The sequence below is a fragment of the Gorilla gorilla genome, chromosome 1, assembly GCF_029281585.2.
Source record: "Gorilla gorilla gorilla isolate KB3781 chromosome 1, NHGRI_mGorGor1-v2.1_pri, whole genome shotgun sequence".
Classification (NCBI taxonomy): domain Eukaryota; kingdom Metazoa; phylum Chordata; class Mammalia; order Primates; family Hominidae; genus Gorilla; species Gorilla gorilla.
The window spans coordinates 7,950,603-8,094,781 of record NC_073224.2 but is presented as its reverse complement, the minus strand read 5'-3'; the positions used below and the strand labels follow the sequence as shown (position 1 = coordinate 8,094,781).

General features: G+C 45.0%; 2 protein-coding genes and 1 long non-coding RNA gene across 8 annotated transcripts; 1 reads left to right on the top strand and 2 right to left on the bottom strand.

The window, feature by feature from the left end:
- The first annotated feature begins 24,931 nt into the window (after positions 1–24,931).
- Positions 24,932–113,278, top strand: NLRP3 (NLR family pyrin domain containing 3). Of its 6 annotated transcripts, none has more exons than XM_063706965.1 (12): positions 24,932–27,775; positions 36,496–36,632; positions 83,336–83,397; positions 83,865–84,185; positions 87,739–87,858; positions 88,356–90,108; positions 93,496–93,666; positions 97,768–97,938; positions 99,636–99,806; positions 108,054–108,224; positions 108,732–108,902; positions 112,491–113,278. In XM_063706965.1, the coding sequence occupies exons 4-12, from the start codon at positions 83,903–83,905 to the stop codon at positions 112,588–112,590; spliced, it is 3,111 nt and encodes a 1,036-aa protein (XP_063563035.1). In that variant the 5' UTR covers positions 24,932–27,775; positions 36,496–36,632; positions 83,336–83,397; positions 83,865–83,902; the 3' UTR covers positions 112,591–113,278. The 6 variants fall into 6 exon arrangements, with proteins under 6 accessions (XP_063563035.1, XP_063563036.1, XP_063563039.1 ...); XM_063706966.1 differs by having other exon boundaries at positions 83,810–84,185; XM_063706969.1 differs by lacking the exons at positions 24,932–27,775; positions 36,496–36,632 and adding an exon at positions 70,295–70,416.
- Positions 103,058–112,298, bottom strand: LOC129532292 (uncharacterized). The gene is made up of 3 exons (XR_008677977.2): positions 112,167–112,298; positions 111,666–111,725; positions 103,058–103,212 (listed from the first exon to the last, which is right to left on the bottom strand). It is a non-coding gene; the product is annotated as an uncharacterized lncRNA (long non-coding RNA).
- Positions 113,279–115,101: 1,823 nt separating the features above from the next.
- OR2B11 (olfactory receptor family 2 subfamily B member 11) lies at positions 115,102–116,055 on the bottom strand. The gene is given in 1 exon segment (XM_004028714.5): positions 115,102–116,055. A coding segment is annotated over 1 exon segment (954 nt).
- Positions 116,056–144,179: the final 28,124 nt, after the last annotated feature.

Below are 144,179 nucleotides of genomic sequence, written 5' to 3'. Positions count from 1 at the left end.
GCCGTGTTGGATGAGAGCCAAGGGCCCAGGCTCTGCAGTGCAGGTGGGGGGTCGAGAAAGAGAGGGAACCCGTGGGTGAGTACCTGTGTCGGGGGGTCAGGGTGGGGCACACCAGCAGAAGGTATGAGGGGAAATTACTGGTGCATTGGAATGTCGCTGGGTCACAGTCGGGGGAAGGCAAGAAGGGGACCTGGAGGCAGAGACCAGGCTTATCACACCAGTGTGCCTAGTTGCTTGGGGGACTCACAGCCTGTGTGTGATTTTGAGGCCTCATGGAATTATGAAGTTTTAATAATTGATAATGTATCAGGGAAGTGGGAGTCGCATCTGCACTGGTTGTTGTTTAGAGGGGGGCTCAGAAGAAGTAGGGGTTCACTGAGGGTGATGGGCCGTCAGGAGGCAAGGATGCCTTGGTCGTGGTGTTCCCCCAGTCATAAATGAGTGCAGCAAGTGGGTCTAGGGCGTTCTTGGTTAGAAAGCAGGAGTCCATCTGTCAAGCGGGCGTTGTGGCGTTTCGAAGCTTTGGCAAGACCTTGGGGAAAACCATGTGTCCTGTGAATGCACAGTGGGTTACTCGTCTGTCTTCTTAGCCTGATGAAAGGCAGGGCTGCCTGTTCTCTTTTCTCAGTCCTTGCAGATCTTGTAGATTTTCTCACATTCGCTCCTGGAGAGGTTTTTTTTTTGTTTTTGTTGCTGTTGTTGTTGTTGTTTTGAGACAGAGTCTCGCTCTGTCACCAGGCTGGAGTGCAGTGGTGCCATCTCGGCTCACTGCAACCTCCGCCTCCTGGGTTCAAGCGATTCTTCTGCCTCAGCCTCCTGAGTAGCTGGGATTACAGGTGCCCACCACAACGCCTGATTAATTTTTGTATTTTTAGTAGAGACGAGGTATCACCATGTCGGTCAGACTGGTCTTGAACTCCTGACCTCGTGATCCACCTGCCTTGGCCTCCCAAAGTGCTGGGATTACAGGCGTGAGCCACCGTGCCCAGCCTGGAGAGGTTTTGATGCTCTTAGGAGGGAAACGCCTTGATGTTACAGTTCCGCAGATGTTTCCGTGAATGTGAGTTTGATCCTTTGTGATCGTCTTTGTGGTCTGCTCCTTAAATGCATTGAATCCCAGCATCCTTGGAATTTCAGGAGGGAAACTGATGTTCAGAGAAAGAGGATAGTGGTCAGGGACACAGTGTTACAGGGGTATGTGTGTGTGTCTGAATGAGGGAGGGATGGGGAAGTAGACTTTGTACAGAATATGTTCAGCATTTGCTAGGTATATTATCTGCATATTGCCTAATTCTCACCACCATCCCAGGAAGTTGGAGCCCTGAGTAGTGTTTGGACTCTGCCTTCCAGAAAAGAAGGGTTTGCTGCAGGCCTCAAATGGGGTGATTGGTTCTTGGGCGAGTAAATACCAGAGTAAACTCCTCTGGTATTGTAGGACAGTGTTTCGGTCGATCTAGTAAAGGGGGAAAACATCCTTACAGTTCTGGAATTTTATGTCCAGCTATTCCTTGTATGCCATGTCACTTAGGAAAATTTAAAAAGTATCTGGCTGGGTGTGGTGGCTCACACATGCCTATAATCCCAGCACTTTGAGAGACCAAGGCAGGAGGATCACTTGGGTCCAGAAGTTTGAGACCAGCCTAGGCAACATAGCAAGAACCCATCTCCACAAAAAATTTAAAAATTAGCTGGGCAAGGTGGCACATACTTGTAGTTCCAGCTACCTGGGAGGCTGAAGCAGGAAGATCACTTGAGCCGAGGAGTTGAGCTATGATTGTGCCACTGCACTCCAGCCTGGGCAACAGAGTGAAACCCTGTCTCAAACAAAACAAGTAAATATCAATTCTGTTCAGCTTCCTGCCACCTTACTCTTTCCATAGCATTTTCTGAAATTCAAGTCACCTCTGACAACTCCACATTTCTCTCCTCACATCTAGTATTTGCCAATTGATAAAAAGTCTGGGAGCCTCAATGTGTCTTAGATTTATTTTTTTCTGTGCAATCCCACTTAGAAACCCTAACCTATATCTTGATTTCACCTCATAGCATAGCACAGACCTCATCCTGGATCCCACACCCTGATGTGTGTCCTGATTCCAGCTCAGAGCACAGACCTTATCCTGGATCCCACACCCTGTTATGTGTCCTGATTCTATCTCATAGCAGAGACCTCATCCTGAATCCCACACCCTGTTATGTGTCCTGATTCCAGCTCAGAGCACATACCTTACCCTGGATCCCACACCCTGATGTGTGTCCTGATTCCATCTCATAGCAGAGACCTCATCCTGGATCCCAGACCCTGTTGTGTGTCCTGATTTCACCTTATAGCACAGACCTCATCCTGGATCCCACACCCTGTTATGTGTCCTGATTCCAGCTCAGAGCACAGGCCTCATCCTAGATCCCATACCCTGATATGTGTCCTGATTCCATCTCATAGCAGAGACCTCATCCTGGATCCCAGACCCTGTTGTGTGTCCTGATTTCACCTTATAGCACAGCCTCATCCTGGATCTCACACCCTGTTATGTGTCCTGATTTTACCTTATAGCACAGACCTCATCCTGGATCCCACACCCTGATGTGTGTCCTGATTCTAGCTCAGAGCATAAACCTCATCCTGGATCCCACACCCTGATATGTGTCCTGATTCCAGCCCAGAGCACAGACCTCATCCTGGATCTCCCACCCTGATATGTGTCCTGATTCCAGCTCAGGGCACAGACTTCTTCCTGACCTCAGCATCTCTCTCCAGCCTGCTCACTAAGGTGCAGTTTAAGCCATGCTGTCCCTACCCTGGGTATTTTCCCTCTGTCAGACCCACATACAAGGCAATTCTATTTCTGCCCCCTTGCTATGTGTGTTGCTTAAGTGGTGGGAGATGATGGGTTAATTTTTCCATTCATAAACTGTTGATACACCTGGCCCAAATGGATAGAACAAAATCTGGCACTTAAATACCCAGCGCAGAGTTAGAGATACTTAGCAGGTGCTTGCTCATCACAATCCTTCTTCCTCCTCTATTAGCTGCATATAAACTTTTAAACTTTATAGTGTATGACATTTCTCATTTTAGTGTATCTTAATCTGCCCTTCTGCCATTGAACACTGTAATAATTAATTTTCGGTGTCAACTTGACTGGGCTAAGGGATGACCACATAGCTGGTAAAAGAGTAACTCCAGGTGTGTCTGTGAGGGTGTTTCCCAAAGAGACTGGCATTTGAATCAGACTGAGTAATGAAGATCTGCCCTCACTGATGTGGGCTGGCATTATCCAATCTGTTGAATGCCCAGAGAGAGTGAAAAGGCAGATGAAGGAGGAATTCTCTTTTCTTCTTGAGCTGGAGCACCCACCTTCTCCTGGCCTTAGACACTGGGGCTCCAGGTTCTTGCAGCTTCATACTCTGACAGTGGCCCCCCAGTTTCTTAGGCCTTCAGCCTCAGACCGAGAGTTACACCAATAGCTTCCCTGCTTCTCCATCCTGCAGATTGCATATCATGAGGCTTCTCAGTCTCTACAATCATCCAAGCCAGTTTCCATAATGAATACCGTCTTCATCTGTCTGTTTCAATCTGCATCCTGCTGGTTCTGTTTCTCTGAAGAACCCTATTACAGACGCCACCTGCCAGTTATTTGTGCTCCCACATGAAGTATTCTGAATTCCTCTCTATCTCCAAACATTCCAAGTACTTTCTCTAAGTCTTTTATTTTATTTATTTTCTCTGAGACAGGATCTCTGTTGCCTAGGCTGGAGTACAGCGGCACAGTCACAGCTCACTGTAGCCTCTACATCCTGGACTCAAGCAATCCTCCCACCTCAGCCTCTCAAGTAGCTGGGACTACACGCATGTGCCACCATGCCCTGCTAAGTTTTTAAATTTTTTGTAGAGGCGAGGTCTCACTATGTTGCTCAGATTGGTCTCGAACTCTTGGGCTCAAGGCATCCTCTCACCTCGGCCTCTCAAAGTCTTGGAATTACAGGTGTGAGCCACCATGCCAGGCCACTAAATCTTATCAGCATAGCATGATCTGTAGCAGGAATTCCTTAGCACTCTGTAGCTACCATTTTTTAAATTTTGCCAGTCTTCTTCCATCCCCGTTCCTTCAGGCCCAGTTCACTGCATGTGCAAATGGGGGTGGCAGGGAGGGCCTTATAATGGGTAAGATTGTGTCCCCTAACATGGTTTATGTCCTAACTTTTGGTTCCTGAAAATGTGAACTTAATTTGGAAATAGAATATTTGCAGATGTAATCAAGTTAAGATGATACTGGATAAAGGTCATCATGAGTTAGAGTAGGCCCAACATCCAATGACAGGTGTCCTTATAAGGCCATGTGAGATGATAGAGACGGAGACTGGAGGGATGTGTACCAGGTCAGGAACACCACGGATTGGCTGTCACTCACCACAGTCTAGGAGGAGGCAAGGAGGGGTCCATTTTCAGAGCCTTCGGAGACAGCATGGCCCTGCAGATGCCTTGATTTCTGACTCTGTTGTTTCAGGCTACTCAGTTTATGGCAATCATGACAGCAGCCCTGGGAAACACACAGAGGCTTGTTTCCTCTGACACCCACTGATTTGACTGACAGTCTTAGGCAACTTGCTGCCATCCTACTTTTCTGCTTGTTTTATAATGATTGTTACCAGACTGTTCACATTAAATGTCTTGTAAACAAATCTGAAACCCTGCACTGAGACTTGAAGCTTGTCACCTTCAGCTTTACCCACCAACACTTTTTTTTTTGAGATGGAGTCTAGCTCTGTCGCCCAGGTTGGAGTGCAGTGGTGCAATCTAGGCTTACTGCAACCTCCACCTCCCGGGTTCACGCCATTCTCCTGCCTCAGCCTCCCAAGTAGCTGGGACTACAGGTGCCTGCCACCACGCCCGGCTAATTTTTTGTATTTTTAGTAGAGATGGGGTTTCACCATGCTGGCCAGGCTGGTCTCAAACTCCTGACCTTGTGATCCGTCCACCTCAGCCTCCCAAAGTGCTAGGATTACAGGCGTGAGCCACCGTGCCTGGCCCACTTTCTTCTTTTTTTGAAACGAGGTCTTGCCACATTGCCCAGGCAATCTTGAACTCCTAGGCCCACGTGATTTTCCCAAGTAGCTGGGATTACAGGCACACACCCCCATGACCTGCTTTTCCCCTGCCTTTTAGTTCCCACACCTCACTGGTCAAAATTGACAATGTCCTCCAACTCCGATCCATCAGCTCTTTTGAATTCTGGTTGCCTTTTGTTGAGTTGTCTCATGGAATATCGAGATAATTGCCAACAGATCTCAGTGCCTTTCTTTCTTTCCCTCTGAGTTAATTCAACTTGGCATTTACTGGGTATCAAATCAGACAGCAGCCTCACTCAAGCGTGAGCAAGTGGGGCTTATTCTGGATGACCTGGAAACCCCACGGGTGCAATTGGAAGATGAAATAAGTGAGACTGACAGTAATGCAACGAGGTGGGCGGCACCTCCCGGGGAGAGGAGCAAAATGCCTCCCTGGTGAGTCCCCCCTCCCACCAACAAGACAGCGTAGCAGCCAAGGGAATTGCCCTCTGAAGGTCTGCTGAAAAATCAACTGACAAAATTCAGATGAATAGGAGAAAAGGCATACAGATTTATTCGATCATAGTTCTAATGACTCATAGTTCTAAATGACTCAGAGGCCTTCAGAATGAAGGCCCAGAGACACAGGGAAAACTGTCTATTTTTTTTTTTTTTTTTTTTTTTTTGAGATGGAGTCTCACTCTGTCACCCAGGCTGGATTGCAATGGCACAATCTCAGCTCACTGCAACCTCCACCTCCTGGGTTCAAGCGATTCTCCTGCCTCAGCCTCCTGAGTAGCTGGGACGACAGGCACACGCCACCACACCCAGCTAATTTTTGTATTTTTAGTAGAAATGGGGGTTTCACCATGTTGGTCAGGCTGGTCTTGAACTCCTGACCTGGTGATCCGCCCACCTCAGCCTCCCAAAGTGCTGGGATTACAGGCGAGAGCCACCGCATCCAGCGGAAAACTGTCTATTTTTATGCTGAGGTTCAACAAAGTGTAGATAGCAACGCAGAGAAATGATTGGGGAAAAGGGCATGATCTAAGGCTAACAGGCTGAGTGGGGAAACCCAGCAGGGCATCTGCTTAGATTCTTCCTGGCTTTCCTGTGCAGCATGTCTTCTGGCTACGGGGCAGCCCCTCTATGGAATGGTGGTGGGGGGGTCTTAGGACCTACAATCAAAAAAGGTAGGTCAGATTATTTATTTATGGTCAGTTTTTATATAGAAGGTGGGGGGAAGTTAGATTAATATTTTTAGGTATAATGGCTGGCTTTGGGGAAAAGGGGGTTCTGGTTTCACTTTGGAGAAGAATTCTAGTTTCTATTGTTGGCCTCGGGAAAATGAGAGGCCAGAGACAGGAAGGCAGGAGAAGGTCAGAAAATTTGCTTCTGAGGCTGCTACTGAGGTCTTCATTTTGGGGTATCATCTTAACCCCAAGAACAAGAAGCTTCATTCCCTACAGAGATGTTTACAGCCAGGAGGGGCAGCCTACAGGTGACTAGGGCACAGTGCATTTGGAGAAGAACTAGCAGGACAATCAGCAGGTCCACATTAGCTGTGGACTTCCCTGCCCTGTCATCAGCCAGGGGTGGCTCCAAGGGGGCATCTTTTAGGTTTTGTTTCAGGCTTATTGGGGATTCACCAGCTTAAAAGAAAAGAGGGAAGGGCATCCAGGAGACACACAAAGGTGGGGCCTCTTTTTTTTTTTTTTGAGACAGAGCCTCACTCTGTCGCCCAGGCTGGAGTGGAGACCTGGAGGCCCCCCGGTACACCATGCTAGAGAATTTGGTTTTTACTCTGCAGGCTGGAGTTTATGATTTTTTGCCTGCATCCCCAAGAAAGGCACATGCTCTGATAATTCCTGCTCTATTCTGTTAGAAGAAGGCAGGACTAGGCCGGGTGTCATGGCTCCCACCTGTAATCCCAGCACTTTGGGAGGCACGTGGATCACCTGAGGTCAGGAGTTGGAAACCAGCCTGGCCAACATGGTGAAGCACCGTCTCTACTAAAAATACAGAAAATTAGTTGGGTGTGGTGTCAGATGTCTGTAATCCCGGGGACTTGGGAGGCTGAGACAGGAGAATCCTTTGAACCTGGGAGATGGAGGTTGCAGTGAGCCGAGACTGCACCACTGTACTCCAGCCTGGGCAACAAGAGGGAAACTTTGTATCAAAAAAAAAGAAAAAAAAAAAGCAGGACTGCTATTGACAAAGATTTTCTTGACCAAACTCTACTCATGCTCCCTGAACTCTTCTCAAGCCCTGATTTTTGGGCTTCTGTGTTTATCTCTGTACATTGTCTAATCCTGCTAAGTCAGTTTAGCCAGAATCCTGTACCACTGATACTGATCACCCTTGATATCTGATTGAGTTCCTCATCCTCCATAATGCCTCTGGTGATGTGGTATCTGATCACCGTGATATCTGATCAGGTTCCTTGTCCTCCATCGTCCCCCAGGTAAAGTCTGATCACCATGGCCTGCCTTCAGCAAGAGTCCTGTTAGGTCCGTTCAGCCAGAATCCCCATGCCCATGGTGTTTCTTCTTAGTAATTTTCTGCTGACCCCCACCCTGCTCCTTGGCTATAAATTTCCACCTTTACTTGTGTTCAGAGTTGAGCCCAATCTCTCTTCCCCACTGTAAAACACTGCTGTGGTGGTCCCTATACTTATCTCCATTGGCCACCTGAATAAAGTCTGCCTAACTGTTCTTTGATCAGTAGTATCATAATTTTTTCATCAACACTGTCACATGTTATAATGGGTCTTTCAAGCAACAAAGTGGGCCAGGCATGGTGGCTCACGCCTGTAATCCCAGCACTTTGGGAGGCTAAGGTGGGCAGATCATTTGAGCCCAGGAGTTAAAGACCAGCATAGGCACCATCTCTACAAAAAACAAATAATTAAGTAGGCATGGTGGCTCACACCTAGATTCCCAGCTACTTCAGATGATTTTTTTTTTTTTTCTTGAGACAGAGTCTTGCTCCATCACCCAGGCTGGAGTGTAGTGGCACCATCTCGGCTCACTGCAGCCTCTGCTTCCCGAGCTCAAGCAATTCTCCTGCCTCAGCCTCCTGAGTAGCTGGGACTACAGGTGCGCTCACCATGCCCGGCTAATTTTTGTATTTTTAGTAGAGATGGGATTTCACCAGGTTGGCCAGGCTGGTTTCGAACTCCTGACCTCAAGTGATTCGCCTGCCTCAGCCTCCCAAAGTACTGGGATTACAGGCATGAGCCACTGCGTCTGGCCTTGAAAGGATTGTTTAAACTCAGGAAGTCAAGGCTGCAGTGAGCTATGATTACACCACTGCATCTAGCCTGGGCAATAGTGCAAAATCCTGTCTCTGAAAACAAACAAAAAAGACAACAAAGGTGTTAGTGAAAGGTTCTTATCAGGCTAAGGGCATCTTAACAGGTAGCAGGGTTCAGTTAGCCAATTTGAGAAGGACAAACTGTAGCCCCAAGGCCAGGAGAGAGGTGCAGGTCTCTGGTTCACTGGCCAAGTGACAAGAAAAGATGACACCACAGGTGGAAAAGTGCACACTTGACCTTGTGATGGTTATATCCTGTTCTTTAAAATATTGTACAAAAGTAGCTTTGGGTTATAACTACAAGATGTATATAAAACATAAATGAGCCAGGTGTGGTGGCTCACGCCTATAATCCCAGCACTTTGGGAGGCTAAGGCAGGAGGATTGCTTGAGGCCAGGAGTTTGAGATCAGTCTGGGAAACATAGGGAGGCTGTATCAATAAATATTTTAAAAAAGGGTGCAGTGGCACCTGGCTGAGCCCAAGTTTGAGACTGCAGCGAGCTATGACCCCACCACTGCACTCCAGCTGGGCCACAGAGCAAGACACTGGCTTTTTTTTTTTTTTTAAAGAAAGAAAAATGAATTTTATGTTTAGGCTTGGTTCCCATCTTCAAGATATCTCATTATGTATTTGTAAATATTCCAAAATTTAAAAAAATCCAAAATCCAAAACGCCACTGCTCCCAAGCATTTCGGATAAGGGACACTCAACCTGTACCACAGACTGGGTGACATGAACAAACATTTATTTCTGGAGGCTTAGACGTCTAAAATCAAGGTGCTGGTATAATCAAATGGTGGAGATCCCCTCCCTGGTTCATAGAGGGCTATCTTTCTATGGTGGGGGTGGGTAGAGCTCTCTGGGGTCTCTTTTATAAGGGCACTAATTCCATTTATGGTGTTCCATCTTCATGACCTAATCACCTCCCAAAGCCCCACCTCCTAATGCCATCACAATGGAGGTTAAGATCTCAACATAGGAATCTAGGGGGACATAAACATTCATTCCAGTTATGTCCCCCCAGATTCATATGTTTGGACCGGGCGTGGTGGCTCACACCTGTAATCCCAGCATTTTGGGAGGCCTATGTGGGAGGATCACTTGAGCTCATGAGTTCCAGACCAGCCTGGACAGTATAGGGAGACCCCGTCTCTACAAAACAAAAATAATAAAAAATTTTATCCTGGCGTGGTGGTGTGGCATATGGTCCCAGCTACTTGGGAGGCTGAGGCATGAGAATCACTTGAACCTGGGAGGCAGAGGTTGCAGTGAGCTGAGACCGCACCACTCTATTCCAGCCTGGACAATAGAGCGAGACCCTGTCTCAAAAGACAAAAACAGAAAGTTACTTTGCATGCTCATTTATTGTGTGTTGAATTAGAATTTACTTCCATCCTTCGTGTCACTTTCAAAAACCTGTGTCTCACACCATCATCAGTCTACTTAACATAATTTCTTTTAAAAGCCGCCCCCCCCCCCCCCCATGTAACTGCTCCTATCAGCAAATTCTGAGAATTCTGGGGACTCTGATAAGTCTTCAGAAATTATCCAGTATCGTATTATCTAATTGAGTTGAAACGAAGGCCAGGAAAGAGGAAGGACCTAAAGCGCTGGAAGAATTTCTGGGCCCCAACCCTTGGTTCTCACTCCCAGTTTCGGTCTCTTTCTACCAGGGACTGGTGCAAGACTGTCTAGAATTCCAGAGCCTTCTCGATGTTCGGGTCAGACCTCCATGCTCTCCAGCACCACTCCTCCCCAACCCTCTCCAGGGGTCCCCTGGCTTCGCACGGTTACCCTCCCCGGCCTCCACCTCCCCATCCCCAGTAAGTGCAAGCAGCTTTCCGGGGCGGGCAGCTGCCCTACACCTGGTGCTTACAGGGAAGTGGAGAGGAGGGGCAGGCGGCTGGAGCGGGGGTCTCCAAGGTGGGCCTGGAGCCCGGCGGGCTCTGGGGCGCTGAGCTCATCTCGCCACGCCCTACGCGCACCCGCGCAGAAATTTCGGAGGTGGGGATGAGTCTCGCAAGCTCCTCTCCGCCAGGCTGGGCCGCAGCGGACGCCGGCTCCCCAATCACCCGCTCAGCAGCTTTGGCCCAGGAAGAACTGCGGCCCTGGCTCCCTTGCAGGGGTGCAGCTGGGGTCTCACCCAATTCCCGGCATAAATGAATGGGAGAGGCCTAGGGGTGAACGTTTATCTCCACATTACTGTGCAGATCATTCAAATCGGGACTAACCAGAACCGCAGTCTTCCCATTTCTAGGGAGGAAAGTTGCTCTTAAAAATTTTTACAGTAAATAATTTTCCTAGAGGCCCTCCTTAAAAGGGAAATTGGCGTATTCACCCCTCAGTTGTTCCAGTGCTTTGTTTGTGTCAGAAATTAAATGAAGAAGCCAGAGAGAACCTCTTGGACCTGCTGCACCAAATTCACAAATGGAAAGTTCATCACCGCTTGAGGGCGAGTGGCTTCTGGGGCTCAGCTCTCAGTGACCTTTAACTACGGCTCCTCACCAGGTTCCAGTGAATTTGGAAGAGGAATCCCTTTTTCTCTTTTCCAGAAAGGTCGCTGATTCCCAGTGTCTTTCCTACTGAGGGCTTTTTGAAGCATTCGGAGTTCAGTTTCTCTGGATTGTTGTGGGCCCAGCTTCTGGGGCGCGTCCAGTCTAAGTACCACTCCATTTGAGAAGAGAATAAATAGGCAGTTACCTCTCTTGGACAAAGACGTTCCGATCCATCCCCTCTGAACTTGGAAAGAAATCCCCCCCTTCTCAACAGGTCTTGCACCGTTGTTTTTCACCCTATGAGTTCTGCATGTTTTATTCAACATGGTGGGTCTCCACAGATATTTTTTAATGAAAGAGGCTGGTGGAGATTAGATGTGAGAGTGTATTGCTTTTTTTTTTTTTTTTTTTTTTTGAGATGTAGTCTCGCTCTGTCACCCAGGCTGGAGTACAGTGGCATGATCTCGGCTCACTGCAATCTCCGCCTCCCAGGTTCAAGTGATTCTTCTGCCTCAGCCTCCCTAGTAGCTGGGACTACAGGCACCCACCACCGTGCCCAGCTAATTTTTGTATTTTTAGTAGAGACGGGGTTTCACCATATTGGCCAGGTTGGTCTCGAACTCCTGACCTTGTGATCCGCCTGCCTCGGCCTCCCAAAGTGCTGGGATTACAGGCGTGAGCCACCGCACTCGGCCGAGTGTATTGCTCTTATCTGGGAAATAACTCATAGACGTATTTCTGAAGGAGGGCTTTTCACATCTGCTAGCAGGAAGCGTGAGGGGAGCCTCCGCCCATCAGAAACCACTGCTTGCTTTAGCACAGCCCTTACCTCCAACAGTTTTATGGGACTGGAAAGGAGGAAAGGAGGAAAGGAGACATCCTTCTCTAGGAATAGTTCTGGTTTGGGGACCCAGTAGGAGGTAGATCTGTTACAGGAAAGGGGTCCCAATCCAGGCTCCCAGAGACGGTTCTTAGATCTCAGGCAAGAAAGAATTCAGAGCAAGTCCACAATGCAAAGCCTTGTGTGTCCATAAAACCTAAGCCCTGGCTGATGTTCAACTCCTGGCCTCAAGATCTCATCAGATCTACCCCTGGTGGATCCCCAAACTAAATCCAAGCCTCACCACGGCCACCTGTCTGGACCCCAGAATCTAAAGGCTCAACACCAGAGACATAAGCTCACGGACAAATCAAGCAAGTATTCAAAATGTCACAAAACAACTGTTTTATGACTTTGATACATCTAGCAGAGGCTGGGTGTGGTGGCTCACACCTGTAATCCCAGCACTTTGAGAGGCCAAAGCTGGAGGATCACTTGAGCCCAGGAGTTCTAGACCAGCTTGGGCCACACAGTGAGACCCTGTCTCTACAAAAAAATTTAAGAATTAGCCAGGCATGGTGGCACCCACCTGTAGTCCCAGCTACTTGGGAGGCTGAGGTGGGAGGATCACTTGAGCCCAGGAGGTTGAGGCTGCAGTGAGCCATGATTGCACCACTGCACTCCAGCCTGGGTGACAGAGTGAGACCCTGTCTCAAAAATAAAATAAAATTTTAGCCATGAGACTGAAAAAACTCACTAATTTAAAAGGACATTTGGGGCCAGGAGTAGTGGCTCACACCTGTAATCCCAACTGATATGGTTTGGCTGTGTCCCCACCCAAATCTGATGTTGAATTGTAGCTCCCATAATTCCCACGTGTTGTGGGAGGGACCTGCTGGGAGATAACTGAATCATGGGGGCGTTTTCCCCCATACCATTCTCGTGGTAGTGAATAAGTCTCATGAGATCTGATGGTTTTGTAAAGGGAAACCCCTTTTACTTGGCTCTCTTTCTCTCTGTTGCCTGCTGCCATGTAAGATGTGCCTTTTGCCTTCCACCATGATTGTGAAGCCTCCTCAGACATGTGGAACTGTGAGTCCATTAAGCCTCTTTTTCTTTATAATTTACCCAGTTTTAGGTATGTCTTTATCAGCTATGTGAAAATGACTAATACATCAACTCTTGAAGAGGCCAAGACAGGAGGATTGCTTGTGGCCTGAAGTTTGAGACCAGCCTGGGCAAAATAGCCAGACCTCATCTCTACCAAAAAATTAAAAAAAGAAAAAAAAATAGCTGGGTGTGATTGTGTGTGCCAGCATTCCCAGTTGCTTGGGAGGCTGAGGTGGGCGGGGTCACTTCAGCCCAGAAGTTGGAGGTTGCAGTGAGGTGTGATTGCACCACTGCACTCCCGTGTGGGTGACAGACTGAGACTCTGTTTCTAAAGAAAAAAATAATAATAAAAATAAATGAAAGGACAGTTGGATTAAAACTGTGGCTCTGTAAATGGAACAAGTTAATCTGTCCCACATAGCTGAGTTGTAGAGAATATAGGGCAGCAAATCTACACCTCAAAGCAGAGAGAGAGAATTTAAGCTTTTTTTTTTTTTTTTTTTTTTTTTTTGGTGAGACAGACTCTTATCTGTCACCCAGGCTGAAGTGCACTGGCGTGATCTCAGCTCACTGCAACTTCTACCTCCCAGGTTCAAGCGATTCTCCTGCTTCAGCCTCCCAAGTAGCTGGGATTACAGGCGCCTGCCACCACACCTGGCTAATTTTTGTTTTTGTTTTTGTGTTTTTTTTGAGGCAGAATCTCACACTGTTGCCCAGGTTGGAGTGCAATGGCGCGATCTCGGCTCACTGCAACCTCTGCCTCCTGGATTCAAGTAATTCTTCTGCCTCAGCCTCCCGAGTAGCTGGGATTACAGGTGTGTGCCACCACAGCCAGCTAATTTTTTTTTTTTTTTGTATTTTTAGTAGAGACAGGATTTCACTGTGTCAGCCAGGATGGTCTCGATCTCCTGACCTTGTGATCTGCCCACCTCAGCTTCCCAAAGTGCTGGGATTACAGGCGTGAGCCACCATGCTTGGCCTAATTTTTGTATTTCTAGTAGAGACGGGGTTTTGCCATGTTGGTCAGACTGGTCTTGAATTCCTGACCTTAAGTGATCCACCTGCCTTGGCCTCTCATAGTGCTGGGATTACAAATATGAGCCACTGCACCTGGCCAAATTTAAACATTTTTAAGAAGAAATTTGTGTGTGTTAGGTAAAGGGAGGTTAAAAATGGATGCCAAGGTTAACACAGAATCATAGGAATTTACAAGAGCATATAAGGAGACCAATTTTAGGTAGTTTCCAATGTAGTACCTATTAGAAATGGGTTCCGTTAATCATTGTATCCCTCCCCCATTTCAGACGGAGCTGAACTGCCATTTCCAAATGCGTCGTTTCCAATTTGGTCTTCATTTTCCAGCTGGACCACTGAGCTCAGTGCAGAGCCCATTAATGAATACGGCCAACAAAGCATTTGCAGTTTTCAGGGCCTAATACTTATGTATTTGAAAAGCAAGCACAGCTGGAAGGCAGAACACCTAGATCCTCAGAAATCAAAGACCCTGTTTTTACATGGAGTCCTGGGTGTCTCAGAGCTGTGTTAAAAGCCCAAGAGGGAAATGTCATGGGCCAGGCTGAGCAACACTTCCACCGTGCACCTTGCTGCAAAGGTATTCCCCCTGGGCTGGTGGATGGCCCAGTGCCAGTCAGCCCACTGTGTGATCAGCCCATCTCTCATGGGTATCTTTTTTTCCAGTATTAAGTGTTCCTACAGTCTCCAAGTTTCCAGACTTCACATTTCTTATCTAAATGTTCAAAGAAATGAGTACTCCCCTATAGTAGTAACCATTTGCCACAACTGTAGTCAGCCACCTCCAAAATTACACTTGCCAGTGACTCACCAGCCATAACACACCCAAAGGTAATGTGCTCTCTTACAATACAAAATACTCCTGGTACCCATAAAAGCCAAAAAATATCAGGAAACTCAGACCGGGTGCAGTGACTCATGCCTGTAATCCCAGCACTTTGGGAGGCTGAGGCAGGAGGATCACTTGAGCCCAGGAGTTTAAGAACAGCCAGGGCAACATGGTGAAAACCCATGGGTACAAAAAAATTAGCCAGGTGTGTGGTGATGTGCGCCTGTTGTCCCAGCTAATTGGGAGGCTGAGGTGGGAGGATCACCTGAGCCTGGGAGTTTGAGGCTGTAGTGAGCCATGATCGTCATAGGAACAGAAGGCAGAGAAATTCTGGGAGGGCAGTTCCCCAGCCAAGGCCCCACCTTCAATCTGAAAAGCCTGATACTGCCGCCCAAAGTGAGAACTTACATCCCTGTTTTCCCATTCAAATGGTGCCTTTTCCAAAACCACCTGTGGCCTGCTCTGCCCCCCATCCCGTGCCCATAAAAACCCCAGGCTCAACTGGCAGAGAGAGGGGAGGCAGCTGGACATCGCAGACTGTGGTTGGATATGATTGAGAAGTGGCTTGACTTCAGAGGGACAGCTTGACAGCATAGCTTTAGAGAGGAGTCCAGCTGGGGATGGCCAGACTTCAGGGGAAGATTACCTTCCTGCTCCATCCCCTTTTCAGCTCCCTTTGCCACTGAGAGCCACTTTCATTGGCAATAAAATCCCCCACATTTACCATCTTTTTATTCATGTGACCTGATTCCTCCTGGACACCAGGCAAGAACTCAGGTGCCATGAGTGTGAGTGCAAAAGGCTGTCACACTGACCCTCCACTGAGCTGTTAACACTGAAGCTGGCCATGGATGGCAAAGCTAAAAGGGCACTGTAACACTTCTTCTGGGGCTTGAGGGATTGTGGGCACTCTCCCCTAAATGCTGCTGTGGGGCCGGTATGCAGTTCGCTTTTGCCAGCACCCAAAAGCACTCACTCAGGCTTCTGCACCTACTCACTGGTGCTCCCTCTCCGAGGAGTGGAGCAGTGAGTGAATGGAGTTTGCCTCTGCTGGTGCCAAGGCAGCTGGCTGGTTCTAGCACCCGTGCACCCCGGTTTCTGCCCACAAAAGGGTCAAGGAAATATCCTGCTTCAATTGTGTGAGAAAACACTTTCACTGGTCCATTTTCAAGGCCTGATAAATGTAAGCACTGGCAGCCAGTCTGTAAATGTAACAAACCACATGGCTCATGCACCCAGAAGGTCACGATAAGCAAACAGAATGTAGGGAAGGGGTCAGTCCATAAAAGGGAAGAGAGTTTCGTTATAGGGAAATCAAAACTTAAGTGGGAGCTGGGCGCAGTGGCTCACACCTGTAATCCCAGCATCTTGGAAGGCTGAGGCAGGTGGATCACCTGAGGTCAGGAGTTCGAGACTAGCCTGGCCAACATGGTGAAACCCCATCTCTACTAAAAATACAAAAATTAGCCAGGTGTAGTGGCAAGCGCCTGCAATCCCAGCTACTCAGGAGGCTGAGGCAGGAGAATTGCTTGAACCCAGGAGGCAGAGGTTACAGTTTGCCAAGATTGTGCCATTGCACTCCAGCCGGGGTGACAGAGTGAGATTCTGTCTCAAAAAAAAAGGAAAAGAAAAGAAAAAGAAAGAAGAAACTTAAGCAGGGAAGGAGACTGGGGTATAACCTTACAAGGAGGACAATGAAACTTAGATGACATCCGGGAAGATTGTAACCCCATAGTACTCGACCAATGAGGAACTAGCGGAGGGACTTGTGTGCTAGAAGATAAATTACCTGTTGTGACTGCTCCGGTTGTGCCTGCCCACCAGATACCTGATCTTGCAAGACCGTTATTAAAAGTCTCCCTTTGGCTGTTCTTCAGGCCTCTGTCCATTCTTTGGATTTGGACAGGTGAGTGTGTTTCTCACAAGTGTGGGGGCCCATCTGGGATCCATGTGCCTGTGTGAAGTGGGACTTTGGCCGAGAGGGGAGATGTGTCCCACCTGATTTAGGTGGCCCGCTCTATCTGGGCATCCCAGCTTCCCATAGAAGGCATAAACAAACCCAAGACTATTATTCAGGAGGCAGCAGAAGCAACACAGGGAGAAAAGCAGGCACTGCGGGAACCAGGCAAACTCATGCACCAGCCAAGGAAGGAAAACTGGACTGTAAGTACTGCCTTGGTCGTGGGGCATTTTTGGAGGTCTCGGGGTATGCAAGAAACCTCCAGTAAGGGGGGTTGAGTACACAGGGAAAAACTCAGACGCAGAGACTGGCAGAAAATGGGAGACAGGAATCCTAGGCCTGGGAGCCAAAGGAAAGAGGGAGCCAAAGAGACTCCCTCTGACATTCCCCTGGATAGTTCTTTGGGGAGATTGTTGCAGGTTTGGTGGAACAACCCTCGAACCAGGGACAAGGAAAAGGAAAAGATGATAAAGTATTGCTGTTTTGTCTGGCCCAAAGACCCCATTCATAAGCCTTCTGTCTTTTGGCCTAAGTTTGGCTCAGATGAGGATTGTGTTCTAAGCTTTAGTTCTCTCTGTGAATAATAAAACTTCATCCTCACAAGAAGAGATAGGTTACTCTCTGCTGAATCAAGGAATTAGCCCCCATGATCCCCCTCAAAAAAGAAGAAAAAGAGCCTGGTGAACAGCCCTCACCCAGTGAAAAGCCCTGGGACCCCCTATCGTGCTTGCCCCTTCATATGTCTCACAAAAAAAGGGGACAGGAAGATCAAAGGGCAGCAGGAGGGTTACAGGAAGAAAGACCTAGAGACCACGGGGGAGCCAAGCCAACTGCTCCTTTAAATCCTTATCCAAATTTAAGAAAATAATTACAAGAGTGTAAGAGGGATATTGAGAACTTCCCTATCCCTTCCATACAGCAGGCATCTAGCATGTTCCCTCTTAGGGAAGTTCCCATGGGACAGGGAGAGATTGGCTTTGTAAACACTCCTCTTGCAAGTACTGAAGTTAGGAATTTCAAGAAGGAAATGAAACCACTTCTAGAAGTCCCCTGGGTTTAGCAGACCAGCTGGACCAATTCCTAGGACCAGCTTTTACACTTGGGCTGAAATGATGTCTATCATGAATATCCTGTTCACAGGAGAAGAAAGGGGAATGATTAGGAGAGCGGCCATGACCAGTGGGGAGAAGCAACACCCTCCTGGGCAGGGAGACTTGCCAGCCAAACAAAAATTTCCAAATGTTGATCCCGAATGGGATAATAATGATCCCAGGGACTGGGCCCAAATGCAGGACCTCAGGAAACTAGTAATTCAAGGGATCAAAGAGTCCACTCCTAGGACACAAAATGTCTCAAAGGCATTTGAGATTCAACAAGAAAAAGAGAAAACTCCCTTCACATTCCTGCAGAGGCTCAGAGATGAGAAAATACTCCAGATTAGATCCGGAGGACCCAGTAGGGCAAGGCCTTTTGCAGATTAACTTTGTTACTAAGAGCTGGCTTGACATTACAAAAAAAAAAATGACAAAAGATTGATGGATGGAATGAGAAACCGATTGAGGAATTACTGAGTGAAGCTCAGAAGGTCTTTGTGAAAAGAGAGGAAGAGAAGCAGAAACAAAGTGAACATCATGATTTCCACTGTGGAAGAGGTAGCCAAAAAAAGATTAGCTCAAGATCCCCCTCAAATAAGACAAGGGAATGATAGATTTCAACACAGAGAAAGAAAGGAAATGCAGGGGAAACCTCCTAAGACTATGAGTGGCTAGATGTTACAAGTGTGGAAAGCCAGGGCATCTTAAGAGAGAATGTCCTAAATGGAAAAAAGAAGAAGAGATGATCCCCCTCATGACCGCTGATGAATACGATGGGGGTCAGGGCTTCCTTCTGAGTAGGTCCCACCAAGAACCCTTGATAAATTGGAAGGCGGGACCTTAGGGAGAAGAAGTGACATTTTTGGTTGACACCGGGGCGACTCACTCCTCCCTAATCCACCAACCAAAGGGTACAGAACTCTCTAAGGAAAAACTGAAAGTATTAGGCGTAAAAGGGGAGGGATTACAGGTTCTGATATTCAAGAAAATGTTAATTAGACTGGGACCAGAACACATTGAGGGGTCACTCTTATATATTCCTGAAGCAGGAACTAACCTAGTGGGTAGAGACCTGATTGTGAGATTCATTTTAGGATTATGGATAGAGAAAGGACAAATAAAAGTAATGATGGGCCTCCTAACAGAGGAGGAGGGAAGAAAAATTAGTCCCGTTTTGTGGTTTGGGAAAGGCAACCGGGGACACTTAAGAATCACAGCCTTACAGATTGGACTAAAACAACCAGGAGAAGGAGTTTGCAGAAAACAATATCCCATTTCTATTGAAGGGAGAAAAGATCTCCAGTAATAGAGGGATTAATTAAAAATGGACTGTTAGAACCCTGCATGTCACCATATAATACTTTTTTTTTGAGATGGAGTTTCACTCTTGTCATCCAGGCTGGAGTGCAATGGCATGATCTCAGCTCACTGCACCCTCCACCTCCTGGGTTCAAGCAATTCTTCTGCCTCAGCCTCCTGAGTAGCTGGGTGCGTGCCACCACACCCAGCAAATTTCTTTTTGTAGTTTTAGTAGAGATGGGCTTTCACCACATTGGCCAGGCTGGTCTGGAACTCCTGACCTCAGGTAATCCACCCGCCTCAGCCTCCCAAAGTACTGGGATTACATGCTTGAGCCTGTGCCCGGCCAATACTCTAATTCTTTGTGTCACTTATCTGGGAGGGAGAGATTCTGTGTCTGTTCCCAGCCATCCTTTTGCAGCTGCAGGCATCTCCCACCACCCCCCAACCCCAGTCAGCTTTAGCTTCTCTATCTTAATATGCCTAAAGGGAAAGGAATGTGTTTATTAAGGCCCACTGTTCATACTGGGCCCGACTGTATGAGTGTGAAGTTTGGTGTTTACCTGGGAGACATCCCCCACCTCCTTCTATGCTTAAGTTGTTTATCTGTAGTTTATAGCCTGAACTTTCAGGCTACCCTTTGTTAGAAGAGAAGTGATTTCTTTGAACCGCAGGAGGTTAGAAAGGAAGCTATTTCAAGAGTGTTAAGGGGAATTATGGAAGGTTTACAAATTTGATGGGACTATCCCACCCCTTGGCATCCTGTGGAAAGGTAAAAAGAATAAACCAAACTCTCAAAAAGCATCTCACCAAACTAAACTTAGAAACTAAAGTGCCTTGGACCAAATATCTCCCATGGCTTTAGGATTAGGATTCGGACAGTCCCCAGAAAAGACTTGGGATTGTCCCCTACAAGTTATTATATGGACTCCCGTATTTGGGCAGGGCTACAGATCCTCCCATTATGGAAACCAAAAACCAATTCTTAAGAAATGATATACTGGCCATATCCTCCACCCTGTCATCCCTCAGGTTAAAAGGTCTTCTGACTCAAGCTCTGCCTCTTGAGTTCATGGTTCACTACTTCCAGCCTGGCAACTTGGTGCTGACCAAGATTTGGAAAGAAGACAAGCTCCACCCAAGCTGGGAAGGTCCCTGTCAAGTGCCCCTGCCCCTGAGACAGCCCTGCGAACAGCTGAATGGGGGTGCACTCACTACACTGGAATCAAGAGACCGGTAAAAGAGACCTGGAAAGGGAAGGAGAAAGAACAGTGGGAAGTGCATGGGTCACCTGATGAACACTTAAAGTTAACTCTGAGAAAAATTTAAAAAGAAAGCGTGGGCTGGCTGCATTTCTGAAAGGTAATAAGGCTGGGATGGGTTAGTATACAAAGAGCAGAAGGTCAAAATGGAAACTGGCAGGGGACTCCCCACTACTCAATCAGGTTGGTGATTAATATGATTAAGACGGTAGCACCCCAAACTATAAGATTTGATGCCTGTCAGGTTTTACCTTGTGGGAATTTAGAAAATCAGAGACAGCTCTCACAGGCAGATAAATATCTTTGCCTTGAACCAGATGCAGGTTACAGTAGGGCATCACCCTTCCCCAGCTGGGAGGATGTATGGTGCGCTACCCAATTTCAGGGTTGGACAGTAAACATGGTGTGGGTAACTCCAAACTGGAAACCCTTGAAGCATAAACTACCTCTGTCCAAGCACTCCCCACCAAATAACTGCCAGAATTTAGAATGCCATCCTATACTCATCACCCTTGACAATTCAGCCTTTCTAGACCAAGAACCAAAAGTAGCATCTCAGGTATATGGGTTAGGAGAAGACATCACAAGGAAAGACCCCCAGGTCGATTTGATCTCAGGCTAATCAAGAACTCAACCTCCCATTTGCCTGGAACTACTCCAACCCCAGACCCTAATAAACACTTTAGTCTACCAAATATTAACCCTAAAATGGTAACAATAATTGAGGTAAAGGATTTAAGGCAAACCTTAGAAATTGAGACAGGGTATAGGGATGTGAATGCCTGGGTCAAATGGGTCGTATTTCCGGTACAAGCCCTCAACAAGAGTAACTGCTACGCGTGTGCAGCAGGACCACCTCAGGCGCAGGTGGTTCCGTTTCCCCTGGGATGGAATAGTGATCCTAGAGGAATGTGTTGCATGTTGGCTCCATACCAGCACAATGATATAAGTAAGGAGAAGTAAAACTTGTAAGAGTCTTTCATTGCTCTTTCCTGCATTGCGGAGCTCAGATCCCAGAGCAATACCCTCGTTCTCTACAGGGAATATGAACTACTCCTCTTGCCTCTCTAGACAGGGGGCAGAGTTCCATAAGCCTATGGGAGAACTCTCAACTTGTACCCACATCCTAAACATCACTGGTGAGTTGAGCAATGGCAATTACTCAGCTCTCCGTACACCCCGGGCTGATGTCTGGTAGTATTATGGGAAAAGGAACCTACGTAACCTGTTACTGTCCAATGGGACTAGGACTTGTGCTTTAGTCTCATTGGCCATTCCCTTCACCCTGGCATCCCATAAGATACCCCAAAATACACATGGCCACTGAAACCAGAGAGATTTCACAAATTCTTTTAATCCCAATGGGTATGTTGACTCAATAGGAGACCCTGGTGGGGGTGGGGGTTGCCTAATAAATTGGAGGCCCGAAATGCAGTAGGTGCTGGGTTTAAAGTCAGGACACTTCTGCTGGTCAACTATTAAGAAGAATGCGAATTAAATTAACTCCATCTATTATAATCAACAGGAATTCATCAATTTTACTTGGGATGCCCTCAAAGGGTGGCTAGCCAGTTAGATGCCACCAGCTAAATGGCCTGGGAAAACAGACTTGCGCTAGACATGATACTAGAGAAAAAGGGAGCGTGTGTGTTATGCCGGGCGGGAAATTTTGTACTTTCATTCCCAGCAATACTGCCCCAAATGGGACCATCACAAAAGCTTTACAAGGACTAACAACTCTAGCCAACGAACTGGAAGAAAATGCTCGGAATTAATGACCCATTTACGGGTTGGCTAGAAGGCTGATTTGGAAAATGGAAAGGAATGGTAGCTTCAATCCTTATATCTCTCATAATTGTGGCAGGATTCTTAATAGCAGTGGAATGTTGTATTATCCCTTGTGTGAGGGGACTAGCAGGAAATTAATTAAAACAGCTATTAATAAACAAATGCCCATGACTTACTAGCAAAATAACCTGCCACTATTAGAAAGCAAATTAAACTCACTATCCTATGAGGAAGAAAGTAAACAACTTCTAGAGCGATTCAAGGACCAAAACGGTTTGAAAGAAAATGAGAACAAAATAAGTAAATAGAAAAGAGGAGGGAATTGGTGAGAAAACCTTTTAAATGGTCCATTTGCAAGGCATGATAAATCTAAGCACTGGCAGCCAGCTTGCAAATGTAACAAACCACATGGCTCATGCACCCAGAAGGTCACAGTAAGTGGACAGAATGTAGAGGTGTGGTCAGCTCATAAAAGGGAAGAAAGTTTTGTTATTGGGAAATCAAAACTTAAGTGGGGAAGAGGACGGGGTATAACTTTGTAAGGGGGATAATGAAACTTAGGCGATGTCCGGGAAGGAAGATTGTAACCCCATAGTACTCGACCAGTGAGGAACTGGGGGAGGGACTTGTGTGCTAGGACATAAATTACCTGTTGTGACCGCCCTGGTTGTGCCTGCTCACCAGACACCCGATCTCGCAAGACCGTTATTAAAAGTCTCCCTTTCGCTGTTCTTTGTGCCTCTAAGTCCATTCTTTGGGTTTGGATGGGTGAGTGTGTTTCTCACAAATGCACTACTGCACCCCTGCCTAGGTGACAGAGACAGACTGTGTCTCAAAAAAATAAAAATATCAGGGAACTCAATGCAAAAGACTGCGGCGCTTTAGACTTGAGAGTAACCTGCCCGTGACCCTTGGGGCTCCGTGAGGAAGACAGAAGACCCCCAAAAGGAGGGTGTACGGCACCTTTTTCTGGTTTCTCAAGGGGACAAAAGACCCCCAAAAGGAGGGTGTACGGCACCTTTTTCTGGTTTCTCAAGGGGACAGAAGACCCCCAAAAGGAGGGTGTACGGCACCTTTTTCTGGTTTCTCAAGGGGACAGAAGACCCCCAAAAGGAGGGTGTACGGCACCTTTTTCTGGTTTCTCAAGGGGACAGAAGACCCCCAAAAGGAGGGTGTACGGCACCTTTTTCTGGTTTCTCAAGGGGACAGAAGACCCCCAAAAGGAGGGTGTACGGCACCTTTTTCTGGTTTCTCAAGGGGACAGAAGACCCCCAAAAGGAGGGTGTACGGCACCTTTTTCTGGTTTCTCAAGGGGACAGAAGACCCCCAAAAGGAGGGTGTATGGCACCTTTTTCTGGTTTCTCAAGGGGACAGAAGACCCCCAAAAGGAGGGTGTATGGCACCTTTTTCTGGTTTCTCAAGGGGTCTCAGGACTGCTAGAAGTTCCCTCTCGATTTCTTCATGTGTTATTGAAGGTGGCAGAAAGGAAGAAGGACTAACAGTAAATGGGAAAACAATTCTTAGAGGGCTCAATTTGGGAAGATTTTAAACTTCCCAAAAAGGCCAAGGAAGTTTTACATTTTTCTAAGTAAAAATCATTCCGACAACAACAACAACAAAAAAGTGAACAGATGAAAGGAACATAAAATTGTTTTTTAACAAAATTTCAGTTGACTGAAAAAAATTCCCAGGGTAGGAACAGGATCCAAAGAGAAAAAGCATTGCTCTATATATCTGCCAGGGAAAAATCCCCCAAAAACTAAAAGAAAAAAGAAAAAGCAGAAGGGTGTTTTGAAAATACACAAGCAGCAAGCTTTCTGTTTCATGAGCACGTGGCCTAACACTGGAGTGGAAAGAATTTCGGCTGTGGAGCGCTCCACCCGCTCTGCTCATGGGAGGAGCCCTGCCTCTCTTCAGCTTCCCAGGAGACACACGTTTCTTCTGCCCACGGGAGGAAGCGAGACAAAAGAAAAAAGTTGCTATCACACTCTAAATACAAACCAGTTTTCTATCAAAGGTATACCTGAACAAATGACTCAACGCCAAGTGAAATAAGCACCAAGGAGACCAGAACCAAGAAGCCCTTCACGGCTTTCACCAAGGTCTCCAGAGAGGAGGCAAAAGTTGCAACCCTGCCCAGATCCAGACCACTCCAGGCAGCTCAAATAAAGGAGAATTTTAGTAGCTGCAAATGGGGCTACTGTCTGGCCATATTATCTGGGGTTTCAGCCTCTCAGCTGGCTGACTGCACACAAAGGCCTGACAACCCGTATCTCCCACAGATGGAAGATTGCATGGCAGTCTGTAAGATGGGAAGTCAAAAGCTGTCTGTGGGAATAGACAGGATTGCAAAGTGAAAGGGTACCCCAAAAGATCAGAGTTATGCAAATACCAAACTAACTTTTTACAAATGTTTCTATTTGTTTTGTCCTGAGTTAAAAGATTTGCATTTCCAAGAGTCTGGTTTCCTGACTGGGAATCAAATCCAGGCTGTGGTGGTGAAAGCATGGAACCCAGGCCCTAGATTAGGGTGGCCAGTCTTCTTTGTAAATCCCAGGGGGATCCAAAACAGGCAGCTTGGGCACACTATATATATATATATATATGTGACATTATATATGTGACATATATATTATATATGTGATATATATATTATATGTGTGATATATATATTATATATGTGATATATATTATATATATATAACATATACATGTTAGAAATATATATTTTTTATATCATATATATATATTTGTTTGAGACAAAGTCTCATTCTGTCACCCAGGCTGGCGTGCAGTGTGGTGTGCTCATGGTTTACTGCAGCCTCAACCTCCCAGGCTCGAGCAGTCCTCCTGCCTACCCCTGGCTGAGTAGCTGGGACCACAGGCGTGTGTCACGATGCCTGGCTCATTTATTTATTTATTTATTTTGTAGAGATGGGATCTCCCTATGTTGCCCAGTCTGTTCTCAAACTCCTAGGCTCAAGCAAGCCTTCCTTGACCTCCCGAAGTGTTGGGATTACAAGCATAAATCAGTGAATCCAGCTACACAAAGGATTTATAACTTAGTTGTGAATCTGATTTCTGCCTTAAAAAAAGAAATCCTGCTAAGGGAGTTTCTAAGGCTATATATTCCTTTTGTGTCTTTTCATAGGTACCAATAAGAAAGCTGTTTAAGACAAGAGCTCTTAGTGGCCGGGCACGGTGGCTCATATCTGTAATCCCAGCACTTTGGGAGGCTGAGGCGGGTGGATCACCTGAGGTCAGCAGTTCGAGGCCAGCTAGCCAAGATGGTGAAACCCTGTCTCCACTAAAAATACAAAAAAAAAAAAAATTACCTGGGCATAGTGGTGTGCACCTGTAATCTCAGCCACTGGGGAGGCTGAGGCAGGAGAATTGCTTGAACCTGGGAGGCTGAAGTTGCAGTGAGCGGAGATTGCACCACTGCAGTCCAGCCTGGGCGACAGAGTGAGACCTTGTCTCAAAAAAAAAAAAAAAAAAAAGAGACAAGAGCTCTCTAAAAAGTTTTCTTTTAAAATACAACTTTTTAACTTATTTATTATGTTTTTTCAAAATTTCAACTTTTATTTTAGATTCAGGGGATACATGTGTGGATTTGTTACATGGGTATATTGCATGATGCTGAGGTTTGGGGTGCAAAGCATCCTTTCACCCAGGTAGTGAGGATAGTACCCGATAGGTACTTTTTCAACTCTTGTCCCCCTCTCCCCCCGCCCTCTCTCTCCCCTTCTCCTCTCCCCCTCTCTCACTCTCCTACTTTCCTACTCTCCCTGCACTAGCAGGCCCCAGTGACTATTGTTTCCATCTTTATGTCCATGTCTATCCAATGTTTAGCTTCCGCTTATAAGTGAGAATGTGGCCGGGTTCGGTGGCTCACGCCTGTAATCCCAGCACTTTGGGAGGCCAAGGCAGGCGGATCACCTGAGATCGGGAGTTCAAGACCAGCCTGACCAACATGGAGAAACCTTGTCTCTACTAAAAATACAAAACTAGCCAGGCGTAGTGGTGCATGCCTGTAGTCCCAGCTAGTTGGGAGGCTGAGGCAGGAGAATCACTTGAACCTGGGAGGCCAAGGTGGCAGGGAGCCGAGATCACACCATTGTACTCCAGCCTGGGTAACAAGAGTGAAACTCCATCTCAAAAAAAAGAAAAAAAAATGTGAGAACATGCAGTATTTGATTTTCTGTTTCTGCGTTAGTTCACTTAAGATAATGGCCTCCAGCTGCATCCACATTGCTGCAAAGAACACAGTTTTGTTGCTTTTTATGGCTGTGTAGTATTCCATAGTGTATGTGTACCACATTTTATCCAATCCACTGTTGATGGGCACCTAGGTTGAGTCCAGCCAATTTATTTATTCCATAAGTGACTCAAACCAATAATCATTTTTTTATGGAAAGTTCTGGAGGTAGCTTTCCAGGTTTAGAAGAGCATAGGTGTATTTAAAATGAATGGGCCGGGCACAGTGGCTCACGCCTGTAATACCAGCAATTTGGGAGGCCGAGGCAGGCGGATCACAAGGTCAGGAGATCGAGACCATATTGGCTAACACAGTGAAACCCCATCTCTACTAAAAGCACAAAAAATCAGCTGAGCATGGTGGCGGGTGCCTGTAGGCCCAGCTACTCGGGAGGCTGAGGCAGGAGAATGGTGTGAACCCGGGAGGCGGAGCTTACAGTGAGCCGAGATCATGCCACTGCACTCCAGCCTGGGAGACAGAGCAAGACTCCATCTCAAAAAATAAAATAAAATAAATAAAATAAAATGAGTGCAGAAGATGCACCCCCTCCTATGATCCTTTCCAAAAAACACATTCTCAGAAATAGGCTAAGATAGCCGGGCCTGGTGGCTCACACCTGTATCCTAGCACTTTGGGAGGCTAAGGCGGGTAGATCACCTGAGGTCAGGAGTTCAAGACCAGCCTGGCCAACATGGTGAAACCCCATCTCTACTGAAAATAACAAAAAATTAGCCAGATGTGGTGGCGCATGCCTGTAATTCCAGCTACTTAGGAGATTGAGGCAGGAGAATCACTTGAACCTGGGAGGCAGAGGTTGCAGTGAGCTGAGATCGTGCCACTGCACTCCAGCCTGGTGACAGAGCGAGACTCTGTCTCAAAAAAGAAATAGGCTAAGCTAGCAAGAGGCTTGCTGCCATAGACAGCTAAGGATGGTGTTTACTCATGGGGTGCCTTAAGTATCCCACAAATTTGTGACAGGCTGCCAGCCACAGACCTGTTAATCTGTGATACCTCCTGTGATTGGACTTTCCCAGGACTAACAGGGACAAACAAGCATTGCCATGACAAAAGTCCCTTATGTATGGGACTTAATACAAATGACCTTGAGCGCTCGGCACATTCAGAACAGAGTGTGCTGCTTAGTATCTTACTTGTCAGGGAGTTCCCAGTCTTTTTAGACTGGTGATGTGGTTTGGCTGTGCCCCCACCCAAATCTCCACTTGAATTGTATCCCCCAGATTTCCCACGTATTGTGGGAGGGACCCAGGGGGAGGTAATTGAATCATAGGGGGCCGGTCTTTCCCATGCTATTCTCATGATAGTAAATAAGTCTCATGGGATCTGATGGGTTTATCAGGGGTTTCTGCTTTTGTTTATTCCTCATTTTCTCTTGCCGCTGCCATGTAAATAGTGCCTTTCGCCCTCCGCCATGATTCTGAGGCCTCCCCAACCATGTGGAACTGTAAGTCCTATTAAATCTCTTTTTCTTCTCAGTCTCGGGTATGTCTTTGTAAGCAGCATGAAAACAGACTAATATAGTAGATTGGTACCAGTAGAGGGGGGCATTGCTGAAAAGATACCCGAAAATGTGGAAGCAACTTTGGAACTGGGTAACAGGCAGAGGTTGAAGGGCTCAGAAGAAGCAGGAAAATGTGGGAAAGTTTGGAACTTCCTAGAGACTTGTTGAATGGCTTTGACGAAAGTACTGATAGTGATATGAACAATAAGGTCTAGGCTGATGTAGTCTCAGATGGAGATGAGGAACTTGTTGGGAACTGGCTGTTGCCCAGACTGGAGTGCAGTGGTGCCATCTCGGCTCACTGCAACCTCTGCCTCCTAAGTTCAAGCAATTCTCCTGCCTCTGCCTCCTGAGTACCTGGGATTACAGGTGTGCGCCACCATTCCCCGCTAATTTTTCTATTTTTAGTAGAGACTGTGTTTTGCCATGTTAGCCAGGCTGTTTTCAAACTCCTGACTTCAGGTGATCCACCCACGTTGGCCTCCCAAAGTGCAGGGATTACAGGCGTGAGCCACCGAGTCCGGCTGACTCTTGTTATGTTTTAGCAAAGAGAATGAAGGCATTTTGCCCCTGCCCTAGAGATTTGTGGAAATTTGAACTTGAGAGAGATGATTTAGGGTTATCTGATGGAAAAAATTTCTAAGCAGCAAAGCATTCAAGAGGTGACTTGGGTGCTGTTAAAAGCCTTCAGTTTTAAAAGGGAAACAGAGCATGAAAGTTTGGAAAATTTGTGGCCTGACAATGTAAGAGAAAAGAAAAACCCATTTTCTGGGGAGAAATTCAAGCTGGCTACAGAAATTTGCATAAGTAGCAAGGAGCCTAATGTTAATCCCCAAGACCATGGGGAAAATGTCTCCAGGCCGTGTCAGAGACCTTTGTGGCAGCCCCTCCCATCACAGGCCTGGAGGCCCAGAGGAAAAAGTGGTTTTGTGGGCTAGGCCCAGTGTCTCCAGGCTGTGTGCAGCCTGGGGACTTGGTGCCCTGTGTCCCAGCTGAAAGGGGCTAATGTACAGCTCAGGCTGTGGCTTCAGAGGGTAGAAGAGGGTGGAAGCCCCAAGCTTTGGCAGCTTCCATGTGGTGTTGAGCCTGTGGGTGCACAGAAGTCAAGAATTGAGGTTTGAGAACCTCTGCCTAGATTTCAGAGGGCATATGGAAATGCCTGGATGCCCAGGCAGAAGTTTGCTGCAGGGGTGGGGCCCCGATGGAGAACCTATGCTAGGGCAATGCAGAAGGGAAATGTGGGGTGGGAGCCCCCACACAGAGTCCCTACTGGGGCACCACCTAGTGAAGCTGTGAGAAAAGGGCCACCATCCTCCAGACCTCAGAATGCTAGATCCACCAACGCCTTCCACCGTGCACCTGGAAAAGCTGCAGACACTCAATGCCATCCTATGAAAGCAGCCGGGAGGGAGGCTGTATCCTGCAAAGCCACAGGGGCCGAGCTGCCCAAGACCATGGGAACCCACCACTTGCAGCAGTGTGACCTGGATGTGAGACCTGGAGTCAAAGGAGATCATTTTGGGAGCTTTGAAATTTGACTGCCTCGCTGGATTTCAGACTTGAATGGGCCCTGTAACCCCTTTGTTTTGGCCAATTTCTCCCATTTGGAATGGCTGTATTCACCCAATACCTGTTACCCCCATTGTATCTAGGAAGTAACCAGTTGGCTTTTGATTTTACAGGCTCATAGGTGGAAGGGACTTTCCTTTTCTCAGATGAGACTTTGGACTATGGACTTTTGGGTTAATGCTGAAATGAGTTAAGACTTTGGGGGAGTGTTGGGAAGGCATGATTGGTTTTGAAATGTGAGGACATGAGATTTGGAGCTACCAGGGGTGGAATGATATGGTTTTGCCGTGCCTCTACCCAAATCTTAACTTGAATTGTACCTCTCAGATTTCCCACATGTTGTGGGAGGGACCCAAGGGGAAGTAATTGAATCACGGGGGCTGGTCTTTTCCATGCTATTCTCGTGATAGTGAATAAGTCTCACAAGATCTGATGGATTTATCAGGGGTTTCTACTTCTGCTTCTTCCTCATTTTCTCTTGCTGCTGCCATGTAAGAAGTGGCTTTTGCCCTTTGCCATGATTCTGAGGCTTCCCCAGCCCATGTGGAACTGTAAGTCCAATTAAACCTCTTTTTCTTCCCAGTCTTGGGTATGTCTTTGTAAGCAGAGTGAAAATGGACTAATACAACTGACCAACACACATGACCCAAAAGTCATGCCACTCCCCCAACCACTCCCCGGGTTGGCAGAGACCAAGCAAGAGTGCTCCCCACTTGGTCACAAGTCAGGCTCTTGAGAGCCTGACATAAAAGATATTAAGCAAGATGAGAGGGAATCTTTATGACAGCAAGACAGAGACACAAGAAAAAAAAGAATATTTCTGAAAGAAAAAAGATCAGACAACATGAAATAGTCATACCAAAAATAAACCAGCGTTTGCGTGTCTAAAATTAGCCTGTATAAATGCTTTTCTTGGCTGGGTGCAGTGGCTCACCCTGTAATTCCAGTACTTTGGGAGGCCAAGGCAGGAGGATTCCTTGAGTCCAGATGTCAGATATATTTGAACAAGAGGGACTCCATCTTGAAGATGGGCTGGGTAAAAAAAAGCTGAGAACTGCTGGGCTCCCAGGAGCTTAGGCATTCTTAGTCACAGGATGAGTTAGGAGGTCAGCACAAGATACAGGTCACAACAACCCCACTGATAAAGCAGGATGTGGTAAAGAAGCCGGCCAAAACCCACCAGAACCAGGATGCTGATGAAAGTGACCTCTGGTCATCCTCACTGCTCATTATGCGATACTTATTATAAGGCATTAGCGTGTTAAAAGACACTCCCACCAGCACCACGACAGTTTACAAATACCATGGCAACATCCAGAAGTTACCCTATATGGTCTGAAAGTGGGGAGGAACCCTCAGTTCCTGGAAATCCAGTCCTCTTTCCCGGAAAACTCATGAATAATTCACCCCTTGTTTAGCATACAATCAAGAAATAACTGTAGGTATACTCGGTTGAGCAGCTCACACCACTGCTGTGCCTATGCAGCAGCCATTCTTTTGTTTCTTTACTTCCCCAATAAACTTGCTTTTACTTTACTCTATGGACTCGCCCTGTATTCTTTCTTGTGGGAGGTCCAATAACCCTCTCTTGGGGTCTAGATTGGGACCCCTTTTCAGTAACACAGGAGTTTGAGGCCAGCCTCAACAACTGAGACTCCATCTCTACAAAAAAATCAAAAAGTTAGCAGGGAATGGTGGAGTGCACCTATGGTCCCAGCTACACAGGAAGCTGAGGCAGGAGGATCCCTTGAGTCCAGGAGGTTAAGGCTGCAGTGAGCCATGACTGTCCCACTGCACTCCAGCCTGGGCAACAGAGCTGATTCTAAATAAATAAATAAATTCTTTCTTTCCATTTATCTTAGATTTGGAAAAGGAAAAGGAAACAGTTTTACTGTCTGCTTGATTGGATTGCACAGACAGATGCTGTTTGAAATGTTTCTTCCTTGGTGCGGTAAAGAAGTAGCACTTGAACATGAATTTAATTTATTTAGTAAGGCCATTTTTACTTCTTGCAGAAAGGGTACACTCATCAGCAGTTTTGCCATGAGAGTGCATTGAACAAAGGAGACAGGGTCATTCATAACCTGACGCGTCCACCCTACTGCTGTGTCTGGTTTCCATTGACTGGAAAGGGCCTTACATTCTGTATTTGTCTCGATTGGCTAGCAGCTTAGAACTTTTTAAAAGAGGCAAAGGTAGAGGGGAACAAAGGAAGGAGGAAGTAACTTGTGGAATGCTGAGAAAGGTAAAAACGCCTTCAAATAAGGAGGAGGAACAGGCTATGACCTAACGCTTGCTTGGACCAGTATAAGCATGCCAGGGCAAATATTTAGGCTAAATTGTGGGAGCTAAGAACATAAAGAACATTGATTTCTTTATTACAGCTAGCAGATATTTAAGAAGGTTAGCACAGGTCTTTGAATAAATTTTGCTTCTAAGAGAAGTTACTATTTATTCCTAATTAGATGGGGAGGAAAGTCTTTGAAGAGGAACCTCTACTTTACTTTTTACAGATGCCAAGAATCTAACTACTCCCAAATTCTTCCCCTTCTGCTGGCCTGTCAGGCCCCAGGTTCCTTGGACTCCTGGCTTCAGAAGAGCTAAACAGTTTTGGTGATCCTGCTCACAGCGCCAAATCTGTAGGGGCCAAGAGAAAGCTGCTTCACTCTCTGAAGTTTTGCTGCAAAATCAACTGACAATAGGCAGATTAACAGGGAGATAAGCATACAAAATTTTATTTTAACTCACATAGCATTGGTAATTGTAGGGGAATGATTACTGTGCCACTGGCTTTTTTTTTTTTTCAAGACAGAGTCTCCCATTGTCGCCAGGCTAGAGTGCAGCGGCGCGATCTCCACTCACTGCAACCTCCAACTCCCTGGTTCAAGCGATTCTCCTGCCTCAGCCTTCTGAGTAGCTGGGACTGCAGGCATGCGCCATTACGCCCGGCTAATTTTTGTATTTTTAGTAGAGACGGGGTTTCACCATGTTGGCCAAGATGGTCTCCATCTCCTGATCTCGTGATCCTTCTGCCTGGACCTCCCAAAGTGCTGGGATTACAGGCGTGAGCCACCATACCTGGCCCAGTATCTCTTTTGTTACTTGGTTATTTCACTTGGCATAGTGTCCTCAAGATTTATCCCTATTGTCAATATAACAAAAGTTTGGCCTTTTTTTTTTTTTTTTTTTTTTTGAGACAAGAGTCTGGCTCTGTGGCCCAGGCTGGAGTGCAGCGGTGCAATCTCGGCTCACTGCAAGCTGCGCCTCCCGGGTTCATGCCATTCTCCTGCCTCAGCCTCTGAGTAGCTGGGACTACAGGCGCCCGCCAACACGCCCGGCTAATTTTTTGTATTTTTAGTAGAGATGGGGTTTCACCTTGTTAGCCAGGATGGTCTCGATCTCCTGACCTTGTGATCCACCCACCTCGGGCTCCCAAAGTGCTGGGATTACAGGCGTGAGCCACCGCGCCCGGCCAATTTTGGCTTTTAAAGGCTGAATAGTATTCAGTTATTTGTGTTTTTCAAATTGTCCTTATCCATTTTTTCATGGAGGGAGTTTGGTTGCCCCCACTGTATTTTAATGCAAAACGAAAGGAAAATTTCCCAGGCTGAGAGGAGCAGTAAAGCCTGAAGTTTCACTCTCTGCCCAGACCTCAGTGGTGGGCTTGCTTTGAGCATTCTTAGGCAGCCCCACTTCCCTTAGGCACTTCCCTTCCCTTTGTTGATTAAAGAAGAAACTGAGGCAAAATTAATATAAGTGGAGTTTCTTTGGGCCAAGTTTGAGGACTGTAAGCCGGGAGAGATAGATTCAAGTTGCTCTGAATATACCCTCCAACTAGCAGCAGTTGCAAGTGAGTTTTTAAAGGATGAAAGAGGCAGTTCCTCAGCTGTTTATAAAAAATTTACATTAAAATAACATAAGCTATTGGTTAGCTATACATTTTTCTTTGTATCACAAACGCTAGCAACATGGAGATAATAGGTGATGCAGCTAGTCAGGAACAAAATGCCTTTAAACAATTGCCCCCCCCTTGCCCCCGCCCCCCATACTGCTGTCTCTCTGAGCCTGATAAATTTTGTATGCCTCCCCGCGAATTGTTTGAGCCTGGGAGGCGGGGGCTGCAGAGAGCCTCGATTACATCACTGCGCTCCAGCCTAGGTCACAGAGCAAGACTCTGTCTCAAAATAAATACATAAATAAATTTTGTATGCCTTACATAACTCAGAATGTTCTGAGCTACTTTCTCTTCTCACCTCCAGGAATGGGAAAGTGAAGATGCACTCCCAGTGGAGGAGGGTTTATTATGGCTCCAAGCACAGTCTCTGCTCTTACTACTCATTAGCAGTCGTGTAGCCTATTCTAAAATTAAAGTGTCTCGAGTGGGACAAATCCTGAAAAGAATGTTTTTTACAAGTAATGTGCTGCTACTGGGGATTCTGGGGTGATCCATCCTGGGACAGTCATCCTCTGCACCCTGTCTGGCCTGGGGCCAAGGAGTGATCTTGAGCAGTCACTGCAGTGGCTAACCCTGGAATCTAGGGCCTGCCCAGAATGCACATCCAGAAGCCCTAGAATGTGGGCGACAAAGCCGTATTTGCACACCCAGAAGCCCTAGAATGTGGGCGACAAAACCGTATTTGTGCTTCTGTTACTGGAAAGGGGTCCCAATCCAGACCCTAAGAGAGGGTTTTTGGATCTCGCACAAGAAAGAATTAGGGCGACTCTGTAAAATGAAAGCCAGTTTATCAAGAAAGTAAGGGAATAAAGAATGGCTTCTCCACAGACAGAGCAGCCCCAAGGGCTGCTGGCTGCCCATTTTGATGATTATTTCTTGATGATATGCTAAACAAGGGGTGGATTATTCATGTCTCCCCTTTTTGGACCATACCGGGTGACTTCCTGAGGTTGCCACGGCGTTTGTAAACTGTCATGGCGCTGGCGGGAATGTAGCACGGAGGACAACCAGAGGTCACTCTCGTGGCCATCTTGGTTTTGGTGGGATTTGTCCGGCATTTTTACTGCAACCTGTTTTATTAGCAAGGTGTTTATGACCTGTATCGTGTGCCTACCCCCTGTCTCATCCTGTGACTTAGAAAGCCTTAACTGTCTGGGAATGCAGCCTACCAGGTCTCAGCCTCAATTTACCCAGCCCATGTTCAAGATGGATTTGCTCTGGTTCCAATGCCTGTCACAATTCTGCGGTATTCCAGCCGTGCAGGTGCTGCGGAGACGTGGCGTCCATTCCCGGGACCAGTGGGAACACGCACATGCACATTTGGTAAAGGGTGACCGTGGAGAGGCACAGGTCCTGTTTTTTTTGTTTTTGTTTTTGTTTTGTTTTGTTTTTGAGACAGGGTCTCGCTTAGTTGCCCAGGCTGGGGTGCAGTGGCGCGATCTTGGCTCACTGTAACCCCCAACTGCTGGGTTCAAGCGATTCTCATGTTCCTGGCCTCGTGTGATCCACCCGCCTTGGCCTCCCAAAGTGCTGAGATCGCAGGCCTGAGCCTGTGATCCGGTCGCTCCTGTCGTTTTGTTTGTTTGTTTGTTTGTTGTTGTTGTTTGTTCGTTTTTGTCGCCCAGAGCTGGAGTGCAACGGCACAATCTCAGCTGACTGCAACCTCCGCCTCCCGGCTTCAAGCAGTCCTCCTGCCTCAGCCTCCCGAGTAGCTGGGATTACAGGCGCGCGCCACTACACCCGGCTAATTTTTGTATTTTTAGTAGAGACGGGGTATTTTTAGTAGAGACGGGGTTTTACCATGTTGGCCAGGCTGGTCTCAAACTCCTAACCTCGTGATCCGCCGGCCTCGGCCTCCCAAAGTGCTGAGATTACAGGCGTGAGCCGCTGCGCTCAGCCCACTATGGTCGTTTTTAAAACAAATTGCAAGGTCATGCGTTTTCCTCCCAGAAGAGTTATAAACCGATCCCTAGCACTGCCAAATTTAGCTGCTGAATTTTTCAGCAAGTTGTACTTGGCTGTGACCACCAGAGGGCGCCGAGGACAGTGCGGACGCCGTCAGCGTCTCGGTCACATCCTTCCGTGTCCAGCTAGAAAATGAATGGGAAACCCGAGCACTGAGGCTCACGCCTGTAATCCAGCACTGCAGGGGGCGAGGCGGGCGGATCACGCGAATTTAGGAGTTTGAGACCAGCCTGGGCAACATGTTGAAGCCCCATCTCTACTGAAAATACAAAAAAATATATGCCGGGCGCGGTGGCTCACGCCTGTAATCCCAGCCTAGGCGGGCGAATCACCTGAGGTCAGGAGTTCGAGACCAGCCTGGCCAAAATGGTGAAACCCTGTCTCTACTAAAAATACAAAAATTAGGCCGGGCGTGGTGGCTCATGCCTATAATCCCAGTACTTTGGGAGGCCGAGGTGGGTGAATCACGAGGTCAGGAGTTCAAGACCAGCCTGACCAACATGGTGAAACCCCATCTCTACTAAAAATACAAAAAAAATTAGCTGGGCATGGTGGCATGTGCCTGTAATCGCAGCTACTCAGGAGGCTGAGGCAGGAGAATCACTTGAACCCAGGAGGCGGAGGTTGCAGTGAGCTGAGATAGTGCCATTGCACTCCAGCCTGGGCGACAGAGCAAGACTCCACCTCAAAAAAAACAAAACAAAACAAAACAAAACAAAAAAAAACTTAGCCGGGCGTGGTGGCGCGCGCCTGTAATCCCAGCTACTCCCAAAGCTGAGGCAGGAGAATCGCTTGAGCCCGGGAGCGAAGGTTGCAGTGAGCCGAGATCGCGCCACTGCACTCCAGCCTGGGCAACCGGGTGAGACTCCGTCTCAAAGAAAAAAAGAAAAAATGAAACGAATCGGGGCGTGTTACATCACGAAGCCTGGCTTCTTTAACAGCTTCCCCAGCACCCCAGTCTATGTTACTGGGAGTGTGAAAGCGACCAGCCCTGCAGAGGCTTCCCCGCGCCCCGCGCTCCGCGCCCACCCCTCACTCCGCGCCCCTCGTCAACCCCCGGTGCGAGCCCAGGGCACCGAGCCCCGCAGCCGCTCAGGCCCACCCGCTGCCTGCAGCCAGCGCACACTGGGTGCTGGGACCAGCACTGAGCGCCTTTTCTGTTTTTTCTTACAAGGTTGGGTTTCAGCCAAGCAAGTCTGAGGCCCCTTTCCCGCGCCCTCTGGTGGAAAGTGTTCGCTTTTCTGTCCACCCCTGTGAAGGATTCACCCCGACCCTCCTCAGGTGGCCTTTACTTTGCAGGAGCAAAGCAAGGTACGGGACATTGTTCCCTCTTTTCTGTTTCTTCCTTTTCTTTCTCCTCTGCCCCCTCCCCGCCTCCGTATTCCTCCCTCTTCCTCATTATTTCTTCTTCCTTCTTCCTATTGAATTTGGGATTGAAAAGTTTGAAGCTCCTGAAGGAGGCCAGCCAGCTGGTTGGCCTCCGTCTTGCTGACTTTGGGCAGTATCATGGCTTTGTTTAGAGTTGGTTGTGAGAAGGAAATAAACCATAACGCTTCGGTACATGTGTGTTAATTGTTGATACACACACGCACACACACAAATGTGAATGGGCGCTTATATATCATTATTTCCCTCTCGATATATCTTTATCTACGTTTAGATATTTTGGAGGCATACCTTTTATCCAGGATGGCTCTGTTCACAGAGGGTTGAACTGTGGACGAGGCATCTCAGTTTTTTGCTTTTGCAGTTTACATTGTGTGTGGTGGGGTACATGTCTGTATTATCTGCACAAAAATTAAAACAATTTTTAAAAAATTTCAGTTGGATGAGGACATACATGTATGTGGCACACAGCTTTCTTCACTTAGCAACACGTCAGACGCAGTGTAGACGTGTGGATGAAACCACCATTGCAAAATTATCACTGAGACAGTCAGAGAAACCTGACATGGCTGACTCCATGTTGCTTTTAGCCTCACAGGCTGGCTATCTTAGCTCATTCCTAAGCATGGGCCTGAAACTGCCATTGCAAAATCGTAACTGAGACAGCAAAAGAGACTTGACCTAACCAACTCCATCTTGCTTCTAACCTCCAAGCTGTCCTTGTTCATTCCTGGGTGTAGGCTGAACTAACTTTGGGAGGAACTTTATAGTTTAAAACAAAGACGACAACAGCCCTTTCTCAAAACAAACATCCTTCCTGACTGGGGACTAGACTGCCTTTGTAGGATTAACAAATTAGCCACAAGATCAGAAATTATAGTTTAGGAGTCATGCAGCTGGAGGCTGTAAGATTGTGACCCTCCCTAAACTGCTCAGTGCTTGAGATGTTTTGCAGACCCTGCACTGGATGGATCAGCTGGCACCACCCAGATGGATAAACTGGCTCATCTGATCTTGTGGCCCCCACCCAGGAACTGACTCAGTGCAAGAAGACAACTTCAATTCCCTATGATTTAATGTCCTACCTAATCAATCAGCACTCCTGACACACTGGCTTCCCCTCACCCACCAAATTGTCCTTAAAACCTCTGATCTCCAAATGCTTGAGAAGACTGATTTGAGTAATAATAAAACAAGGCTCCTGCACAGCCGGCTCTGCGCGAGTTACTCTTTCTCTACTGCAATTCTCCTGTTGTGATAAATCGGCTCCATCTAGGCAGCCATCAGGGTGAACCCACTGGGTGGTTACAGGCCACGCTAAGTTCGGGAGAAATTTAGTTTATGGTTTAAATGATAACAGCCCTTCCCCAAAACTAAACTGCCCTGGTAAGACTAATGAAAGGCCGCCAAGTTAGGAGGATGACAGGGGCCTGAATTCTACTGAGCCGTAAGCGTAATTACCGGCCATTTTTCCAGAGGACACAAGATTTGCAACTTGCCCAATTACTCCTGCAAAGAACATCGCTACTGTAGCACCTGAGAATGGCCTTTTGAGATGTGTTTTCAGGCTTTTGCACTTCTGACAACTGATGGCTGCACTTGGACTCGCCAGCCGGTCCCATGTCCCCACCAGAAGCAGAGTCAGCACAAGAGGACAGCTCCGACTCCCTAGGATTTCAGCTTTGACCAGTTGCACGCCTGGCTCACTGGCTTCCCCACACCCACCAAGTTGTTCTTAAAAACTCTGCTGCTCGAATGCTCAGGGAGAGTGATTTGAGTAATAATGAAACTGTTGTCTCCTGCACAGTCGGCTCTGCGTGAATTCCTCCTTCTCTATTGCAATTCCGCTCTCTTGAGAAATCGGCTCTGTCCAGGCAGCGGCAAGGTAAACCCACTGGGCGGTTACACTGATATGATTCCCCCTTTGCAGTTTTTACTCTCTTGGTGCTGCAAACAGTTCCTCACTGAGGACCCTTGTATAGGTATCACTGTGAGCATGAATCAGAATTTCTTTAGGAGACATACATACTAGTGGGTATGTGCATGTTATGTAATTTCTCTTAGCACTGTTTCCTCACTCATCAAATAAGGATCAAGTAGTTCTCACCACACAGGGTTATTTTAGAAATAATTTAGTATACATAATATACAATGCAATAACAAGTACTGATGTCTACTTCTTTTAGGTTATATGATAATACCTTATAGTACATGTGTGATTATATATATTGCAGTATAGAGTACAATCTATAATTTACAGAACTGTTGTTTATATATAACAAATGCTGTCCTTGCGATAGTTTGCTCAGAATGATGGTTTATGTATACATATGTAACAAACCTGCACGTTGTGCACACGTACCCTAGAACTTAAAGTATAATTTTAAAAAATGCTATAATTCATGTGGTGATTATTATCTACCAGTTACATCATCGACAGAATGAGCACGTTGTTAACAGTACACGCCAGACAGGATGGCTGTGAGGATCTGTGATAATAAGAATTAGATATTTGGTCTTTGTCCCTGTTTCCTGATGGAGGCTTCTAAACCCCTTGGAATTCCCTGACTGATAGGGGCAAGAGGAAATCTTTTGTTATTCCTAACGAGCCCCTTTCATCCATGCCTGTGTTTATGCTAATGAGGTGACTCCTGGAGGATGAGGGCTGGTTGCCAGGGGAACCAACTTTGCCTTGCAACTTTCAGCTCCAGTCCGTGACCTCCAGGGAAAGAAGAGCGGCTGGAGATTGAGTTTAATCGCCAATGACCAGTGATTTGATCATTCATGCTTAAATAATGGAACCATAAGAAACCTAAAGAAAAGGTTTGGAGAGCTGCTGGGTTCAGGAGCACATTCGTGCTGGGAGGGTGTTGTGCCTGGTGAAGGTGTGGAAGTGCTGACTCTGCCTCGCATACCTTGTCCTGTCTGTGTCTTTCATCTGGCTGTTGCTGAGTTGTGCTGTTTATAATAATAAACTGGTAACAGGAAGTAAAGCACTTTCCTGAGTTTTGTGAGCCCATTCTCTTGATTTACCAAACCTGAGATAGAGGGATTAGGTGTGGGAACCCTTGAATTTATAGCTGGTCAGTCAAAAGTGCTGGTTAACAACCTGGAACTTCCATGAAGTGGGGGCAGTTTTGTGGGACCGAGCCCATAACCTGTGGGATTTCACTCTAGCTCCAGGTAAACATGTCAGAATTGAATTGTAGGATACCTGGTTGGTACCTGCTGGGTAGAAGAAAAAAACCCACAGGTTTGGTGTCAGATGTGTTGTGAGTAAAACTGTTACAGGAAAGGGGTCTCTGTCCAGACCCCAAGTGAGGGTTATTTGATCTCGCGCAAGAAATAATTCAGGGTGAGTCCATAGAGTAAAGTGAAAGCAAATTTTTTAGGAAAGTAAAGGAACAAAAGAATGGCTACTCCATAGACAGAGCAGCCCTGAGGGCTGTGGGTTGCCCATTTTTACGGTTATTTCTTGATTATATGCTAAACAAGGGGTGGATTATTCATGCCTCCCCTTTTTAGACCATATAGGGTAACTTCCTGACATTGCCATGGCATTTGTAAACTGTCATGGCGTTGGTGGGAGTGTAGCAGTGAGGACGACCAGAGGTCACTCTCGTCGCCATCTTGGGTTTGGTGGGATTTGTCCGGCTTCTTTACTGCAAACTGTTTTATCAGCAAGGTCTTTATGACCTGTGTCTTGTGCCGACCTCCTATCTCATCCTGTGACTTAGAATGCCTTAACCGTCTGGGAATGCAGCCGAGTAGGCCTCAGCCTCATTTTACCCAGCCCCATTCAAGATGGAGTAGTTCTGGTTCACATGCCTCTGACAAAGTCAGTTCAGAGAATTAAGTAGGGTGATGTTTACAAAGTGCCTTGCATACCTCTTGGACATAATTTTTCATAAGGATTGAATTAACATTATCAAGAAAAATGAATCAAGTTCATTTTAACTAGTGCATATAAATCTGATAGGCATTGATTGTGCACCTATTTGCAAAGCATGGTGCTGACCCCTGGAAGAGACGGGACAAGGAGGCAACTGTATGTAGGGTGCCCTGTGAGTGTGCATATAAGAGGCGTGGATTAGGACAGACACATATTGAGGGAAGAGCATGTGAGGACACAGCAAGAGGGTGGCCATCTACCCGTAAAGGGGAGAGGCCTCAGAAGAAACCAAACTTCCAGTAACGTGATTATTTTAACAGGGACAACAGATGGCTCTGGGTGGTTCCAGGCACCATGACTGACAGATTTGGAGGTGGAGGGCTGTTTCCAGGAGAACAGAGGAGGCTGTCTATCATCTTGAGGCTCTTGGACAGGAGCTGAGAAGTACAAAAGCACCCTCTGTCAGGGAAGGGATGTCGACAGGTTGGCTCTTGTTATGGCAGTGGTAAGGGAGCTGATGGGAGAGCAACTTCGCATAAAGCAAACAGAACACTTGCAATGTGAATGGAGAACCTCACTGATAGGAATAATGTCAACATTTGGAGGTATAACATAGACACCCGAAACCTGGAGGGTAAAGAGCACGCTAGCATCACGTGCGGCCAACCTGGCCACGAGCTGCTCTCCCTGCCCTCCCCGCACACGTGTCCCTTCACGGAGGGAGAGGAAGGTCATGACCTGGCCGCGCTGCTCTCCCCGCACACGTGTCCCTTCACTGAGGGAGAGAAAGGTCATGCATGACCTGGCGGCGCTGCTCGCCCCGCACACGTGTCCCTTCAGGGAGGGAGAGGAAAGTCATGACCTGGCCGCGCTGCTCGCCCCGCCCTCCCCGCACACGTGTCCCTTCACGGAGGGAGGAGGAAGGTCGTGCGATGCAGGTGTTGCTCCTTACGTCATTCCCTGAGCTCCCTTTGTGTGTCAAGCAATCTGGGCACTGGGTATGCAGAGATGAATATACTGGGGCCCATGGACCCGAGGACATGGACTAGTTGGGGGCCAGACATAAACAGATACAATGTGGGACATAACCCCATCCAAGAGCGCACAAAAACACAATGGCCGCCGAGGAGCAAGCCCTTCTTGTCCTGCCTCCAAAAGCCAACTCTGGTTTCCTTTTTTTCTTTTTTCTTTTCTTTTTTTTGAGACAGCGTCTCACCCTGTCCCCCAGACTGGAGTGCAGTGGCACGATCTTGGCTCACTGCAACCTCCTGGGTTCAAACAATTCTCCTGCCTCAGCCCCCTGAGTAGCTGGGATTACAGGCATGCGCCACCACACCCAGCTAATTTTTGTATTTTTAGTAGAGACAGGGTTTTCTCATTTTGGCCAGGCTGGTTTCGAACTCCTGACCTCAGGTGATCCGCCTGCCTTGGCCTCCATAGTGCTGGGATTACAGGCGTGAGCCACCGCACCCCACCGCCAACTCTAGTTTCTAAAATATTTTAATATCTGCAGGGATTAATTTTTCATCTTTACACTTCCTTTTCAGAGTTTTCTGGCTTTTCTCACATTATTCTGTGTAGTTCTCCCTTTTCTCCCCCAACTATGTTAACTATTTAGATTAACTGGGGGAGAAATATCAGATTTCTGGGACTGAGGTGATATGGTTTGGATCTGTGTCCCTACCAAATCTCCTGTTGAATTGTAATCCCCGATATTGGAGGTGGGGCCTGGTGAGAGATGATTGGATCATGGGGGAGGAGTTCTGATAACTGGTTTGGCACCATCCCCTTGGTACTGTCTTCGAGATCCTGAGTTTTCATGAGGTCTGGTCATTCAAAAGTGTGTGGCACCTCCCCCTCACACTTTCTTGCTCCTGCTTTGGCCATATAGTGTGTGTGCTCACCCTTTGCCTTCTGTCATGATTGTAAATTTCCTGAGGCTTCCCCAGAAGCTAAGCAGATGCCAGCAGTATGCCTCCTGTACAGCCTGCAGGACCGTGAGCCAATTATACGTCTTTTCTTTATCAATTAGCTAGTCTCAGGTATTTCTTTAGAGCAAGGCAAGAACAGTCTAATACATGAGACTTCTTAGCCTAGGGCATGGTTTATCTCAGCCTTTGTTCAAGCTTTCTTTGGTGACTCTCAGTACTTAAAACATTTCTTCATATAGATCTTGCACATTTCTTGTTAAGTAAATGTCTAGGTGGCATTTCATATTTTTGTTCGATTTCATAAAAGTAGTTTTCCTCCTTTTAACCTTTAACTTTTTTAATTTTAAAATTTTATTTTTATTTTTTGACAAATTTTAATTATATAACCATATATAATTATGGGGTACACAGTGATGTTACTATACGTATACAGCGTGCAATTATTGAATCAAGCTAATTACTATATTCATCACCTTAAATACTTATCATTTATCCTTCTTGTCTAACTGCAACATTTTTTGAGTTAGAGGGCGGGGTCTTGCTTTGTTGCCATGCCTAGAGTGCAATGGTGGGTGCAATCATATCTAGTGAACTGCAGCCCCAAACCCTGGGCTCAAGCAATCTTCCCACCTCAGTCTCTCAAGTAGCTAGGACTACAGGCACATGACACCACACCAGGTCCATTTTTGAAATTTTTTGTAGAGAGAAGTTCTCAATTGTTGCCCAGGCTCAAGTGATCCTCCTACCTCAGTCCCCCCCAGTGCTGGGATTACAGTTGTGAGCCACTGCACCTGGCCCAGCCACAATTTTTAATTCTCCTAATTTATTTATTTATTTATTTTTTATTTCTTTGAGATGGAGTTTTCTTCTTGTTGTCCAGGCTGGAGTGCAATAGCATGATCTTGGCTCACTGCAACCTCCGTCTCTCTGGTTCAAGCGATTCTCCTGCCTCAGCCTCCTGAGTAGCTGGGATTACAGACGTGTGTCACCACACCTGGCTAATTTTTGTATTTTTAGTAGAGACGGGGTTTCGCTATATTGGCTAGGGTAGTCTCGAACTCCTGACCTCGTGATCCTCCTGCCTCAGTCTCCCAAAGTGCTGGAATTACAGGCGTGAGCCACCACGCCCGGCCCTGGACAGAAGATTTAACACTTGTAAAATTTTCATTTGCCAGTTTCTTAATTGGATTACTGGCTTCAGGGTGGAGCCCTTGGAGGAACAGGGCCAGGAAAGCATGCATATCTAGGGCCAAGTAAGCAGCAAATAAGCAGCTGAAGGCAAAGACAGATCACCAGAATTAAGGGTGCCATTTTATACTGGGTTCTCCATCCCCAAAAGGAGGGAACTACTACAGGAGAAGACAGTGCAGTGCTGCTACCCTGCGTTTCATTGCAAGCAAACCAAAGCCAATCAGCCCATTTTGTAATTGGACCATTCCCCATAAGAGTCTTATCTCTCAGTGGGGCTGGGGGTGTTTCCACATCCTCCAGGTGGCCAAGAGCATGCTTCTCTAATCCAAGTGTGCGAACAATCAAGTATTCTTCCATAGCTGCTATTAGCCATGCACTAAAGTATATTTCCTATCTAGTTATTACACACCAAGTGTTTTTAAATAAAGGGAAGTAATTTCTGATATGCCTAAAACTCAAAACCATTAGATAACGCAATGCAAAACAGAACAGAGCCTTTGATTTTGAGAGGGATTTATCTGCTTTTAATTGCTAGGGTTCTATGTGGAAAACAGAGCTTTTTTTTTTTTTTTTCCAAAATGGGGTTTGTGGTGCTTCCTGCTTTTCCCAAGAAGTCCCAGGCTACCAGAAGTCATCTCAAGGCCTCTCATGTGTGCATTAAGATTGGCAAGACAAAAAAAATGGAGGAAAATAATTCAGTCAGCTGAGAAGAAAAAAAAGCTTTTTCCAGGAAAAACAAGATCCAAGAAGAGAAAAACATAAAGGGCTTTTAAATATATTTATAGTACTGGGCATGGGGCTCACACCTGTAATCCCAGCACTTTGGGAGGCCGAGGCGGGCAAATCAGGAGGCCAGGAGTTCAAGACCAGCCTCGTCAACATGTTGAAATCCTGTCTCTACTAAAAATACAAAAATTAGCCAGGAGTGGTGGCGCACGCCTGTAATCGCAGCTACTCAGGAGGCTGAGGCAGGGTAATCTGCTTGAGCCTGGGAGGCGGAGGTTGCAGTAAGCTTAAATCTTGCCATTGCACTCCAGCCTGGGTGACAGAGTGAGACTCCATCTCAACAATAAAATAAATAAATAAATAAACTTCTAGCTTGTTTATCCACTTTTAATTAAGCTGACTTTTAACTATGGTGCTTTTTTAAAAAAAATTCTTTTAAATTTTTTATTACCCAACTTTAGCCATGCCAAGTGGCCAATATTTTTGGCTTTTTAATTCCATAGGTAACTTTCCACATGAAATTAATAAGTTTTAATTAAGGATATAACTTAACCATGGAAACGTAAGTGTCTCAAAGAGATGGTAAGCAGTTTCTTTTTTCTTTTTCTTTTCTTTTTTTTTTTTTTTAACAAGATTTAGAATTTCCCCTAGGGTATTTTAGAGAAATAAAACTTCAAGACAGGAAATCAGAAGCTATCCATGGTGGGGGGAAACCTCAACAAATGGCAAAGTTACATAAGTAAAAAACCAGAAGGGAATCATTCCAGAAGCCGAGAATAGAACCCAGGCTCAGGCCGGCACGGTGGCTCATGCCTGTAATCCCAGCACTTTGGGAGGCTGAGGTGGGTGAATCACCTGAGGTTGGGAGTTCAAGACCAGCCTGACCAACATGGAGAAACCCCGTCTCTACTAAAAATATAAAAAAAAATTAGCCAGGTGTGGTGGCGCATGCCTGTAATCTCAGCTACTCAGGAGGCTGAGGCAGGAGAATTGCTTGAACCCAAGAGGCGGAGGTTGAGGTGAGCTGACATGGTGCCATTGCAATCCAGCCTGGGCAACAAGAGTGAAACTCCGTCTCAAAAAAAAAAAAAAATTAGAACCCAGGCTGCCATTGTCAAAAGACAAAGCCCTGGCCACTGAGTTACAGCATTGAGCAGTTTCTATTGCTCTTCCCAGAAGGAGCCTAGAGAAGCCAGTTTAAAAGTTGCAAAGGCTTTTAGCTGCTCAAGAAAATGTTTAGGGCTGACTATGACATGAATCCTCAAGTTCCTGTCTTCTAGATGGCAGAAACCAGGAGAAAGTATCCCCACATGGTCACAAGGTTAAGCTCTTAAGGACACGAAACAAGACAGAGAAATTTCGTCTGCTATTGGTTTCAGGGACCCATAGCAGTTTGCAGCTGAACAGCCTGCCAGGCTGGCTTGAAAAGTGGGCTTGAAAGTGGGTCCTGAACCCACATTCTATCCTGTGATACCCCTTTCTCCGTTACAGAACACAGAAAGACAAATTCTTAGCACAAAGTACACCAGATTTGCTACCACCTAAGACTAGTTTCACAAATCCTTTTTCTATTAATCAAACGCTTGCAGAGAGACAAATAGTGACGTTTACTGTTTACCCAGACAGCGAAAGAGACAGAGAGAGACCAGAAACTTGGCTGGTAAGAATTTCTTACCCTTTTTGCCAGCACGCTAGGCTTCCTGGCTCCCTTTCTCTGCAGCTTCCAGAACACAGTGGTTTCTAATGACCCTGCTCACTGCACCATGGCTGTGGGAATCAAGCCACTTTACAAGAGAAAATCACCCTTTCCTGAGCTTTACGGAACCACAGACAAGATTCTTAATTGGCAAGATGCTGCCCAACAGGCTGCATGGGGAACCAAATTAACATTTTCCATCCCAGCAAAACACACATAACAAAACACACATTAGCCACCTCGTTCAGCACCCAATATCAGCCTGGCGAAGCTCAAAAACTTTTTCCCGTTGGTCCCTGTTGTCTTTGATCCACTCCAGGTGGGGAGCGATGACCTTAGAATAGTAATTCACAATGGGGTCTCTCGGCAAGACGAAGAGCAGATAGTCACCCCGAGACAGGCCTGTTGAGCCCTCTCTAGGGCTCATCAAATGTGACCAGACAAATAAGGAGGGTTCTCAGTTAGGCCTGCTGGACTTCCATCAGTAACCTCTTCTGAGATCCCTTCTACATTACAAACACACACAAAGATAAGAGGACACAGGCCTTCCCAATTAGATCCCTAACCAAGACCTCCAGGAGTATCCTTTCCAAACTATCTTTCTATTCTCCTTCTGAGAAACCTCCTCAAAATCTTCCTGATTGAGGAGAAGTCTCCCAAACCAGAAGTCTTCCTACTAGTTAGAAGGAGCCAACCAAGACTCCCCAGGAGCTGAACAGACACCCTGCAATGGGGCTACAGACACAGACATCCCATGATGGAGCTACAAATAGACATCCCACCACAGGGCTACAGAACCAGTCAGGAGAAGGAAGGAGGCACTGGCAGTGCATAGGATACTAACCAATCTGGATTAGACAACCTGCAATGGGGTTACAGACAGACACCCCACCATGGGGCTACAGACAGACACCCCCGTGATAGGGCTACAGTTAAGGGATGTCTCCCCGTGACTATTTCTCCACTGCAATTAAATCCATGCACATTGGGTCAGCAGTGCCCCACCAGTAGTGAGAGTATCAGGGTCAGCCTCCAGTCCAAGAGAACTAGGCAGCCGCTTGGGCAGGCTTCTGGATCCATTGCTGGAGGGGTGCCACTGAACCATGGGCAGGTAGCCACAAGGGCAATCCCGGACGAGCTACCAAATTTGTAACTGTCCAAGGGGTTCACCTTGCCCACCGCTTAGATGGAGCAGATTTATTAAAACAGGGGAATTGCAGTAGAGAAAGAGTAATTCACGCAGAGCCAGCTGTGTGGGAGACCAGAGTTTTATTATTACTCAAATGAGTCTCCCTGAGCATTCAGGGAGCAGAGTTTTTAAGGATAACTTGGTCGGTCGGGGGAAGCCAGTGAGCCAGGAGTGCTGATTGGTCAGAGATAAAATCTTAGGGAGTCAGAGTTGTTTTCTTGAATTCAGTCAGTTCCTGAGTGGGGGCCACAGGATCAGATGAGCCAGGTTTTTTATCTGGGTGGTGCCATCAAGCGCAGGGTCTGCAAAATATCTCAAGCATTGATTTTAGAAGCAGTTTAGGGAGTGTCAAGATTCTGTGGCCTCCAGCTGCATGACTCCTAAACCATAATTTCTGATATTCTGGCTAATGTTAGTCCTACAATGTCAATCTATTCCCCAGGCAAGAAGGAAAGGGGCTGTTTGGAAAAGGGCTGTTACCATCTTTGTTTAAACTATAAACTATACACTAAGTTTTCCCCAAAGTTAGTTCAGCCTACCTCCAGGAATGAACAAGGACCCCTTGGAGATTAGAAGCAAGATAAAGTCAGTGAAGTTAAATCTCATTCACTGTCTCAGTCATAATTTTGCAAATGTGATTTCATGTGTCCACTTGGGGCTTTGACTGGAAATCACTGTTGTTATTTTTTTTTGCTGCCCATGACAACATTTGAATGAATCTTTTATAATTCTAGTTCAATTTCTCTGAAAAGTAACCATTGTTTTGAAGTGACTCATGCACTTCTCTTTTTAGTCTGACAGCCCTGACAGAATATGTTAGCTATTCTCCAGATTTTATTTTAAAGTCCTAAAAAACATTTGATTTTTGCGGGGTTAACTTTTACATATTGTTTTTCAAAATTAATATAATTTTTAATTGACAAATTGTAATTGTATACGGTATGGGATACATGATTTCAATACAGGTAAGAGACAGCATAATGTAGAATACTGCCATAAGATAGGAAGGCAGCAGATGGAGCCAAGTGTGTTGGCATGTACCTGTAATTGAAGCTACTCAGGAGGCTGAGGCAGCAGGATTGCTTGAGCCCAGGCATTTGAGTCTAGCCTGGGCAATGTAGCAAGACCCATCTCAAAAAAAATTAAAAAAGAAAGATGGAAAAAAAAAAACCCAAACCCAGGGATTCTCCACAATTAGTATATAAAAATAAAAAATAGGCCAGGCGTGATGGCCCACACCTGTAATCCCAGCACTTTGGAAGGCTGAGGCGGGTGGATCATTTGAGGTTAGAAGTTCAAGACCAGCCTAGCTAACATGGTGAGACCCTGTCTCTACTAAAAATACAAAAATTAGCCAGGTGTGGTGCCGCACACCTGTAATCCCAGCTACTCCGGAGGCTGAGGCACAGGAATTGCTTGAACCCGGGAGGTGGAGGTTGCAGTGAGCCGAGATGGCACCACTGCACTCCAGCCTGGTGACAGAGCAAGACTCCATCTCAAGACAAATAAACAAGTAAATAAAAATAAGTAAGAAATAAAATAAGAAATAAAGGTAGCAGATGGAGATTTAGGAGACAAGGACTCCAGACATGCTCTTGCTTATTCTATACCTATAGTTCTCAGTGTGTGGTTGGGGGATCCCCATGGAACTCCTGAGATCTTTCAGGGGATCTGCAAGGTCAAAACTATTTTCATAATCATACTATGACACTGTTTTCACTCTCACAAGTGTAGAGTAGAATTTACTTTTTCCCTTCTTCCCTTCTTCTCTTTTTTTTTGACAGGGTCTCACTTCACTCCCCAGACTGAAGTTCCATGGCATGATCATGGCTCTCTGCAGCCTCAACTTCCCAGCCTCAAGCAACCCTCCCATCTCAGCCTCCTGAGTTGCTGGAACCACAGGTGTGCATCACCATGCCCAACTAATTTTTAAGTTTTTGTAGAAACAGGGTCTCTTTATGTTGCTGAGCCTGGTTTCAAACTCCTGAGCTCAAGCGATCTTCCCACCGCAGCCCTCCAAAGTGCTGGGACTACAGGCATGAGCCACTGTGCCCGGCTTAGACTGGAATTTTCAACAGGCTAATGCTCTGTGATATTGCAATAGACTAAAGATGCAGAAGTATTAGAGACTCCAGCTGCTTTCTGCTGAGTCAGACGTGAGTAAGATGTGCAAACTGTAAGTCAGTGCTACTCTTCTCAGACTTTTTAACAGTTTTTCTGTTTTGGCTTCTGATACAGTAAATATCAACAGATATAATCCCCACATGAAAGCCCCCTGGAGTCCTCATTTTCAAGAGTGTAATGGGGCCTTGAACCAAATCATTTGAGAACCCCTGCCCTAGAAGTAAGTGTTTTAAACCCACAGCAAGCCGGCCTCTCTGGGTCTCAGTGTATCCTTTCCTAAAGGAAGGATATGAGATAAGATGATTTCTAGTATCTCCAGATCTGGACAGGTGAAGATGGCCTAACTTGGCTGGTGGGTTTATAAGCGAGTCTGACTTGTGAGGGTGAAGGGAGGGGAGGGCCCCCACACAGCTAATTGCTCCACAGCGTGGCGCTCTGGATCTCAAGGAGAGAGATTCCTGCTTCCCTGTTTTGCTGTTTGGTGCTTTTGTGTTCTGCTATAAGCAACAGAGAACTTGGCCAAATTAAAATGTTGCTGGGGAGTGACTGGTAGGAAAAATTAGGATTGTGTGCTATATTTTGGGGGGTTCTTCAGAGAAACAGAATCCATAGGATACACATAGTATATGAGATTGATTATGGGAATCAGCTCACATGATTCTGGAAACTGAGAAACTCCACCACCTGCTCTCCGCAGGCTAGAGAGCCAGGAAAGCCAGTCGGGGAATTGAGTCTGAGCTTGAAGGCTGGAGAAGTGTAACTGCCCAATGGGCTCACCTTGCCCAGTGCCTAGATAGAGCCGATTTAGCAAGATAGAGGAATTGCAATGGAGAAAGTGTAATTCACGCAGAGCCAGCTGTGCAGGGGAACGGAGTTTTTCGTTGTTACTCAAATCAGTCTCCCCAAACATTTGGGCAGCAGAGTTTTTAAGGACAGCTTGGTGGGTGTGAGGAAGCCAGTGAGCCAGGAGTGCTGATTGGTCAGAGATTAAATCATAGGGAGTTGAAGCTGTCCTCTTGCACTGAGTCAGTTCCTGGGTGGGGGCCACAAGATCAGGTGAGCCAGTTAATTAATCTGCATGATGCCAGCTGATCCATTAAGTGCAGGGTCCGCAAAATATCTCAAGCCACTGATCTTAGGAGCAGCTTAGGGAGGGTCAGAATCTTGTAGCCTCCAGCTGCATGTCTCTTAAACTATGATTTCTAATCTTGTGGCTGATGTTAATCCTACGAAGACAACCTAGTCCCCAGGCAAGAAGGAGGTCTGCTTTGGGAAAGGGCTTTGTTTTAAACTATGGTCTTTGTTTTAAACTATAGGCGGGGCACAGTGGCTCACGCCTGTAATCCCAGCACTTTGGGAGGCCGAGGTGGGTGGATCACGAAGTCAGGAGATCGAGAACATCCCGGCTAACATGGTGAAACCCCGTCTCTACTAAAAATACAAAAAATTAGCTGGGTGTGCTGGTGGGCACCTGTAGTCCCAGCTACTCAGGAGGCTGAGGCAGGAGAATGCTGGGAACCCAGGAGGTGGAGGTTGCAGTGAGCCGAGATTGTGCCACTGCACTCCAGCCTGGGCGACAGAGTGAGACTCTGCCTCAAAAAAAAAAAAAAAAAAAAAAAAAAATAGGTAAACTATAAACTAAGTTTCTCCCAAAGTTAGTTCAGCTTATGCCCAGGAATGAATAAGGGCAGCTTGGAGGTTAGAAGCAAGAAGGAGTCAGTGAAGTTAGATCTCTTTTGCTGTTTCAGTCATTAATTTTGCAAAGGTGGTTTCAGAAGCAGGAGCACTGATGTCCAAGGACAGGAGAAGGTGAATGTCCCAGCTCCGAGAGAATGTGCCTTTCCTCCACTCTTCTGTTCGGCTCCTCAACGGATGGAAAGATGCCTGCCCGCGTGGGTGAGGGCGGATCTTCCTTACCTAGTCTGATACAAACGCTAACCTCTTCCAGACTCACCCTTACAGACATACCTAATAATAATGTTTTACCACTTCTCTTGACATCTCTTCCCAGTCAAGTTGACACATAAGATTAACTTCCACAGTTGCTCTATCCAAGTAAAGGGTTTTGCCAGGGCCCTTGACCTCAAGAGACAGAAGAACCTGAGAGCACACTGGGAGGCCATGTCACAACCCTGTGAAAGGGTGGGGAAGAACTTTCTGTCCATGTCCCTGGATTTCTAGATGTTCAGAGCTGGATGGGCCCATGAGGAGTCTTTGGTCCAACTTCCCAACAAAACAGTCTCGTTCTCGCAGCCTCCCAGGCAGGATTGCTGGGCCTTAATGTCAGGGAAGCTGATGAGCAGGAGTGTGGGAGCAAAGCCTTCCCTTCTTCCCTTCCTGGTCACAATCAGGAAAGGGAGTTGCTCCTGCTGACCTATAGAATGTCGATTTCAAGACTGACTGATTCTACAACCAAACGAGAAAACGAGAATTCTTACGTAAGTTCAGAGTAACAACTGTATGCAAGACTCACTCCCACCTGTGTCCTCCTCGACCCATTCTTCCCCACCTCCTGTGTTTCAGTGCGTAACAAACTGCCATAGACTGGGTGGCTTGTAAACAACAGGATTTTTTTTTGTTTGTTTTTTGAGACAGGGTCTCATTCTGACACCCAGGTTGGACTGTAATATGATTGATCATAGCTCACCACAACCTCAAACTCCTGGGCCCAAGTAGTCTCCTGCCTCAGCCTCCCAAGGAGCTGGGACTCCAAGCACATGCCACCATACCCAGCTAACTTTTAATTTTTTGTAGAGATGAGGTCTCTCTATTTTGCCAGACTGGTCTCAAACTTCTGGCCTCAAGTGATCCTCCTGCCTAGGCCTCCCAAAGATTTGGGATTACAGGAGTGAGGTACTACACCTGGCCCAACAGAAATCTATTTCTCACAGCTCTAAAGGCTGGGAACTCCAAGATCAAGACACCAGCAGGTCTGGTGTCTGGGCTGGTCTGGTGTCTGGTGAGGACCCGTTTTCTGTGCTACTGATGGCCATATATGTTCCTTAGCTATAATCTCACATGGTGGAAGGGACAAGGGATTGCTCTGTGGCCCCTTTTATAAGGGCACTAATTCTCCCTTCAGGGGGCTCCACTCACACGACCTAATCACCTCTCCAAAGCCTCATCTCTTAATACCCTCATCTGGGGGGTTAAGATTTCAACATACGAATTTGGCAGAGACACGGACGTTCCATTTATACCAGCACCTCTTTATATTAGGTTTCATGCAAGCAAGCCCCGTCTTTCCCCAATATCCCACCCTTCACTTCTGTCCTGGAAACTTCGGGGACGCCAATCATGCACTCTTTTTTACAGCAATTAGCTTTCTCCATCCGGTGGTGCTCCTCCGCAGTCCTCCGCTCTTCCTCCTTCCTCTTCTCAACCTGGGGAGGGCAGAGGGATGATTGTCACTAACACCCAGGACCAGCAGAGGGCAGAAGAGAGTAGCAGGAGCCTCCAGTGGAGCAAAATGAGGGACTCCCCTCTCAGTTAAGCAGGTGAGCCAAGGCCAGGCCTCTGGGCTACATATACAGCCCCAGAGGGGGGAGAGAGAGAGGTCAGGTCTAAGACGCGGGGATGCCCCAGCTCAAGATGTGTTGCAGCAGCAGCTGGAGTCGGGCTCCTGAAAAGAGTCGAGCTCAGAGTGTGGTTAGGAAAAACATTGCAACAGCAGTTTCAGGCTACTTCCGTTTTCTTTCTTTCTTTTTTATTTTTATTTTTAGAAGTTCAGTATATTAAAAAAAAAAAGAAATGACAAAGCAGAGTTACGTAACTCTGGTGTGTTTTAAATGTTTACATCGAATACACTTCCTTTTACAGAAAACTCAAGATTCCAGTACACTGAGCAATGATATGCTTATTTCTGTGAGCACAAAAAAGACAGTGATGAAAATATTTGACTAATGAAAAATTTGGAAGTTTGGGGTTTTTTTTTTTTGCAAAATGATTTCACTCTGGGACTTTTGATGTTATACCATCAGGAGCTTGAGTGACAGCCATTGTTTTATTATTATTATTTGAATTGGGGGTCTCGTTCTGTTACCCAGCCTGGAGAGCAGTGGCACAATTATAGCTCACTGTAGCCTCGAACTCCTGGGCTCAAGAGATCCTTCTGTCTCAGCCTCCTGAGTAGCTGGGACTACAGGTGCACACTACCATGCTTGGCTAATTTTTTAAACATGTTTTTGTAGAGATACGGTCTTGCTATGTGTGGTGTGGCCAGCCTAATCGCAAACTCCTGGCCTCAAACAATTCTCCCTTCTCAGCCTCCCACAAGCGCTAGAATTACAAGCATTAGCCACCATACCCAGCCACTGTCATCATTAAAGGAAAAAATACTCTGTCCAGGTGCAGTGGTTCACACCTGTAATCCTAGCACTTTGGGAGGCCAAGGCGGGTATGTCAATTGAGCCAAGGAGTTCAAGACCAGCCTGGGGCAACATGGCAAAACCCTGTCTCTACAAAAAGTACACATATTAGCCAGGTGGGTTGTGATGTGCACCTGTAGTCCCAGCAGCCTGGGAGGTTGAGGTTGGAAGATCGCTTGAACCTGGGGAAGTCGAGGCTGTGAACCATAATCAATCACCACTGCATTCCAGCCTGGGTGGCAGAGTGAGACCCTTCTCAAAAAAATATTCCGATGCTTTTTGAAATGGTAACAGAGACTTTATTTAGCACGATTCCAGCAGGGGTATTGTAATAGAGGAGAGAGAATGGACTCAACCCTGAATGCAACAAGGGAACGTTGGGATTTATGGCTAGGGAGCAGGGTGGGAGTCAGTGGACAGAGATTACTAAGAGGAGATAGTAAAGGTGAAAAAGATTCTGTTAGACTTTAATCAGACTCCTGAACCTGGCCTAACAGAACTTTAGTCAGGCTCCTGAACCTTCTCCTAGACCCATCTGTGCATTTCCTTATAAAATCCAGCTTTAACAAGAATCCTGCTAAGTCAGTTTAACAAGAATATCCTCATCCTTGGTATCTGACTCCTCAATGGCGGATTGGGTTCCTTATTTTTCATTATCCCCCAGGCAATGTTCAATTACCCCGGCCTGCTTTCAGCAAGAGTATGTTAGGCCAGTTCAAGCAGAACCCCCTTACCCCTGATATTTCCTCTTCGTAATTTTTTATCTACTGACCCCCACCCTTCTCTTTGGTTATAAATACCCCTCTTCCTTGTTGTATTTGGAGTCCGACCCAACCTCTGTCCCACCGCTAGGTCCCACTGCCATGTTACCTACAGTTATCACAAGGATCCAGAACAAAGTCAGCCCTCCCACCCTTTAATAAGTACCGTTGAATAATTTTTCCTTAACAAGGGTAGGGATATTCTTGCTAAAGTCATCTAACAAGATTCTTGCTGAAGACAGGCCAGGGTGATCAGATATCACCTGGGGGATTGTGAGGGATTAGCAACCCAATCAGATATGAGAGTAGTCAGATATCAATGTGGGGAATGACTTAGCAGGATTCTTGCTAAAACTGGGCTAGGCAGGTTGATGAGAGGATGGGGGCCAAGGACAAGGCCTGGTTGAGGAGAAGATTCCAAGGTGTCTGACTGAAGTTTGGTAGAGGGAATCTTTGTCACAGTTCACTGTAACATTAAAGTCTGGACTTTTTTTTCTTTTTAACATTCTATCACACTTGGAAATGTCTTGCAACAATATTGTACTTTGAACAAAATAGTTACAGGACTATGAAAAAGAATCTTAGACATGCTACACTGTAGGCAGCATGGCCTGGACATGGACCTGTGCTTACAGCTGTATGGTAGAAAGAACCTGTGTGAAGGTGAGTTTAAGTATCGGAGTGTGAGAGGCCTTCTGAGGACACAAAGCTTCTCTGTGCCTCACCCACAAGGGTGTCTTGGTGAATGACTTTGAGACTGAGTGAGCATTCATCTAGTCTGAGACTTCTTATCTACTGCATTTTTTTTTTTTTTTTGGAGAAACAGAGGTCCCACTATGTTGCCCAGGCTGGTCTTGAACTCTTGGCTTCAAGTTATCCTCCTGCCTCAGCCTCTCAAAGTGCTGGGATTACAGTCATGAGTCACCATGGCCTGGTCTGTCTACTGCATCTTAATGGAGCAGATGCTTGTTTTTTTTTTTTTGAGACAAGGTCTCACACTGTTACCCAGGCTGGAGTGCAGTGGCACAATCATGGCTCACTGTAACCTTGAACTCCTGGGCTCAAGAGATCCTTCTGCCTCAGCCTCCTGTGTAGCTTGGGACTACAAGTCCATGCCACCATGCCAAGCTAATTTGTTTTTTAAATATATATATATTTGTAGAGACAGACTGTTGTTATGTTGCCCAGACTGGTCTCAAACTCCTGGCCTCAAGTGATCTTCCTGCCTCAGCCTCCCAGGATGTTGGGATTACAGGTATGAGCCACCATGCCTGGCCTACATGTCTACTTTTGATCCTGGGAATAGGCAAGCATCCTCCCTTCCCTCCTCTTTTATGATTGTTCCCTGTACATCCACCTCCAGCTCCAGGACTCTACCTCTCATCAGGGCTGACCAGAAGCAAGATGATGGAAGCCAAGAGAGCTCCTCTGCATGCTCCACTGTCTAAGCTCTGCTCTGCATCTGCCGTGATTCTTCTTCCAAACAGAAAACACTGTCCTTCTTTTTGACTACATCTGTCCTCAGAGATGGTGCTGATGGATCCATTTATAATTTATGTGAATTTAAACCTTTGCAATTTTTACATGGAATAAAAGGACCCATTTTCTGGAAAGAAAATGCTGAACAAGAGCTGAGAACCTGGGGCAATCTAAGGCAGGGGTTCCTCCCTAACACCCCTGCTGTCAGAAGCCAGCTGGTTGGCCATAGATCACTTCACCTAACACCCAGTGCCCAGTCACATTTGCCCCCAAATTGTACAACTCAAGCTTAACTTTCACATATTTTAAGATAGTGTTAGCCCCTTTTGCAATATGTAGATGATACTTTTTGTTTGTCATTTACCATTTCAAAAAAATTAAAGCATATTGAATATCTAACTTAAAGCATATTGAATATCTAGCTTGCTTTCCTCTCAGGTTACTAAGAAGAATTGCATTTTTTAATGCTTAATCACGTATTAAGCTTTCCATTTGGGAGTTTTGCTCTTTTGCTCTTTAAATGGTGTCTCAGTCCATTTGGGCTGCTATAACAAAGTCCATAGACTGGGTAGCTTATCAACAACAGAAATTTATTTGTCACATTTCTGGAGGCTGGAAAACCAAGATCAGAGCACCAGCATGGTCAGGCTCTGGTGAGGGCTGTCTTCCAAGTTGCAGACTGCCAACTTTTTGCTGTATCCTCGCGTGGCAGAAAGAGGCAAGAGAGCTCTCTGGCCTCTTCCTATAAGGACACTAATACCATTCAAGAGGGCTCCATTCTTGTGAGCTAATTACTTCCCAAAGTTCTCACCTCCTGATACCATCACACTGGGGAGTTCAACACATGAATTGTAGTGGGGCACAGTCAGTCCACTATAAATGGATATTACCAATATTTCCATTTGCCTTCTTGCATGGCCTGCAGGAGGTCAGTGTTTTTTCTCCTCTAATGATATTGAGCTGCAGTTGGGCCCATAATGGTGAAAAGACCTGATGAAGGCCATCTCGTCCATTCAGGCTACTCTAATAAAATACCATGAACTGGGGGGGCTGATAAACAATAGAAATGGATTTCCCACAGTTGTGGAGGCCGGAAGTTCAAGATCAAGGCACCAATAGACTCAGTGCCTGGTGGGAACCCATTTCTTAATTCACAGACGGTGTTTTCTTGCTGTGTTTCTATACCCTAATGGAAGGGGCAAGGCAGCTCTTGGAGGTCTCTTTTATAGGCACTAATGCCATTTGTGAAGGCTGCACACTTATGACCCAATCACCTTCCAAAGTTCCCACCTCCGAATATCATCACCTTGGTGACTAGATTTTAACATGAATTTAGAGGGGACACAAATATTTAGACCACAGCAGGGGTCTGTTAGCTTCACAATAGTCATGGTTCTGGCTTTCAATTCACACATATTATGGGGTCATAAAATATGTATCACCACATAAATAAATTCCCTAATCTTAAATCACTATCGTATGTAATATTGTATGATGTGTTATTTGAAATAATGAAGCAAAAAGAAGACACAATAACTTAAATGCGAAAATACAGAAATTTAGAAAAAAGAAAAGTCTAATCTATTGTTTTACTACACAACTAGAATTGTCCCCACTTCGGGGAATTTGCTTCTAGCTTTTTGAAAGCTTATATGTCAGCCAGGTGCTGTGGCTCATGCCTGTAATTCCAGCACTTTGGCAGGCCGAGGCCTGAAGATTGTTGAGCCCAGGAGTTCAAGACCAGCCTGGGCAACGTGTGGAGACCTCATCTCCATTTTATTTTATTTTATTTCATTTTATTTATTTATTTTTTTGAGATGGAATCTTGCTCTGTCGCCAGGCTGGAGTGCAGTGGCGCGATCTCAGCTCACTGCAACCTCTGCCTCCTGGGTTCAAGCCATTCTCCTGCCTCGGCCTCCTGAGTAGCTGGGACTACAGGCGTGTGCTACCAAGCCCGGCTAATTTTTGTATTTTTTAGTAGAGGCAGGGTTTCACCATGTTGGCCAGGCTGGTCTCAAACTCCTGACCTGTGATCCACCCGCCTCGGCTTCCTACAGTGCTGGGATCACAGGCGTGAGCCACCACACCCAGCCAATAATTCTTTCTTTTAAGTGTTCTTACTATTTATTGTTTTTAATTATTCAAAATCTTATTTTTATTTGTACATGCACAGGGCCTAAAAATTAAAATGCTATAAATGGAACACAATGAACAACAACTTTTTAAAAAAAAATTCAGATCTCGTTTCCCATTTCTCAGTTCCTCTCTCCAGAGGCAGACACTGTTACCCAAATTCTTATAAATCCTTCCAGAAAGATGGCTACGTTACTAAATACCACTTTCCTTGTATTTGCACAAATAAAAGCACCTAAAAACTGAATTTTGGACACACAGACATATGCTCAATTTTTTTTTGGATGTAAAACGAAATAACTTTTTCTCATGCTTTTTCAAAACCAAGTATTTTTTGGTTCTATCAAAATTGATTTATATACTCTCCTAAAAACCCATGTGACTGAAAGTACCAGCGCATGAGATAAGGAGGCTAATCAAGATATAAATGAACATATTGCTGTGTACTTTGAGACAGTCCAGAGCCTGGCGCAGTGGCTCACGCCTATAATGCCAGCACTTTGGGGGGCCCAGGTGAGAGGATCACTAGATCCCAGGAGTTTGAGACCAGGGCAACATAGTGAAACCCCATCTCTACAAAAAAATTAGCTGGGTGTGGTGGCATATGCCTGTAGTCCCAGCTACTCAGGGGGCTGAGGTGGGAGAATTGCTTGAGCCTGGGAGGTCGAGGTTGCAGCGAGCTGTGATCGTGCCACTACACTCCAGCCTGGGTGACAGAGTGAGACCCTGTCTCAAAAAAAAAAAAAAAAAAAAAAAATAGAAAGAAAGAAAGGAAGGAAAGAAGGAAGGAAGGAAGGAAGGATAAAGAAAGAAAGAGTCTTGTAATGTGCTTAGTAATGTAGTTGATAGAGATGCTGGCACGAGTTCTCATCTTGTCACAAACAGGTTAAAAAGCAGTTCCCAGGCTGGCCCTTGCCTGGGAACCACACCAGATGGTAGATTGTCCCAGTTTTGAGATATCACATACAGTATTTCAATGAACATCTTTGTATACATACATATTTTCTGTATTAATTACAAATATATCTGTAGGATAAATTCTTAGACATATAAATACTAGTTCAGTGGATACATTTATTAACAATACTGATGGCTCTTGGTCAAATGGAGAAAATAGCCATGGCAGCATACATTACATTCTAAATGTACAATGCTGCAAAATTTCCTCATCTTGCCAACATTGTGTTTTACCAAATCTCTCTTATTTATTTATTTAGAGATGGAGTCTCGCTCTGTCGCCCAGGCTGGAGTGCAGTGGCGCGATCTCGGCTCACTGCAAGCTCTTTCTCCTGGGTTCATGCCATTCTCCTGCCTCAGCTTCCCGAGTAGCTAGGACTACAGGTGCCCACCACCATGCCCAGGTAATTTTTTTTTGTATTTTTAGTAGAGACGGCGTTTCACCGTGTTAGCCAGGATGGTCTTGATCTCCTGACCTCATGATCCGCCCGCCTCGGCCTCCCAAAGTGCTGGGACTGCAGGCGTGAGCCACTGCGCCTGGCCCCAAATCTCTTAATCTTTATTTTTTGAAATGCTAATAGATGATTATTATTTTTTGGAGATGGGGCCTCGCTGTGTTGCCTGGGCTGGCCTTGAACTGCCGGGTTCAAGTGATCCTCCTGCTTTAACCTCCTGAGTAGCTGAGATGACAGGCAGTCCCCACCATGCCTGGCTGATTTCTTGTTTTAATTTCTATGTATTTAATTATCAGTATATCAAGCATATTTTAAAGACATTTTATAAGTCCTTTGTGTATTTTTCTTTTCTGTGAACTGCAGGTTTATACTTTTTTTTTCTTTTTTGTGGAGAAAGGGGTCTCACTATATTGCCCAGGCAGGTCTCGAATTCCTGGGCTTAAGCTACTTCTCTGCCTCTACCTCCCTAAGAGCTGGAATTCCAGGTGTAAGCCACCGCAGTCGGCGAACTGCATGTTTTAGTCATTTGCCCATTTTGCTTTCTAACAGAATATTAACCTTTATTGAGTTGACCTGTAAAAATCCTTTTAGACATATGTAACTGGCCATTGAGTTGATCTGTACAAACCTTTTAGATATATATAATACTGGCCTGTTGCTGCTAATACCATACTTCCAATTGGACTTTTTATTGCCTTGAAAAATGCCTAATTTTACACAGGTACCAGTATCTTATGGATTCTGCATTTCATATCTTAATTTAACAGGCATTTACCAATCCGATATTATGAATATGATCCTCCATTGCTTACTTCCATCATCAGTATACAGTTTCTTCTTAACAGTGTAGAGGTTAAGGGCATCGACAGCCCCAAACACACACACAGAGGGGAAAAGCTACGTGTAAATTCCGACTCCCCCAAAACTTTACTAATACCCTATGGTTGACAGGAAGACTTACCAATAACACAAGCAGCTGATTAACACATATTTTGAATGTCATACATATTATATACTATATTCTTACAATAAAGTAAGCTAGAGACTAGAAAATGTTATTAAGAAAATCATAAGGAAGATAAAATACATTTATTATTCATTAAATGGAAGTATGTCGATCATCATAAAGGTCTTTATTCTCATCATTTTCACACTGAGTAAGCTGAGCAAGAGGAGGAGAGGTTGGTCTTGCTATCTCAGGAACGGCAGAGGCAGAAGAAAATCCACATGTAAGTGCACCTGCACAGTTCAAATCCGTGTTGTTCAAGGGTCCACCGTAGGTACTAAATTGTTCACTCTATATGACAATGAATTTTATGGAGTGGAAGAAATTACTCTACCTATACTGTGTGCAGAGGGAGATGAGATTAAGATACTACCTGTAGTATGAGCAGAGGGAGATGAGATTAAGATACTACCTATAGTGTGAGCAGAGGGAGATGAGATTAAAATACTACCTGTAGTGTGTGCAGAGGGAGATGAGATTAAGATATTACCTGTGGTATGTGCAGAGGGAGATGAGATTAAAATACTACCTATAGTGTGTGCAGAGGGAGATGAGATTAAGATATTACCTGTAGTGTGTGCAGAGGGAGATGAGATTAAAATACTACCTATAGTGTGTGTAGAGGGAGATGAGATTAAGATACTACCTATAGTGTGTGTAGAGGGAGATGAGATTAAGATATTACCTGTAGTATAAGCAGAGGGAGATGAGATTAAGATACTACCTGTAGTATGAGCAGAGGGAGATGAGATTAAGATACTACCTGTAGTATGAGCAGAGGGAGATGAGATTAAGATACTACCTGTAGTGTGTGCAGAGGGAGATGAAATTAAGAAGCCAGCGTAGGTACAAAAGGGATTAAAAGTCAACCTGCCTGGCTTTGCCTGGTGGCTCACACCTGTAAGCCCAGCACTTTGGGATGCCAAAATGGATGAATCTCTTGAGTCCAGGAGTTTAAGACCAGATTGGGCAACATGGCAAAACCGTCTCTACAAAACAAAGAAACAAACAAGCAAACAAAAAAAAACACACAAAAATTTAGCCAGGTGTGGTGGCTCATGCTTGTAGTCTCAGCTACTCTGGAGGCTGAGGTGGGAGGATCACCTAATCTGGGAGGTGAAGGCTCCAGTGAGCTGTGATTGCACCACTGCACTCCAACCTGGGTAACAGTGAGACTCAAAAAAAAAAAAAAAAAAAAGTCGACCTGCCTGACCATAGGACATCAGCAGACAGAGGGCAATTGCTAAAGAAGGTTAATAGCTTCCTCTCCAGAGAACCTGGGTGTATCCAGAGAAAATACCTCCTTATCCTGACATTTGGAGCATCCCCAATAAAATGGATAGTTTCATGCCCAGCTCTGACAGAGAAGCTCCCCACTTCAGGTTGTAAGCTTCATCTATGTTCTCAGAGCTTTAATCCATTATTTTAGTGCCTCACTGTTAAATTAACAGGTAAGGATCTAGAGATATTTAAGGAAAATGTGCAAGAGACGAGAAAATAAAGGTGAGAAAACATAATGCAATGGACAAATGAAACCAAAAGAAAAAAGCGAACAGTATACTTAAAGAGATAGATAAGCAACAGCAGGATTCTATAAAGTAAGAGTAGTCTGAAAACTAGAACTCTTGGAAGTTGAAATTATGAACCAAAATTAATAAGAAAATAGTAGAGCTGGAAATTAAAGTAAATAGAATCTATCAGAAGATAGATCCAAATGATGAACAGACAAAAGAGCCTGGGTGGATCAAGGCAGGGAGATTTTTTATTTTATTTTATTATTATTTTTTTGAGACGCAGTCTTGCTCTGTCGCCCAGGCTGGAGTGCAGTGGCACGATCTCGGCTCACTGCAACCTCCACCTCCCAGGTTCATGCCATTCTCCTGCCTCAGCCTCCTGAGTAGCTGGGACTACAGGCGCCCGCCACCACACCCAGCTAATTTTTTTGTAGTTTTAGTAGAGACAGGGTTTCACCGTGTTGCCCAGGATGGTCTCGATCTCCTGACCTTGTGATCCGCCCGCCTTGGCCTCCCAAAGTGCTGGGATTACAGGTGTCTCCGGCCAAGCCAGGGAGATTTTTAAAAGTCAATTATTAGGATTTAAAGAAAGAGAGGGAGGAGAAAACAGAGGAGAGGAAATTATCAAAGAAATCATGGGGAAGACTTTCATAGAACTAGTGATATCTGATCTCAGATTGAAATGCCTCCTTAAGTGTCAGTACATAAAAGAAACATGTGGCTCTGAAATTCTAGAACCAAGGAAGAAATGACCGTGTAAGCATCCAGAGAAGAGAAGAAAACTAACAAAGAAAAAAAATCACCAAAAACAACAAGAATAGGAATGGCATTGTGTTTCTCAAAAGCGACATTAGATGCCAGAAGAAAAAGGAGCAACGCTTTCAAAATTTTAAGAAAAAAGTATTGTTGTCAGGCATGGTGGCTCACTCCTGTAATCCCAGCACTTTGGGAGGCCGAGGCAGGAGGATCTCTTGAGCCCAGGCATTTGAGACCAGCCTGGGCAATATAGGGAGACCTCATCTCTACAAAAAAAAAAAAAAAAAGAAAAAAGTATTGTCAACCTAAATTTTTCAACCTATAAACTATTATCAAGTGTGAGAACAAAGCATCAACACTGTCCAGCCTGAAGGGCTCAGAACATTTGCCTGATGATGCCTTTTTCAGGAAGCTCGTGGGAGATGTGCTTCAGCAAGACAAGAGAGCAAAGGTACAGAGTCCGGGAAATCTTGGCTCCAACTAAGGCGAGGGGCAAGGAGAAGCTTCAGAAGAGTGACCTCTAGAGGAACCAGTGCAGAATGTGTGGGGGGATTGAGTGCCCCGAGGGTGGTCTGGAGGGAGTAAAAGGAGACCCTCATAGAATTGATGGCGTGATAGACTGTGTCATGGTGTATCCAGACATAACAAGAAAATGCAGGCAATTATGAAAAAGAAGGATTTATTAACTCATGAAAAATAAGACAGTGGGAGAAAAAAAATCTTAGTTCAATACTTGGCTTTGCACTGAGGAACATTAACATGATAGATTTGTAAACATTGAATGGTTTAATGTAAAATAGTAATTATGTTGGGGAAATGGGTGGAAGGGAGTTGAAGGGTAGGTGTAAAATAACTGCATCTGCAGTGGTCTTATCAGTTAGTAAATGATGTCTAAAATGGAAAAATCAAGAAATAGCAGTATAAGCCAATTTAAGTGTAAAGGGATAAGCAGCAACCCCTCCCACTGCTGCCAAAAGTGCTAAAAGCAGGTGCTTCTGAGCGTGGGATGGGGTGGAGAGGGCAGGTGTTTGTTTAGGATTTTCAGTTGGCTGCATATGACAAAAAAGCACACAGTATAGTGACTTATGCAAGGCTATTGTTGTGCGCTGTCGAGAGAAAGGGCATCAGCTCATGAGGTCACCGCAGTTCCAGACTCTTGCTGTTCTTGTGCAGTCGTTGATAGTGTGTGGCTTTTGTCCTCAGAGGTTCACGATGGCTTTTGTACCCCCAGGTTCTGCAGTAGATGAGGAAGGACAAAGTCTGCAAGGTACATTCCAAGGAAATCTTCCTCTTTTATAGGACCTTTAAAACTAATAGTTTTACTGATGTGAGTCACTCTTCATTTCCTCCCAAATCCCCAGCCCTAGGCAAGCATTAACATCCTTTTTCTCTATAGATTTGTCTTTCATGGACATTTAATATAAATGGGACCTTACAGTATGTGGTCTTTTGCAAGCACCTTCTTTCATGTCATATGTGTTTAAGGCTCATCCATGTAATTGGATATATGAGTAATTGTTTACTGTTTATTGCCAAGTAATATGCCACTGTATGGATATGCCACACAATGAATATGCCGCATTTTATGTATCCCTTTGGATGTTTGGATGGTTTCCACTTTTTTGCTTTTATGAATAATGCTGATGTTAGCATCCGTGTGGAAGTTCCGGGCATGGAAGCTCCACCCAGGGGCTGGGGCAAAAGGCCCTTGGGGTTTGAATATTCTCAGCTTGCCATGCTTAGGGCAAAGCCAGGAATTTACCCTCTGTAACTCAGAGTTGGAGGGGATGAGGAATACTGGCAGCTTCTGATGAGATTGAGAGGTGAAGGTAGAGGGGCCCCAACTTCTTGGCCACACTCACCCAGAGTGGAGCTTCTGTCATGCTGAGAAGAGTGGGCGGGGTCAGGTTCAAGGGTAAGACTCTCACAGTTCTTACAGAGGAATTTCGTAGATTTTACGGAATAATGATTTCTTCATTTGCTGCCTGCCGTTTCGACAATTTTCAGGTAAATTAAATGGTTGTTATTTTTACAATTCTCATGAGTTAGGATTTTTTTTTCTTGGAACGGGTACACTGAGCTCCTCACACTGCCATTCTGGAAGTGGAACTCTGTCAGAGGTTCCTTAAAAAAGTGACTCAATGGCTTCTGCCAGTATCTCTCTGGCCAGCTTTATGACAGATGGCCACTCCTGTCTGCAAAGAAGGCTTGGATATGAGCAGTTTAATTAGACACATAAGCACCCCAAGTAGGGATACTGGAAAATGGAGTTTAACTAGCATATTGCCCACAGAAAGGCTGAGTGCTTAGCGGTTTTTAAAAAGCATGTGCATCCATTAGTTTGATAAAAGTTAATTGTAAAATGTGAAAAAAAATCAGTGCCCACCAACATCATTTTTCAATATCTTCTCTTTTGATTACATAATTGGCTGAAGGTTATACTCTAACGGGGTTGTTTTTTTATTTTTCTTTTCCAAAAAGTAGTCATGAGAATGGTATTTTAAAAGTTCTTATCTGTTTTAAAAATAGCTTTATCATGACCTTTGGCTTGAATGAATGTTGACTGCATGTTTAAGTCAAACTTTGCTTTAAGATTTCAAGCAGGCCTGGTGCAGTGGCTCACACCTGTAATCCCAGTGTTTTGGGAGATTCAGGCAGGTGGATCACTTGAGCCCAGGAGTTCAAAACCAGCCTGGCCACCATGGGGAAACCCTGTCTCTACTAAAAATACAGAAAATAGCCAGGCATGGTGGTGCACACCTGTAGTCTTAGCTACTCGGGAGGCTGAGGCAGGAGAATTGCTTGAGCCAGGGAGGTGGAGGTTGCAGTGAACCGAGATCATGCCGTTGTACTCCAGCCTGGGCAACAGAGTGAGACTCTGTCTCAAAAAACAAACAAAAACATTTCTATCAAATGACGTTAAGTAGAAATCTGTGGGTGGCTTGATTGTTCTCATTTATAGATGCCTTGATTTGTCATTTTTGTCCACAGAATTATTTCTCAGTCTTTGAAATATATTCCCAAGTGTGGCACATCCTGAATCAGTTCTTGAATCGCATTGTGACTTTTAATTTATTTTTAATTTTATTTAAATTAAAAAAAATCTATTTAGTGGGTACAAGTGCAGGTTTCTGAAAAGCATGTGTCGTGTAGTGGGGAAGTCGGGGTTCTCAGTGCACCTGTCACCCAATAGTGAACCTCGTACCCAACAGGCAATTCTTCAACCTCCACCTCCCCACCCTTCTACTTTTTGTGTCTCAATATCTATTCCTCCACTCTGCGTGTCCTTGTGTACACATGGTTTAGCCTCCACTTATACGTGGGAACACGCAGTATTTGACTTTCTGTTTCTAAGTTATTTCAGTCAGGATAATGCCCATCAGTTCCATCCATGTTGCTGCAAAAGACATGATTTCATTCTTTTTTATGACATTGTGCCATTTTATTTGGTAGATGGAAGCATACCTTAATTTAAGGAAGGTTTTTTATCTTCTGCTTTGTTTGTTTGCTTGTTTTTTGAGACAGGGTCTCACTCTTGTTGCCCAGGGTGCAGTGGAGGTTGCTCACTGCAGCCTTGACCTCCTGAACTCAAAGGATCCTCCTGCCTCAAGCTCCCGAGTAGCTGGGACTATAGGCATGTGCCACCACACTTGGCTAAATGTAATTTTTTGTAGAGATGGGGTCTCACTATGTTGCCCAGGCTAGTCTTGAACTCCTGGGCTCAAGTGATCCGTCTGCCTTGGCTTCTCGAAATGTTGGGATTACAGGTGTGAGCCACTGTGTCTGGCTGGAGAGTTTTTCTCAAGTTCTTGACATTTATTCTCTTGCATTTATTCTTGTCTTTTTTGTTTGTTTGTGTTTTGAGACTGAGTCTCGCTCTGTCACTGAGGCTGGAGTCCAATGGTGCGATCTCGGCTCACTGCAAGCTCTGCCTCCTGTGTTCAAGTGCTTCTCCTGCCTCAAGCCTCCTGAGTAGCTGGGACCACATGCACATTCCACCATGCCTGGCTAACTTTTGTATTTTCAGTAGAGACGGGGGTTTTGCCATGTTGGCCAGGCCATGTTTGCCATGTTGCCACTCCTGGCCTGAAGTGATCTGCCTGCCTTGGCCTCCTGAAGTGCTAGGATTATGGGTGTCAGCCACCGTGCCTGGCCTATTCTTGTCTTTGACTTATACATCTTTCATTTGGCTTTAAAATGCTCTTAAACATTTTGTCCTTTGCTCTCTCTTTTGCTCTGTTTCTCAATCGTGTTCTCCACCACACTGAATGACGACGGAGTGGAGTCTGTTTTTCTTTTGTGCTGCTTTTATTGTGATCTTCATTTCTGGAGACTCTCTCCCTTTCTTTTTATCTGAGTTTGTCGCTCCATCATTTCATCTCCTTTGCATCAGGTTGCCCGTGTCGTCCAACCCTTATGTTTCTTTTTCAGACCCTTACATGTGATAGACAAGACATTCTGTAAATTCTTTCATCTCACAGAGAACTAGTTCTTCCCAAATGTATTAGTTTTCTATGTCTGCCATAAGAAATTTCTACAAACTTACTGTCTGAAAAACCACAAAAGTTATAATCTTACAGTTCTGCAGATCTGAAGTAAAATATGGGCCTCACTGGGCTAAAATCATGGCACTGGCAGGGCTGCGTTCCTCTCTGGGTTTCAGGGGAGATTCTGTTCCCCTGCGTTTCCTGCTTCCGGAGGCTTCCCTTATTCCTTAGCTCGTGGCCCTTTTCATCTGAGTCCTTCACACGTCACATCACTCTGACCCTCCTTTTACCTTCCTCTTTCCCTTGTAAAGACCCTTATATTCGGGTCCATAGATTAGGCTCACCTGGATGGTCCGGGATACTCTCCCTACCTTCAGGTCAGCTGATTAACGAACTTAATTCCATCTGCTACCTTAACTCTCCTTAGCTGTGTGTCTTCATCTGTTTTATGTGGCTATCACAGAATGGCACAGCCAGGGTTATTTATAATGAACAGAAATGTATTTGGCTCATCATTCGGGAGGCCTGGGAGACTGAGTGCACAGTGAGCACAGTGGGCATCTGGTGAGTGGCTTCATGGTGTGTCATCCCATGACAGAAGGCAGAAGGGGCAGAGAGGGCAAGAGTAAAAGCAAGAGAGGCTGAACTTGCTTGTTTTTGTTTTGGCTGTTGTTGTTTTAAGAGACAGGGTCTCTCTCTATCATCCAGGCTGTAGTGCCGTGGCACAATCACAGATCACTGTAGCCTGGAACTCCCAGCCTCAAGTGATCCTCCCACTTTGGTCTCCCACATAGCTGGGATGATAGGTGTGCACCAGGCTGGTCTCGAACTCCTGGCCTTAAATGATCTGGCTAATTTTTAAATTTTTTGTAGAGAGGGAGTCTCGCTACATTGCCCAGACTGGTCTTGAACTCCTGGCCTCAAGTGATCCTCCTGCCTCAGCCTCCCAAAGTGGTAGGATTAGAGGCATGAGCCACTGCTTTTATAACAGAACTATTCTTGTAATAATGAACCCATTCCCTGGATAATGACATTAATTCATTAAGAAGCTCAGTGTCCTCGTGAACTAATCACCTCTTATGAGGCCCTTACCTTCCAACACCATTGCCTTGGTGATGAGGCTTCCAGCACATGACTTTGTGGGGGGCGCATTCAAACCAGAGCACCATGTCACATCATGAGAGCGCCATGTCATGTCATGAGAGCGCCACGTCACTTCATGAGAGCATCACGTCACGTCATGAGAGCGCCACGTCACTTCATGAGAGCGCTGCGTCAAGTCTTGAGAGCACCACGTCACGTCATGAGAGCGCCACGTCACGTCATGAGAGCACCACGCTACGTCATGAGAGCGCCACGTCACCTCATGAGCGCCATGTCACGTCATGAGAGCACCACGCTACGTCATGAGCGCCACGTCACGTCATGAGAGCACCATGCTACGTCATGAGAGCGCCACGTCACGTCATGCGAGCACCACACTACGTCATGAGAGTGCCACGTCACGTCATGAGAGCGCCACGTCACGTCATGAGAGCGCCACGTCACATCATGAGAGCACCACGTCACGTCATGAGAGCGCCACGTCACGTCAAGTACTTATGGTTTACAGGGGTTAGGCTATGGGCATCTTTGGGAGCCGTTATTGTGCCTGCTTTGTGGTATACCGTCGTCACTCAGTGTTCTCCATTATCTTTCTGTCTGCCATATGCCTCTCCTCTTTTTGTTTTCTTCTCTGACATTATCTTTAATATTTTCCGTGATGGTTCTTTTAAAAAAATTGGTCACTGTTCTTGAAATAATGGAATTTTTCCTGGCGTAGCGCTGTTTTGGAGAGTGGCTGGGAGAAGGCCTAGCGAATATCCCCGAGGAGTCTGTGGGTATCATTCAGGGGAGAGCTGCGAGTTTGGGTGGGAAGAATGTTCTCTCCTTTATTTTCTCTAATGAATGTGAGTGGCACAGCCCATTTAGTATCAGTAGGTCCTATCCGTTTTTCACAGTAGAATTTAGATACTTTCATATTGTTACAGTTTTGCTGAAATGTCAGTTGCTGTCACCACTACTTTCAAATTATGCCAGTTATTAGGCCCACTGCTAGATATGATTAATTGGTGCATAAATATTACAAACTTTAAAAATGTTTTACCATTCTCTTTGTCATCTCTGTGTTTTATTTCATGCACTCGAAGTCCTTGTTCTGATAAAGGATGTATCCGCGTCACCAGTCATCAGAGTGACAGCGAGGTTCGGGCACTGGAACAGTGCCAGGCCGAGGCCTGGGGACGTGCTGGCAGGGCAGGCAGCGTGAGTCCTGCCTCCTGCTTTCATCCTGTGCTCTCTGCTCCTCTTTGTGGGGTGTGGTCCTCTCCAGACTAACGGGAAGTCTCCTTGACTCACACCAAAACCTACATGTCACAGATTTGGGGTGATTTAACTTGCACTTCTCAGAGACTGGTGTCAGCATGGCTGAGGCTGGTCTTGACCTGCAGTTTCTCCCACACTGGGAACAGACAACCATTTGCTCCGGCAGATGCTCGTCCGTGTTTCCTCCCCACTTCCTGCTGTCGCTCACAGTGTCCAAAGAGGTTTCGGGGTTTGCCTGTGGACTTGACCTTGTGGTTCCAAAGAGAGCGGGGCTGAGGGTTGATGATTCCACTAGTTTGTGCTTCAGCCCTGGAAAAACCTTGATTCTCTTTGCCACCCCCAAGGTCTACAGAGGGTCTCCCTCATCCTGTCCCTCCTCTTCCCAGTCCCAGGTGCCAAGCACCTGGGGATCAGTCCCCCACTGAGTGGTGGCTTCATAGAAGTGGAGATTCCTTTTCTGTTTCTCTTTCTTGTTGTTCTTAGTTGATTTTAGAAATGACACGGGGGCTAGAGCTTTCCCCCCGCCCTCTTTATCAGGAACTCTTTTTAGCTTTTTCTGTAACTTTTTAACAAATTGCTGATGTTATTTGCAAAAAACAGATGATACAGAATTGTGTGAAGCAGAAACTTCTTCTCCCAACTCAGTCACCTCTTTTCAGGGTGACCTCGGAGGCAAAAGTGGTATGTATTTTCCATTCTTTTCTCTATGCTTATAAATATATTTCAAGAATTCAGTCCATTTATTATTTATATTGGTATATCTGGTAAAGCGAAATACAATTTCTTACTTTTAATAATCATATTGTTGCACAACCAGTCTCCAGAATGCTTTCATCTTGCAAAAGTGAAACTCTGTACTCATGAAACACTCATTCCCCATTCCTCTCTCCCCAATCCCCCCACCCTCTGTTTTTTTTTGTCCCTGGTTCTATTTTTTGTTTCTGTGAATTTGGTTACTGTAGAAACCTCCTATACATAGAATCGTACAGTGTGTGTCCCTTGGTGACTGGCCTGTCGCACTCAGCAAATGTCCTCAGGGTTTGTCCATGTTGCAGTGTGTGTCAGAATTTCCTTTCTCTTTAGAGACTATTCCGTGGTGTGTGTATAGCCCTTGTTGTTTTTCCGTTCATCTGTCGCGGGAGGCTGGGGTTGTCTCTACCTTTTGGCTCTTGGGCATAGCCACCTGTTATGGACAAGGAGCACTAAAATCACTGTTTTTTTTTTTTTTTCCTGCAGATAACTGACTGCTCTCAAATGTCCCTTATCTCTGATGAAGGAACTTGGTTGTTTATTTTTTGATTATTTATTTGTTTGAAGATAAGGTTGAAAGTCAGGTGCTGTGAATTCCAATTCCTCGAGTTTCCGGTGGGCGATATAAAAGAGAGGTGTGGACGGAAAGTAGGAGGTAGTAGGGAGTGGTGGGGACTGTGGAAAACCTGAGTCCATGCTCAGTGGGGGCAGCCTGCACAAGCTCCTGGTGCCATGTTTGTTGAAGGGATGGTGGTTGACTTAGTTCTAGAATTCTAAGTTTTAAACAGAAACCTGAAATCTGACTAGTTTATGTAAAAGCCCTGATTTTACATCTTGGCAACAAACTTAGAAATGTAAGTATACTGTGAGACTGAAATTTTGTGTCTATACCTCACAATAAAGATGAATCAACTAAAAATGTATTCAAAAGAAGACAATATTTTTTAAAAGCACCGAAAATTGTGAAAAAGAAAAAAAAATGTAGGTGGGATTGAATTTATTCCCTCATATATGAAACTGTTTATATTTCAGCAATGAAATAAAATATAAGTGACTCAGTCACTGGTTTTTAGTCAAGCCATGTACGCCTCACAAAAATCATACTATTGGCTGGGCGAGGTGGCTCGCGCCTGTAATCCCAGCACTTTGGGAGGCCGAGGTGAGTGGATCACCTGAGGTCAGGAGTTGGAGACCAGCCTGACCAATATGGTGAAACCCCATCTCTACTAAAAATACAAAAATTAGCCGGGCGTGGTGGTGGGTGCCTGTAGTCCCAGCTACTCGGGAGGCTGAGGCAGGAGAATTGCTTGAATGCGGGAGGCAGAAATTACAGTGAGCCGAGATTGCGCCACTGCACTCCAGCATGGGCAATAGGGTGGACTCCGTCTCAAGTAAACAAACAAACAAATGAACAAAAAACAAAATCATACTATCTATTACTTTTGTAATGAAGAATACTTGTCTGTTTTCCTTCTCTTTGTGAGTTTGCAATAAAGTCTTCTCGATTTGCTTTAACTTGGCATGTGTCTTTCAGAGATATTGGAGAGCACTGGGGGGCATTCCTTAAAGGTAGACGAGGCAAAGAACCGAGACAAGGGGCTCTGACTGTAACACTCTTGGTGGGTTCTAGAGATCAGATTATGAACACAGGAAAAGGAGAAGATAAATGGGATGAAGAAGCCAATTCCAACATATTACATAGCATGCTTATATGAAGGACTTGGCTTTCATAAAGTAAGAACTGACAGCTTTTTTCTTGATGGCCATCCACTTTTTAGTCTGTGTCTCGGAAAGTGTAGAGGTCGAGGAATCGGGGGCACCTGGGACTCTTGGGTCATAGACACATTAGGAAAACCCATCTCAGCTGGGGAAGCTGACTCAGCGCCAGCACTCCAGGTCCCAGAGGAGCAGTCACCCATGGAAAGAGGGAAGAGCAGCAGCAGCAACGGAAGGTCACGTCTCCTCACAAGAACTCACAAAGTCTCGCTAATGTTATGACTGTACTTTCTGAAACCCAATTTGTCTTTGTTCATAACTTTTCCCTTCCTGCTAGTCATATTTTTTCTGGTGAGAGAAAGTGAAATTGCCATTTTTAATATCAGCCAGTCACTTTCAGTTTGAAATGCAGTCTTTCTTGGTAACCTCAGATACTTTGGCACTCCCCACCTCCGATCTCTTCTGTTCTCTCTGGTAGGGGAGGATGTCTGGCTTCTGGGCTGATCTCTGCCTTTGCTGAACACCCCTGAGATTACCCCACTTGGGCTTGTGTCTTAGTCCGTTTGTACTAACAAAACACCTGAGACTGGGTAATTTCTAAGGAGCAGAAATTTATTTCTTAGAGCTCTGGAGGCCGTGAGGTCCAGGATCAAGGCGCTGGCCTTGGTGCCCGGTGAGAAGTGCTCTCTGCTTCCAAGATGGTGCCTTGTTGCCATGTCCTCAGATGGCCCATGGCAGATAGGCAAGAGACAGCACCCCCTTGAACCAGGAGCCCTTTTACAAGTGTGTGAATCCCATTCATGACGGCCCTCATGACTCAATCACCCCACAAACACCACACCCCTGAATACTGTTGTATTGAGGGATTAAGTTCTTTTTAAATTTTTATTTATTTGCATATTTTTATTTATTTATTTATTTGGAGACAGGATTTGGCTCTGTCACCCAGGCTGAAGTGCAGTGACACAATCTCAGTTCACTGCAAGCCTTGACTTCCTGGGTTCAGAAGATCCTCCCACCTCAGCCTCCCCAGTAGCTGGGGACCACAGGTGCCCGCCACCACACCTGGCTAATTGTTGTATTTTTTGTAGAGACAGGGTTTCACCATATTGCCCAGGCTGGTCTTGAACTCCTGGGCTCAAGAGATCCTCCTGCCTCGGCATCCCAAAGTCATGGGATTACAGGTGCCCAGCTCAGGATTAATTTCTAACATGAATTTTGGAGGGAAGCCATTATTCAGGCCATAGCAGCTTGGGTACTAGCCTCCTTCTCCGCTGCGTCTGGCGCCACATCCTCACCCCAGCGTCAGGCCTCCTCGGATTCCCCGTCATCCCAAAAACTTCTGTTTCTTTCTTGGGTCTGAGCCATGCAGCGTTTTGTGAGTATGTCCTGGCCTGCTCACCTGGCACCTGGGTGCTAATTCCTTGGTGTTTTAGAAGCGAGGTTTCTTTCTCTGAGAGGCATACACTTTCTCTGGGCCACATTGGGACCACGAGGTGTGTTGTCCCCTGCTAGACCTAGTAGGTTCTGTGCCTAATGGTTGCTGGTCTGATCACCTATGGGATCTGCTGTACTCCTGTTAAAATACTATGCTGCCTCACAGGGCAGAGCACATGCCTAGCCTTAGGCAATTTATGCCCTGACTTTAGGAAGAATTGGCACCTATTGGGGAAGAAGGACATTTTAAAAAGGGAGCATTGCTACATGGAGAACTGGTGTGATGACAGCGGTTGAAGAGGCTGGAGAGACCCACTGTCAGTAGCATCTTATTCCAAGGCCACCAAAATCATACCAACTTGATATCTGCTCTAGGAAACACTTCCTTTTCTCTTTATTTATTTATTTATTTTATTTTATTTTTTTTGAGACGGAGTCTTGCTCTGTCGCCCAGGCTGGAGTGCAGTGGCATGATCTTGGCTCACTGCAAGCTCCGCCCCCCAGGTTCAAGTGATTCTCCTGCCTCAGCCTCCTGAGTAGCTGGGATTACAGGTGTGCGCCACCACCACGCCTGGCTAATTTTTGTATTTTTAGTAGAGATGGGGTTTCACCATCTTGGCCAGGCTGGTCTCCAACTCCTGACCTCAGGTGATCCACCCGCCTCTGCTTCCCAAAGTGCTGGGCTTACAGGCGTGAGCCACCGCACCCAGCCTCCTTTTCTCTTTTTTAAATCACAAAGTTATGTATGCTTGTTGGAAAAAAAGGCAATCAATACAGAAACGAATAAGGTCTAGAAAATATAAGTCCTCTGTTTTCCTATTTCCTGTATCGAGTTTCAAATATAGATCTTCCTGATTCGTCTACACATGTACTAGTCAGTGCAAATATGTGTTTTATTTTATCTTTTCTCTTTTTATTATATTTATTTAAGGTGCACAACATGATGTTTTGGTACACATATGCATAGTGAAATGATTACCACAGTCAGGCAAATTAACATATTCATTGCCTCACAGTTTTGTGTTTTTTTTTTTTTTTGAGCATAGTAAGAACTCCTAAAATCTCTCTTAGCACATTTGTAATATACAATCCTATGAACTATGGTCCTCATGCTGCACATTGCATCTCTAGTCTTTTTCATCCCTCTCATTTCCTCCTCCTGGTCGCTACCATTCTACTTTGTTTCTATGTATTTGACCTTTTAAAGATTGCACATGTAAGACTGATCATGCAGTATTTGTTTTTCTGCGCCTGGCTTATTTCACTTAGCATAGTGTCCTGCAGGTTCATCATGTGATATATTAAAAAAATCTCTCCCTCTCTATGTGTAGACTTAGCCCAACTTGCCTGATATCTGATAGAATACTATTGTGCCCTTGCAGGCGACAGAGCTGTCAGACCAGGGCTGACAAGCAGAATCCCCTTTGCAGTAGCAGCTCCTCACGTGTGCTTTCTAAGCCCTTAAAATGCTACTGTGTGGGGCAGTGTGGTTTTGAGCAAATGAAAAGCAGCTCCGGCCTCTGCAGCCTAAGAGAATGTCTCCTTCAGGCAAGCAATGTGTCTTCTCGTTGCTCACTGAGAAGGATAACCACCTCCTCCCCAGGCTGACAGTGGAGTGATCAGCACATCATTGGACAGAGAAAGGAGTGGTGAGCAGTGGGAGCTGAGCTGATGGTTATACGCAGGATTAGCGCTGCCCTGCAGTATTATTACTGCTCTGTTTTTTCTCACTATGTTGCCTGGCCTGGACTCAAACTCCTGGGCTCAAACAATCCTCCTGCCTCAGCTTACTGCTCTGTTTTGGACTTTCCAGGGGAATCTTGACTTTCAGTGTTTTAGGTCTTGTTCCCTCATCTATACTTTTCTTCTTCTTCTTCTTCTTCTTTTTTTTTTTTTTGAGACAGGGTCTCGCTCTGTCACCAAGGCTGGAGTACACTGGTGCACTCATAGCTCACTACAGCCTTGAACTCCTGGGCTTAAGTGATTCTCCTGTCTCAGCCTCCCAAGTAGCTGAGACTATAGACACACAACACCACACCTGGCTGATTTTGTTTTTATTTTCTCTTTTGTAGAGATGGAGGTCTCACTGTCTTTTCCAGGCTGGTCTTGAACTTCAGGGCTCAAGCAACCCTCCCACCTTGGCCTCCCAAAGTGATGGGATTACACGCATGAGCCACTGTGCCCAGCCCCACACCTATACTTCCATGTCTTATGTCTGGATTTTGGGGTTCAGAAAGCTCCTATGATATTTCCTAACCTACTTCTACCCATGAAAACAGGGCTTTTCCCAGTCTCCACACAACCGACCCAGCCCTGTTTCTTTTCCCCTTACCCTCTGGATCTTACACCAGCTATTAATTCCTCAGTGGTGTTTACAGTTTTGCTTGTTTGTTTCCTCTGCTGTATTCAACTTGAAATCATTCATGCAATTTTAGCTTGGAATTCAGTGCTGTGAGTTCCAGTCCACTTAAGCGAGCTTTGGGTATTTAATGGAAGCAATTATTTTTCTTAAACGTACAAGAGTAAATTATTATTATTATTTGCATGAATGATGTATGGAAAATCACCGCATTTTACTTTTGTGAGTTGACTTATTTATTTGTGTTGATTTTGATATTCCCAAATCTGAAACAAATTTTTTCAGAATGCATAATAACACACAGAGTATGGTGGTCTTTCATTGACAAGCTTTTATGTATGATTAGAGTATCTTTTCAAGATTCATAATCTGCATTTTTTAAATATAGGGTCTCACTCTGTCACCCAGGCTGCAGTGCAGTGGCACAATCCCAGCTCACTGCAGCCTCAATTTCCTGGGCTCAAGCGATCCTCCCACCTCAGCGTCCTGAGTAGCTGGTACTACAGGCATGCACCACCACATCCGTCTATTTTTTTATTTTTTGTGGAGATGGGGTCTCACTATGTTGCCCAGGCTGCTCTTGGCCTCCTGGCTTCAAGTGATCCTCCTGCCTCAAGCCTCCCAAAGTATTGGGATTACAGGTGTGAGCCACTGAAACTGGCCTGACCTACAATTTGAATACTACTGTACAGTTTACATTTTGCTGTCAGGTATTATTTTATTTATTTTTTCCTCTCTACAATAATGTATTGTAGATCAGGTCTTGTTTTATTTGAGCCTCACAGGAAAGCTGAGGTGAGGGTCGCAGGCAAGGAGTCGGACCACCGGAGTGGTCTCAGCATTCAGTGGAGAGTGAAGCAGCGAAGGCTGGAAACCTCATCTGCTTCTCGTGAACTTCCCACTGCCCCAAGTGACTGATGTCCTTACACAACTGCAGCCAGTTCACCAGCTGCATGAGTGACATTGGCATAATTGACGATTGCCAAAAACTGGAAACAGCCCAACTGTCCTTTGCCTAGAGAATAGAAAACCAAACTGTGGCCTATCCAACCCATGAAATACTTAACCGCAGTAAAAAGGAATAAGCTACTGATCTGAATCTCACAGGCATCATATGAAGTGAGTGGACTCGCTCACCAAAGGCTGCACACTGTTTATGTGATGCTCTGGAAAAGGTAATGCTTTAGCAGGTGGAAGAAGCGGGGCTGCGGGTGGGGACAGAGGCTGACTATGTGGCGGCACAGTGGGTGGGGACAGAGGCTGCACAGGGAGCATGTGCAGCTGATGCAGGTGCTCTGTGTGTGGGCTCTGGTGGTGGGTAGCTATATGCTTGTGAGCGCACACAGGCCTGTGCATGAAAAAGGTGCGAATATTTATTTTATTGTACATATTTCAGGTGGATAACATGGCAGTTTGACATACATAGTGAAATGATTGCTGCAGTCAAGCAAATTAACATGAGTTAACATAGCCACCATCTCACATAATAATCTTTCTTGTGTGTGGTAAAAACATCTAAAATCTCTCTTAGCAAATTTCAGGTTTATAATATTTTTAACTATCATTCCCACACTGTTTGTTAGATCTCTCTGCTTATTTATCTTACATAACCGAAATTTTGTACCCTTTGACCATCATTTTATTTCCTTTACCCCGGTAACTCTCTGTTTCTATATATTCAACTATTTTTTTTTTGAGACAGGGTCTCGGTCTGTCACTCAGGCTGGAGTGCAGTGGTGTGATCTCGGCTCACTGCAGCCTCAACCTCCCATACTCAAGCAATCCTCCCACCTCAGCCTCCCAGCCTCCCAAGTAGCTGGGGTGACAGGTGCACACCACTGCACCTGGCTTCCTTCCCTCCCTCCCTCCTTTCTTTTCTTTCATTTTTTTGGTAGAGGTGAAGCCTCACTATCTTGCCCAGGCTGGTCTCAAGCTCTTAGGCTCAAGTGATCCACTCACCTCAGCCTCCCAAAGTGCTGGGATTACAGGTGTGAGGCACCACTCCTGGCCTAACTTTTTTTTTTTTTTTTTTTTAAGATTCCACATATAAGTGAGATCATGTAGTGTTTGTCTTTCTGTGCCTGGCTTATTATGCTTTGTGTAATGTCCACCGGGTTCATCTATGTTGTGGCAAATAGCAGAGTCTCAATTTTTAATACTAACTAATATTGTATTGTGTATATATGCCCCAAACTCTTTATTTATTCATCTGTCAGTACACACGTGGGTTGTTTGCCTATCTGGACCATGGTGAATAATGCTGCTATGAACATGAGTGTGCAGATGTCTTTGTGAGGTGGTGATTTTATTTCCTTTGGATGCACACTCAGAAGAAGGATTGCTGGGTCATATGGTAGTTCTATTTTTAATTTCTTTAGGAACCTCCATATTGTTTTCTGCAATGGCTGCACCGACCTGCATTCCCAGCAGCAATGTGCAAGGGTTCCCTGTTCTTCATGCCCTAGCCAATGTTTGTCTCTTGGCGTTTTGCTAATAGCCATCCTAACAGGTTTGAGGTGGTGCCTCATTGTGGGTTTGGTTTGCATATCCCTGATGGTTAGTGATGTGGAGCACTTTTTCGTATACATGTTGACCATTTTTGCTTCTTTTTTAGAGAAATGTCTATTCAGTTCCTTTCTTCATTTTTAAAATCAGATTATTTGTTTTATGCTTTGAGTTGTGTGAATTCCTTACATATTTTGGATATTAACTACTTATCTGATATATGGCTTAAAACTATTTTCTTCCAATTTGTTGGCTACCTTTTCACTCTGTTGATTGTTTCTTTTGCTATATGGGAGCTTTTTAGTTTGATGTATTCCCACTTATTTATCTTTACTTTTGTTCCTTTGCTTTTGTTGAGACATTAAAAATATCCATGCCAAGGCTAATATCAAGAAGTTTTCTCCTCTGTTTTCTATTTTTTATATTTAGTTTTTTATTTGTTTAGAGATTGGGTCTCATTCTGTTACCCAGGCTGGAATGCAGTAGTGTCATTATAGCTCGCTGTAACCTCAAATTCCTGGGCTCAAGTGATCTTCTTGCCTCGGCCTCCTGAGTAGCTGGGCTACAGGTGCACAGTACCATGCCTGGCTAATTTTTTTTTTTTTTATTTTGTAGAGACAAAGTCTCACTGTGTTGCCCAGGCTGATCGTGAACTTCTGGCCTCAGGTGATCCTCCTGCCTCGGCCTCCCAGAGTGCTGGGATTACAGGCATGAGCCACCATGCCTGGCTTCTTCTCTGTTTTCTTCTAGGAGTTTTACAGTTTTAGATCTTATGTTTAGATCTTTAATCCATTTTGAGTTGGTTTTTGTGTGTGTCAAGTTTTATTCTTTTGCGTGTGGAAATCCAGTTTCACCAAAAGCTTAATTTTTCAAAATCTTATATTTTTCTTGATTTTTTTTCACACTTCTATAACCAACATCTTTATTGAAGAGATTGTCCTTTCCCCATTGTGTCTTCTTGGTGATCTCGTCAAAGAATTAGTTGACTGCATATACTTGAGTTTATTTCTGTTCCACTGGTCTATGGGGCTGTTTTGATAAAGGCGTGGATTTTTACTGCATATGAATTATACCTAAATTTGTCTTTTTTTTTTTTCCTTTTTCTGGAGAATGGGGTCTCGCTATATTGCCCAGGCAGGTCTCGAACTCCTGGGCTCAAGCTATCCTCCCGCCTCTTGCCTCCCTGAGAGCTGGGATTACAGGCATGAGCCACCGCGCCCGGCTGAATTATACCTGAATTAACTTGACTAAACAAACAAAAACAAAAAGATCCCAGGTTCAGCCGATGAGCTCCTTTTTTTTTTTTTTTGAAATGGAGTCTTGCTCTTGTCACCCAGGCTGGAGTGCAGTGGCACAGTCTCAGCTCACTGCAGCCTCCACCTCTGAGGTTCAAGTGATTCTCTTGCCTCAGCTTCTTGAGTAGCTGGGATTACAGGTGCCCGCCACCACGCCCAGCTATTTTTTTTTGTATTTTTAGTAGAGATGGGGTTTCGTCATGTTGGCCAGGCTGGTCTCAAACTCCTGACCTCGTGATCTGCCTGCCTTGGCCTCTCAAAGTGCTGGGATTACAGGCATGAGCCACTGCACCCAGGCTGAGCTCCTTTCTTTTGGAGCATATTTGGTCTGCTTTCTCTCTAGCTTCAGCACCTGAAGTTTTTGCTGCTCCTGCCTCAGCCCCAGCCCCGAATGACAGCTTTCACCTGGTTCATGGAGACTCAGGTCTGCTGTCATGCCCCTAAGCAGGACTAGATGCCTCTCTCATCTTGTAGAGCATTCTCTCTGCAGTTCTGTAGAAAGGTGGTGGCCATCGGAACCAACTGCTTATTCTAGCTTCTCTGTGCCAGGCTCTGTTTTAAAGGCCTCACGTTTAGCCATTCACTCAGTGTTTTCTGACAGCCTTCTAGGATAGGTACCGTTATTTGGGTTGATGTAGTGCTTGGTCAAATGCAGTATAATGAAGGGATCAAGGAGGGAGCAATTCCAAGCAAAGCCACTTGTTCATCCATCCTGAGTCTAGGAGATTTGGAAGATCTAAAGAAGTAGCAGGTGATTATTGTCACCCTTTTACAGATATGAGGCACAGACAGACCCAGTCATTTGCTGACATCCCTCCACTGAACTGGGTGCTTGTCCTTTTCACTCACCCAGAGGCTGAGCGAGTGCCTCTCACCCACCAAGCTCTGTTGAACTTGTGCCTTTGCCAGGCTGTGGTCCTGTGGCCGTCTCATGAGCTGCAGAGTAGGTCTGTGTGTGTCTCTCCTCAAGGTACTCAAGGTGAGGCTTTGTGTGCATGCCTGGCACACATCAGCCGTTCCGTGAGTGTTAGTGGAAGAGGTGAGTCAATGAGTCAGGGAGTAAAATTTGTGCTTTAAAAGTAGAACATGTCGGAGAGAACCTGTACTGCCTTCCAGCCATCTTGCTGTGAGAGGACAGGGCATGGGCTCTGGAGTTTGAAGGCTGGGTCAGGTCATGCTCTGGATTCTTTACTCACTCGCATGGCATGTCCTTAGTTTCACTTCCCTCACTCTCAGTGGAGCCGTCGCAGTGGGCAGTGTCAGAGGCAACATCCATTTAGCACTGCCAATTTGACCCCCAGCCCCATCTTATACTGGCCTCCCACCCTGCTTCTGTGGGGTGCCTCAGAGGAGAGCAAGGCGAACCCCAGTATGGAACCGAGACACGGTTTTGACAACACTGTTGATCCCATTTGGAAAATCCAGCTATGTGATTAACAATTAGTCTCTCTGCCTCTGCTCTGATGTAAGCGGAGACCACATCCTTCCTGCCCCTTCTGGGGCTGCGACTGCTATAAATTCATTGCATTTCCTCTCTAGCTGTTCCTGAGGCTGGCATCTGGGTAAGTCCAGCTCCGTGGGGCAGCGTGGGCGACAGGACCGGGAGAGCAGTGGGGGAGGTTGTGTTCAGAGGGCAGAACTTGTCCCGGTTAATGCACTAGGAATTTCTTCTGGCGTCTCCAAGGTTGTGCTTCAACAACATTTCTGGAATGTTCTTTTATCATTATTTGGGCTCTACGTGTGCAAGTGCGTGTGTGTGTATGTGGCGGGGGGAAGGAGGGAGGACAGCGGCAGCAACCATAGTTTACACCCACGACTTCAGCAGATTTGCCCGGTATCCCTCCCAGGGGAGAAGATGGATGGGATACATAGAAGGAAACGAACCTCCTTAAAAACCAAAGGGCAGCAGATTTTTGTGCTGGTGTTAGGGTGGAGGGAGCACAGAAGAAAGGCAGAATCCTGATGCAGATGGAAGGACTGATGGGGCAGGAGCTGGGAGGGTATGCGGAGCTAATAGGGCTGTCTGGAGAGCAGTGAGTCACCTCAGGATGCACAGGGCTGGGTTTGCGGGGCTCAGGAGGCGAGGAGTAGATAGGCAGGAATGGAGATGGGACGGGAGAGATGAGTGAGTCTGAGGCATCTTGACATTGAACTGCAGTCACAGAAATTCCAATTTGGAGAGCTCCACAGTTTTCCAGGCTCTCTCCCTCCCTTGAATGTTATTTATGGCTTTAGGTTGAGGTGCTTTGCCAAATACAGTATAATCAAGGGATCAAGGAGGGAACAATTCCAAACAAAGCCAACTTGTTCATCCATCCGGACTCTAGGAGATACGGAAGATCTAAAGATACAGCAGGTGATTGCTAGTTTTTGTGGAACTCACGGTCTAGTTGGGAAGACTATGTTGGTGAATGCTGCAGTGATACACCTGTGATAAATGCTGGGGAAGTGTGTCTTTTAGTCATCTATTTTATTGTCTTTGTCTTTGTCTGACTGAAACAAGTGATGGAAGACATGGTCTCATATCTCTGGTCAAAATCCTGGCTCTGTTCCTTCCTGGTTCTAAACCCCTTGGCAGGCTTCCTAGTCCCCCTAAGACTCAGTTTATGCATCTATAAAATGGGGCTAGGAATAGGTGCACCTCATAGAGCTCTGTGCAGGTTAGATGAGGAAAAACATCAGTGAGTGCCTAGCCTGTGGAAAGCTCTAAATTAATGTGAATTATAATGATAACAATTGCGAATTTTGCAAGGAGACATTAAAGGATGTATGTTTTTATTTATTTTATTTTATTCTATTTTGTTTTTTGAGATGGAGTTTTGCTCTTATTGCCCAGGCTGGAGTGCAGTGGCGTGATCTTGGCTCATCGCAACCTCCGCCTCCTGGGTTCAAGCGATTCTCCTGCCTCAGCCTCCCGAGTAGCTGGGATTACAGGTGCCTGGTACCATGCCTGGTTAATTTTTGTATTTTTAGTAGAGACGGGATTTCTCCCTGTTGTTTGGTGAGGCTGGTCTCCAACTCCTGACCTCAGGTGATCCACCCACCTCGGCCTCCCAAAGTGCTGGGATTACAGGGATGTATGTTTTTATTATTCTCCATTATGCACTCCCAGCTTCATCTCACTTCAATCCACTGGTTGATAGAAGTGCAGTCAAAGACTGTCCCCTCCTCTGCAAGCTTTTATGTTCTCTCTCCTCTCTCCCTAGCCACGTCCTGCTCTGTTATCAACACACTTACTCACCTCCTGGCCTTCTTCTTCTATTGTCTCTCATCCCTCTTCCCTCACAAAAACAGAAGCAAAGAGCCAGAGCCTTCAGTTTGGAGGAACTGAAAACATTCTCTTCTGCTTTCTCATTTTGTAGATGAGGAAACTGAAGTTGAGGAATAGTGAAGAGTTTGTCCAATGTCATAGCCCCGTAATCAACGGGACAAAAATTTTCTTGCTGATGTGTCAAGATGGCATCGTGAGGTGGTTGTTCACCGTAAACTGTAATACAATCCTGTTTATGGATTTGTTTGCATATTTTTCCCTCCATAGGGAAACCTTTCTTCCATGGCTCAGGACACACTCCTGGATCGAGCCAACAGGAGAACTTTCTGGTAAGCATTTGGCTAACTTTTTTTTTTTTTGAGATGGAGTCTCGCTGTGTCGCCTAGGCTGGAGTGCAGTGGCGTGATCTTGGCTTACTGCAACCTCCACCTCCCGGGTTCAATCAATTCTCCTACCTCAACTTCCTGAGTAGCTGGGATTACAGACGCCCACCGCCACACCCAGCTAATTTTTGTATTTTTAGTAGAGACACAGTTTTGCCATGTTGGCCAGGCTGGTCTTGAATTCCTCAGCTCAGGTGATCTACCTGCCTTGATCTGTCAAAGTGCTGGGATTACAGGCGTGAGCCTCTGTGCCCGGCCTTGGCTAACTTTTCAAAATTAAAGATTATGACTTGTTACAGTCATGTGACATTTTTTTCTTTCTGTTTGCTGAGTTTTTGATAATTTATATCTCTCAAAGTGGAGACTTTAAAAAAGACTCATCCGTGTGCCGTGTTCACTGCCTGGTATCTTAGTGTGGACCGAAGCCTAAGGACCCTGAAAACAGCTGCAGATGAAGATGGCAAGCACCCGCTGCAAGCTGGCCAGGTACCTGGAGGACCTGGAGGATGTGGACTTGAAGAAATTTAAGATGCACTTAGAGGACTATCCTCCCCAGAAGGGCTGTATCCCCCTCCCGAGGGGTCAGACAGAGAAGGCAGACCATGTGGATCTAGCCACGCTAATGATCGACTTCAATGGGGAGGAGAAGGCGTGGGCCATGGCCGTGTGGATCTTCGCTGCGATCAACAGGAGAGACCTTTATGAGAAAGCAAAAAGAGATGAGCCGAAGTGGGGTGAGTGGAAGGAAGACTTTTAAAAAAAATTGTGGTGAAGTGCACATAATGTACAATTTTCCATCATCTTTATATATATATATATATATATATATATATTTTTTTTTTTTTTTTTTTTTGAGACGGAGTTACTCTTGTTGCCCAGGCTGGAGTGCAATGGTGAGACCTTGGCTCACTGCAACCTCCACCTCCCGGGTTCTGTTCAAGTTCTTTTCTCATTTTCAGACCAGGTTTGGCTTTTGTTGTTGCCTTGTAGGAGTTCTTTATGTATTCTAGATATTAACCCCATATCAGATATATGATTTACAAATATTTTCTCCTATTCTGTGGGTTGTCTTTTCATTCGGTTAACTGTGTCCTTTGATGCACAGAAGTTAGTATGATTTTTTTTTTTTAAATCATGGCCGGGCATGGTGGCTCATGCCTATAATTCCAGCACTTTGTGAGGCTGAGGTGGGTGGATCACCTGAGGTCAGGAGTTCAACACCAGCCTGGCCAACACGGCAAAACCCCATCTCTACTAAAAATACAAAAAAAATTAGCCGGGTGTGGTGGTGGGCACCTGTAATCCCAGCTACTCAGGAGGCTGAGGTAGGAGAATTGCTTGAACATGGGGAGTGGAGGTTGCAGTGAGCTGAGATTGCACCACTGCACTCCAGCCTGGGCTAAAGAGCAAGACTCTGTTTCAAAAAAAAATTTTTTTTCTTGTATTGTCTTGGTTTTTTCCTCTTTTCCCCTCTCACGGTAGTGCTATGAGAAGGTGGAGGCAAACTGTTTGCTTTCTCTAACTCCTTTAAAAAGCCGATGCAGACTGTACCTACCCCCTGGGCACCTGCCATGATTAGTCCCTCTTTATCTGAATCTCAGCAGTGCCTAGACCTGCCTCCAATTCTCCATCCAGCTTCTCAGACCACATGTTTTGTCCAGTGTCTGCTGTGTGGTCAGCAGGCTTGGGCCTCTGCTTCCTATGGCCCAGAGGGCAGCCTCTCTCCTTGAAGAACCGCGGAGTTTGGGGCAGAAGCCTTTCCTTTCACCACCACTTTGGGAATTGGAATGTAAAAGAAATTCTCTTAATCCCCATGTACACATTGGGGATAAGGTTCTTTCTTTTGTCTTGTGTTCTAGGCAAAGGTAGGGCTCAGAGAAGGGCAGGGTATTGCAGGATGATGATGTAGAGCTGGTGGTGATGGGAAGGAGGAGTACAAATGAGTCAGTGGATAGGGAGACACATGTTAAGGCAGGGCAGCAGTGTGGGTGTAATGACACTGGGGAAACAGACAGCAGTGTGCAGCTGGGGGAGGTCAGAAACCAGTTGCTGCAATGGCTCTCACCTGTAGTCCCAGCTACTCAGAAGGCTAAGGCGGGAGGATCGCTTGAGCCCAGGAGCTCAAAACCAGCCTGAGCAACATAGTGAGACCTCATCTCTAAGTAAATAAATAAAGCAATTATCATTGTGTCAGTACTTATACACTCACATACCCAAATGAAAGTGTCATAATCACAACTGTAGAAGTACTTTGCTAAGAAGTTTTTATGGATTTTATGGATTTGCCATGCCATTTGCCATGTTGGCCAGGCTGGTGTTGAACTCCTGACCTCAGGTGATCCACCCACCTCAGCCTCACAAAGTGCTGGAATTATAGGCATGAGCCACCATGCCCGGCCATGATTTAAAAAAAAAAATCATACTAACTTCTGCGCATCAAAGGACACAGTTAACCGAATGAAAAGACAACCCACAGAATAGGAGAAAATATTTGTAAATCATATATCTGATATGGGGTTAATATCTAGAATACATAAAGAACTCCTACAAGGCAACAACAAAAGCCAAACCTGGTCTGAAAATGAGAAAAGAACTTGAACAGAACCCGGGAGGTGGAGGTTGCAGTGAGCCAAGATCTCAAGAACCCCATGAAACAGCTTCTGGTATTATCCCTCCTGCAAGTGAATGAGGTGAGCCTGGAAGAGATCCTAACTGGCCCATGGCTTATTTCCAGCCATAACTAGAGCTGGGGTAAAAAGCAGGGCATGTCTCTGATCAAAGCCTGGCTCTTAACCACTACACCATCTTTGCTTCCATATCTGGATTTTGAGGCAGAAAAGTTATAACTAGGGTTAGAAGTTTGTTTGTTTGTTTCCTGGGGTGGGATTAGGTTTTAGGTAATAGACTTTGGCTAATTTACTGTCATGGCTCCTACCTGAGTCCCAGTTACTCAGGTGGCTGAAGTGGGTGCATCACTTGAGCTCAGGAGTTCCAGGCTGGAGTGAGCTATGACCATGCCACTGCCCTCCAGCTTTGGAAACAAAGCAAGACTCTGTCTCTTAAAAAAAAAGAATAAGATTTTGGTTTTGGCTTAGATTTTTTGGATTTTATTTTGTGATATGGTTACCAAGTAGACAGCTGTCAGAGGTCTTTTATGGGCTGGGCGCAGTGGCTTATGCCTGTAATCCCAGTACTTCAGGAGGCCAAGATGGGAGGATTGCTTGAGCCCAGGAGTTTGAGACCAGTCTGGGCAACATAGTGAGAACCTGTCTCTACAAAAAATGCAAAAATTAGTTGGGTGTGGTGGCACGTGTCAATAGTCCCAGCTGTTCTGGAGGCTGAGGTGGGAGGATCACTTGAGCCCAGGAGGTTGAGGCTGCAGGGAGCCATGATTGTGTCATTGCACTCCAGCCTGGGCAATAGAGTGAGGCCCTGTCTCAAAAAAAAAAAAATCATTTATGTTACTCATAGATTCCTGCCCACCTGAAGTTATCTGTCTTATATATTTCCCCTAGTGACTAACTCTTGTTTTACCTAACCTGAATTTCTCCTATAGAACGCCTTCTTAAGATATGCTATCTAGTGACAGTTTGGATTTGTGATTCTCAACACAGATGCATGTTGGAATCACCTGGGAGCTTTTAGTATGTGGTGGTTCCTGGGCCTCACCTCAGAGGGACTGAAAAAGAACCTCTGGGCGTGCAGTCCTGAAGTCCATATTTTTAAAGCTTCCTGGGTGATTCTAAAGTCAGCCAGGATTCCCAACCACCAGATTAGGCATGAAACAGACTGGTCGTTCTCACTCTTGAAGAACCAGACATCTAGACTTGACAATAGAAGACGTGTGTGAAATGGATTGCAAGGAACTGGGGTCAGGGAAGGGTGACCTTTCTTAGGCCACAGCCATGTTGGGGATACAGGAGAGCTTGGAGATGCCCTCACAATCAGGCTGCCAGGGGCAGGCAAAAGCAAACGAGGGTAAAAGAAACTTAGCCTGCTTCGCATGTTTGCTGATTGATTTCCAGGCCTGAGGAAGAGATTCTGAGACTGGGGACAGTGGGAACACCTGCTTGGCAGGTGGACAGCAGAAGTTGTTTTGAAACTAGGAGTGCAGAAATGCTCCCAACTAGACTTTTGACTGGATACCTGTCCTCCGCAACTCAGAGCCATGTTTTGATTTGGGGGATGTTTGGGGTCTCCTCTCTCATGCCAAATATTAGGCCAGGTTTCAATTGCATCCTCTGTGATAATAGTTCTGGGTTTTGACACCATTTTTTTCCCTTTTAGGTTCAGATAATGCACATGTTTCTAATCCCACTGTGATATGCCGGGAAGACAGCATTGAAGAGGAGTGGATGGGTTTACTGGAGTACCTTTCGAGAATCTCTATTTGTAAAATGAAGAAAGGTAAGCAACTGGGGTGGTGCTTCTAGTTGAGTTTTAAGACCTGGTTCAGGAGGCTCTGTGAAGCTGAGCAGCTGGGTAACTTGGCCATACTATAGGTTCCTGCTCTTTGGGATGCAAAGGCCTGTCTCAGGAAATCCATTGTCAGTTGAAGAAACAAATTCATGTTTGTGTGGCTCTTGCAGTCCCGGAACCAACGGGGGCGATTAAGCGTTTCAAGTTTGATAAGGCATGGGATGCAGATTACTTAAAGGAATAAGATTGATTCAAAGGATCTTTGGGCTGGTAGCTACACATAGAGACGGGCCGTCTGCTCAACTGTGTATCTTGAAAACTTGACACCAGAGATTCTCGGCACCTTTCCTACCCAGTGGGGAGGAGCTGCACCTTCCATTTCTCCATTCCGGTTACCACTCGCTTCCGATGACAGGCCCCCGTTGAGAGCGCATCTCAGGTGGATGTGTGTGGGCTTTCCCCCTAACTTCCTGTCTTTGCTGTAGATTACCGTAAGAAGTACAGAAAGTACGTGAGAAGCAGATTCCAGTGCATCGAAGACAGGAATGCCCGTCTGGGTGAGAGTGTGAGCCTCAACAAGCGCTACACACGACTGCGCCTCATCAAGGAGCACCGGAGCCAGCAGGAGAGGGAGCAGGAGCTTCTGGCCATTGGCAAGACCAAGACGTGTGAGAGCCCCGTGAGTCCCATTAAGATGGAGATGCTGTTTGACCCCGATGATGAGCATTCTGAGCCTGTGCACACCGTGGTGTTCCAGGGAGCGGCAGGGATTGGGAAAACAATCCTGGCCAGGAAGATTATGTTGGACTGGGCGTCGGGGACACTCTACCAAGACAGGTTTGACTATCTGTTCTATATCCACTGTCGGGAGGTGAGCCTTGTGACACAGAGGAGCCTGGGGGACCTGATCGTGAGCTGCTGCCCCGACCCAAACCCACCCATCCACAAGATCGTGAGAAAACCCTCCAGAATCCTCTTCCTCATGGACGGCTTCGACGAGCTGCAAGGTGCCTTTGACGAGCACATAGGACCGCTCTGCACTGACTGGCAGAAGGCCGAGCGGGGAGACATTCTCCTGAGCAGCCTCATCAGAAAGAAGCTGCTTCCCGAGGCCTCTCTGCTCATCACCACGAGACCTGTGGCCCTGGAGAAACTGCAGCACTTGCTGGACCATCCTCGGCATGTGGAGATCCTGGGTTTCTCCGAGGCCAAAAGGAAAGAGTACTTCTTCAAGTACTTCTCTGATGAGGCCCAAGCCAGGGCAGCCTTCAGTCTGATTCAGCAGAACGAGGTCCTCTTCACCATGTGCTTCATCCCCCTGGTCTGCTGGATCGTGTGCACTGGACTGAAACAGCAGATGGAGAGTGGCAAGAGCCTTGCCCAGACATCCAAGACCACCACCGCGGTGTACGTCTTCTTCCTTTCCAGTTTGCTGCAGCCCCGGGGAGGGAGCCAGGAGCACCGCCTCTGCGCCCACCTCTGGGGGCTCTGCTCTTTGGCTGCAGATGGAATCTGGAACCAGAAAATCCTGTTTGAGGAGTCCGACCTCAGGAATCATGGGCTGCAGAAGGCAGATGTGTCTGCTTTCCTGAGGATGAACCTGTTCCAAAAGGAAGTGGACTGCGAGAAGTTCTACAGCTTCATCCACATGACTTTCCAGGAGTTCTTTGCTGCCATGTACTACCTGCTGGAAGAGGAAAAGGAAGGAAGGGCGAACGTTCCAGGGAGTCGTTTGAAGCTTCCCAGCCGAGATGTGACAGTCCTTCTGGAAAACTATGGCAAATTCGAAAAGGGGTATTTGATTTTTGTTGTACGTTTCCTCTTTGGCCTGGTAAACCAGGAGAGGACCTCCTACTTGGAGAAGAAATTAAGTTGCAAGATCTCTCAGCAAATCAGGCTGGAGCTGCTGAAATGGATTGAAGTGAAAGCCAAAGCCAAGAAGCTGCAGATCCAGCCCAGTCAGCTGGAATTGTTCTACTGTTTGTACGAGATGCAGGAGGAGGACTTCGTGCAAAGGGCCATGGACTATTTCCCCAAGATTGAGATCAATCTCTCCACCAGAATGGACCACGTGGTTTCTTCCTTTTGCATTGAGAACTGTCATCGGGTGGAGTCACTGTCCCTGGGGTTTCTCCATAACATGCCCAAGGAGGAAGAGGAGGAGGAAAAGGAAGGCCGACACCTTGATATGGTGCAGTGTGTCCTCCCAGGCTCCTCTCATGCTGCCTGTTCTCATGGGTAAGGAAACTCGGCTTCCAGGTGCTTCCTCCTGCTTCCTCACCAGCTTCTTCTTGGCGCTTGCCTCCTCTCATCTCTTTTCAACTATCTTCCAAATACAGTTGCCACAGCTACATCATAATGCCACCACTGTCTGTTTGAGACTCCTTCATGAGCAAAGATTGATGTATGGTAGGTGGATAAATGGGATGAGGAAAAAAAATAAAACAAGGAACAAATGTTTGGGGAATGCCAGTTTAGCACAAGATATTAAGTAGGATGTAGGATTGCCTACAAATATTTGTCAACTGAAATTTCTTGTAAGCTACTTGGAGCACTAGTGCCTAAGAGTCAGTCAATGTCTGTGGGGCAGAACAATGCCAGAGAGTCTGTGTCCCAGGAGCAAGGGGACAGAGGGCCTCAGAGCTGGAGGCTGGGGGGATGTTTCTTAGAAACGTGCAATCTAAGCCTCCTTTAAGGAATGGTGGGACCTGGGCACATAGAGAAGAAATTAAAGGAATTCTGCGCTGAAGACTGGTATGAGCCAAGTCATGAATGCAGTCTGAGAAAAAGTGGGTGCAGGTGACAGTGGAGAGAGACACAGTTTCCTTGGAAAAAAACATGATGAAGGTAAATCAAGGGAAATAGAGCAGAAATGTGGAGACCCTCTTTCTAGGCCCCCATGTTGCTCTGCACTGGGCATTGCCAAAACCCCGCTTTCGGGTCTGTTCACACACTTGCTGGGTGGTGGGAAACTAGTGGCCAAGTCTGTGCAATGAAGTGGTTGAGTCACCTGACTTCTGAGTCCCTTCTGGGTTTATCGTTCAGTGCCTCCTGCAGAAGGACCACCCACAGTGGTTGTAGGAAGGTGGCCACCCTGTGATGTGTGAGTTTAGCCTGGATAGAAGACACTTGACATGGGGCAAAATTAAGGGAAACAGGAGGCTTGGCCCTTCCACGGGCAACAATGAGTTTCAGCTTTCTCGATCCGTTGACATTACCATGACCAGGACCACCTTCCTAGTCATGGTTTGGCCATGAAGGACTGACTGCCCACAGGGCCACAGTGGTGGTGAAGACCCAGGTCCTGGTCACAGGGACTTGAGGTCTGGCTGTGGGACAGTCCGGAAACAAGTGCAGATGTCGGGAAGGGGGTCATGGGCTCTGACAAGGAAACTTGCAGAGTATCCAAAGCACAAGGGGACAAACCTGTTCACCAGCAGGGCATGGGTGTCCCTGCTCAGCCAGCTTCCGGAGGATGGGCAGTGAGAGAGTGAGAGAAGGAAAGGGGCAGCCAGGCTGGGGGCTTACAGTGTTGAGAGAGAGGGCAGGTGTGGGAAAGCAGGGTACGGTTTCTACAGCAGGAAACAGTTCCGAGTGACTGGAAAAAAGACAGTTGTCTTCATTCATCAGGCTGCCATAACAAAACACTGCAGGCTGGTTGGCTTATAAGCAAAAGGAAGGTTCACCTTACGGTTCTGGAGGCTGGGAAGTCCATGATCCAGGCTCTGGCAGATCTGGTGTTTGGTGAGGGCCTGTTCCCTGGTCGATGGTGCCTTCTCACTGTGTCCTCACATGGCGAAGGGGCAAGGCAGCTCTCTGGGGTCCCTTTCCTAAGGACAGCAATCCCACTCCTGAGGGCTCCACCCTCATAACTTAACCACACCTCAAAGGCCCCATCTCCTGATACGTCATGTTGAGGGTTAGGATTTCAGCATATGGATTTTGGGGCACACAAACATTCAGACCATAGAAATGGGAGAAGAAGAGTAAGACAGAGAGAAAAGTAGGCAGAACTACTCATTAAGAGTGAGGTGGAAGGTGGAGAGGGCAGGGAGACCTTATGAAGATCACACACCTGTGAGGAAGGTTTGCACACTCTCACTGAAGCCCCGGTAGGAGGCTCAGCACCCATTTCTCTAGATAGCACCTTCCTTCCTCTGAGGACAGACTGTGACTGGAACCCTGGTAGGTGGCTCAGCACCCATCCCTCTAGATGGCACCTGCCTTACTCTTAGGACAGACTCTGACTGGAACCCTGGTAGGTGGCTCAGCACCCATCCCTCTAGATGGCACCTGCCTTACTCTTAGGACAGACTCTGACTGGAACCCTGGTAGGGGGCTCAGCACCCATCCCTCTAGATGGCACCTGCCTTACTCTGAGGGCAGGAGCTTGCTTTGCATGTTCCAGTCCTTTCTGAGAACCAGAAGCCTGAGCATCTATTAGAAATGCAGGATTGTGGACCCAATCTTAGACCTAGAGAGCTAGACTTTGCATTTGAATGAGAGCTACAGGTGATTCAATGGTGACTGCACGTGTGGGTGCAGTGGCTCTTGCCTGTAATCCTAGGTTTTTGGGAGGCCAAGATAAGCGGATTGCTTGAAGCCAGGAATTCAAGTCCTACCTGAGCAGCAAAGTGAGAGCACTTCTCTACAGAAAAACAAAAGCAAAAACGTGACTGCCTGTTGGAGTCACCTGGACATTTAAAAAAGATCCATATAGCTGGACACAGTGACTTATGCCTGTAGCCTCAGCTACTCGGGAGGCTGAGGCAAGAGGATTGCTTTAGCCCAGGAGTTTGAGGCTGCAGTGAGCTATGATCATGGCACTGCATTCCAACTTGGGTTTCATCTGAAAAAAAAGTTTAAAAAATTCATCTAGTTCCACCTCAGAGCTTCTGATTTTATTTCCATGGATGTGGCCTGGGCTTGTGATTTTTTTTTTTTTTTTTTTGAGATGAAGTCTCGCTCCATTGCCCAGGCTGGAGTGCTGTGGCATGATCTTGGCTCACTGCAACTTCCACCTCCCAGGTTCAAGTGATTCTCCTGCCTCAGCCTCCCTAATAGCTGGGATTACAGGCTCGTGCCACCACACCCAATTAATTTTTGTATTTTTAGTAGAGAGAGGGTTTCACCATGTTGGCCAGGCTGATCTTGAACTCCTGACCTCAGGTGATCTGCCTGACTCGGCCTCCCAAAGTGCTGGGATTACAAGTGTGAGCCACCATGCCCAGCCTGGCCTGAGGATTTTTGTGAGCACTCCTGATGCTATTGTGTAGCCAGGAGTGAGGACTGCCCTCTGATCACCCAGCACAGAACGTTCAGGGCCATGTTGGGACAGTGGACTGGTAAGGGCGAGAGGAGGACACTGGGGAGCAGGCTGTAGGGTGCCACAGTCCGCCACAGTCACAGGCTCATGCTCTCCGTCTGAGAGGAGGCAGAAGTGGTTTTACCAAGGTTCATCCAGCCCTCTTCATTTCTCTGGGAACAATTTTTGGTTTCATGACCCATTTCTTAATCCCCGGAAGGCACTTCTCTGAACTGGTGCCAGGCACCCCGGCCCCCAGCTCCAGTTAGTTGTTATTCCAGGCTGATTTCTTTTCTTTCTGTCTTCCTTCTAATCCCTAGATTGGTGAACAGCCACCTTACTTCCAGTTTTTGCCGGGGCCTCTTTTCAGTTCTGAGCACCAGCCAGAGTCTAACTGAATTGGACCTCAGTGACAATTCTCTGGGGGACCCAGGGATGAGAGTGTTGTGTGAAACGCTCCAGCATCCTGGCTGTAACATTCGGAGATTGTGGTGAGTCCCCGTGCATGTGATCTGTGTGAGTGCAAGTTCATATGAGAGAGAGAGAGAGAGAGAGAGAAACAGACTGGAGAAAGATCTTCAGGACCAGGTTGCTGGTGTGGTTTCTTTCTTTTCTTTTTCTTTTTTTCTTTTTTTGAGGCAGAGTTTTGCCCTTACTGCCCAGGCTGGAGTGCAATGCCGTGACCTCGGCTCACTGCAATCTCTGCCTCCTGGGTTCAAGTGATTCTCCTGCCTCAGCCTCCTGAGTAGCTGGGATTACAGGCACCCACCACCATACCCAGCTAATTTTTTGTATTTTTAGTAGAGATGGGGTCTCATCATGTTGTCCAGGCTAGTCTCGAAGTCCTAACCACAGGTGATCCGCCCGCCTCGGCCTCCCAAAATGCTGGGATTACAGGCGTGAGCCGCTGCACCCGGCCGGTGGTGTGGTTTCTGCTGTAACAAAGTGCCACAGACTGAATGGCTTCAACAACAAAAATTCGTTTTCTTGCAGTTCTGAGGCTGAGAGTCTCAGATCAAGGTGTCAGCAGGGTTGGTTTCTTCTGAGGCCACCCTCCTTGGTTTGTAGATGCCCCCTTCTCCCGGTGTACTGATGCCGTCTTGCCTTGGGGGGAAGAGTGGCCTAGTCTCCTCTTCTTACAGGGACAGCAGTCCTGATGGATTAGGCACAGTCAAGCATGACTACACAAGACCTAATGTTAACCTAGTCACTCCTTTAAAGACCCCATTTCCCAAAACAGCCACATTATGAGGTCTTGAGGATTAGGGCTTCAACATGTAAATTTTTGGGGGGCACAGTTCAGCCCAGAACAAGTGAGAAGGTAGAATGGGTTGGAGGCCAGCTGGGGAAGTTTTGTGTGGGGAAGAATGAATGAGAAACTGAAAAAAATGTCATTTCTTGAAAAGACCATGATGCTCAATATATTCCATTTCCTCATGGGCCATGTTCACAGATGAGAATTGGAGAATTTGCCATTTACAACAATGGCAACCTCACCTAAAAACTATGAAAATACTTTTTTTTTTTTCTTTGAGACAGGACCTCTCTCTGTCACCCAGGCTGGAGTGGGGTGGTGTGATCACAGCTTACTGCAGCCTCGACCTCCCAGGCTCAAGCAATCCTCCCACCTCAGCTCCCCGGAGTAGCTGGGACTACAGGCATGCACCACCATGCTGGCTAATTTTTGTATTTTTTTTGTAGAGATGTGGTCTCATTACGTTGCCCAGCCTGGTCAGAATGCTTTGTACGGGTTGAAATGTCGCAGGGAATCTCCTGTGACTTTATTAATAATGTGCTTGCTCACACCTGTAGTCCCAGCTACTCGGGAGGCTGAGGCAGGAGAATTGTGTGTAGCCGGGAGGCGGAGATGGCAGTTTGCCAAGATCGTGCCATTGCACTCCAGCCTGGGTGACAGAGCGAGATACCATTTCAAAATAATAATAATAATAATAATAATAATAATAATAATAATAATAATGTGCTTGCTCTCTCCCACACCATGAATCAGATTCACACGCCCCACCGCGCTGGTGCCTGGGCCGTCTCACTAGCTCTGTTTCATTCCCTGCTCTGTGGACGCATGCAGGCGTCTGCATTTTTGAGGAGCTGCACAGCAAGTGTTAAAGTCCGCCACTCTAGGACATTTTGCTACCTCCCTCTCCGGCTCAACACACTCACCTTGTCACCAGTCTTATCAATTTTTCCTCCTACCCGAGCTGTTTTCCACTTTTCCTCGTCCTCACCCCACCAGCCCAGGTCCAGCAACTGTCACCACTTGCCTGGACACGCAGTGACCTCCTAGACCATCAGCTCCCCAGGGATGGGGTTTGTGTTTGTTTGTCTTGCGGTCATCTTTGCCACGCCTGGACAGACATCTTAGTACCTATCGGTGGTCAAAAGCACGCATGAATGAATGTTGGCTCTTTGGTCTCCCTGTGTCTGCCTTTCTCCCTCACCTGACCATTCTCCCCACAAAAGTAAGATTGTCCTTTAGAAAATTCTGATTCGATTGTGCTGTTCGGTGGCTTAAATGCTTTCTGTCTGCTCTGCTCTTTATTTTTTACTTTATGTATTTATTTTTGTAGATGTAGGGGGTGCAAGTGCAGCTTTGTTTGATGGACATATTACTGCACAGTGGTAGTGTCTGGGCTTTTACTGTAACTACCCTTTGTTTTTTGAGATGGAGTCTCGCCCTGTTGCCCAGGCTGGAATACAGTGGAGTGATCTCGGCTCACTGCAACATCCACCTCCTGGGTTCAAGCGATTCTTCGAGTAGTTGGGATTACAGGCATGGGCCACCACGCCCAGCTAATTTTTCTATTTTTAGTAGGGACAAGGTTTCACCGTAGTGGCTAGGCTGGTCTCAAACTCCTGACCTCGTGATCCACCCGCCTCAGCCTCCCAAAGTGCTGGGATTACAGGCGTGAGCCACCGTGCCCGGCCTTAGTGTAACTCTTACCCAAATAGTGAACATTGTACCCAATAAATAATTTTCCAGCCCTCACCTGGCTCCCACCCTCCCACCCTTCTGAGGCTCCAGTGTCTATCATTCCATGCTCTATGGATGTTACCCTTTGTTTAGCTCCCACTTGTAAGTGAGAACGTGTGGTATTTGACTCTCTGTTTCTGAGTTGTTTCACTTAAGATAATGGCCTCCAGTTCCATCTGTGTGGCTTCAAAGATGTGACTTCATTCTTTTCTATGGCTGAGCAGTATTCCATTATGTATATAGATCACACTCTCTTTATCTTTGCTCTTTTGATAAATTTCAAATTGTAGTACCATGGAGACTGGCTGTTTGTTTAACCTTATTTCTCCAACTTCATGCTCAAATTCTTTCCCCACTGCCATTGCCCCTGTATGATTCTGGAGAGGCAGACACAAACGGGGAAGGGTAGGGGACAGTGAGATGCTTCGCAGAGAAGTAGAGATCCATTTGTCCATTTGCTTGAAGTTGGTTTAAGGATAGGGACAGAAAGGAAGGAGGTCTAACAGGCTCCAGGACCTAGGAACTATTGCCCTGGAAAGAAACTAGAATGTTGTTCTTGCCCCCATGACAGGGATACAGTATAGTTTTTGTTGCTGGTGGTGGTGGTGATGGTGGTGACGGTGGTAGTGATGTGTGTGTGTGTTTGTGTGCATGTGTGTGACGGGGAAACCAATCAAGAATCAGAGCTGCAGCGGGATGTGGAATCCCAGCACTTTGAGAGGCTGAGGTGGGCAGATCACCTGAGCCCAGGAGTTCAAAACCAGCCTGAGCAAGCTGGTGAGACCTTGTCTTTAAAAAATAATAATAATAATAATAAAATATAAATAAAATAAAATGGCTAAGCATGGTAGCACATGCCTGTATTTGCAGCCACTTGGGAGGTTGAGGCAGGTGGATCCCTTGAGCCCAGGAGTTCAAGGTGGCAGTGAGCTATGATCTCGCCAGTGCACTCCAGCCTGTGCAACAAAGTGAGACCCTGTCTCTAAAAAAAAAAAAAAAAAAAGAAAGAAAAGAAAAAGAAAGAGAAAAAGAATCAGAGCTGCTTTTCCTTTCAATATAGATGGAGGGCTGGGATGAAATCATCAAACACAATGGGGTGACAATGTTGGTAAAGACAAGAAACAGCTGAGTGCGGCACTGGCGAGGGCAGTGCCGACTGCGGGCACATCAACGGTTAGGAACACGAGGGAAGGAGGTGGGTGCACAGGCCCACACCACCCGCTTCACTTACAAACCAGGAGCGCACCATTCACATGTCTGGGGGGTGATCTCAATGCACCCGACACTGTTTATGGCCGGGAGTTCACTGACGGGTGCTCCCTCTGCTGTGACGGGGGAGACTGGGGGCTGACCTCCCAATGTGCCTTGTGCTGTATTCCGGAGCTCTCTGGTCAGGTGTGTTCTGATGCTTTCTGTATTCCGGAGCTCTCTGATCAGATGTGTTCTGATGCTTTCTGTATTCCGGAGCTCTCTGATCAGATGTGTTCTGATGCTTTCTCTATTCCGGAGCTCTCTGGTCAGGTGTGTTCTGATGCTTTCTGTATTCCGGAGCTCTCTGGTCAGACGTGTTCTGATGCTTTCTGCCTCTGTTCTTGGCATGAAGGTTGGGGCGCTGCGGCCTCTCGCATGAGTGCTGCTTCGACATCTCCTTGGTCCTCAGCAGCAACCAGAAGCTGGTGGAGCTGGACCTGAGCGACAACGCCCTCGGTGACTTCGGGATCAGACTTCTGTGTGTGGGACTGAAGCACCTGTTGTGCAATCTGAAGAAGCTCTGGTGAGTCGAGCCCGTTCCCCTAAGGAAGCTCTGCCAGCGAGGCGTGCTGCACACTCTGGCTTCAGTGAGGCCCGGTGGGCTGGGGTTTGAGTGAGACTGGCCTCGGCGGCTCGGGTGACTGTGTGTGCTTGTCTCGGGGTGTCTAGCATTGCGGTCAGTGAGTGTTTGTCGTGGGGAAAGCCACACACTCAACCCTGACAAGGAGCATAAATAATAACAAAAAGAAGACGTCTGCCTTTACGGTGCCTACTGCCTAGCTGACAAAAAGAAAAAACCAGTGTAATGCATTGCTTTAGAGGAGTTTTAGAACTTCATGACAAGCCCTGGGTCCTCATATTGTATAAGAAAAATGGTGCTAAAGCAATGCAGACCCTCGATGTTGCATGCAGCCCTTCCCTGAGTGCTTCTGGGAGACTTGCATTTTGAAGGAGAGAAAAAAACACTTAAAAATGGAAGGGCCATTTCTCACCCATTAGGATGGCTATTATCAAACAAAAGCAAGAAAACTAGAAAACAGCAAGTATTGACGTGGATGCGGAGAAATGGAAGCCATTGTGTGTTGCTGGTGGGAATGTAAATGACGCAGCCACTATGGAAAACAGCACAGCAATTCCTAAACAATAAATACAGAATTACTATTGGAGCCAGCATTTCCACTGCTGGGTATATCCGCAAAAGAGTTCAAAGCAGGAACTCAGCCGGGAGCGGTGGCTCACACCTGTAATCCCAGCATTTTGGGAGGCTGAGGCAGGTGGATCACTGGAGGTCGGGAGTTCGAGACTAGCCTGGCCATCATAGTAAAACCTTGTCTCTACTAAAGATACAAAAATTAGCCAGGCATGGTGGCGCATGCCTGTAATCCCAGTTACTCGGGGTGGAGGCAAGAGAATCTTTTGAACCTGGGAGGCGGGGGTTGCAGTGAGTCAAGATCCCGTCACTGCACTCCTGCCTGGGTGACAGAGGAAGAGTTAAAAAAAACAGAAGGCAGGAACTCAAACATGTTATTTGTACACCCATGTCCATAGCAACACTATTAGCAATAGCCAAAAGGTGGAAATAACCAAACGTCCTTCAACGGATGAAGGGTGTTGAAAAGTGCTATATATGTACATTCAGCTTTAAAAGGAATTCTAGTACACACTACAAAATGGATGAGCCTCGGGGACATTATGCTAAGTAAGATGAGCTAGACTCGAAAGGGCAAATACTCTGATTGTCCTTATAGGAGGTGTCTAGAACAGACAGATTCATAGAGACAGGAAGAAATGTGGTTGCAGGCAATGGGAGGGCAGAGAGTGGGAAGACGTTGTTTAATGGTTATGGAGTTTCAGTTCTGCAAGATGAAAGGAGTCCTGGAGATGGCTGTGGTGATGGTTGCACAACAATGCGAATGTGCTTAAGGCCATTAATTGTGCACTTAAAAATGGTTAAAATGGTAAATTTTATTTTACACGTATTTTACCACAATAAAGCTGAATGTAGGGAGCTGGGAAGACGTGGTATTGGTGGGAGCTTGGAGAACGCTTACTTGTTATTCCACCAAATGGAAAAGGAAATCAGAAGTGTACATAGAGCTTGTGTCCACTCCCTTTCCATGTGTAAACTGGAGCAGAGGCAATGGCAGGTATGGGTGCTTCCTTGTCCATGGTGGAGCGTGGGTGAGAGACATGACTGATATTCTGCCATCTTTATGGAAGGTTGGTCAGCTGCTGCCTCACATCAGCATGTTGTCAGGATCTTGCATCAGTATTGAGCACCAGCCATTCCCTGACCAGACTCTATGTGGGGGAGAATGCCTTGGGAGACTCAGGAGTCGCAATTTTATGTGAAAAAGCCAAGAATCCACAATGTAACCTGCAGAAACTGGGGTAAGTCTTCATGGGTGTCTTAGCAGAAAAGTAACTTCTTTTCAGAGGTGAATTATTTGGAAAATGTGGATGGGGGTTACTTTGGTCAGGCAGAGCTGAAGGTAGAGTAAGGAGGTAAAAACATCAGAAATGCTTTGAAGGACTGGATGCATATAATGTATACTGCTGCTAATAAGATAATTTATGCTAATTTATGATTATAGAACTAGAGTTTCTTAGTGTTGGAAGAAACCTTAGAGATGGTGCAGCCCAATTGCCTGTTGAGGGAAAAACTTGCTTCCAAGACACTCACATGAATAGTCACCCATTTTATGTGTGCATGCTTGCAAGCATGCAAGTTATCGCACAGTGCATGCAACCTCTACACTAGGAAAGAGCTCTCACCCTGCAGCCTCTACGCTAGGAGAGGGCTCTTACACTGTAGCCTCTATATCCTCAACAGTGTCATGGCTCAGCACCTTCACCTATGTAGCCATGCTCTCCCAGGTACACAGGCTGGTTTGTTAGTGTCTGTCTTTGAAATGTGGTGTCCAGACCTGATGATGCATGGTGGATGTTTTACCTCCTGTTGCAGAGAACTATGGTTTCACTGGTGGAATCTCTGATTTCCTAGTTTTTTTTGGCAGTTACATAAGCCTTTTGATTCATGTTGGAATTCTGCAGTAAACAGTAGTAGGGAATACCCGCTAATAATCATGCACTTTCCCTGTACCACTTTCCTGTATCACTTTCCCTGTATCACCTGCTCTTTCATGTTTTTACATGGATTTTCTCAGTTGGCTTCAGAAAGATGCTATAGGGTGGGGTATCTGTGTCTCCAATTTAAAGAGGAGAAAATAAAATTCGGGGAGCCTCATACCTTTGTCCAAGGACACTCAGAGAGAAGGTAGTGGAACTCAGTGTAGACAAATGTCTGTGACCTCCCAAGCCACTGCCTTAATTCCTAGTGCATTGCCTTAGGAGATGTTGCTAATGGGCTCTCTACAGGGCTTCTTCATCTGGCTCTCAGCCTAAGGGTGGGACCTCCAATTTAGCTTTGCTAAACCTCATCTTACCTGTCTTTTGACCCATTGACTAGGCAGTTTTGAATCTTCATTCTGACAATAATATCTACAAATACAATAAGCAAATTGTATGGGTCTTCATTCATTCACATTATTAATATATATACCAGCCAGATCAGCATTCAAGACAAAATTTGGCAGGAAAGGTCTTCCCAGAGGAGTAATCCACTAATCCGTAATTAACAACCAACATCTGTTCACAAAGCTCTGATACTTCCTTGGACCTCTCCCATCAGCCAATCCTCAGATGTGACCATATCTCTTTCTATGAAGTCTTCCTGCAGTGCCTTCATTTCCTCGCCTTAGGGTATTACCCTTCCTTAGCAAATTGCCTTAGAATATTACTCTTCCTTGGCAATTTGACTTCTGCTTCTCTAGGTTTGTTCATCAGACATGATTTTGTCCCTTTATTTTGCAGGCCCTCTGGGGGCTCTGTGGTGGGCACTGACAGCAGCAGTGAGTAAAACAGACCAAAATTCTGTATTCACAACCATTCTTTTAGGGAAATGATAACAGATAATAGATGTGCTAAACAATATACCGTGTGTATAAGAGCTATAAGAAAAACTGGAGTGACGGCGAGGGGTGCTTCTCTGCTCAGGTTTGGCGAGTGCCTCTCCGAGTGGGTGACATTGGAGCAGGTGCTCAGTGAAGCGTGGGATGGGCTGTGAAGGAGCCGGAAGAGCCCTCCAGGCAAAGCAGATGGAACCGAAGAGGCCCAGGCGTAGGCGCTCAGGTGACTCTCAGTGATCCTGGTTCCAAATTCCACATGACAAACAAGCCAATTACAAATGTGCCTGATGCATCTGTAATATGCTCTATGTAGTTACTATTGTCAATACCTAACCTGGTAGAGCTGCTGTAATAAAGTATCACAAACAGAGCGGCCTAAAACAACAAGAGTTTATTGCCTCTCAGTTCCGGAGGCCAGAGTCTGAGACTGAGGCATCAGCGGGCTGGGTCCTTATAGGTCGTACAGGTCCTTCCCAGTCCTTACTTTAGTTGACATCTGCTGCCTTTAATTCATTTTGCTCTTCCTCTTTGGAAGCCTTCTTCGCTCTTATTTTTAGGTCACTACTTAGTCTTTCCTGCTAATGTTATAGCTTCCCGCTCCCTGGATCCTGCATTGGCTTCTCTTCCTGTGGTCTGGGGATTTCACGACTGGTTTAGTTGTTTTTTTTTTTTTTTTTTTTTTTGAGTTGGAGTCTTACTCTGTCACCCAGGCTAAAATGCAGTGGCGCGATCTTGGCTCACTACAACCTCCGCCTCCCGGGTTCCAACAATTCTTCTGCCTCAGCCTTCTGAGTAGCTGGGACTACAGGTGTGCACTGCCATGCCTGGCTAATTTTTGTATTTTTAGTAGATACGGGGTTTCACCATGTTTGCCAGGCTGGTCTCGAATTTCTGACCTCAGGTGATCTGCCTGCCTTGGCCTCCCAAAGTGCTGGGATTACAGGCGTGAGCCACACACCCTGCCTGGTTTACCTTTTTTGTTGTTGTTGTTACTAAATATTTCTAAACTCCCTGAGAATTCTCATATACCTCTCAATTTCAACAACAGTAGGTCTCAAACCCAGATATCATTCACAAACTTTTTATTAGAAAAGTAACACATGCTTGGTGTAAACATATCATAGTACAGACAAAGTGGAAAGTGAAAGCTCCTTCTCAGCCCTCTTCTGAGAGAGCCATTTACAATAGTCTGATGAACAACCATCCAGACTTTTTTAAAATACAATAGGTTGTTATATAATCCATTCATCTGTCCATCCATCTATCCATCCATCCATCCATCATCCATCCCTCTATTGTCCATCCGTCAATCCATCCATCCATCCATCCATCCATCCATCCATCCATCCATCCATCAATCCATCCAAGGGAGTATCAGAGCTTTGTGAACATATATTGGTTGCTAATTATGGACAAATGGATTTCCTGTATATGCTGATCTGGGTGGTATTTATATCAGTAATGTGAATGAAGACCTATGTGATTTTCATGCTGCATTTGTAATACATTGTTATGTAGTATTTTAAATGCCTAGTCTGTTAGAGCTACTGTAATAAAGTATCACAAACAGAGCAGCTTAAACAACAGAAATTTATTGTCCCTCAGTTCTGGAGGCCAGAAGTGTGAGATTAAGATGCTAGCAGGCTGGGTCCTTCTGAGGGCTGTGGGGAATCTGTTCATGCTTCTCTTTGGCTTCTGGTGGAATGTCATCTTGCTGACACATTTTGCCATTCCTTGACCTGTAGATGCCTCTGCCACACCATTGCCTTTATCTCTACGTGGTGTCTTCCCTGTGTCTGTGTGCGTCTTTCTCCATGTCCCAAGTTTCCCTGTGAAAGAACACAAGTCATGTTAGATTTGTAACGACCTGATCTTAACTAATTACATTTTCAGTAACCGTATCACCAAATAAGGTCACAATCTGAAGTACTGGGGCCTAGGACTTCCACATATAAAGTCTTGGAGAAACAATTCAATCCATAACACCCTATCTATTGAAACTAGAACCATAATATAAATATTTTTCTGTGATATCCTTTTTTCATTTATCATGGATAAATTTCCATGCTGATTTGTGTAGATCTATCAATTGGGGCATAATATCCCATAGTGTGCTTTACCATAATTTATTTAATCAAATCATGCATTTTGGGATAACTGTTCTTTTCCACTATTACAAACAACTCTGCAAAAAGCACATTTGTATATATAGTTTTATGCATGTGTATTTGCTTTGAGATAGATATCTATAAGTGGCATTAATCAGTCAAGACTTTTATGCATTTTATGTGTTAGGTATAGCCATACATGTGGCTGTGTGTGAGGTATAGCCTGTGTGTGAGGTATAGCCTATGTGTTAGGTATAGCCATACATGTGGCTGTGTGTTAGGTATAGCCTATGGGTTAGGTATAGCCTGTGTGTTAGGTATAGCCTATGTGTTAGGTATAGCCATACATGTGGCTGTGTGTTAGGTATAGCCTAAGGGTTAGGTATAGCCTATGGGTTAGGTATAGCCTGTGTGTTAGGTACAGCCTATGGGTTAGGTATAGCCTGTGTGTCAGGTATAGCCTGTGGGTCAGGTATAGCCTGTGGGTCAGGTATAGCCTGTGTGTTAGGTATAGCCTATGTGTTAGGTATAGTCTATGTGTTAGGTATAGCCATACATGTGGCTGCGTGTTAGGTATAGCCTGTGTGTTAGGTATAGCCTATGGGTTAGGTATAGCCTGTGTGTCAGGTATAGCCTGTGGGTCAGGTATAGCCTGTGGGTCAGGTATAGCCTGTGTGTCAGGTATAGCCTGTGGGTCAGGTATAGCCTGTGTGTTAAGTATAGCCTGTGTGTTAGGTATAGCCTGTGTGTTAGGTATAGCTACGTTTTTTTCTCTCGAACTTTAGGTCCTCATCTCTAGCTGCATATTGTGTACTGCCTGTCTCAATACTGCTCAAGGGTCACACATGCTGAGCATTTGCAACATTGGTTTAATTATCATACCCCACCTTCCACCCCCGTTCTCTGACCTGCTCCTGCCCTCTTCCTCCTGCCTCATTGAATAGTGGGGCTTTCCAGGAGGCTGCCGAGTGAGTAAACGGGGGACGGTCCTAAATGCTCTGCTTTCGGTTCCCTCTACCACTCATCACTACACCAGAGGAAACTTTTTAAGATGCAAATTTGAAAATATTGACCCTTTGTTCAAAAACCTTCAAAAGTTCTTCTCTGCAGTCAGAGTGACATCTTAGCTTGGCACACAAGGCTGTCCCCTGATACTGCCCTCTCTTCTGCCATACCTTGCACTCCATTTTGAGTCATATTGGATGAGTTTTGTTTTGCTGTTTTAGAGATGGGGACTTGCTATGATGCTCAGGCTGAATTTGAATTCCTGGGTTCATCTACAGCCATACCACCCAGACTGCCTGATCTCATCTGCACTCCTGGGCTCAAGCAATCCTCCCGTCTCAGCCGCCCAAGTAGCTGGGACTATAGGTGGACATCACTGTGCCCAGCTATGAATTAGTTTTGAAACATCTTGGTGGTTCTTTTAATCTTCCTTATTCTTGCTACTCTTTTCCTTTTGCCTGGAAGGTTACCCCCACTTTCCCACTTTCTACTATCCATCTAAGAAGCTCCTACTTATTTTTTAATTACTGTGATCCTCATTTTGTCCATTTAAAAGCAGGGATAAAAATCACATTCCCATCTTGAGGTTGTGATCATTCAATGAGATAACCCTGTTTAAAGTCATCATCCATGTCAAGCACACAATAAATACTCAAAAAATGTTTGATCTTCTTCAGATTCCTTCCTTCCTTCCTTCTTCCTCCTCCTCCTCCTTTCTCTCTTTCTCTCTTTCTTTCTCTCTCTCTCTTTCTCCCTTCCCTTCCCCTCCCCTCCCCTCCTTTCCCTTTCCCTTTCCCCTTTCCTTTCCTTATTTTCCTTTCTTTTCTTTTCTTTTTTTTTAAGACAGGGTTTTGCTCTGTGGCTCAGCCTGGAGTGCAGTGGTAGGATCATAGCTCACTGTAGCCTTGAACTCTCCTGGGCTCAAGCAATCTTCCTGCCTCAGCCTTCTGACTAGCTAGGACTACAGGTGTGTACCACCATGCCTGGGTAATGTTTAAAATGTTTAAAATTTTTTTTATAGAGACAGGGTCTTGCTATGTTGCCCAGGCTGGTCTCAAACTCCTGGCCTCAAGTGGTCCTCCCACCTTGGCCTCCCAAAGCACTGGGATTCAGTTTTCATTATGAGACATTTTTGTGACATAGGCAGGTAGTTAATAAATAAAAATCCCCAACCAATTAACTTAATACAGTACATGGCAAGATATCTGTGCTTGGTAAATGTAGAGCTCACTTAGGTGGATTGGTTGAAATCGAGATGTTATGTCAATCACATTCCTCTAATCCAAGGGCTGGTTGGTGGGACATGGTTGTTTGATTCTTTAAACATTTTATTACGTGTTCAGTGTAACCGTTGCTTAATAGTTACCAGCATTTTCACAATTTGGATATGACGTTTTCTTAACAAAACTACACCGTCTGTTGCAATTTCTACTACTACTGTGTAGTGCTCCCCAAACATCTGTTGAATAATCCATTCTACTCCTTTTTGGAAATAGTGGTAAAGCCTGCATAACTTTAATTACATAATTTTAAAAATATTTTCTCTTTTCCTCTTTGAAGACCATCCCCATTCGACTAGAATGTCCCTGGCCTTTGCCAGGAATGCTACTAATCCCTTCTGCTTGTCAATTAACAACAACCCTCTGATAGAATTCTTACCGGGGATGAGAGCTTAGTAGAAGCCACTCAAAACTTGCTTTGTTTTTGTCTGTCTCTCTTGGGCTTCATTTGCCTATTAGTCTTGCTTACTGCGTGTTTTCAATTTGATTCTTCCTTAATTGGGAAGATAGAAACTAGTGGATGGATAATCACTTTTTCCTGCTGGTCATCTGTTCATGCTTTACTGTCTGAATAAACTTTTTCTGTATTTCTATTTTTCCTGCCTCGTAGACACCAAAGAGCTTAAAAAACATGCCATTGCCAAGGACTCTGGCAGGAAGGAGGCAATCACCTGAGCTATTCCTGGCTTCATGGAATAGAAGCATCTGTGCTCCTAGGAATTGCACCACCAGTGATTTTAGAGCTCTTATGCTCTTCCTGGGTGATAGAATGGGCTTAATTTGACTCAAGAATAGTACATCAAAACTCTTAATTCCATCGAGATTGATGCATTTTTGGGGTTTTATGCTCTAAAAGGCCTTTTGCTGTGCAGAAGGAAGAGAGAGGTGGACAGAAAGGGCAGTGGGGAGAAGATGAGACTAAAAGGTGGAAAGTCCAGGTCTGGATCCCTCCCCACCACACACCTGCTCTGTGGCCTTGAGAGAAACATGTAATTTTTATAAGCCTTAGATTTCTAATATGTAAAATGTATGTAATAGTTTTAGCTGCACTCCTTCCTTGCCAGGTTGATATAATAATCAAATAAGACTGGTCTCTGGGTCAGGCACAGTGTCTCATGCCTGTAATCCCAGCACTTTGGGAGGCCAAGGTGGGTGGATTGTCTGAGCCCAGGAGTTTAAGACTGCAGTGAGCTGTGCACTTGGCCTGGGTGACAGAGCAAGAGCCTGGCTTTTTCTATTTATTTATTTATTTTTGAGACAGAGTCTCACTTTGTCGCCCAGGCTGAAGTGCAGTGGCAATCTCGGCTCACTGCAACCTCTGCCTCCCGGGTTCAAGCAATTCTCCTGCCTCAGCCTTCCAAGTAGCTGGGATTACAGGTGCCCACCACCACCCTAACTAATTTTTATATTTTTAGTAGAGATGGGGTTTCACCATGTTGGCCAGGCTGGTCTTGAACTCCTGACCTCGTGATCCACCCTCCCAAAGTGCTGGACCTCCCAAAGTGCTGGGATTACAGGCATAAGCCACTGCACCTGGCCTTATTTATTTATTTATTTAGGCAGGGTCTCACTCTGTCACCCAGGCTAGAGTGTGGCAGTGCAATCATGGCTCACTGCAGCCTCGACTTCCTGGACTCAAGCGACCCTCCCACCTCTCCAACGTGGTTGAGGGCTGCAGCGAGAAAGATGTGAAAGGGGCACTTGGGGGCGCAGGAAGGCGGGAGGTGGCAATTGCTAAGGGCCCCGCAGTGTTCCTGTCACAGCCCTAGCTACAGCTTAGAAGGTCACAATGGATGTTCACCTGTTGTCTTTGATGTTTAAATCAGCACCGACTTCCCATGAGGAGGATTTTTTTTTCCTGTCTCTCTTAAAAAAAAAAAAGGCCCCTGCAGTGTGGGTGTCTGCAGTGTTATGGGGATTATTAGTTGAGGATAACCACTGGGATGTGTTTCTGGAAGAAGTGGTGCTGAGGAGCACTCCTGACCGGAGGAAAGCTGTGTGAGGAGGAGGAGGAGTATAGGGTAACTGGCTCAGTTTGCCTTGGCTCTTTCTGTCGGACTGATACAGCAAAGCATCTGCTGAGACATCATTTGTGTCTCCTGTGACAGCCAGAGACAGCAGGTCTTGCTCTCCCCAGATCATATCTGAGATGCTGGCTCCTGCTCTCTGAGCTGAAGGCTGCAGCTGCTGAGAGAGGACCAGGCACTGAGTCGAAGCAGCTGCACAGTGTTGGGGAACAGCTGGGTACTGAGGACTCTTCTCCCTGTCCTTCTACAGTTTGGTGAATTCTGGCCTTACGTCAGTCTGTTGTTCAGCTTTGTCCTCGGTACTCAGCACTAATCAGAATCTCACGCACCTTTACCTGCGAGGCAACACTCTCGGAGACAAGGGGATCAAACTACTCTGTGAGGGACTCTTGCACCCCGACTGCAAACTTCAGGTGTTGGAGTAAGTCCTTTGGTTTATTACAGCGATGAGAACACATGGTGGCCAAGGGTGGAGGGACGTTTAGGCAGAGTGGCCACAAGATAATCTGTATCTTAGAAGTGAGGTGTCTTCTTAGTGTTTGCCTTGTTACAGGATCATGGGACTGGGAGGAGTCCTTCTAGATGATATAAATGTAGGAACTTGAGTCCTTACCATCATAGTTTTCTGTACCACAAAACAAGGAGGGCAGTATGACACTTACATTTTATGGAAATGTAGGGAAAGGCACAGAATTTGGTAAATCAATGAACAAACCACTGTTACTAATTTGATCTGTGCAATGCAGTGGATTTGAAAAAGAGAGAGAAGAATAATTACCAGCATACAAGGCTGCTTCAAGCTAGTTAGTCCTGTGCTCCTGTGCTTTTTTTTTTCCACCTGAAACAAGACAGGCTAAGACGCTAAAATCTTGGGGAGCTGGGGGGATGGTTAAGGGGACATTTTCTTTAAATCACCCCCTTTTTGCAGATTAGACAACTGCAACCTCACGTCACACTGCTGCTGGGATCTTTCCACACTTCTGACCTCCAGCCAGAGCCTGCGAAAGCTGAGCCTGGGCAACAATGACCTGGGCGACCTGGGGGTCATGATGTTCTGTGAAGTGCTGAAACAGCAGAGCTGCCTCCTGCAGAACCTGGGGTGAGTGTGCTCTGCAGAGATGCCCGTGGTGGGACTCTGAGTTCTCAGGAAACGTTGACTGTTATCAAAATCCAGGATGGCTCTCGCTTCATTTGCAGCCACTCAAGATTAGGTTGGGCCTGGGTCAGTTGTGGATTTTTTAAAATAGAGAATATGGGGTTAAACTACACATTCCACTTCACTGAGATGATTAGAATCACCAAGGCTAAGCTGGATTTCACCCATATTCCCCAAAGAAACACAAGCCCTCATGCGATCATGGCCAAGGAGGATTCTGTTCTACACAAGGAACCGAACTTCGTAGAACTCGTCTATGGGTCATCCAAATTGGAAGGGTCTTTACATAGTGGGGATCTTGTTGTTTTGTTTCTGAGGATTTCTTTTTTTTTTTTTTTCCTTGAGACAGAGTCTTGCTCTGTCGCCCAGGCTGGAGTGCAGTGGTACGATCTCGGCTCACTGCAAGCTCCGCCTCCCGGGTTCACCCCATTCTCCTGCCTCAGCCTCCCGAGTAGCTGGGACCACAGGCGCCTGCCACCATGCCCGGCTAATTTTTTGTATTTTTATTAGAGATGGGGTTTCACTGTGTTAGCCAGGATGGTCTCCATCTCCTGACCTCGTGATCTGCCTGCCTCGGCCTCCCCAAGTGCTGGGATTACAGGTGTGAGCCTCCGTGCCCGGCGGTGTCTGAGGATTTCTAAATGGGAAAAGAGTGCTCCAGGAATAGCAAGATGGGAAATTACATGAAATTCGACAGTGTGTCAGGACATTGCCAGCCCACCTCTGTGATACCACTGAGGTAGTCGTCTCCTCTCTAGCAAGAGCTTCCTGGCGAGTCCCACGGTTCTGTCAGCCATGATGATTGCACTTTTCCCTGAAGACGTTTTCACTGCTTGGCTTTAAGGCCAACATGCTCTCCTGGGTTTTCTCCTATTTCATCAGCTCCTTCTACTCAGTCTCCTTTCTGGCCTCTTCTTCATCATCCTGACCCTTATGTGTTGAATCCTCAGAGCTTAGTCGCTGGGCTAATTTTTCTTCCCTGCACTTTCTTCCTCATTTAAATTATCTGGTCTTCTGGCTTCATGATATGTGTGCTGTGGCCTCCAGATTATATGTCCATAAATTCTGTGCCTCCATGCTTGGCTGATCTTTCTTCTTGAAGGTTTAATAAACCTCTCAAACGTCACGTCTAGATCCACACCCATGCTATTCTCTTCTACCCGAAACCTGATTCTTCCCCATTTCAGTCGATGGTCACTTCCTCCAAGTTGCTCGGGCCAAAACATTTCTGGTTCTGTCGTCACTGTCTCTTTTTCCTTATAGTCATGTCCAATGTGTCAGCACATCCTGTGAGCTCTGCCTTCCCAGCTTGGCCACTCCCTGACCACTTCAGGCCAGCTTCACGGCTTCTTCCTTGGCTCAAGCCACCATCACCTGGTGTCTGGATTGTCATGGTGGCATTCTGACAGGTCACCCTGCATCTGTTGTTCTGATTTTAGCAGACAAGGGATTCAGCTAAAACGTAACTCGCATCATATCACTCTTGTCAACATCGTCTTCTTATCACTTTCATAATCAGAGCAACAAACTCATGGTGGCTTCCATGCCCCACATAATCCAGCCTCTCCTGCTTCTGAAGATTCTGATTCTCCCAACCCTTGCTTATTCTGCCCCAGTACAGTGATCTCCTTGCTGTTTTGCAAGAACACTGTCATCTCTGGATTTTTGCACTTGCTTTTCTTCTGGCCTAGAACTCTCTCCCCTTCAGTATCCACATGCATTATTCTCTGTACCTTCCTAAATTCTCTGCTTAAAGGTCTCCTCTGCGAGGCTGTCTTTGACTATTCTACTGAAAATAGAGGCACTTTTTTCTTCTCTTCTCATTCTCCTCTGCAGTGTAGCACATCTTATGTGCTATGTCATTTTCTTGTTTATTTATTATCTATCTCTGCTCCCAAAATATAAATTCCATTAGTCCAGGGACTTCTGTCCATATTAATGATCTCAAGGCTGAGAACATGTTGGAATGCAGGTTTGAATAAATACAAGTTTGAATCAGCCTTGCATCCTTGTGCCAACATAATGGAGCATGTTTGCTGCAGGACAAGCCAACATTCCCAGAGCTAAGAGAGATGGGGGAACAAACAAAGGATTGGTCAGGTCAAAGCTGGGGACACTGCTACATGTAGCATCACTGACCTAGCCCTGAGGGACATTCCGGACCCAGGCTGAGGGACAGGCTCAAAATAGATTGAAGAATCCATGCATGCAATCAGCCCGTTTTCTCAGGCTGCGATAACAAGCTGCTCTAGACTGTGTGACTCAAACACAGATTTATTATCTCACAATACTGGAGGCTAGAAAGTCCAAAATCAAGTCTCTGATGAATTTGGTTGCTGGCGAGAGTCCTCTTCTTGACTTGCAGATGGCTACCTTCTTGTTATGTGATTGCATGGAGGGAGGGGAGGCAAGGGAGAGAAGACAGGGGAGAAAGAACAAACTCTCTGATCTCTCTCCCGTAAGGGCACTCACCCCATCCTGAGGGCCCCACCCTCACAACTTCATCTAACTCTAAGTACCTCCCAAGGGCCTCACCTTTAAGTACCGTCACATTAGGGGTTCGGGCTTCATGGAATTGTTAAGGAAGACAAACATTCAGTATGTACCACCACCAAATTGAGGTGGTTAGAAATGGTGCAGGACAAATGGGCGGATTTATTGGTTAAGTTGCAAGGGACACTTTATTAAAGAGGAGGAAGAACTTACCTCGAAGATGTGAGAGGCATCCTGGGCAAATGCAATGTGTAGAATTGATCAGGTTAGTGACTAAATGAACATAAGGTAAAAAAATTTACAAGACAGTTGAGGAAGTGTAAATGCTGACTGGACATACAGTGATACTAAGAAATTATTGTTAAACGATTTTGGTGTGATAGTGATATTGTAATTATATTTTAGTGTCACAAAGTGAATTATTGATAGATGCATTAAATGCAGTATTTAAAATAATCCATGGGTGGGAGGAGTGGGTGGGCAATAGAAGAAACAAGTTGACATGACCTGTTTAATTGTCGAACTTGGGTAATGGACACAGGGGGTTCATTATACTATTTTCTATACTTTTATGTATGCTTAACATTTTCCCAACTAGATAGTTAAAAATATAACAGGAACCACATTGGGCACTTAGAGCTTTTTTTTTTTTTTCCCCCCACATTTTTATTGGGAGCCGTGGGAGGGGTCTCCTCTGTCATTGGAGGTGCTCACAGTTTCTTCAGCCACTCCAGGCTGGGGCCCTGGGGGTCTGAGGCTCCCAATGACGAAGGACACGACGAGCACCGGCTCCTTGGCCCAGGCATTCTTGAAAAAGGCGCGGAGTCTCGCGGCCATCTTGGTCTCGGCGGCGGCGACGGCGGCGAGGACGCGGAGCACTCTGGGAGTTGTGGTCCCTCTTTTTTTTTTTTTTTTTTTTTTTTTACATTTTAGAAGTGTGTGGAGTTTAGGGAAATGAAGAGATGAGACTTTTAAGGTTAACGACTCTGACAGAGTTATCTGAAGAGTGCAACCCAGGCTTTCTACTTGCTTTTACAGGTTGTCTGAAATGTATTTCAATTACGAGACAAAAAGTGCGTTAGAAACACTTCAAGAAGAAAAGCCTGAGCTGACCGTCGTCTTTGAGCCTTCTTGGTAGGAGTGGAAACGGGGCTGCCAGACGCCAGTGTCCTCCGGTCCCTCCAGCTGGGGGCCCTCAGGTGGAGTGAGCTGCGATCCATCCAGGCCAAGACCACAGCTCTGTGATCCTTCCGGTGGAGTGTCGGAGAAGAGAGCTTGCCGACGATGCCTTCGTGTACAGAGCTTGGGCATCTCCTTTACGCCCGGGTGAGGAAGACACCAGGACAATGACAGCATCGGATGTTGTTCTCATCACAGCGCCTCAGTTAGAGGATGTTCCTCTTGGTGACCTCATGTAATTAGCTCATTCAATAAAGCACTTTCTTTATTTTTCTCTTCTCACTGTCTAACTTTCTTTTTCCTATCTTTTTTCTTCTTTGTTCTGTTTACTTTTGCTCATATCATCATTCCCGCTATCTTTCTATTAACTGACCACAACACAGAACTAGTTGACTATATATTATGTTGAAATTTTATGGCAGCTATTTATTTATTTAAAATTTTTGTAATAGTTTTGTTTTCTAATAAGAAAAATCCATGCTTTTTGTAGCTAGTTGAAAATTCAGGAATATGTAAAACTTTTTGGTATTTATTTAATTAAATTGTTTCCTTTTCTTAATTTTAAAAAAGAGTACCTAGAAATTTTTCAAATTATTTCTCTAAACCACTAAAGATAAATTAAATTGTTTGGTGCATTTTAAAAGTCACTTTGAAAATGATTCCATTGTAGATAATTTTTAAAAAGTTACCTCACTCTAACTGTAATGAGTGGCATTTCATCTTTGATAGGATAGGAGATTGAAAATCGTGGAGGGAAAGGTTTGAGAGTATCAGAGCCTGCACTCCTAACTAGAAGTATTATGTAGAAGATGCATCTTGCTTTCAGTTGATAACAGCTTATTTTGGATTTATCCCATCCGAGGAACAGTTCATCTATTACACTTCACAGAACATTAAGTTATAAGGAAATATTTACTAATTGCTTCTCTACACATGGACAACTCTTAAACTGCATGGAATTGCTCAGGATGGAAATACTATTTCCTCTATACAATTAGCCATCAAAGTAGCCACACTTTGCTACTCAAAGTGTAGTCTATGAACTGTCGATATAAGGAGCTTGTATAAGAATGTAAAACAATCACATTATTAAACATACCTTTTAGATGAGCTGACATTTAAAAAAAACCCTGAAGACTATTTTTATAAGGGAAACAGTATGAGATTTACATTCTGTTGCAAACTCTGTCTTGTTAGCACTTCTGAGCAGCACCAACTGGAGATTGGGTTTCTGCATCTTGGTGAACTATTACCGACTGCCTTCCTGCTACAAACACTTTGATAACCTATACAAATAATGTAATCAGAAACACATAGCTGAGCTTGAAAGAGAGAAAGAGAACCTTTGGGCATTAGGACGTTAAAACTGGCCAGGTTGCTGAGAATGCCATTATTTCATTCCTTTTTATGGCTGAATAGTATTTTTCCATGGTATATATCTCATATTTTCTTTTTCCTTTTTTTTGAGATGGAGTCTTGCTCTGTCGCCCAGTCTGGAGTGCAGTGGCGCGATCTCGGCTCACTGCAACCTCTTCCTCCCGGGTTCAAGCAATTCTCTGCCTCAGCGTCCTGAGTAGCTGGGATTACAGGCATGTGCCACCATGCCCAGCTAATTTTTGTATTTTTAGTAGAGACGGGGTTTCACCATCTTGGCCAGGCTGGTCTTGAACTCCTGACCTTGTGATTCACCCGCCTTGGCCTCCCAAAGTGCTGGGATTACAGGCATGAGCCACTGCGCCCGGATGGTTCCATATTTTTCCAATTGCAAATTGTGCTGCTATAAACACGCATGAGCAAGTATCTTTTTCGTATAATGACTTATTTTCCTCTGGGTAGATGCCCCGTAGTGGGATTGCTGGACCAAATGGTAGATCTACTTTTTGTTCTTTAAGGATCCACAATGTTTTCCATCGTGGTTGTGCTAGTGTTTGTACTAGTTTACATTTCATGGAAAAACTTTCTATAGAAGAAAATGTGAATCAAAATCACAGGAAGAAGATAGCAATCTACTGCATTCCTGGAATTGTTTGAAAAAGTCGTGTAAAATTTGTGGAGATTTAAGTATATGGAGAAAAACACTTATTCCTTATAAGTAAAATAAGATTGTATTTCAGCTTCATCTTGTGTATACTTAGGAGTAATAGAAAAGAGACAAATGGGGAGAGAATAAAAGAAATATAGGAAGAGGAAAAGAGAAAAGAATCAGGAAATTGGAAGTAAAATAATTCCACACATACTTATTGAAGTCTATTTAAACAATGCTTAAAAATATATGGCCTCTTAGAATTATACTTTTAAAATGAACTTTGTCGCTATGGGATTTGGGGCATTATGACAGGAAGTGAGATGTTTGAAGACAGGGTTTTTGAGCTCTCTGGGTATTAACTCCTTAAGTGAAAGATGCTCTGAGTGCACAATAGACTTGTGCAGTGTTCTTTAATTGATGGAGATGCTACATCTCATGTCCTCATCATCCACAGAGCCTCCAGATCCTGGCCAGAAGTCTCCTCAGAGCCCCCTTCATATCTTTATTTCTCAGGGTGTAGATGAAGGGATTGAGAGTGGGGGTGATTATGGAATAGAAGAGAGAAATAAATTTGCCCTGCTCTTGGGAGTAGCTGGAAGGGGGCTGCAGATACATGTAAGTGGCAGGTAGGTAGAAGAGGGAGACGATCATCAGGTGGGAGGAACATGTCCCAAAGGCCTTGTGTCGTCCCTTGGAGGACTGGATCCTGAGCACTGCCCGGGCAATAAAGCCATAGGAGAGAAGGATGAGAGCCAGGGGCACCAACACAAAGAAGGCCACCAGCACAGCCAGTATGGTGTCATTCACAGCGGTGTCAGCACACGACAGCTTGATCACGGCCGGCACCTCACAGAAAAAGTTGTTCAGCACCTGCTGCCCGCAGAATGGCAATTGCATGGTCAGGACCACCTGCACGAAGGAGTTGCCGAAGCCACTGAGCCAGGCCAGAGCCACGAGCTGCTGACAGAGAGCACGGTGCATGAGAATGGCGTAGTGCAGGGGCTTGCAGATGGCCATGTAGCGGTCCAGGGCCATGGCGGCCAGGACGATGCACTCCGTGCATCCCAGCCAGTGGAAGACTGCCTACTGCACAGTGCAGCCTCCATAGCTGATGGTCTTCTGGGAACTGCCCATGTTGACCAGCATCTGAGGGACTGTCGTGGTGGTATAGCAGAGGTCCAGGAAGGACAGGTGACTGAGGAAGATGTACATGGGGCTGTGGAGTTGAGGATCCACCCAGGATGCCAGGATGATGGCGACGTTCCCCAACATGGCCAGCACATAGGACAGCAGGAGGACCACAAAGAGAGGGAGTTCCAGCCATGGCCTGTCAGACACACCCAGAAGGATGAAGGCTTTAGGGGGGTCCCCTAAGAAGCTATGGTTGTCACTTTTCATGTTGCGGCATTTTCTGGCACCTGTGGCAAATTGAGAAAATTCGAATGAATGATACCTGAGAAGAGGAATTGATCACTTTCCTCCCTCTTGCATCCAGTCTTCCTTCCCCAGGTGATAGCCTGTTTGATTCTCCTTACCTCTGTGGAGACGCTGGGATGCGGAAGGGTCAGAACCAGGAGCCCCAGTAGCAGCCTCTGTGTCTTTGCTCTCCTTCCTACTCAGTGGCCTCAACTAAACCATTTAATATTCCTGAAGTTCTGCATCTGTAAAATGGGGAGAAATACCTCCTTCAGTTGCCAAGACCTGGGGACGATAGAGACATTAAGTATGTGAGAAGAATACCTCATGAATGACAATTATGTTCCAGGTACAGCGAAGCGTGCTACAGCTCCCATCACTGTCAGAGTGTTTGATTTCTCTCTACATCCACATCGACAAGGAATTGTCCACCTTTTTAGGCTTTCCCATTTTGGGAGGTAGTGGTAGGAGGGAGGCGGGCGGTGACATAAAGCAAGCAGAAGGGCTTTGTGAGCAGCTGGGGGCTGTATTGATAGGACCACCCCCTGTCACCGGCTCACGCTTGCATCCAGCTCCCGGATTCATGCTGATCTCCGCTCTCATGACCACACACGCACAGGCAGCCCTGTCACTCACACTGGCAGTAAAAGCAGCACAATTCTAGGTCCTGTGAGTCTCTGGAGTGGAAGAGCCAAGGTATACGTTACTTCAGCCCCTGAATAGGTCATGGTAGTTAACGAGACCCCAGACCATGGAATTTTGAGCACAGGGAGAAAGCTCTTGATTGGCGTGAGAAACGTAGCCCCTGGAATTGTCTACGGAAGATCAGACTGCCCTCTAGGGCTAGGTTTTATCTGATGGCTTGAGTGATATTCCAATTTCCTGCACAATTTCTTTGCCGAGCAGCTGTCACCTCTCAGTGATAGAAAACAGCCAATTTGATTTCTGAAACCATTGCTGTTAGGAAGCAACTGGGTTGCCACCTGCTGATTCGTGGGTCCTTTCGACTGCACCATTGGCTTCTCACCTCCTACAATCGCTCAAGCATTGCACACCTTCCAGTTCCTGATGGGGATGATATGCTCCATGATAGGATTGAAAAATATTATTAATACACAATAATTAATTAATCATTATTCATAATAAATCCTGTAAGCAGATAATTTATGAAGGATTTTTATTCTTGATTTGGTACCTTATGCATAGACTGTAAAACTAACGGAGATCTGCTCAGCTTAGATGTTGCAACAGGTGTTCCCCGCTGCCCCAGCTGATATTCTGAAGAACTCTACTGTTACTGGAAAACAACTCAAACTCCAGGGTTTCAATGGAGGAATAAGTTCAATTTTTCCCTCCTGCTTCTCTAGTTTCAAAACCACACACGTTTTGTCAGAAAGTTCCCAATATTCTTGTGAAACACTCAATTATCATACCTCCTCCCAGATTCTATCAACAATACTTATGAAATAAACTTCACAGAATGTGATCTTATCTCTAATGAGCTCAAGATGCCTGTCAAAACAGTGAGCTGTGGCCGAGCAAAGTCAAGCTAGCACATTTTTAAGTCTAATTATTAAGAAGTAAAGGAATTATGACATTTCTCTTTCTGAGATTTCTGATTCCAGAGTTTCTTTTCAGAGCCTAAACTGGGAGAAAAGGGAGAAGTTGTAGGGATAGTGAAGAAAGAAATGAGAGAATGAAGGAAGCAAGAAAGATAGAGGGGTAAATGTATGCGGCAATTTATAATGAAGACAAGTTATTTACCACTCACTGTGAGCCAGGTTCTGTAATAATAACTTGATGTTGCCTTAATATCTCAGCAAGGTCCATGTTTTCACCCCTAATTGACTGAGCGACTCGGGAGGACAGCTGGTCTACCTTAGTTACACGGCAGCAAATGGTAAAGCCAGGACTGAAAGCCAAACTCCTGCTCTTCACTACTATTCTCTCCAGAACTTTGCTTTAAAAAAAGAGCAGCTGGTGACATGGGGAGCAGCAAGGGCAGTCACGTAAACGACTGAGACAAAAGAAGTTCCTGGGAAGGGGAGATGAGGGAGAGGAAGGTCACAGGAGAGAAAGGGGCAGGGATTAGAGAGGAGCGGTTTTCTTGTAATTATAGTCCACTGTACATGTGCACACTTACGTACACACGTGCACACACATGCACGCACACACGGTTTCTCAATGACAAAGCTGGATACTGCCCAGCCCTGCCCCTCATGCCCTGTATCTGATGCCCTTCTGTTCAGGTGTTTCCACACGGAGCTTTCGTAGGTGTCTAGCCTCTGCACTCCTTGACCTTCTTTCATCTTCCCACTACCCAAGTACAGGTGCCCCCTCAAGGCACAGCCTTGCTTCCCTGGATGGACACAGTAGTTCCCACAAACGTCGCCATCGCATTCAGACGGAATCCCTCAGGCTGTATCTACAGTTGTCAGTTCCTCAGTGACCTCTAACCCCCTTTTTGACATTGTGAACTGAGGCATCCCAAATTTCACCTGGCAGCCATCCCCCCAGACTCAAACCATCTTCTTCATCTTAATTCTGGCTGAGTTCCCTTCAGTCACCGTGATGCCAAGTGCTGAGGTTCTTTCTATTCATGTTCTACTCCTCATTCACTCTAGTTCAACACCGAAGTTAAATAATTCAACACCCACACAATGCTGTGATCCCACCACAATGTTGCATCGTTGCAGGCACACACTGTCTGTATCCTCACCACTGCCGTCCTGGGCAGAAACGCCCACCAGGACCCCTCTTGGAACTTGCTACCTGCCTCTCTGCAGGCAGCTTCAACCCCTCACTCACCCTCACACGAAGTCGTCTTTCTGAGACTCAGGCCCTAAGGCAAAGATATCTTTAGGTGTTTCAATTACCAAAAATATAAGAACCCATCGCTCAAGAGTTACCTGCTGATTGTATCGTGTTCACACTGAGTTCCCGCAGTTTCTTCTGGGACCTTAGCAGCCACCATACGGTATTTTAACAGCAGGACTTAGGCCATGGCTGCTGGCAGGCTAGGCTGTGAACATGCAGGCTGTGATACACCCTTAGATATATATCATTCCCTGTAGGATATATAATCCTTATGATTAATATTTATATCTCTATATCTATATCATCTACCTCTTATCCCTGACATTTGCCGCTGAAATCTCTGCTGAAGCTTGACGGAACACATTGTTACCTACTCCATCACACAAGATGGAAAATCAAATTTACAGCAGTGTGTGGAATTCCTAGAAAGCAGCTCATGAGATGGGCAAACAGAAACACGGTCATAGGATTTTATTGCTTATTAGTCCAAAGGGTCTCTTTCTTCAGTCTAGAATGCAGCCTCCCATCCCACAATCGGGATAGCCTGGTCCAGGCCCTGTTCAGCTGCGGAAGCCATCATTGGGATTACACTCAAGAGAGTCTTGGGGACAAGGCTTAATGATACCAATATTTTCCTGAACTGATAGTAACACGGACTCTTTCATCACAAAAAGAGAAAGAGCCCCTTTCTCCTTATTTAAGAGCCCCTCTCTCCTTATTTGTTTGCATTTGCAGTCCTGGTTCAATGGCATGCTTTTTCTTAGACAGGAGTCTAACAAGCACAATCGAGACGTTAGCTGGCACAGGGGCGTGAGAGCACACAAGCCCAGCCTCAGCTCCACCTCTTCATCTTTATTCTCAGTGTCACTCAGCAGCCTCTGCAATGTAGTTAGTGTCCCTGTGCATGCACAGTCCTTTCTCATCCTGTGCCAGGACTGGGGAAGTGCACATCCTGCTGGGAATAGCAGGAATGTCTTGGGAATCTTATGTCCTTCCCTTCCCTTCATGTCTTGCCTCTGGTTTCTGGACAGCCTGGTTTCTTTCCTTTAACTGCCCTCACTAATTTAACACTATTCATCATCTTCTGTAGCTCCCACAGTACAAAGGGGTTTGAGGACATGAATATGCCTATTGCCACAGTGGATCTGAGGTCTAATTTTTCATAACACTTTAATTTGAAAGATTAAACAGATTCCTAGCATTGAGAGGAGAAGGGAAGTAAGTGCACACTGAATGAGCACCCACCAGCTCTCTGTGCACTAGGCACCGCATATGAGCCTTCCCATATCCCATTTCAATAACTCTGGAAAACTGAGAGGTTCAGAAAGATTAAGAAGTTCACCTCGTTCAGGGACTGGGGTATGAGTCCACAGGGTAAGCTATTTAAACATCCAATGCTGGTTCACACGGAGGGGAAATTACTTCCTCATAAGCCTCTGGATGTCAAAATCTGTCACTCTCAAAAGTAGCAAACAGTTCCCCTTTAAAAACTTTATTTTATATTTACTTAAAATAAATAGAGATGGGGTCTTGCTATTGCCCAGACTAGTCTCGAACTCCTAGGCTCAAGTGATCCTCCCACCTTGGCCTCCCAAAGTGCTAGGATTACAGGCGTGAGCCACCTCACCCAGCCCAGTTTCCCTTTTACATGCACGACCTCGTTAAACACCCTGTAAACCTGAAAAATATTAAAGACCTCGCCTAATGGAAAAATTGTAAATTTGCTGTATCATTTGGTAATCATTTCCAATATGTTAATTTTTTACCTTTTAGGGAGATTGTAATTACTTTTTTTCTTTTTTTTTTTAATTATAGTTTAAGTTCTGGGATACATGTGCAGAATGTGGAGGTTTGTTACACAGGTATACATGTGCCATGGTTGTTTGCTGCATCCATCAACCTGTCATCTACGTTAGGTATTTCTCATAATGCTCTCCCTCCCCTAGCCCCCACTCCCTGATGGGCCCCAGTGTGTGATGTTCCCCTCCCTGTGTCCATGTGTTCTCATTGTTCAAGTCCCACTAACGAGAACATGAACATGTCTTACATATTACGTCATTCACAGCATGAGGAATGCAATTAATTCACAAAAATGATTATTGATTTTGTTAGCAAATCTAAAAGCCTCATCCCTCAAATAGCTCCTTATTCTGGAGGTAGGTAGAGTCCTCAGCCTGGTCAGTTATTCCTTCTAGTGCTGGGGACGAAGGGAAGAGGAGGAGAAGGAGCTGGGACCCAGCAGTGATGGGCCTATGGGAGGGAGGATACGGCTGCACAGCCCTCAGCGCGTGGCTCAGGCAGGGTCAGCCCCTCTGCACATGCCTCCCCCTACCACCACCACACGTCATCGCCTTTTTATGTGGTCTGACTTTTTCAGATTTTTCAACCTGAAGCTTGCTTTCTGGGGGACTGATACTATTCAGCTTTGCATTCTCTTTTTCTCTCTTTCCATGGCCCTGCTCAGCTCAGTACTGCCCTTGTGACTGTGATTCAGCAGCCGCAAAAATAGGAGGAAGCGGTGGAAAGGGACTCAGCGTCCCCACACACTGTGTGCAGCGTCCACTGTTCAGACGAGTGTCAGACAGCATGCCTACCTACAGGCAGAGCATCCTGTTCCGCTCCCGGCTCTCTTTTCTAGATAAAACCACACAACACAATTTTACAGTTGCTGCTTAATGCGTGGCCATTGTTCATCGACCCATCCATCCTCCACCTCACGGGCCCTTGGTCTCCAGCAGAGGCCAGTGTTAATACTGCCGCATCCTGCACCTCCACTGCGCTGTACAGATTTCAGTTTGACTAGAGTTGAGGATGAATCACTCACCTCCAGGGTTCCTGGCTCCTACAGAAGACTTGGTTTAGGACTGACGGCTCTATTGCAGTCTGTGTTGGCCTTAGTCGTGGAGGGACATTTAAGGATGGACTTACTAGAAATGCTCTTCATATTCCAGGAAGACACACCACATTTCCTCTGATGGGATGCTGGGACCTTACCATTTACTGGAACCCAACCCTCTGAGCAAGTCTGAGAGATTATTCTCAGTCTAGAAGGAGTCTGCTGTCCGTTGCAACAGGCTTGCTGGGGAGACTCAGGGTTTCCCGGACTCTCCCTTGGCAGTACGTGAGGTCGGTGGATCTGCCTTAACCTTGGTCCCCCCAGAGTGCCTATAGGTACCTTGACATGGTGGAGGTTACTTCCGAGGATAAAGCTTTCAGGCAACACACCGTGCCCGTGTCATGCTCTCTGTTCATTTCAAAATTATCCCTCAGATTTAACTTGACCTCATTGTCTCCACTGTTTTCTATAAGGGCCCTGCTCATTCTCCCCAGACGTGAGAGTAAAAACTTGCTGTCCTCTGGCTGTGAAATTATCCCTGATGTTTTATTTAATTAGTGTCTAAGGGATTAGCTGATAATTGAGGTGGTGTGAGAGCATGGAGTTCTTGCAATTAATGGCAAATCCCAGAAGACCAGAAGACCACAGAAAATGGATCAATAACGGGGAATGAGAACTCTGTGTGTGTGTGTGTGTGTGTGTGTGTGTTGAACTCTTTAGGGCTGGTGCGTGGTGAGGTGATTACTGTAACATCAGAGTGGAGTAGTAACTAGAGTGTGTGATTCAGGTAAAGCATGAGACCTGAACTGGCTTCAACACCAGGCTCAGTCACTCATGCCACATGTCTTTGAGCAGGTTACTTAACCTATCTGTGCCTCACTTGTGTTTTCTTAAAAAACAAGAAACATTAGTATTGCTTTGCACAGTCTGTTACAAGGGTGGAATGAATTGGTTCTTGTAAAGCACTCAGAACAATGAGTGCCACAGAGTAACACATGTTGAGGGTTTTTTGTTGTTGTTGTTGTTGATATATTGTCTCAGCACCCTATTATATTTTTCACATGGAGGGGATAAAAAAATCTTAAGACAGCCCGCAAGAAGTAGTGCACATTTTATTTTATTTATTCTTTTATTTTCTTATCTGTATAAATTTAAGGGCTACTGGTGCAATTTTGTTACACGGATATATTGTGCAGTGGTGAAATCTGGGCATTTAGCGTAACTATCACCCGAATAACGTACATTTTACCCCACGTAATTTCTCCTCCCTCACCCCGACACCGTCCTACCCGCCCTAGTCTCCAGGGTCTCTTACTCCATCCTCTGCATCCCTGTGGACACATAATTTAGCTCCCACTTGTAACTGAGAGCATGTGGTATTTGACTTTCTGTTCCTCAGTTGTTTGGCTTAAGATAGTGGCCTCCAATTCCATCCACATTGCAGCAAAGATATGACTTCATTTTTTTATGGCCAAATAGAATTCTTGTAGCGCAAATTTTAATTCGTGAGCTACAATTCATGTGATTAAATGCTGCTACGGGAACCACTGTGAATAGCAGCACCTTGGTGCAGTTACTCTCCCTCTCTAGGTTTTGACTCGATCATGTTTTTTCTCTAGCTTTAGATGTCTAAGTGGACACAGGGTGAGTCACGGCCGTGAGTTAGGGCTCTAGTTTTACCTTCTGGGGATGGAGGGAGGAGAGAATATGTCCCAGAGGAAGATGGGGCGACTGTGCTTTGGCGAAGTGGGAGCTGTCCCTGATTCTAAGCATGCTCTCTTGTACTCTCCCCCACGGAGAGCCAGATGAGGCACCAGGGACATCTTAGACACCTTTTTTTTTTTTTTTTTTTTTTTTTTTTTGAGACGGAGTTTCACTCTTGTCTCCCAGGCTGGAGTGCAGTGGTGTGATCTCGGCTCACTGCAACCTCTGCCTCCTGGGTTCAAGCGATTCTCCTGCCTCAGCCTCCCGAGTCTATGGGACTACAGGCGCCCACCACCACACCTGGCCAATTTTTTGTGTTTTTAGTAGAGACGGGGTTTCACTATGTTGGCCAGGCTGGTCTCGAACTCCTGGCCTCAGGTGATCCGCCTGCCTCGGCCTCCCAAAGTGCTGGGATTACAGGTGTGAGCCACGGTGCCCGGCCTTAGACACTGTCTTGTTATCCAGCTGGGATAATTTCCAGAAGTGGAGAGGCTTCCATATCTCTGCAGTTGGGGGAAGAAAGGTGGAATAAACAGTTTTGTGCTGAGAAAACCCAGATGCAATTGTAGTTGGAAACTCCCACGACTGAGACTGACACAGGGTCCCACTGGAATTGTGCTAATTCTCATCTTGATCATCTTTCTTCAAATATCTGTTCTCCCACTCTTATTGTTGGCACCCCCTTTTACTCCATGCAGCAAGGTACTCTGTGATGTGATGATATTTTCCAGGCTTTCTAACAGATAGAGGAAGCTAATGAGATAAAATTACTGGGAAAGCTTGGAAAAATATTAGCCAATCCTCCATTCTCTATTTTTGTGCATGGAATGTAGTCTTGATGGCTAGCGCCCTAGCAGCCATATTTGATCTTAAAGCAATCTTAAAGAAGAAAGTCACATATTAAGAATGGTGGAACAGGCTAGGCATGGTGGCTCACACCTGTAATCCCGGCAGTTTGGGAGGCTGAGGCAGGCGGATCACCTAAGGTTGGGAGTTTGAGACCAGGCTGACCAACATGGAGAAACCCCGTGTCTACTAAAAATACAAAAAATTAGCCAGGCATGGTGGCGCATGCCTGTAACCCCAGCTACTTGGGAGGCTGAGGCAGAAGAATCTCTTGAACCCAGGAGGCAGAGGTTGCAGTGAGCCGAAATTACGCCATTGCACTCCAAGCTGGGCAACAAGAGCAAAACTCCATCAAAAAAAAAAAAAAAAAAGAATGGTGGAACATTGAGAAGGAGCCAGGGTACTTGATATTTGATGGTCAAAGAGGTGCCGTGAACTGTTAACCTCCAGTTTCTTTGACATAAAAGTAATAAGCTTCCATCTTATTCACAGCACTGATCTGGGTTTTATGTCTTAGGAAACTGAACTCAATTCTGGCAGTGATTTCAGGAAGATTTTCTGAGATTTCTTTTGTAATATTATTGTGTTATAAGATATAATAAAGCACAGATATTAGTAATTCCAACCTCTAGAAGAACATGATCTAAAGCAGTCTGTGTTGACATCAGTGTCACAGATTAACAATTGAAAAACAAACAAATGGATAAATTTAATGATCAAATAGATGATGATAAATACTTATTGCAGCTACAGTCAGTGGACATTGAAGATGAAGGCAGCCAGGAGTCAAAAAAGTTTTATATTTCCAGGCATTCTAGAATGAGAAAAGAGAAGACTTGCTCTGCTTGGTGTGAACTGGGGGGTTCCCTGTGGAGAAGGTGGGCGTGATATGGATTGCCTGTATTTCTAGAATTACACGTTATTTCAGCTGTGGTTAGGATTTGAGTAAAGAAAAGAAAGGATCACACGGATATCCACAAGGAATATATTTAGGCTGATATTTATTTAACATGAGTCCAATAGATGGAAGTGGTGAAAAATGGGTGTTTGCAGCCAAATGAACTGGATTCAAATCCCAGGCCTCACGTATTAAGCTTGGGACCTTAAATGAGTTACATAAGTCTTCTGAGGCTCGGTTTCCTTACCAGTACAATAGAAATCATAATTTCTGACCACTGGATTGATATAAGAATGACTGAAATAATATATGCAAATATATTGGTACGGTTCCTGGTACAAAACTTAGTAAGTGGCAGTCCACACTTTCCTTCTTGCTTTCTTTCCTTCCATTCACCCATTGACAAATATTTAAGAAATTCTTTTTTTTTTTTTTTTTTGAAATGGAGTCTTGCTGTGTTTCCCAGGCTGGAGTGCAGTGGTGTGATCTTGGCTCACTGTAACCTCCGCCTCCCAGGTTCAAGCGATTCTCCTGCCTCAGCCTCCTGAGTAGCTAGGATTACAGGTGCCTGCCACCATGCCCAGCTAATTTCTGTACTTTTAGTAGAGATGGGGTTTCACCATGTTGGTCAGGCTGGACCTGAACACCTGACCTCATGATCTGCCCTCCTTGGCCTCCCAAAGTGCTGGGATTACAGGTGTGAGCCACTGTGCCCCGCCAAGAAATTCTTATGATGTGCCATGTGCTGTGACTAATGGTGAGATGTAGTGTAAATGGAATTATTTGTGCCCTCAAGGAAACTTTGGAGTGATAGAAGTGTTTTACTAATTGTCTGGAATGGTAGTTGTATGACTGCTTACACTTAGCAAAACTCATCAAACTGAGTATTAAAATGAATAAATTTTGTTATATGCAAATTATATCCAAATAAAGCTATAAGAAACTATTTGGGCCCATGCGGAGCTACCAGAATGGTGTAGAAAAAGAGACAGTAAGCAAATCGTTGCATAACTATGAAGTATAGCTGTGAGAAAGATTAAGAAGGAAAAGAAAGGACAACAAAGAATGCTTCGAAAAGCCATGGTACCCTGGCTTTCCACCCATCAAATACATTTCCAATAGATGATGATAAATACTTACCACAGCCATCACCTCATAGTTATCTGTGCCAGCTGATGACAAAAGGAGAAAAGCAACTATAATCTACTCAGCAAAAATTCTGAATACAATACACTGTTATTAACTCTAGTCCTTAAATTATGCTGTACATTAGATCTTCCAACTTGTTCATTCTGCGTATGTGCTACTTTGTATCCTTTCATCTACCTTTCTCCATTATCTGAACCCCAACCACTGTTTTATTCTCTCGATCTGTATATTTGACCTTTTTTTCAGATTCCACATATAAGTGAGATCATGCAGTATTTTTAGTTTTGTGTCTGGCTTATTTCACTTAGCATAATATCCTCCAGGTCTATTCAAATTATGGATAAATGGCAGCATTTCCTTCTTTTTTTTTTGGAGGGTGGTGAATACAGAGGATTTTATTGTTGATGAAAGTGGCATTCAGTGGGAAGGGGAGCTGGAAAGGGGATGGAGTGGGAAAGTGGTCATCCCCTGGAGTCTGACTTTCCCTGGCCAGGCTCTTCTCTGAAGTCCCACTGTCAAGCTATCCCTCTGAAGTCAAGCTGCTTCTCTGACATCTGGCTGCTTCTTCTCTTCTCTTCTTCTCTGTCGTTCCTCTGCCAGTGGAGCCTGGGGTTTTTATGGGTACAGAATGGGGGGCAGGGCGAGCCAGGGGGGTTTTGGAAAAGGCAACATTTGAGCAGAAAAATGGGGATGTTCTCACTTTGGGCCATGGTTCTAGGCTTGAGGGTGGGGCTTTGCCAGGGACCCCACCCTTTTCTGCCTAGAATTTCTCTGCCTCCTGTCCCTATCAAAACCATAGTGAAAGAGAGCATATCAGTGGTTAATATGAAGCCAGAAGTGTGGAGAGTGGCATCTCCTTTTTAAGGCAGTGAGATGCTTAAATCTATCTAGCTATCTAGCTGGCCAGCTCACAGTTTGTCTATTCATTCATAGACAGATGCCTAGGTTGTCTTCATTCCTTGGCTATTGTGAATAATGCCGCAATGAACATAGGAGAGCAGAAATCTTTATGAGGTGGTGACTTCATTTTCTTTAGGTATACACCCACAAGAGGGATTGCTGGTTCATACAGGAGTTTTGTTTTTAACTTCTCCGGACTGTGGTCCATAATGGCTGCCCAATCCACATTCCCACCCACGGTGTGCAGGGCTCCCCCTTTCCACATCCTCATCAACACTTCTTATCTCTTGACTTGTTGATAACAGCAATCCTAACAGATGTGAAGTATTATCTCACTGTAGTTTTGATTTGCATTTCCCTGATGACTAGTGATATTGAGCAACTTTTCATATACCTATTGGTCATTCGTATGTCTTCTTTGGTAAAGTATCTATTCAGGCCTTTTACCCATTTTTCATTGAGTTATATATTCTCTTAGTTTTGAGTTGTAAGAGTTCTTTATAAATGTTGAGTGTTTACCCCTTATCAGGTATTTTTTCCCAATCCATAGGTTACCTTTTCATCTTGTTAATTGTATCCTTTGCTGTGCAGAATCTTTGTCGTTTGAAGCTTTATTACTATTATACCTTGTTTTATGGTGTTTATGAACTAGGGCTTTGCAGAAATGGAAGAAGTGGTAAACCAATGAAAAATGCTGTCCAAGTGTCAAAAGTCCTTTGAGCAAAATCGGGGGCTCTCCAGATTTCTAGACTTACCTTTCTCTCTCTTTGCTCAAGAACTGTTTCTCCGGAACACTCTGTCCTCCTCAGCCCTGAAAACAAACATATACTAGTGTTCTTCAGTAGAGTTCTCCATGCTTATAGAATTATATACATATATGCAAATAAAATATGTGCTCCTTTATATGACAAATTATATCATATAATATAAAAGTAAATTATATGCATAAAAGTTTAACTTTTCTCTATTTCTCATCTCTCTACAGTATTTACTTTAGAATTAGCATCCAGACTTTAGAAGGACATCACAGGGATGCATATTTAACACAGTGATTTATTCAAAAAGAAATTCAGTGGATTTTCAGATAAAAAGTAAATTTTATAATTAAATTATAAGTTACAAATCAAGGGCCAATAGTAGCTGTGAATACATATTTCCTGTTTCACAAAAGAGTTATTTCTTGTGCTGAAAAGCTAGTCAAAGGTGAACATACTAATATATAATTTGGACCTTATTATTAATTCTTTGCCAATTAAGAATGAGATTTACCTTTTTTTGAAAAAGAGATTTCTTCCAGGATCCTCAGTACCATGGTTTATTGAGAAGTATGCTATTGCACAGCAAGGTGTCTATAGTTAAGAATAATATATTGTATATTTCTGGTCAGGTGTGGTGGCTCACACCTGTAATCCCAGCACTTTGGGAGGCTGAGGCAGGTGGATCGCTGGAGCTCAGGAGTTTGATACCGGCCTGCGCAACATGGTGAGACCTCCCCCACAACTCCCATCTCTATTTAAGAGAGAGAGAAAAAAGAATAATATATTGCATATTTCCAAAAAAAAAAAGCTAAAAGAGGGGATTTTAAATGTTCTCATCTCAAGAAATAATACATCTTTGAGGTGATGGATATGCTAATTGAAACATTCCACAATGTATACACATATATCAAAATGTCGCATTGTAATTCATAAATATGTACAGTTATTTGTGATTTAAAAATAAAATGGAACTTTAAAAATGTTACAGTATTTAGCTTAAAATAAGCGATATAAATTATATGCTACATTATGTATTAAATCAATCATAAATGATATATTAATTATATATAATGTATATTATTTTATGCATTATATATTATATGGCATATATTAGTATGCAAAGAAATGGGTAATATCATGTAGTTTTCACGTACCTTGCTTTATTACTGTGAGAATTGGAGGGAAATCCCTTTACGTGGGCTGGGTAAGATCATACTAATCTTTTTTTTTTTTTTTTTTCGGAGTCCCCCTCTATTGCTCAGGCTGGAGTGCAGTGGCGCGATCTTGGCTCACTGCAAGCTCCGCTCCCCGGGTTCAGGCGATTCTCCTCCCTCAGCCTCCGGAGTAGCTGGGCTTACAGGCGCCCGCCACCATGCCCAGCTAATTTTTCTATTTTTAGTAGAGACAGGGTTTTACCATGTTGGCCAGGCTGGTCTTGAACTCCTGACCTCAGGTGATCCACCCACCTTGGCCTCCCAAAGTGCTGGGATTACAGGCCTGAGCCCGGGCTGTATTCATCTTTTATAGTGGCGGGACTCTTCCCTCCTCAAGCTATACAGTGGTGAAATCCTAGTGAATTTTCTTGACATGGCAGTGATTTCAGTGTGAAATGAGCTGCCATTTCATATCTTCATGGTTTACTGGTTTTACTCTGGGCTCTGGTTACTCTGCAATTCCAGTTATCTGATTCTGTTGAAATCCCGTGTGTTGCTGCCTCTGCAGCCTCTTCTTCCTCATTCCGCCCTGGGGAATATGTCAGATATTCAGGGCACACAGTACTGGCAAGACTTGCTTACTAAGAACCGATTTCCATTCCCCCCGCTCCCCGCCAAGTTTTAAGATCAGAAACGAGTTGGCTACTATCCTCTGTCATCTTTCATCCTAAAGTAAAATAATTTCTGAAATTCCCAAATGCTGCAGGAAAAGTATTACAAGGAAACTGAAAAACCACGTTTGAGAGATACTATAGATGCTTTGCTTCAACTTTCGCGGGTTACTTCTCCTTCCCCACTCCCGCTTCACAATCACTTTTCTTCCACTTCACAATAAAAAAGTGTTCCTTTAACCTTTCCTGAAGGTGACTAAGAAGCATTGCTCTATGGTCTTCTCTCCTTATACTTTTCTTTCTTTCTTCTGTATTTCATCTTCCCTTCCTTTCCTTCTCTTTTGTTTTTCTTTGTGTCCCTCCCCATTCTTTCCAAAATTGTGCTATTTCTTATTTGTAGGCTGGGGATATTTAAGATGTATAATTTATTTCCATTCAAAATTTCTACCACTTAGAGGAGATTTCCTCTTGAATGACCTACCAATATCTCAAGAAGTAAGGAATTTCTTTTTTTTGTTTTTGAGATGGAGTCTCGCTCTGTCACCCAGGCTGGAAGTGCAGTGGTGCAATCTTGGCTCACTGCAGCCTCTGCCTCCTAGGTTTAAATGATTCTCCTGCCTCAGCCTCCTGAGTCGCTGGGATTACAGGCACGCATCACCACGCCTGGCTAATTTTTGTATTTTTAGTAGAGATGGGGTTTCACCATGTTGGTCAGGCTGGTTTCGAACTCCTGACCTTGTGATCCGCCAGTCTCGGCCTCCCAAAGTGCTGGGATTACAGGCGTAAGCCACCGCTCTCGGCTGTGAAATTTCTTTACTTCCTAAACTTCTGTGGTGAATAAATGTATTGTGGACCTTAATTAGCACGATTTCCTAAAGAACTAACTTTTAAGTTCCATGCTTAGAAGCAAAGCGTGCATGAAAAAGGAACGCCCATTGCCAGACATTTTATAACAATGATCTGTGTCACTACTTCACAGCAGCACTACCATTGTCATTATTGTATGGTACTCCTCATGGTACCCTGGCTTTCCACCCATCCTCAGCTCACCACCACTTAATTGTGAGGACAGCTCATTTCCCCTGACTCATTTACTGTGCTTGGGGAAATCACCTTTGTTCTACCCTCCAAAGTTATGAAATTATCTCCCAACTAGGCCAGAGAGGCAGTTACTGTTGTGGTATAGTTTTAAAATGCTGAGTACCACACGGATCAAATACATTTCCATTGTTAGTGTGCTCATACTTCTCATTTCATTTTATATTGCAAAATTTTACCAGGATGGGTCATGATGAGGAGTTGTCACATAATAACTCATAACAACTGAAGTGTCAGTTTTATGGGTGTTTATCAAACTAATGTCTTTTAGAAAGACTCATGGCCTTTTGTTGTTTTTTTGAAATAGGATGAGTAAGATTGATTGTAAGAGAGAGAGAGATTCTTAGACAGATGGGCAGATTTTCTTTCTAGATTTCAAAATCAGAGTGATTGTCATTAATCACAACTTGAACTAATCTTTTAATTGCAGTTTTAGGCTCAGTACTCCTACACAAGCTTGAGACTTCAATATTTTGAAGAATGTGAAAACTAGCAAAAGCCACTACATATTTCTTGTCCCAGTTCTTCATTCTTCTAGCCACAGGTTTTATTTGGATATAACAAATTTGCATTTTTGCCCTTATACTGTTAGGTCACACAGTTATGTGTGGATGCCAACCCCATTAAAAAAATGTAGAATCCACTCAGTTTTTATATACCTGCAGTATTAATTATAACAAGATTGATGAGACTATTACGAAGTTGTAAGCATTTTCAACTGTTTATGAAAAACATAATGTATAACTTTTAATGAGCAATTTTTCTCAGCTCTAACAAATACAGCTTCACATTGCAAACACTCAGAGTCTAGTTTTAGGAAATATATATGAAATCCTCTGTATTGCACCAAAAAATATTCATAATTTCTCATGTGGCGAGAACTCAAGATATGAAATTAGAATAAATAGCTGAATAATTCAATAGTTTGATGTAGCCATTCTCTAAATATACCTCTTTTCTTTCTAAACAAAAAGGAATAATTCACCAAATCCTCTTCCTACTCAAAGGCTTTTGTGTTGACAGTTTTCTCAAGATTTGCCATTAAATACGATTCAACTTTGTGGATATGGTTCCAAATAGAATTTTAACTGAGATGTATAATAATTTTATTCCATATAATTTCACCACCCTTTGGCTTTTAAATTATGTTTAAATAATATATATAAACACACATATATATGCTTAAATATATATGTTTATATATTATTGTAACATAATTATATATTTAAACACATATATGTATATCTAAAAACTGGCTGATTAAGTAAATATAACCTTGCCTTTGGGAATTTCCTTATGTCTTAAACTTCTGTAGAGAATAAATGTATTGTGGACCTTAATTAGCACAATTTCCTGAAGAATTAACTTTTACGTTCCATGCTTAGAAGCAAAGTTTGCATGAACAAAGAACATCTGTTCCCAGACATTTTATAACAATGCTCAGTGTCAGTACTTGACAGCAGCACTACTATTGTCCTTATTGTATGGTACTCCCCATGGTACTCCGGCTTTCCACCCAGAAGTCAGTCTGACACAACTAGCAGGTTGATTTTATCTTCACACTCCATTGTCATCTACTATGGACTAAATTGTGGCTCCCAAAATTCATATGCTGAAGCGCTAACCCCCAGTGTGACTGCATCTGGAGACAGGGTCTTTGGTAGGTAATTCATGTTAAATGAGAAAATGAAGGTGGCACCCTAATTCAATAGGACAGTGGCCTTATTAGAAGAGGAAGTGCTCTCTCTCAGTTGCTCATACCCTCTGTGTTTCTGTCTCCCTCTCTCTCTCTTTCATATTCTTTCTCTCTCCCCACCATGTGAGGACACAGAGAAAAGGCGGTCTTTTGCAAGCCAGGAAGAGAATCCTCACCAGAAACCAAATCCTGACAGAAACTTCATCCTGGACTTTTCAGCCTCCAGAACTGTGAGAAAATAAGTTTCTATTTTTTACACCATGGTGGTAATTTGTTACGGCAGCCCAACCAGGCAAATGCATCACCTTCATCACGTTGTCTCTCTCTACCTCATTCATTCTTCTATCCTTTTCATTTCACTAAAAACAAATCATTATGTAACACAAAGTCTGGATACACAGCAAATGTTTTCATTTGTTCCACATTTTGAAGAACTTTTAATCTCGCCCATGGGAACATATGAACTAGTTTCAGAAAACAAATAGCATGAATTTGGAAACATAATTTCTTAAGGCTGAAAAAACTAAAACTATGAGTTAAGTTTTTAGAAAATGCTACAAAAAGTATCATTTTTTAAATGCGGAAATAAAAACACACAAGGAAGAAGTAGAATAATTGCTAACTATAATCTTATTTAGAAAAGTGAGTTCAGGCCGGGCGTGGTGGCTCACGCCTGTAATCCCAGCGCTTTGGGAGGCTGAGGTGGGCAGATCAGGAGGTCAGGAGAAGGAGATCATCCTGGCTAACCCGGTGAAACCCCGTCTCTACTAAAAAATACAAAAAAATTAGCCAGGCGTGCTGGTGGGCACCTGTAGTCCCAGCTACTTGGGAGGCTGAGGCAGGAGAATGGCGTGAACCCGGGAAACAGACCTTGCAGTGAGCCGAGATCACGCCACTGCACTCCAGCCTGGGCGACAGAGCGAGACTCCGTCTCAAAAAAACAAAAACAAAAACAAAAAACAAAAAACAAAAAGAAAAATGAGTTCTAGAAGAGCATTTCAGCACTATATTGTCAAGCAATTAGGAAGGAGTGCCTTGCACTGAACATGTGTTTAATTCTTTAGATTCATAGATATTACAGCACAATATCTTCAATTAACTTGTAAATGTTTATAGTCATGGAAAATCCCTATCAGAAAAAGTATCAGCTGGGCGCAATGGCTCACGCTTGTAATCCCAGCAGTTTGGGAGGCCGAAGCGGGCAGATCACAAGAGGTCAGGAGTTCAAGACCAGCCTGGCCAACATGGTGAAACCCCATCTCTGCTAAAAATACAAAAACAAACAAACAAACAAACAAACAAACAAAACTAGCTGGGCGTGATGGTGCGTGAAAGCAGAATCCTGGAATTAAACATTGACTAAGTTTGTGATAAACTCTGGGGAGACCTAGAGGAGAAACTAAATACATAATCTTGTAATTTTATAAGCATTTTGAGAGAGTGTGAGCGGTAGTAGCAAATGTAGGTAACTCCAAACAAACATGAAAAACAGCATGATTTGCAGGATGTGGCTTTGGATGTTGTGGGCACCATGGACATGGTTGGGGCATCTGGTTTATGGGGATGAGCACAGTGTTTGTATCCAGAGTATATATCTCTGGATCTGTGTCACAGACACACTACATACTTAGGGCAAGAAGTATCAGCACTTTGAGCCTCAGTCTTCTTGCACAAAAATGCAAGAAATAACATTTACCTCCTAGGATTTGGAGATGATTGAATGCTTTAATGTATGGGAATAGAAGGCATGCTGAAACTGATTATTTCTTCATTCTAAAAATGACTATTTTTTGTAAATAATAAACAAAAAACAAGCAAAACCATAACAGCATGCAAGAATCAGTGTGGGAAGAGCAGAAATTATGTTGCCGTGTTCCAAATACTACCACCTACATTTTAACAGTTGTTGAGCCCTGTGCAATTTAGTTAGCTTCCAGCTGAGCCTCTATTTTCCCACTTCTAGAACCAGAATTATCACAGTTTATACATTATTTGCACTTTAACTTGGTGCTAAATAAATGGGAAATATACATGGTCGATGCAGAGGAAACTGAAGCACAGAGGGATTAGGAAAGTTGCAAGAGAAAGCAGAGCTCCACCATGACACAGCTGGAGATGACACTAGGGCCAGAAGCCAGGGCAGAGCTCCACCATGACACAGCTGGAGACAACACTCAGGCCAGAGGCCAGGGCGGAGCTCCACCATGACACAGCTGGAGATGACACTCGGGCCAGAAGCCAGGGCATAGCTCCACCATGACACAGCTGGAGACGACACTCAGGCCAGAAGCCAGGGCGGAGCTCCACCGTGACACAGCTGGAGATGACACTCAGGCCAGAAGGCAGTGCAGAGCTCCATCATGACACAGCTGGAGATGACACTCAGGCCAGAAGCCAGGGCACAGCTCCACCATGATGCAGCTGGAGATGACACTCAGGCCAGAAGCCAGGGCACAGCTCCACCATGATGCAGCTGGAGATGACACTCAGGCCAGAAGCCAGGGCACAGCTCCACCATGATGCAGCTGGAGACGACACTCAGGCCGGAAGGCAGGGCAGAGCTCCACCATGACACAGCTGGAGATGACACTCAGGCCAGAGGCTAGTCCCTTTCACTCCACTGCCTCATAAAAGAGATGCAAATCTATGATGACGCAAAGCTGGCAGGGACCGCTCATGCACATCACCCCAACAATCAAGAAGCTGATTCTGAGTACAAAAGATAAAACTTAAATAGGATGCTGCTTTAAAATTCAATTGCTCCATTACAGGATAGGGGAAATCTGGTTGGCAAATTGCACGTGCAATAAAATTCTGACAATCTCTCTCTCTCTCTCTTTTTCTGCATTCAGTTTAGAAGGTTCTATGAAAAGTTTTCTTTGATTACACATTTTAAATAAATAAAGCAATAGAGAAATTATGAGAAAACCTAATGAACTGTTTTCAATAGTAAAAATACCATTCATATGAAAATCTGGTAAAGCCATGCATCTATACTGTTAAACCACCTCTGTTGTTTTTTTGTTGTTGTTTGCTTGTTTTTTGTTTGCTTATGTAACTTATTTTTTCCTTTCTTTTTATTTTTCAATTTTTATTTTAGATTCAGGAGAGGTAACCTTTTCAAATTGGATTTTAAATTGACACACTGGAGTGTTTGGGAGGGGCGTCTGGAGACTTGCTATAGAACACTCTCTTTGAAGGATTTATTAGGATTTTCTCTGTGCAACACCATTGAAAGTAATTTGCTTTTGGCTGGGCCACCAGCTTTTGGGAATAGCGCAAAAAGAAGACTACTTCATGAAATTCAAGAGCGAGTTAAATGGACACCTTTTGCCATCCCCTTGTTGCCATAATGTTAGAATTCTTACATATCTTTGAGATATCTTGTTTCGACAGACACCTAATCTAATCCATTCTTCATGCTTACCTGCTTGAATAATCTTCAGAAATTGCAATCCTCATTTTATCATTCAATTATTTTAAAGCCCATACGGACCCTCCAAAGAGCAACATGTGATACCTGGAGCCATCTCTGACTTGTCCTCTATGTCACCCCATGCCTCCTCCTCACCAACCTCATTCTCTTCACCACTTGTTCCAACGTTTAGAAAGCACATGCTAGTTTCAGGTAGAGAGGAGGAAGAGGCTTTGAGATCTATTGCACAGCAGAATGACTATAGTAAATAATAGTGTATTATGTATTTCAAAATGACTGATGGTACATTTCAAATGTCTCACCATAGAAATGATAGGTAGGTGAGGTGATGGATATCTTATTAGCCTGACTTAATCATGCCACATTGTATAAATGTATCAAACATCACATAATTGTACCTCATAAATGTATATAATTATGATTTCTTAAACCAAACTAATAGTAATAATACATTTAAAAAAATGAAAGAATGACCAAAAAAAAGGGGGGATGGGGAGAAGCACACATTCAAGGCTGGTTTCTTGGCACAGGTTCGTTTCTCTGTCTTTCTCTCGCATTAACTGGCTAGAGTCCTACTTATCCTTTAATACTTGGATCAGTCTCATTTCCTTCTATGAAACCTTCTGTGATGTCCCTGTCTTTGTTTCCGAATTCTGCTTTGTTTTCTTGTGTCATTACAGTCCCCTGCTGGCCCTGTTTTCTGCCATGGGAACATTTTACTCATTTGTTCTATGTTTAAATTCTCCTTGCCTCCTCAGGACCTAGTTTTGGTCTGTAGAAGCTATTTACTAAATGCATAAGTAAATAGATGGATTCCGGGGTTACTGATCAAAATATGTGCTTCTGTAATTCTATTGTCAACTATTGTCCCAAATAAATGCTCATGCTGGCCTGCTCTTGTCTACCTTTTTACGGCTCACTTACAGTCATTGCTGCCTCAATTCATTTGCAAATACATTATTTCACCTGCCATACAAACTTCTTTGCATTTTTCTCCCCCAATTCTACTCAACACTCTAGCCTTGGTTCAAATTTGACTTTTTCTTTAGCCATTTGTCTTTACTACTGTGTAAGATACAGGATGGCAGAAATTTTTTATTCTATTGTCTTTATTTTTAAATATAGTACCTGGTACAATGCTTGATGCCTATTAGAGGCTCAATATGGGCTTGGATAATTATCATTCTTTGTCTCTTTGGCTGTTGGCTTTTCCTATGCCACTGAGTTTTTTTTTTTTTTTTTTTTGAGACGGAGTCTCGCACTGTCACTCAGGCTGGAGTGCAGTGGCGCGATCTCGGCTCGCTGCCAGCTCCACCTCCCAGGTTCATGCCATTCTCCTGCCTCAGCCTCCGGAGTAGCTGGGACTCCAGGTGCCCGCCACCACGCCTGGCTAATTTTTTGTATTTTTAGTAGAGGCACGGTTTCACCGTGTCAGCCAAGATGGTCTCGATCTCCTGACCTCCTAATCCGCCTGCCTCTGCCTCCCAAAGTGCTGGGATTACAGGCATGAGCCACCGTGCCCGGCCAGCCACTGACTTTTAAAAAATGTATACACTCAGTCCTAATCTGTTCCTGGACCTGAAAACTACTGTGGTGATTCTGGAAAGGGGGTCATAATTAGGTCTGAGAGGACTGTCTCCTTAATGCTTTTATTTGGGGTCCCATGTTTTTACCTCCCATTACCTAGAGTAGTCCATGCTCTTTGGGTAAGTGAGAGAATCTCCTTCATCATTCTGGGAACTCAGTAGAACAGAAATGAGTGTTAATTCCTGTGCTCAAACCCAACCTAAATCTAAGTGGCCCTTCCAGTCATTTTACCTTGAGGTTGAAGAAGGAAGAGAGGTGAGGAGCCAGCAGTAGGAATGTTCAGACCTAGGTCAGGAGATGCCAATTCTCTTCAAGGGGTCTGGAATTTAATGGCCAGATGGGCGGGACTAACCCAAATTCAGCCAAGAGATAAAAAACTTGCTGACATTGGAGGGGACCTCCTGAGATTTATTCTTTTGACTCCTCTGAGACCTGAGCTACTACATGTAGATAATAGTTCAGGGGCTTAGTAGGTGAAAAGGAGCATTCTAGAGGGATTTCTGCTCCTTCTAATTTATTGTCTTTAAAATAATCTTTGTCTTAGGGAATATACCTGAGTGAGCTGAAGGCAAGACCCTGAAACAATAAAATTGTTGTACAACAGGATTAAAATAGAGTCTTTGGCCACATCAAGTTTTCATAGGCTTCCTATTAAAGAATGTGCAGAGGGACAGAATGATATCCATCACAGGGGAATTTTTGTTCAAAATTTTATAGTTAATTACATGTGAAGCAATAACCTAAAAAGAATAAAATATCTAGGAATATAGTTAACCAAAGAAGTGAAAGAGCTCTACAATGAGAATTACAAAACACCTCTCAAAGAAATCAGAGAAGACATAAACAAATGGAACAACATTCCATGCTCATTGGTAGGAAGAATTAAAACTGCTAAAATGACCACACTGTCCAAAGTAAGTTATAGATTTAATGCTAATCTTATCAAGCCACCAATGACATTCTTCACTGAATTAGAAGAAACTATTTTAAAATTCATACGAAATCAAAAAAGAACTTGAATAGCAAAGGTAATCTTAAACAAAAAGAACAAAGCCATAGGCATCACAACTATATTGTAAGGCTACAATCATCAAAACAGCATGGTACTGGTTCAAAAACAGATATAAGAAACCAAAGGAACAAAATAGAGAGCCCAGAAATAACACTGCAAACCTACAACCATCTGATCTTTGACAATGCTGACAAAAACAAGCAATGGGGAAACGATTCCCTATTCAATAAATGGTGCTGGGATAACTGGCTAGCCATATGCAGAAGATTGAAACTGGACCCCCTCCTTACACCATATAAAAAAATCAACTCATGATGGATTAAAGATTTAAATGTAAAACCTAAAACTATAAAATCCCTGGAAGATAACCCAGAAAATACCATTCTGGACATAAACCCTGGCAAAAATTTCATGACAAAGATGCCAAAAGACACCAAACAATTATTGCTCTTTTTGCAATAAGAGCAAAATTGACAAATGAGATCTAATTAATTGTAAGAGCTTCTGCATAGCAAAAGACTCTATAAACAGAGTAAACAGACAGCCTACAGAATGCGAGAAAATATTTGCAAACTATGTATATGACAAAAGGTCTAATATGCAGAATCCATAAGGACCTTAAACAAAGTTACAAGCAAAAAAAAAAAAAAAAAACCCAAAAAACAAAAAACAACCCCATTAAAAAGTGGGCAAAAGACATGAACAGACACTTTTCAAAAGAAGACATACATGTGACCATTGAGCATATGAAAAAGTGCTCAACATACATGGGGCACAGTGGCTCACACCTATAATCCTAGCACCTTGGAAGACTGAGGAGGGAGGATCACTTGAGCCCAAAAGTTCAAGACCAGCCTGGGCAACACAGTGATGTAGCGGGATGAGCTGCAGACAAAACCTCTCAGACACCGAGTTGTAGAAGGAAGGGCTTTATTCAGCTGGGAGCATCAGCAAGCTACTGTCTTAAAATCTGAGCTCCCTGAGTGCACAATTTCTGTCCCTTTTAAGGGCTCACAACACTAAAGATTTTACATGAAAGTGTCGTGACTGATTTGAGCAAGCAGGGGGTACGTGACAGGGGCTGCATGCACCGGTGGTCAGAGTGAAACAGAACAGAATGGGAGGTTTCACAATGTCCTTCCATACAATGTCTGGGATCTATAGATAACATCAGTTGCTAGGTCAGGGGTGGAATTTTAACTACTAGTTTTAGGCCAGGCAGGCCCAGGCCTGGTTTCGGGTCTGATTTTGGGTCTGGTGCCTGGCGCCAGGCTGCCTGCCTTTGGTTTCACTTCCTTGTTTTTTTCTTAAAACAGATACTGAGTATAAAACAATATAAAACAATATGAGAGGGTCTCTCTCTTCTCTCAGTGAGATTCCATCCCTACAAAAAATATAAAAATTATCCAGGCATGGTGGCTACTCAGGAAGCTGAGGTGGGAGGATCACCTGAGTCTGTGGAGGCAGAGGTTGCAGTGCTCAAACCACTGCACCCCAGCCTGGGTGACAGAGTGAGACCCTATCTCAAAAAATAAAAAAAAAACTCCACATCAGACAAATGCAAATCAAAACCACAATGAGATACCATCTCACACCAGTCAAAATAGCTATTATTAAAATGTTCAAAAAAATAATAGATGCTGGCAAGGTTGTGGAGAAAAGGGAACTCATATACATGACTGGTGGGAATATAAATTAGTTCAGCTCTTGTGGAAAGCAGTTTGGTGATTTCTCAAAGAACTCAGAACTACCATTTGACCCAACAACTATCCACAATAGCAAAGACATGGAATCCATTTAAAAGCCCATCATCCGTAGACTGGAGTTTTTAAATGTGGTATATATAGACAATGGAATACTATGTAGCCACAAAAAGAATGAGATCATGTCCTTTGCAATAACATGGATGGAACTGGAGGTCATCATCCTAAGCAAACCAACACAGGAACAGAAAACCAAATACTGCATGTTCTCACTTATAAGTGGAAGCTAAACTTTGAGTACATGTGGCCACAAAGAAGGGAACAATGATCACCAGGGCCTACCTGAGGGTGAAGGGTAGGAAGAGGGTGAGGATCAAAAAACTACCTATCAGGCACTACACTTAGTACCTGGATGACAAAATAATCTGTACACCAAACCCCTGTGACGTGCAATTTACCTGTATAACAAAGCTGCACATGTACCACTGAACCTAAAATAAAAGTTTAAAAAAACCAAAAATACCCATAAATGTTGAGAGAACAAAAAAAGTTCAGAATGATAACATCAGTATTATACCATTTATGTAAAGTTTTAAAGTGTGCAAAAATACTTTATTATTTTTGAATACATGTATGAATTAAAATGAATTTGAATATATGTTTGAAAATGATAAACATAAAATTTGTTTTACCTCTGTGGAAAGAGGGAAATAATATGTTCTCAGGCTCTTTGAATATACCTATGTTTTATTTCATAAAAGACCTGGAACACGTAATGCAGATGTTAAAATTTTATAAAGCTGAGTGGTGGTTAGTCTATCCATTGTTATCTTATTTTGTCTATATATCTATAAATCCAAAATATTTTATATGTTTAAAAAATCTACCAACATAATGTCAAATAATCAGTTTTACTGACATTTTCTTGAATTGACTGAAATAAACAGGTTTTTTGAAAAAAATTACATGTGAAGCAGTATACTTTAAACATTAAACACATCACTTCAGTAGAAAATTGAGAAGTTATTTGGATGGATAGATATTTATTTTCTTGCCATAGGGGCAACTTTATGGTATCTTTATGAAATACCGTATTTCACAGTAGTTTTTCTTGAACTGTACTTTTTCTACAATGAAAACCATTATTTTGTTCCAGTCTTCCAATGTTAACTATTATCACCACCATTCAGAGAACTTCAGAGAGGACGAAACTGCTTAGTTTTACTTTATGAACAAGTTATTGGCTAAAATGACTTTTCCCCACCATGGGGGAGCTGGTGATGAGCTTATGCACTCCCAGCTTGGAGAGACAACTGTCACAAATACATGTTTTTTATTTGTATGAATGTAAGGGGTACAAATGCAGTTTTGTTACATGGATATATTGCATAGTGGTAAAGTCTAGGTGTTGGCTGTAACCATCGTGCAAATAGTGTACATTGTACCCATTAAGTAATTTCTCATCCCTTATCCCCGTTTCACCCTTCTGAGGCTTCACTGTCTATTACTGTATTTATTTATTTATTGAGACGGAGTTTCACTCCTGGCCCCCAGACTGGAGTGCAGTGGCCTGATCCTGGCTCACCGCAACCTCTGCATTCTGGGTTCATGCGATTCTCCTGCCTCAGCCTCCCGAGTAGCTGGGACTACAGGCGCTCACCACCACGCCCGGCTAATTTTTGTATTTTTAGTAAAGACGGGGTTTCACCATGTTGGCCAGGCTGGTCTTGAACTCTTGACCTCGTGATCGGCCCACCTCGGCCTTCCAAAGTGCTGGGATTACAGGCGTGAGCCACCGCACCCGGCCATTCACTGTCTATTATTTCACACTCTTCCTCCATGTATACACATTATTTAGCTCCACTTACAAGTGAGCACATGTGGTATTTGACTTTCTGGTTCTGAGTTATTTCACTCCCACATCTAAAAACTCTCTACCAATCTTATTTTATACTCACCTGATTTGATTCACAAAAGAGGCCGTTCCGTTCCTCGGCCTGCAGGTCTCTACCACCTTTTTGGCATTCTGTGGTTCAAGTCGAGATGGTTGGTTGTAGAGACTGCAGAAGACTTACATTTTATATATAGACGAGTCTGGGTTCCTATGGCAGTATCAATTATGACAACTTTAAGCAAGAAAAGGTGGGAAAAATAGCAGAGGTTACAAAGAGTTTGCTTGAGGGAGACAAAAGGAAAGAAAGAAAGCTGTTAATAAAATATGTCATTTTGACAATGAAGTCAGAATCCTTGCAACAAAAGAATAATGTATTTACTTTTTTCTTTTCTCTTTTTTTTATTTGAAGACAGAGTCTCCCTCTGTTGCCCAGGCTGGAGTGCAGTGGAATGATCTCAGCTCACTGCAGCCTCCGCCTTCCAGGCTCATGCGATTCTCCTTCCTCAGCCTCCTCCCGAGTAGCTGGGATTACAGGCATGCACCACAAGGGCTACTTTTTGTACTTTTATTAGTGACGGGCTTTCACTATGTTGGCCAGGCTGGTCTCAAACTCCTGGCCTCAAGTGATCCGACTGCCTTGAGCATGAGAACACAGGTTGAGCCACAGCAGGGTGCAGCTGCTCCAGTTTAGACGGAGCTCAGCAGCGGCTCCTGCTCCCAGGTGGATGCAGCACTGTGGACTTTGGATCGCTCCATCCGATAGTGTTAGCGGCAGCAAAGATGGCGGTGGTGCTCTGCCGTGAAGGTTCCATGTGTGCGGGCGGAACCAAGGCCTGCTGAGGTCTTCCTGCCTCACTTTTTCCCTTTGGAGGGAGGTTGCAGCCAAGGAAATCCCTTTTGGCCCTGAGCTGTGCTGGGCTGGGGAATAGGTTAACACAGGTCCAATGCTTCCAGTGCTTTCTATACAGCCATCCTCAGTTTTCCTGCTTCAATGGGCTGTTGAATCTTGCTATTTGTACCCTGGAGCTCTCCCAGAGTTATTTTCATCTGGGAGTAGTTAAATCATTGTTCTTGTTGGGGAGCAAGGGCTGGGACCACGTAATCTGTTTTCTTACTGAAGACTTCCCATTTTCTCCCAATCTCTTCTTATAAGAACACCAGTCATATTGGTGAATTTTAGGGTTTAGAGCCCTCCCTAATAGCCTCGTTGTGACTTAATTTCTTCTTTAAAGACCCTATCTTCAAATATAGTCACATTCTGTGTTCCTGGAGGTTAGGCTTTCAATATAAAAAATTGAGGGAGACACAATTCAACCCATTAGAAGGTGCATTTTTACATGTTTTTATGTAAGAACTCTTGTATCTTAGGGATGTTGATGCTGTAATGTTTGCTTATAGAATAGATATCTTTCTTATGGTGACACTATGGATTTATTTTTCTGCCTTTAAAGCACCGACACATTTAAGTTTTGTTGTAGTTTTAAGTGTAAAATGATAAAGTTTGTTTTATTTCATGTGACTTGCCATTTTAAAAACATCATTTATGGAATTAATGTGTTCTCCATCCTCATTTTATGCTAATCTCCCCACATATATTAGTTCTAGTTTTATATTCTCAATGATTTGTAATGTTTTTTGGCAACTCAACATTATTTTAGTTTCAGTAAATTTATGCTGATATTTGAAAGGAAGGGTTTTTTTTTTTTTAAGAGATTGCTAATACCAGTAGGAAGGGATGATGGATATGAAATAGCAACAAGAAGGAATGTCCCATACAAGGGAGTCCCAGGCATGTGAGAGGAGGGAGGCCCATAGCACATAGCATGGACTTCGACAGGAGTAGAGCCCCTCTTTCCACTGAGACAGGGCAAAGGAGCATAGCAACCGAGGCTGCAGAGAGCCTGCAGAGTTGGAATGGGAATGGAGGAATTCTCTGTCTTATGAATT

Excerpts from the sequence above, each read along its gene's own strand:
- NLRP3 (XM_063706965.1), top strand. The coding sequence starts at position 83,903 with ATGAAGATGGCAAGCACCCGCTGCAAGCTGGCCAGGTACCTGGAGGAC. Across the intron at positions 84,186-87,738 it reads AAGAGATGAGCCGAAGTGGG|GTTCAGATAATGCACATGTT; the intron begins GTGAGTGGAAGG and ends TTTCCCTTTTAG. Across the intron at positions 97,939-99,635 it reads TGCAATCTGAAGAAGCTCTG|GTTGGTCAGCTGCTGCCTCA; the intron begins GTGAGTCGAGCC and ends TCTTTATGGAAG.